This window comes from Salmo salar, chromosome ssa01 (assembly GCF_905237065.1).
Source record: "Salmo salar chromosome ssa01, Ssal_v3.1, whole genome shotgun sequence".
NCBI classification, from domain to species: domain Eukaryota; kingdom Metazoa; phylum Chordata; class Actinopteri; order Salmoniformes; family Salmonidae; genus Salmo; species Salmo salar.
Genome location: NC_059442.1, coordinates 27,987,750 through 28,131,928, shown reverse-complemented (window position 1 = coordinate 28,131,928; position 144,179 = coordinate 27,987,750). Strand labels below are relative to the sequence as shown.

The 144,179-nt window shown below is 43.2% G+C and overlaps 4 protein-coding genes across 8 annotated transcripts; 2 read left to right on the top strand and 2 right to left on the bottom strand.

Moving 5' to 3' along the window:
• Positions 1–31,663: 31,663 nt before the first annotated feature.
• Positions 31,664–52,987, top strand: LOC106593515 (placenta growth factor). Its single transcript, XM_014184890.2, has 7 exons — positions 31,664–32,267; positions 47,723–47,759; positions 49,525–49,721; positions 49,837–49,916; positions 50,056–50,085; positions 50,277–50,339; positions 50,467–52,987. The coding sequence occupies exons 1-7, from the start codon at positions 32,199–32,201 to the stop codon at positions 50,486–50,488; spliced, it is 498 nt and encodes a 165-aa protein (XP_014040365.2). The 5' UTR covers positions 31,664–32,198; the 3' UTR covers positions 50,489–52,987.
• A 25,741-nt stretch (positions 52,988–78,728) lies between these two features.
• Positions 78,729–97,597, bottom strand: LOC106593433 (NLR family CARD domain-containing protein 3). 3 transcript variants are annotated; one of them, XM_045716195.1, is made up of 12 exons: positions 97,424–97,590; positions 97,200–97,359; positions 91,230–91,393; positions 90,973–91,089; positions 90,748–90,855; positions 85,025–85,109; positions 84,288–84,516; positions 80,646–82,458; positions 80,252–80,425; positions 79,945–80,118; positions 79,713–79,759; positions 78,732–79,558 (listed from the first exon to the last, which is right to left on the bottom strand). In XM_045716195.1, the coding sequence occupies exons 3-12, from the start codon at positions 91,358–91,360 to the stop codon at positions 79,020–79,022; spliced, it is 3,417 nt and encodes a 1,138-aa protein (XP_045572151.1). In that variant the 5' UTR covers positions 91,361–91,393; positions 97,200–97,359; positions 97,424–97,590; the 3' UTR covers positions 78,732–79,019. The 3 variants fall into 3 exon arrangements, with proteins under 3 accessions (XP_045572152.1, XP_045572151.1, XP_014040276.2); XM_045716196.1 differs by adding an exon at positions 88,705–88,784 and having other exon boundaries at positions 78,729–79,558; positions 80,646–84,516; positions 97,200–97,590; XM_014184801.2 differs by having other exon boundaries at positions 97,200–97,597.
• A 556-nt stretch (positions 97,598–98,153) lies between these two features.
• On the top strand, positions 98,154–134,699 carry LOC106593351 (calcium permeable stress-gated cation channel 1). Its single transcript, XM_014184710.2, has 24 exons — positions 98,154–98,598; positions 98,795–98,926; positions 114,072–114,332; positions 117,917–117,996; positions 121,417–121,504; positions 122,026–122,063; positions 123,847–123,989; positions 124,875–124,926; positions 125,041–125,149; positions 125,869–125,942; positions 126,040–126,120; positions 126,226–126,346; positions 126,561–126,694; positions 126,872–126,994; positions 127,815–127,968; positions 128,077–128,183; positions 128,772–128,858; positions 128,975–129,040; positions 129,157–129,319; positions 129,408–129,513; positions 130,005–130,172; positions 130,324–130,436; positions 130,900–130,989; positions 131,115–134,699. The coding sequence occupies exons 3-24, from the start codon at positions 114,120–114,122 to the stop codon at positions 131,304–131,306; spliced, it is 2,502 nt and encodes an 833-aa protein (XP_014040185.1). The 5' UTR covers positions 98,154–98,598; positions 98,795–98,926; positions 114,072–114,119; the 3' UTR covers positions 131,307–134,699.
• Positions 134,700–138,176: 3,477 nt separating this feature from the next.
• Positions 138,177–142,547, bottom strand: LOC100380379 (neuroglobin). Of its 3 annotated transcripts, none has more exons than XM_045687712.1 (5): positions 142,402–142,547; positions 141,918–142,162; positions 141,257–141,365; positions 140,951–141,070; positions 138,177–140,794 (listed from the first exon to the last, which is right to left on the bottom strand). In XM_045687712.1, the coding sequence occupies exons 2-5, from the start codon at positions 142,013–142,015 to the stop codon at positions 140,642–140,644; spliced, it is 480 nt and encodes a 159-aa protein (XP_045543668.1). In that variant the 5' UTR covers positions 142,016–142,162; positions 142,402–142,547; the 3' UTR covers positions 138,177–140,641.
• Positions 142,548–144,179: the final 1,632 nt, after the last annotated feature.

Genomic DNA, 144,179 nt, shown 5'->3' with positions numbered 1-144,179 from the left:
ATGTAAAACTGCTAATTTGATTGTGAAAAACAATCATATGTGAAAATCAGTGTTCTTACACGTGAATGTTTTTCACGTGAACTTACAATTCCACATGTGAAAGTTAGTGAAACTGCATGTCCGATTTTCACATTAGGTGTAAAGTTATTCTCCTCACGTGAGAAGATGGTGTTAACATGTGAGCTCTAAATTGAATAAATGGTAAAATATGGTTTCATATGAAACTTAAGCTCATCCTGTGAAAACCATTTCAGCAGTTTTTTGTAAGTGTGAACTAACGGTTCCTTATATATAAAATGTTGTTTTGGTAATGATAGGGTACAACTGAATCATTGGAAAAGAGATTACTACTTAATTTTGCATATACAGTACACAACGCCAAACAATCCCATGTAATCTGTGAGCAGTATTTTCATAAGGGGAACTCCTTATCCTAACTACACATGGCATTTTGGAGATTAAGCAGCTATGATCATAGGCATGTATCTCATCCCTCAACTTTCCCTCCATCACTTCTGTCTCTATGTCTGTCTGTGAGTCTGTACTCCACAGGGATATCCTGTTCCTCCTCCAGCTCTGTTTACAAACCCTGGTCGAACACCCTGTGACCACTGCACAGAGGACGGCTCCACAGCAGCCCTGTCTCTGTCTGTTTACGCTGTGAGCCAGGCCATGCATGTCACTGCTGAGTCACACAGGGGCCAGAGCCAGGGCTGGACTCTAGGGGAGCAGGGGGCATGACCCAGGGGGGCTGCAGGTGCAGGAGGAGGGGCACAGACTCTAGAAGTGGGTGGTGGTGGTACAGGCCCTGGGGATGGGGAGTTGGGGGTGAGCGGACTGGTACGGCAGCGGCCAAGCCATTAGCCCTCTGATCTTCATACATCTTCATCCCGCCAGAGGTCAGAGTTCACGTGCTAGATCAACACTGGAAACAGAATAAGTCTGGGATGCATTTAGGAGACCCTGTCTACCTAGAGCCAGCCAGAGTTTATTCATCTTAAGTGGGAATCTGCGAAACATGACGTTTAGTATAACAGCTTTGTTTGCGTTTTCCTTGAGAAAGCAGGGAGCTCTTGGCCCGGCTCCACGCGCTCACAGCTACCTAAAAGGTCCATGCCTCCCACAGAAAGGCTCCTCCATCATGTGGCTGGGCCTGGGGACAACCAGCCTTCCCATGGTGCTCATGTTCCTCCCATGTCCCTCCTGGGGCCTGGGGGGACGGAGAGGGGATGGAGGGGCATAGAAAGGGGATGGAGGGGGATGGAGGAGGGGGATGGAGTAGGATAGAGTAGGTTTGGTTGCGAGGAAAGAGAGAGGGAAAGAGAGGGAGAGAGACACACACACATCTGCTTTTCATCTCGATGGGAAAATTCCCCTGATCCTGGAGATTAGGCTGGAGTCCCTCAGATAGAGCAGCCTGGCTCCTCTGAGGCTCGGACATCATAAGCGAGCTCCCTCAGGCCTTGTTGGCTCAGTTCCATCGTGACCCCCTCCTCCAGCGTGAATGGAACCCTAGCCTGACTGTAGTGACACACTCCCTAGGATAGACACTGTGTGGGAGAGACAATGACACGTATGTATAATGTACAAAGGTATTGGCTGATTGTGAGCTCTAATTGTGAGTTGAACATTGGGGACAGCAAGCACAGTGGTGGCATACCCTTTATTGCTTTGTCTGTTGCCTGAATTTAACATCTCTAGCTGTCCTGATGGAGACCAGACAGTGAATTATCCGGTTTAGATATGTTTAAGAAATCCTAAATCAGTCAATTAACATGCAGTCCACCGAGCAACTATCTGCTAGTCCTCATTGCTAGATTAGTCATATCCGGTTATGACGATGACATGCATAACCAATCAATTACGGAGATAGCTATCAGACCTCCCTACACTACACCTTTCTAAAGCCTTATTATGCTATTCACACCCCAACTTCTAAACCAGTTTTGGTTGATTTAGATTTTCTATAACTTCATCACACTATTCATTATTTTATTGGTCTTTTGTGTTGTCTATGCACCTTGAATTGTGAAGTTCTTTATTGTATTATCTTTGTCTATGCATCCCTGGATACAATCCAGGTCAGTGAATTGATAAATAAATGGGCTGACAGTGTGATATGGTAGGTGGCCATATGTACCATTCAACATGTGTGGCACATTGACTCTGCCTGACTTGGCCTAAAGCCCTCTCCTGTTCCCACGATGCCCAGGGGTACTGCTCTGTTTATTTTCTCCTGATTAGCACTACTTATTTTCACTCTCTCACACACTCCTCATAGAAGAGTTCGAGGAGGAGGTGGGAGGTGTGCGGGCTGTGGCTTGTGTCTTTTTCAATGCCATCCACTCACCCTGTCCCCAGCATATCACCCCCTCACCACCTCCCAAGACTCTGACTGCCCCCAAAACACATACTCATGCCCCAAGTCGTGCCCTGTCACTCTCTCTCTCTGCAGGGAGTGTCAAACACAGCCCCTGCTTAGCTTCAATCAACCACAGGTTCTCTCTTGGCATAGTGACAGCAGGTTGCACAGACATTGATGAGATGTCAACACTCACCACCACTTGCGCTTCTCTCTATCTCTACCTGTATCTCTCAGACTTGAACTGTCTGAAGGAGTTCATGATTTGTAATAATGATCTGGGATTACTGGGATGTACTGGTTTTACAGAGAAGATGGCTCAGTTGTACATAACAGCAGGCTGATGATGCAGGGACCTCACAGGGACCTCACAGGGACCTCTCACTGCCAAAGAAAAGAAAACCTGCTCAACATCGGATCCCTCAGCTCTGCACTGTGGATTACTGAAATCTCTGCAAATGTAATAAGGGAATTGAAGGGGTTTATTCTGTTATTCAATAGCTCATAAGGGATTGGGGGTGATATCCTAGACCTAGGGACATTGATGAGCTTCTGTTTTGACTCTGGTGTTCCCCACAGCTTGGAAATCACTTTAATCCAATAATGTATCAGTACAGATTTGGTTTTGATAGTCCTTGGCAAACACACCTTGAAACATGCATCCATTAATTACTACTTTCATTGATGAATCATTACATTTCATGTTGGATTTACAGTATATTGAATTTCATGGGTGATTTAATCACATTTTCTTCATTACTTATAAGTAATACAGTGCTGTGTATTTGCCCCCTTTCAATTTTTTTCTACTTTTGCATATTTTTGATACTGAATGTTATCAGATATTCAACCAAAACCTAATATTAGATAAAGGGAACCCGAGTGAACAAATAACACAACAATTACATACTTATTTCATTTATTTAATAAACAAAGTTATGCAACACCAAATGCCCCTGTGTGAAAAAGTAATTGCCCTCTTACACTCAATAACTGGTTGCCACCTTTAGCTGCAATAACTCCAACCAAACGCTTCCTGTAGTTGTTGATCAGTCTCTCCCGTCACTGTAGAGGAATTTTAGCCCACTCTTCGGGGTAGAACTGCGTTAACTCAGCGACATTTGTGGGTTTTCAAGCATGAACTGCTTGTTTCAAGTCCTGCCATAACAACTGAATTGGGATTAGGTATGGATTTTGACTAGGCCATTCCAGAACTTCAAATTTGTTGCTTTTTAGCTGTTTTCATGTAGACTTGATTATGTGTTTTGGATCATTGTCTTGCTGCATTCCTCCACAGTGACATGAGAGACTGATCAACAACTACAGGAAGCGTTTGGTTGCAGTCATTGCAGCTAAAGGTGGCACAGCTAGTTGTTGAGTGTAAGGGGGCAATTCGTTTTTCTGATTCAGTATCAAAAATATGCAAAAATAGAGAAAATCAGAATGGGGGCAAATGCTTTTTCACAGCACTGTATGTGTGTTATATGCATGTTTCCTGTTTAGCTGAGTCAGACAGAGAGGAGAGTAGACCAGACTGGACCAGCAGAGAGCCAGTGAGAACCTTAGGGCAGGACCCACCTTTCTCACAACCCCAGCCTACCCCAGCCTTCTTCAGCCTCGCCATCCTGTAGCTAGCCTATTTGTTTGTTTATAATTTTTTAGCGGAATGGAAAATCAAACATCCTGACAACTGTGAAGTCATGCGGACTTTGTCAGATGATCAAGACTTGTAGAAGAAAACCCAACTGTATCACTAAAGATATGCAGTCACAAACTTTGCCATCCTTACCATTAGCATTTACTTTGCTTGGTTCATATACTGGCATGTGCATCTCGTCGGCCCAACGCCCCTGTGTCATTGTCCTGTTGTTTTATCCACTCTGGTGGTCTACATTTAGCTGTTCTCTCCGGGCAAACAGCCATCTGGGATTGCTTGTCTCTACCATCTCCCTGGCAGCTATGCTCCATGCTCCACGACCAGATGCTTATGACCAGGGATACAACAACAAACAGATATTGTCAGGAGTAATGAAAACCACTATCTAGCAAGTGCACAGTAGCCGCGGAGAAGAAAGCCACCCATATTTTCAGGCACAGTGAATTGAGTCCTGATAATAGATGGCACTACTGCCAAATTTCCATTGGCCAGTTGTATTGTCTATTATTCTAAGTTATTCTAACTTTCCCCAGCTGCCTGCTCTCCTTCCCCTAACCCCTGTCCTGTGTTCTACAAGCTATAGCAATTTAAGTGAATGTCCTTCTCTACGTATAAATGTGGCTCAATTTAGTCTTATGTAGCAAAATTTGAAATGGTGTTTTTTACATTGGATAAAAGTAGACTCAGAGCTAGAAAATTGTATATCATACACTATAGTTGAAACAATGGGAAAGTAATTCTGCTTTGAAAGTTGATAAACTTTGATACATTTGTAACCTCACTTTTGAGAAAATGGCCTTGAATGTTTTGGTACCTACTGGGGAGCTCTTCTTTGTCTACACCCATTCAGCATCGTTCACACCCTCTTAAGCTTTAGCTCCACCCATACATATGGCTCCCACTCAGCAGGGCCTGAGGGTTCTGATGCGTCTCCACTGCTTCCAGGAGGCCCTCCAAGGTCTGGGGCACGCATAGACTCGCTACCCTCTTCATGTCGTGGGGTAGTGCCCGTAGGAAGGGATCCAGGACCACTTTGCCTAGGATGGAGAGGGTGGGTACGTCGGTTAGGAGCCATCCGCTGGTGACGCGCAGTAGGTCGCTAATCTGGGCTCGGGGGGATGCGTTGGCTACAAACCTCCAGTTGTGGAATAGCTGAGCCTGATGGGCCAGGTTGTACCCGTAGTGGCTGAGTATCTCCTGTTTGAGTCCGTCATAGTTAGCCGCCTGTTCATCGTTCAGGTCCCAATACGCCTTTTGGGCATTCCCAGAGAGGAACGGGGCCAGCAGACTGGCCTACTTCTGCCTTGGCCATCCTTCCCGTAGTGCTGTTCGTTCAAACGTACAGAGGTAGGTTTCGATGTCGTCATCTTCTATTAGCTTGATTAAAAACTGGTTTGGATGTGATTCAGTAGACGCTCCTCCTTGTAGCTTCCTGATTTCCTCAATGAGGCGGACGTTTTGTAGCCTCTGTTCCTCCAGCGTTCGTTCCTGAACCGCTTGTTGGGCTTGTTGGGCTCGGATGAACTGAGCTATCAACTCGTCCATGCTGATGCTGCGTAAACGTCAACCCGGATCTGACCACATTGTCACAGTGCCCACATTCTCCACCACTTGTGGCAGACCAGGGGGTTGGGTCAAAACGTTTACACAGATCAGACACGGACAGAGTAGGATTAGCTCAGTTTCAAAGGTGTTTATTAAAATAATAGTCCAAAAGAAAAGAATAGGTCTCCCCCAAGAGACCCTCTCCAGGATACTGTCTTCTGGGCTCCGGGTCTTGCTGTATCCTGTGGGGATCAAAACTGAACTCCCTCCTGTTACCTCTGGTACTGTCCCCAACTATAAAGGAGTCCTTCTCTCTCCCAGTCTGGGACTTGTACAGCTGGTGAGCAATCAGCCCTTGATTACTCACCAATCCCCAATCAGCCCAAATTAGTCCTGGCCAGAGAGCCCGTCGAGACCTGGCACGTCCAGCAGATAGAGCCATCGCCTCGTGATGTATACTCCGTCTGTCACCAGGCCTCGACACATCTCCCCCTGGTGGCTGACCTGCTGTACGCCACAATATATTTCAATTTATTTTCAATCTCTTTTCCATTTTTTAATTAAATATACCTTCCGGTAACCCGCCTCACCCAATGTGATACGGATCTGCTATTTTTTTTTAACCTTATAGCCAGAACCTCCATCAGAAGCTAGCCATCAGAAGCTAACCAGCTAATTAGCTACTAGCTATTTAGTCAATGTCAGCCACTGCTAGCGGCATTTACCTTCCGCACAGACACCAGCCGTTTTTCTTTGCCTGGATAATACTTGCCAGCCTGCCAGCATTGGACTGTTTTCTCCACTACCACGTCGGATTTCTGCTGTAAGCCCTGGACCAGTACTCCTGATCATCACAGCTAGCTAGCTGCCACTGAGTGACCCAGCCCCGAAGCTAGCTCTGAGCCAGGCCCACCTCCCGGCCTACTCAGTGATCACTCGGCTAAACAGCTGATGCCTCCCGGACTCTACCCAAACACGGCTAGAATCCACTACTCCACCGGATCCTTGCCGCAAGCTCTGAACCTTTGCATCGGATCATCACTGCTAGCTAGCTGCTACCGAGTGGCTATAGTGACTAATGCCCCTGCCCCGAAGCTAGCACCAGTTAGCCGATAGCCAGGCACATCTCCCGGCTAGCAAATGAAATTACTACAACTACAATACCTCTTTCGCCATCTAGCCTGGACCCTTTGTTGACACGGCGCCCCGCCGTACCACCACGACTGGTCTGCCGACGGAACTCCATCCGCTATGACCTCAACTGGCCTTGCCGGACATCGGAGCAGATGCTTCTACTAACCCTGGCCTGCTAACTTTAAACGCCGTGTCTCCCGCGTGCTAGCGTAGTAACAACTACCCCGCGGCTTCCCTGTTCCATCTATTGCTGTTCACTGGACCCTATGATCACTTGGCTACATAGCTGATGCCTGCTGGACTGTTCATTAATCACGGTACTCCATTTTGTTTATTTTGTTTATCTGTCGGCCCCAGCCTCGAACTCAGGCCCTGTGTGTAGTTAACCGACCCTCTCTGCCCATTCATCGCATTTTACCTGTTGTTGTTGTCTTAGCTGATTAGCTGTTGTTGTCTTACCCGTTGTTGTCTTAGATAGCTCTCCGAATCAACACCTGTGATTGCTTTATGCCTCGCTTTATGTCTCTCTCAAATGTCAATATGCCTTGGATAATGTTGTTTAGGATAGTAATCATTGTTTTAGTTTACTGCAGAGCCCCTAGTCCCACTCAACATGCCTCAGATACCTCCTTTGTCCAACCTCCCACACATGCAGTGACCACACCCAGCATAACTAGCGCATCCAGAGATGCAACCTCTCTTATCATCAATCGGTGCCTGGGTTTATCTAGACTGTACCCGCACCCCAGCATACCCATGTCTGTACATTATGCCCTGAATCTATTCTACTACGACCAGAAATCTGCTCCTTTTATTCACTGTCCCCAATGCACTAGACGACCAGTTTTGATATCCTTTAGCCGTACCCTCATCCTACTCCTCTGTTCCTCGGGTGATGTGGAGGTTAACCCAGGCCCTGCGTGTCCCCAGGCACTCTTATTTGTTGACTTCTGTAACCAAAAAAGCCTTGGTTTCATGCATGTTAACATCAGAAGCCTCCTCCCTAAGTTTGTTTTGCTCAATGCTTTAGCACACTCCGCCAACCCTGATGTCCTTGCCGTGTCTGAATCCTGGCTTAGGAAGGCCACTAAAAATTCTGAGATTTCCATTCCCAACTACAACATTTTCCATCAAGGTAGAACTGCCAAAGGGAGAGGAGTTGCAATCTACTCCAGAGATAGCCTGCAAAGTTCTGTCATACTTTCCAGGTCTATGCCCAAAGAGTTCGAGCTTCTAATTTTAAAAATGAATCTCTCCAGAATTAAGTCTCTCACTGTTGCAGCCTGTTATAGACCCCCCTCAGCTCCCAGGTGTGCCCTGGACATCATATGTGTCACAACATCCACAGAAGGGGGCGCCTCTCCTCGGTCGAGCGGCGCTCGGCGGTCGTCGTCGCCGGCCTACTAGCTGCCACCGATCTGTGTTTCAGTGTCTATTAGTTATGTCTGGTTTTTGTTTGCACCTGTTTTGTGTTTTGTCATTAGTGGGGGGGTTATTTAGTCTGTCTGTGTTTAGCTAGGATTTTGTGCGGGATTGTTCGTTGTTACGTGTGGTGTTACTTTTATTATCTAGGCATTAGGGTTGCCGGGCTGCGCCCCGTCTGCCTTTTGAACGGAGCTTCTTTTTGTCCATTTTTCTGACTGTTATGCTCCCAGCCGTATGTGAAACTTACCCGTGGATTTATTAAATTAAGATTGTTCCAACGGACCTCAGTCTCCTGCGTTTGACTCACTCCTTAAACTGTTCATTCCGCTCATGACAATATGTGAATTGATTGCCCCCCATCTATCTTCAGAATTTGTTCTGTTAGGAGACCTAAACTGGGATATGCCACCCCGGCAGTCCTACAATCTAAGCTAGATGCCCTCAATCTCACACAAATTATCAAGGAACCCACCAGGTACAACCCTAAATCCGTAAACATGGGCACCCTCATAGATATTATCCTGACCAACTTGCCCTCCAAATACACCTCTGCTGTTTTCAATCTCGATCTCAGCGACCACTGCCTTTTTGCCTGCATCCGCTATGGGTCCGCGGTCAAATAACCACCCCTCATCACTGTCAAACGCTCCCTAAAACACTTCTGCGAGCAGGCCTTTCTAATCAACCTGGCCCGGGTATCCTGGAAGGATATTGACCTCATCCCGTCAGTCGAGGATGCCTGGTCGTTCTTTAAAAGTAATTTCCTCATCATCTTAAATAAGCATAAGCATTTCCAAAAATGTAGAACTAAGAACAGATATAGCCCTTGGTTTACTCCAGACCTGACTGCCCTCGACCAGCACAAAAACATCATGTGGCGGACTGCACTAGCATCGAATAGTCCCCGCGATATGCAACTTTTTAGGGAATTCAGGAACTAATACACGCAGTCAGTCAGGAAAGCAAAGACTAGACTTTTCAAACAGAAATTTGCATCCAGTAGCTCTAACTCCAAAAAGATTTGGGACACTGTAAAGTCCATGGAGAATAAGAGCACCTCCTCCTAGCTGCCCACTGCACTGAGGCTAGGTAACACTGTCACCACCGATAAATTCACGATAATCGAGAATTTCAATAAGCATTTCTCTATGGCTGGCCATGCTTTCCTCCTGGCTACCCCTACCCCGGCCAACAGCTCCGCACCCACCGCACCTACTTGCCCAAGCCTCCCCAGCTTCTCCTTCTCCCAAATCCAGATAGCAGATGTTCTGAAAGAGCTGCAAATCCTGGACCCGTACAAATCAGCTGGCCTAGACAATCTGGACCCTCTCTTTCTAAAATTATCCGCCGCCATTGTTGCAACCCCTATTACCAGTCTGTTCAACCTCTCTTTCGTATCATCTGAGATCTCTAAAGATTGGAAAGCTGCCGCGGTCATCCCCCTCTTCAAAGGGGGTGACACTCTAGACCCAAACTGTTATAGACCTATATCCATCCTGCCCTTCTAACGTCTTCAAAAGCCAAGCTAATAAACAGATCACTGACCATTTCGAATCCCACCCTACCTTCTCCGCTGTGCAATCCGGTATCCGAGCTGGTCATGGGTGCACCTCAGTCACAATCAAGGTACTAAACAATATCATAATCGTCATCGATAAAAGACAGTACTGTGCAGCTGTCTTCATCGACCTGGCCAAGGCTTTCGACTCTTTCAATCACCGTATTCTTATCGGCAGACTCAACAGCCTCAGTTTCTCAAAAGACTGCCTCGCCTGGTTCGCCAACTACTTCTCAGACAGATTTCAGTGTGTCAAATCGGAGGGCCTGTTGTCCTGACCTCTGGCAGTCTATGGGGGTACCACAGGGTTAAATTCTCGGGCCGACTCTTTTCTCAGTATATATCAATGATGTCGCTCTTGCTGCGGGTGATTCCCTGATCCACCTCTACGCAGACGACACCATTCTGTATACATCTGGCCCTTCTTTCCACACTGTGTTAACTAACCTCCAAACGAGCTTCAATGCCATACAACACTCCTTCCGTGGCCTCCAACTGCTCTTAAACGCTAGCAAAACCAAATGCATTCTTTTCAACTGATCGCTGCCCGCACCCGCCCGCCCGACTAGCATCACTACTCTGGACGGTTCTGACTTAGAATATGTGGACAAATACCTAGGTGTCTGGCTAGACTGTAAGCGCTCCTTCCAGACTCATATTAAACATCTCCAATCCAAAATTAAATCTAGAATCGGCTTCCTATTTTGCAACAAAGTCTCCTTCACTCACGCCGCCAAACATACCCTCGTAAAACTGACTATCCTACCGATCCTCGACTTTGGCGATGTCATTTACAAAATAGCTTCCAATACTCAACTCAGCAAACTGGATGCAGTCTATCACAGTGCCATCCGTTTTGTCACCAAAGCCCCTTATACCACCCACCACTGTGACCTGTATGCTCTAGTCGGCTGGCCCTCACTACATATTCGTCGCCAAACCCACTGGCTACAGGTCATCTATAAGTCTATGCAAGGTAAGGCTCCGCCTTTTCTCAGCTCACTGGTCACGATAACAACACCCACCCGTAGCACGTGCTCCAGCAGGTATATCTCACTGGTCATCCCCAAAACTAACACCTCCTTTGGCCACCTTTCCTTCCAGTTTTCTGCTGCCAATGACTGGAACGAATTGCAAAAATTGCTGAAGCTGGAGACTTATATTTCCCTCACTAACTTTAAACATCAGCTATCTGAGCAGCTAACCGATCGCTGCAGCTGAACATAGCCCATCTGTAAATAGCCCACCCAATCTACTCACCTCATCCCCATATTGTTTTTTTTCATCTATCACTCCAGTGTTAATTTGCTAAATTGGAATTACTTCGCTACTATGGCCTATTTATTGCCTTACCTCCTCACGCCATTTGCACACACTGTATATAGATTTGTATATAGACTTTCTTTTTTTTCTATTGTGTTATTGACTGTACGCTTGTTTATTCCATGTGTAACTCTGTGTTGTTGTTTGTGTCGCACTGCTTTGCTTTATCTTAGCCAGGTCGCAGTTGTAAATGAGAACTTGTTCTCAACTAGCCTACCTGGTTAAATAAAGGTGAAATAAAAAATAAAATTAATACATAAAAAACAAGGTGTCGAAAGCGTTCCACGGGGATGCTGGGCCACGTTGACTGCTTCCCACAGTTGTGTCAAGTTCACTTGATGTCCTTTGGGTGGTGGACCATTTTTGATACACACAGGAAACTGTGAGAAGAACCAAGCAGCGTTGCAGTTCTTGACACACTTAAACTGGTTTGCCTGGCACCAACTACCACACCCAGTTCAAAGACACTTAAATGTGTTGTCTTGCCCATTCACCCTCTTAACCTTTTACTGCAGTGGGCTAAATAGTGTATTTCTTGCTAGATTGAATCATAAGTATTCACCTCACACACATGGTTATGGGCTTAAAAAAAGAAGGCACCTGTACCATGTCAGATATAGAGTTGAAATGTATTCAATTTTGAGTTTGCATCCCAATATTACACTTTATATACATCACAGAAGACTGAAATATAACAAACTGTTTGACATACTGTAGAAACACTGGATTTTCTGCAGGTTTTTTGAAATGATGTTTATAAAAATATGAATTACATTCCACCCATGAGGCCATTAGGTCATTTGACAGCAAGAAAGGGCTACTGGCACACATACACAATCCATGTCTAAAATTGTCTCAAGGCTTAAAAATCCTTCTTTAACCTGTCTCCTCCCCTTCATCTACACTGATTGAAGTGGATTTAACAAGTGACATCAATAAGAAATCATAGCTTTCACCTGGATTCACCTGGTCAGTCTACGTCATGAAAAAAAACAGGTGCTCCTAATGTTTTGTACACTCAGTGTAAATGTTAAGGCACAATTTAGCTTGGCTTCAGTTTGTGTAAACACTGGTTCAGGGATGGATTTCACCTCACACTTGCTCAGGCCATATCCTACTTTCTTCTCTCTCTCTCTCTCTCTCACTCTCTCTCTCTCTCTCTCTCTCTCTCTCTCTCTCCATCTCTCGCTCTCTCCATCTCTCTTGACGTCTCTCTCCCCGTCTCTCTCTCTCCTCTCAGTTTTCCGGTTGGAGACAGTCCATCTCCCATTTCAGCACCTCTCGCCCTAGAGTTTATGTCATCAATAAACACACAGAGTGTTACAGTAATGGAAGAATTAAGGACACCCCTTCCTTAGAGACGGGGTAAGAGGCCTCGTCTACATAGATTTTCATCATGATACTGTAAGCGCTTGACACATTCACTGATCACGTCCCAAGTCATCTGACCATTACCACTTATCTTGATGATGATCCTAATCTGTTATGTGAAAATTGGAATTTAGAACAGGGTAAGTTCATCCTGTTGTAACCACGAAGAGAGGGAAGCATGATTAGTCAACATGCCCTAGTTTCAGTGCACATGTGAGCACAGAAGTTAGAGGTATCAATCCACATATCATGATTTATATCTTTGATTTATGTCTTTGTATATCTTTGAAAATATAAATTTAAAGTAAACGATACTATGAACAATTTTAATCGTTACAAATATTACAAGCAGGGTTGGGTAGTAACGGATTACATGTAATGGGATTACGTAATCCAATCAACCCGGATTACTTAAAAAAAAACATCTGATCAGATTACGGTTACATTCTTAAAAACAGCTGATTACATTTGGGATTACTTCATCTGATCTCAAAAGGGAATTTTGATAAAAAAGTAGTCATCATTGCTGTCATTTAACGCACCATCAAAACTTCTCTCAGAGATTATATTGTGAAGGTGGTAAATTACCTTTTAATGACGTCAGACCGAGGCTCTGCATCTGTCCTCGTGCTCCTAGATCTTAGTGCTGCTTTTGATACCATCGATCACCACATTCTTTTGGAGAGATTGGAAACCCAAATTGGTCTACATGGACAAGTTCTGGCCTGGTTTAGATCTTATCTGTCGGAAAGATATCAGTTTGTCTCTGTGAATGGTTTGTCCTCTGACAAATCAACTGTAAATTTTGGTGTTCCTCAAGGTTCCGTTTTAGGACCACTATTGTTTTCACTATATATTTTACCTCTTGGGGATGTCATTCGAAAACATAATGTTAAAATTCACTGCTATGCGGATGAGACACAGCTGTACATTTCAATGAAACATGGTGAAGCCCCAAAATTGCCCTCGCTAGAAGCCTGTGTCTCAGACATAAGGAAGTGGATGGCTGCAAACGTTCTACTTTTAAACTCGGACAAAACAGAGATGCTTGTTCTAGGTCCCAAGAAACAAAGAGATCTTCTGTTGAATCTGACAATTAATGTGGATGGTTGTACAGTCGTCTGAAATAAAACTGTGAAGGACCTTGGCGTTACTTTGGACCCTGATCTCTCGTTTGAAGAACATATCAAGACTGTTTCAAGGACAGCTTTTTTCCATCTACGTAACATTGCAAAAATCAGAAACTTTCTGTCCAAAAATTACGCAGAAAAATTAATCCATGCCTTTGTTACTTCTAGGTTGGACTACTGCTATGCTCTACTTTCCGGCTACCCGGATAAAGCACTAAATAAACTTCAGTTAGTGCTAAATACGGCTGCTAGAATCCTGACTAGAACCAAAAAAATGTGATCATATTACTCCAGTGCTAGCCTCCCTACACTGGCTTCCTGTTAAGGCAAGGGCTGATTTCAAGGTGTTACTGCTAACCTACAAAGCATTACATGGGCTTGCTCCTACCTATCTTTCCGATTTGGTCCTGCCGTACATACCTACACGTACGCTACGGTCACAAGACGCGGGCCTCCTAATTGTTCCTAGAATTTCTAAGCAAACAGCTGGAGGCAGGGCTTTCTCCTATAGAGCTCCATTTTTATGGAATAGTCTGCCTAACCATGTGAGAGACGCAGACTCAGTCTCAACCTTTAAGTCTTTACTGAAGACACATCTCTTCAGTAGGTCCTATGATTAAGTGTAGTCTGGCCCAGGGGTGTGAAGGTGAATGGAAAGGCTGGAGCAACGAACTGCCCTTGCTGTCTCTGCCTGGCCGGTTTCCCCTCTTTCCACTGGGATTCTCTGCCTCTACCCCTATTACAGGGGCTGAGTCACTGGCTTACTGGTGTTCTTCCATGCCGTCCCTGGGAGGGGTGCGTCACTTGAGTGGGTTGAGTCACTGACGTGGTCTTCCTGTCTGGGTTGGCGCCCCCCCCCTTGGGTTGTGCCGTGGCGGAGATCTTTGTGGGCTATACTCAGCCTTGTCCCGGGATGGTATGTTGGTGGTTGGAGATTTCCCTCCAGTGGTGTGGGGGCTGTGCTTTGGCAAAGTGGGTGGGGTTATATCCTACCTGTTTGGCCCTGTCCAGGGGTTTCATCGGATGGGGCCACAGTGTCTCCTGACCCCTCCTGTCTCAGCCTCCAGTATTTATGCTGCAGTAGTTTATGTGTCGGGGGGCTAGGGTCAGTCTGTCACATCTGGGGTATTTCTCTTGTCTTTTCCGGTGTCCTGTGTGAATTTAAATATGCTGTCTCTAATTCTCTCTTCCTCTCTTTCTTTCTTTCTCTCTCTCGGAGGACCTGAGCCCTAGGACCATGCCTCAGGACTACCTGGCTTGATGACTCCTTGCTGTCCCCAGTTCACCTGGCCGTGCTGCTGCTCCAGTTCCAACTGTTCTGCCTGCAGCTATGGAACCCTGACCTGTTCACCGGACGTGCTACCTGTCCCAGACCTGCTGTGCCAGACCTGCTGGAACCCTGACCTGTTCACCGGACGTGCTACCTGTCCCAGACCTGCTGTTTTCAACTCTCTAGAGACAGCAGGAGCGGTAGCGATACTCTCAAAGATCGGCTATGAAAAAGACAACTGACACTTACTCTTGTGTTACTGACTTGTTGCACCCTCGACAACTACTATGATTATTATTATTTGACCATGCTGGTCATTTATGAACATTTGAACATCTTGGCCATGTGCTGTTATAATCTCCACCCGGCACAGCCAGAAGATGACTGGCCACCCCTCATAGCCTGGTTCCTCTCTAGGTTTCTTCCTAGGTTTTTGGCCTTTCTAGGGAGTTTTTCCTAGCCACCGTGCTTCTACACCTGCATTGCTTGCTGTTTGGGGTTTTAGGCTGGGTTTCTGTACAGCACTTTGAGATATCAGCTGATGTAAGAAGGGCTATATAAATACATTTGATTTGATTTGATTCTGCTGATCGCCTATCAAGAGTGGATGCCTTCTTTTATGGATGAATGAATACAGTGGTTGCTCCACTAAAAGTTTTGCGATTATACTGCGGGATTTAGAGGTAATTTGTGGTTTAGTACTGTACCCTGCTTCACCACTCATTGCTCCAGACCAGCGCAAGGGGGAGTAAGAGCACTGATTATGCTTTTGGGTCCTATAATGTGTCTCTAAATGACAATGAATGGGTGACATAAACCTAAATAGAAACTGATAATTGTGCACGACTTCAGTATTACTTACTGAAACTGTTGTTACACTAAGGTTCTTATTATTTTATTTTGTTAGGATTATTTTGCTCTTTCTGTAGTACCGTAGCCCACTCCCGACCGCCTGAGTGGAGCAACGGTCTAAGACACTACATAGCAGTGCAATCTGCATTGTTACAGATGCTGGTTCAATACCCGTACTGGCCTCGACTAAGAGACCCATGAGATGACTGTAGGTTTTTGGTTTCTCTCCCTGTAAACACAGAAATAAATCATTCTAAATAACAAACTGGCTGTCATAAGATAGTTCTGCAGGAAGGGGTGAAGTCAGGCACAGGAGACTCAGGTACGTGAAACACGTAGTATTTTAATAAAGGGAAAAAACTGTCCAATATATCAAGCCGAAAAAGCAGGGAAAATTCCAATAAAGGAAGACTAACATAGTCTTCTAAAATAATTTGGGACGCAGCCCAGCAACCCTAACGTCTAAACGTTAAGATATAAAAATGACAGGAATAAATTCCCAACCTACAACAGCAGACACGAAACAATCCCGCACAACCCCAAACAAGAAACTGACAAACTAAATACCCTCCCACTAATTACAAACACAAAACAGGTGTGCACAAAACAGACATAACTAACAAACACATGAAACATGGATCGGTGGCAGCTAGTAGGCCGGCGACGACGACCGCCGAGTGCCGCCCGACCGGGGAGTGGCGCCACCTTCTGTGGACGTTGTGACACTGGCTTTATTTACAAATTAGTAACAATGTCACCCCATGTTCAAGAATGGCCTTATCTCGCACATTTTACGTTATTTGAAAACAAAATCATCTCCAAAATATTGAAATGTTTTAAAGAAAGCGATTATTATTATTAATTTTGAATTATATGAAAGCCCCTTGGATATTCTCACAGATATATTATTAACCCTGTTATTAGCAGGACAATATATATTGGTCATGTTGGTCATGGCTCCCGAGTGGTGCACAATGGGATTGCCTTGCAGTTCTTCAGCTGTATTCACTGAAAGCGCATGAGGTTCAAGGCACGAGGGCAGGGGGCACAGGATGGGCAGCAGAGCCGCGCTCAGAAAATGGACCTGGCCCATGGGGAAGGGAGGAGGAGGAAGAGGGAGGGTGAGTGGACCCCCACCCCGCCACACTGGGTAGTAAAGAGCAACACTTTAAGGGGCCTTTGCACTAATCATGGCGCTGACTAGGGAAACTTTCCCGCTGTTCTTAGTGCCAGTCTGCATGTTTAAACTAAAACAATGTAACTAATAATGGCATCTTTATGCTTTCGTTAATAAAATAATGAGAAAAATACTCCTTCAAAATTCCGATGTTTATTTAGTTACAGCTCCATAACAAATTACTATGGGAATAAATATCACTAAATTACAGAAATATTGGAACTAAATTGTCTAATGAAGGTAAACAAATTGTTGCTTACTGGAAAATACTCTTTCAAACACACACGGTCACATTGTACAGCGCCATTATGTCTATTAGCAGGTAGCTGGACAACAGACTTGCCTAGAAGGAGGGTAGGGGGAGAATTCTATCATCAAATGTATATCTTAGTTAGATTGGCTGTATCACAACCAGCTGTGATTGGTTGCAATTTCAGTTTAATCCACCAGAAAAGACAAAACAAATAATACAGCAAAAAGTATTATTATTATTATTATGTATCACATCAGACCGTGATTGGGAGTCCCATAGGGCGGTGCACAATTGGTCCTGCGTTTCTCTCCCTCTAAAAACAGAAATAAATGTTTTGGCCTTGACAAATATTATTTTGGCCTTTATTCAGATTACATTCACTCACTTTCATTTTTGTGAAAATGAAATAACCTCCAATATATCGTTGTATATTATCAAGTCATTTGGCGGCACCTACATAAAGCTGAGTGACTCACTCATTCATGGCTTTGGATCAAAATAAATACCAACATTCTTTCTGATAGTCTTAAATAAATAAATGTTTTGGTTATCCTGACCTGGACACCATGTACAGTATTATAATAGCCCATTATGGGCTATTAGCAGTACAATACACCTTTACCAACACCTCTCTGTATTTTGATACTTCGTGGATAGGGCCTCCCTAGTGGTGCAGCTGTCTAAGTCAAAAATGGCAATACATACAATACTGTACCGTTGCTACAGATGCAGGTTCGATACCCCGTGCTGGTGTTGTGTGGAAAATCTCCCCCCTGCCAGAATTCTCCCTTCGTGTGAATGCGCACACATAATTCTTCATTGCTGCAACTTGCTTGCTAGTTGAGCTTTCTGCTTTTAACTCCGTTGTCAGTTTAGCCTACATTTCACTGATCTTAGTAGCAGAAAGCATTTTTTATTTGTGTTCTTCAAGGCAGCTGTCAATGATCAGGTTAGGCTGCGTTTATTTTTATTTTTATGGTGGTTTGATTGCGGGGGAGGCACTAGTAACGTCTGCAGTTTTTGGTTTGGCTACTTGTTTCAAGTGTATTAGCCTACAAATAAATATCTTTGCCAAAATTCGTCATCTTTCCCATGTCTTATTCGACTATTTGACTCTATTGACAAAATTAAGGAAATTAGAAGGGAGGGGGGGATTTCAGCAGGCAAGAAAATGGCCTTGCTGAAATCCCCCCTCCCCCCTTCTAATTTCCTTAATTTTGTCAATAGAGTCAAATACTTTCTGTGGCACACATCAGAGTCAAATACTTTCTATAGAACATACTTCCGTCAGGATAGGTAACCAAAATTAATAATGAATGTATGTGTGTTATATTAAACATAAAGGAGGGAGTAGAATGTAATTTTGGGGCTAGAGTCAAATACTTTCTTAACCAGCACGGCTACCACAGCATTCTGCAGCGATACGCCATCCCATCTGGTTTGGGCTTAGTGGGACTATCCTTTGTTTTTCAACAGGACAATGACCCAACACACCTCCAGGCTGTGTAAGGGCTATTTGACCAAGAAGGAGAGTGATGGAGTGCTGCATCAGATGACCTGGCCTCCACAATCCCCCATCCTCAACCAAATTGAGATGGTTTGGGATGAATCTCTATTGAACTCAAAAATATGAAAATTCTGGAACCCTATTTTGATAGTAAAATAATGACAACAATTTCCTAGTTGTCAAACCCAAAACTCATGAAAATCACTGGTTTAGGTTGCACATAAAAATATCTGGAAACATTTGTGCTTGAACATGATGTTTGAAAAACCATTTATTTCTTGAATGATGCCATTTTAGTAGTCTAGTACACTTTTTAATTAAACACTTTGAATGACTTTATAAGACAATGACGCTAAGCATGTTTTCTATTGCGTAAAACCACAGCAATTGTGGTGCAACCAAAACTTGGTCTTTATTCAGATTACAGCTGCTCACTTTCGGTTATTTGAAAACAAAATCATCTCCAAAATATCGTAATTTTTTAAATAAGCCTCAGAAAGTTGGTTGCAATTTCAGGTTAATCCACCTGAAAAGACAGAACAAATAATACAGCAAATATTGTGGTTAAACTCAAATATGCTAATTGATTAAAAAAACATATTTTTTGATGATTGTTTTTTTAAAAGGTATAATTTTCGTAAACAATTTCATAAATAGGACTTGTGGAGTTATGTCACACATGCAGCTAACACAGACATATGGAAATGTATGCTCTACCCAAAATTACAACTAACAAATTGCAGCATTACCACAAAATTGGAAGAGGCAAGTAGAAAGGGGAAAAAGTAAAGAACTTGTTTGTCGGCCCTGCATTAAAGACCATAAATGGTAAAAGAAAATTGTGATAAATAAAAACATATACCAATTTCAATTAAGAACCGATGCTAGTCATCCGGTTTGGAGCGAGCAGTCGCACTACGCTTCGCTCCACAGGTAATATTACACTTCACTACATTACAACGGCTTGATTTGTTTGATCTGAGCAATTCTTAGCTAGCTACATAGCCGTCTTTGTATCGAAGATAATTGTGTAGTTTAGAGTAGTTTAGAGTAATTAGAGTAATTATCGAGGCTAGCTATCTTCGTCCTCCTAACGTAGTCAACACTGCTAGCTGCTAGCTAGCTAGTCATCACTGCTAGCTAGCCAACTTCTACCGACTAGCAGCACTGTAGAAACTATTACATTACAACGTAACGACTTGATTAGTGTACTGTTAGTGTTAGTTAGCCAGCTACATAGTTGTCTTTGCTGTCTCTGTATCTAAGATAATTGTGTAGTTTGAGTAATTATCGAGGTGAGCTAGCCAGCCGCGACGCGACGCCAGACTTAGTCAACACACCTAGTCATCATTAACCCACTGCTAGCTAGCCAACCGTTACCGACTAGCAGCGCTGTAGATACTAATACTTTACAACGGAACGATTTGACTAGTGCAGTGTTAGCTAGCTAGCTACTTAGTTGTCTTTGTCATAGCTTGATAATTGTGTAGTTTAGTAATTATCGAGGTTAGCTAGCCAGCCATCGAGGTTAGCTAGCCAGCTATTTCCGTCCCCCGCGACGCCATTTTTCCTAACCCAGCCAACTATTACCGACGAGCAGCATTGTAGAAACTAAATACATTACAAGGAACGTCTTGATTAGTGTTATGTTAGCTAGCTAGCTACAACGTTGCTTTGTATCATGACAAGGTGTAGTACTGAAACTATCGAGGTTACCTAGCCAGCTACACGTTCAAAGTCAACAACGCAGCCACTGCTAGCTAGCCTACTCCACCAGCCAGCAGTACTGTATCATTTTCGTCATTTTAGTCAATAAGATTTTTGCAACGTAAGCTTAACTTTCTGAACATTCGAGACGTGTAGTCCACTTGTCATTCCAATCTCCTTTGCATTAGCGTAGCCTCTTCTGTAGCTTGTCTACTATGTGTCTGTCTATCCCTGTTCTCTCCCCTCTGCACAGGCCATACAAACGCTCCACACCGCTTGGCCGCTGCCACTCTAACCTGGTGGTCCCAGCGCGCACGACCCACGTGGAGTTCCAGGTCTCCGGCAGCCTCTGGAACTGCCGGTCTGCGGCCAACAAGGCTGAGTTCATCTCAGCCTATGCTACCCTCCAGTCCCTAGACTTCCTGGCGCTGACGGAAACATGGATTACCACAGATAACACTGCTCTCCTACTGCTCTCTCCTCGTCTGCCCACGTGTTCTCGCATACCCCTAGAGCATCAAGCCAGCGGGGTGGTGGCACTGGAATCCTCATCTCTCCCAAGTGGACATTCTCTCTTTCTCCCCTGACCCATCTGTCTATCTCCTCATTTGAATTCCATGCTGTCACAGTTACCAGCCCTTTCAAGCTTAACATCCTTATCATTTATCGCCCTCCAGGTTCCCTTGGAGAGTTCATCAATGAGCTTGACGCCTTGATACGTTCCTTTCCTGAGGATGGCTCACCTCTCACAGTTCTGGGTGACTTTAACCTCCCCACGTCTACCTTTGACTCATTCCTCTCTGCCTCCTTCTTTCCACTCCTCTCCTCTTTTGACCTCACCCTCTCACCTTCCCCCCCCTACTCACAAGGCAGGCAATACACTTGACCTCATCTTTACTAGATGCTGTTCTTCCACTAATCTCATTGCAACTCCCCTCCAAGTCTCCGACCACTACCTTGTATCCTTTTCCCTCTCGCTCTCATCCAACACTTCTCACTCTGCCCCTACTCGGATGGTATTGCGCCGTCCCAACCTTCGCTCTCTCTCTCCCGCTACTCTCTCCTCTTCCATCCTATCATCTCTTCCCTCTGCTCAAACCTTCTCCAACCTATCTCCTGATTCTGCCTCCTCAACCCTCCTCTCCTCCCTCTCTGCATCCTTTATTTCCTCTGTTCCCTATCCTCCAGGCCGGCTCGGTCCTCCCCTCCTGCTCCGTGGCTCGACGACTCACTGCGAGCTCACAGAACAGGGCTCCGGGCAGCCGAGCGGAAATGGAGGAAAACTCGCCTCCCTGCGGACCTGGCATCCTTTCACTCCCTCCTCTCTACATTTTCCTCTTCTGTCTCTGCTGCTAAAGCCACTTTCTACCACTCTAAACTCCAAGCATCTGCCTCTAACCCTAGGAAACTCTTTGCTACCTTCTCCTCCCTCCTGAATCCTCCTCCACCTCCCCCCCCCTCCTCCCTCTCTGCGGATGACTTCGTCAATCATTTTGAAAAGAAAGTTGACGACATCCGATCCTCGTTTGCTAAGTCAAACGACACCGCTGGTCCTGCTCACACTGCCCTACCCTGTGCTTTGACCTCTTTCTCCCCTCTCTCTCCAGATGAAATCTCGCGTCTTGTGACGGCCGGCCGCCCAACAACCTGCCCACTTGACCCTATCCCCTCCTCTCTTCTCCAGACCATTTCCGGAGACCTTCTCCCTTACCTCACCTCGCTCATCAACTCATCCTTGACCGCTGGCTACGTCCCTTCCGTCTTCAAGAGAGCGAGAGTTGCACCCCTTCTGAAAAAACCTACACTCGATCCCTCCGATGTCAACAACTACAGACCAGTATCCCTTCTTTCTTTTCTCTCCAAAACTCTTGAATGTGCCGTCCTTGGCCAGCTCTCTTGCTATCTCTCTCAGAATTACCTTCTTGATCCTAATCAGTCAGGTTTCAAGACTGGGCATTCAACTGAGACTGCTCTTCTCTGTGGCACGGAGGCCCTCCGCACTGCTAAAGCTAACTCTCTCTCCTCTGCTCTCATCCTTCTAGACCTATCTGCTGCCTTTGATACTGTGAACCATCAGATCCTCCTCTCCACCCTCTCCGAGCTGGGCATCTCCGGCGCGGCCCACGCTTGGATTGCGTCCTACCTGACAGGTCGCTCCTACCAGGTGGCGTGGCGAGAATCTGTCTCCGCACCACGTGCTCTCACCACTGGTGTCCCCCAGGGCTCTGTTCTAGGCCCTCTCCTATTCTCGCTATACACCAAGTCACTTGGCTCTGTCATATCCTCACATGGTCTCTCATATCATTGCTATGCAGATGACACACAATTAATCTTCTCCTTTCCCCCTTCTGACAACCAGGTGGCGAATCGCATCTCTGCATGTCTGGCAGACATATCAGTGTGGATGACGGATCACCACCTCAAGCTGAACCTCGGCAAGACGGAGCTGCTCTTCCTCCCGGGGAAGGACTGCCCGTTCCATGATCTCGCCATCACGGTTGACAACTCCCTTGTGTCCTCCTCCCAGAGTGCTAAGAGCCTCGGCGTGACCCTGGACCACACCCTGTCGTTCTCCACTAACATCAAGGCGGTGACCCGATCCTGTAGGTTCATGCTCTACAACATTCGCAGAGTACGACCCTGCCTCACACAGGAAGCGGCACAGGTCCTAATCCAGGCACTTGTCATCTCCCATCTGGATTACTGCAACTCGTTGTTGGCTGGGCTCCCTGCCTGTGCCATTAAACCCCTACAACTCATCCAGAACGCCGCAGCCCGTCTGGTGTTCAACCTTCCTAAGTTCTCTCACGTCACCCCGCTCCTCCGCTCTCTCCACTGGCTTCCAGTCGAAGCTCGCATCCGCTACAAGACCATGGTGCTTGCCTACGGAGCTGTGAGGGGAACGGCACCTCCGTACCTTCAGGCTCTGATCAGGCTCTACACCCAAACAAGGGCACTGCGTTCATCCACCTCTGGCCTGCTCGCCTCCCTACCTCTGAGGAAGCACAGTTCCCGCTCAGCCCAGTCAAAACTGTTCGCTGCTCTGGCACCCCAATGGTGGAACAAGCTCCCTCACGACGCCAGGACAGCGGAGTCAATCACCACCTTCCGGAGGCACCTGAAACCCCACCTCTTTAAGGAATACCTGGGATAGGATAAAGTAATCCTTCTAACCCCCCCTTAAAAGATGTAGATGCACTATTGTAAAGTAGTTGTTCCACTGGATATTATAAGGTGAATGCACCAATTTGTAAGTCGCTCTGGATAAGAGCGTCTGCTAAATGACTTAAATGTAAATGTAAATGTAACCAACAAATTGACAGATGTGCCATATAAAATGCTAAATAGTTGGGAAGAGGTTTTTGATGTACTTATTCCATGGCACATGGTTTATGAATTGACACGCAAAACAACGCTGGATTCAAAACTTCTACATTTTTCAATTTCAATTATTAGACAAAATTCTTGCAACCAATAGAATGTTATATATCTGTGGGATACAATCTTCCCGGCTCTGCAGATTTTGCTGTGAGGAAGCAGAGTCATTAGATCATTTGTTTTGGTACTGTCGATATGTAGCTTGTTTTTGGTCACAAGTCCAGGAATGGCTGAAGAACTGCAACATTTACCTAGAACTAACGCTGCAGAGAGCAATACTGGTTGATTTGAAAAGTCATAGTCAATCAATCAATAATATAGTAATTATTTAGCAAAAATGTTTATCTTTAATTTAACAATCTGTAGAAGCTATGAGAATAGAAAGGTTCAGTACTTTTGTGAAGCACAGTTGAAAAAAATATGGTAAATAGAAATCCAAAATGGATGGTGTTAAGAGATAGATGGGAGGGATTGAATGGAGCTGAAGGGTGGGACAAATAACAACAATATAACCAATGCAAAATGTATATAGGTTCAGAAAAGTTGTGAAATAGCACAGTTATAAATATAAATCAAACTGTGTGGACATCAGAAATAGAGGAAGGACTGAAAACAAACAAAATATAACTATTGTAAAATAGATTGTGTCTGTAAAATGTGTATAATATGTATATACTGAAGGTAGATGCTTAAGTGTTATTGTTTATCAGTTTACGCCAATTGGTGGAGGGGTGGTAGGGTTTGCAGGAAAAGTAAAGGTATATTCAAAAAAAAAGTGTGAACAGCTGAAATTGGAAGTTTACATACACCTTAGCCAAATACATTTAAATTCAGTTTTTCACAATTCCTGACATTTAATCCTAGTAAAGATTCCATGTTTTAGGTCAGTTAGGATCACCACTTTATTTTAAGAATGTGAAATGTCAGAATAATAGTAGAGAGAATGATTTATTTCAGCTTTTATTTCTTTCAACACATTCCCAGTGGGTCAGAACATTACATACACTCAATTAGTATTTGGTAGCATTGCCTTTAAATCGTTTAACTTGGGTCAAATGTTTTGGGTTGCCTTCCACAAGCTTCTCACAATAAGTTGGGTGAATTTTGGCCCATTCCTCCTGACAGAGCTGGTGTAATTGAGTCAGGTTTGTAAGGCCTCCTTGCTCGCACACGCTTTTTAATTTCTGCCCACATATTTTCTAAAAGATTGAGGGGCCTGGTGATGGCCCCTCAGGGCCTGGTGATGGCCACTCCAATACCTTGACTTTGTTGTTCTTAAGCCATTTCGCCACAACTTTGGAAGTATGCTTGGGGTCATTGAAGACCCATTTGCGACCAAGCTTTAACTTCCTGACTGATGTCTTGAGATGTTGCTTCAATATATCCACATAATTTTCTACCTCATGATGCCATCTATTTTGTGAAGTGCACCAGTCCCTCCTGCAGCAAAGCACCCCCACAACATGATGCTGCCACCCCCGTGCTTCACTGTTGGGATGGTGTTCTTCGGGCTTGCAAGGCTCCCCCTTTCTCCTCCAAACATAACGATGGTCATTATGGCCAAACAGTTCTATTTTTGTTTCATCAGACCAGAGGGTCTTCTCCAAAAAGTACGATCTTTGACCCCATGTGCAGTTGCAAACCGTAGTCTGGCTTTTTTATGGCGGTTTTGGAGCAGTGGCTTCTTCCTTGCTGAGCGGTCTTTCAGGTTATGTCGATATAGGACTCGTTTTACTGTGGACATAGATACTTTTGTACCTGTTTCCTCCAGCATCTTCACAAGGTCCTTTGCTGTTGTTCTGGGATTGATGTGCACTTTTCGCACCAAAGTACGTTCATCTCTAGGAGACAGAACACTTCTCCTTCCTGAGCAGGTTTAAATTTAACCCCAGGGGGAGGATAAACTAATTTGAGGTAAACCCAATTGCTGCCCAGGAAAAATAAACATCAGTGGTCTAGTGGGGCTGTGGTCTACTAAATCTAACTGCTCCTTGATTCCATGTTTTTTTTTAAGTGTCTCTCACATTTAGAAATAAATCTAATCTCATAGACAATCAATCCAAACATAATCACCCGTACCAAAAGTTTACTCCCTCATATCTTTTTATTATATGTCAACACATTCAAAAGCTACTGACGAAAAAACATACCTCCATTTAAGTTATAGAGCTCATATTCTATATTCCTCAGTACACCTGCTGTTGTACAAACAACACTGTATATACAGTTGAAGTCGGAAGTTTACATACACTTAGGTTGGAGTCATTAAAACTTGTTTTTCAACCTCTACACAAATATCTTCCTAACAAACTATAGTTTTGACAAGTCGGTTAGGACATCTACTTTGTGCATGACACAAGTCATTTTTCCAACAATTGTTTACAGACAGATTTATTCACTTATAATTCACTGTATCACAATTCCAGTGGGTCAGAAGTTTACATATACTACGTTGACTGTGCCTTTAAACAGCTTGGGAAATTACAGCAAATTATAGCATGGCTTTAGAAGCTTCTGATAGGCTAATTGACATAATTTGAGTCAATTGGAGGTGTACCTGTGGATGTATTTGAAGGCCTACCTTCAAACTCAGTGCCTCTTTTCTTGACATCATGGGAAAATCAAAAGAAATCAGCCAAGACCTCAGAAAAAAAATTGTAGACCTCCACAAGTCTGGTTCATCCTTGGGAGCAATTTCCAAATGCCTGAAGGTAGCACGTTCATCTGTACAAACAATAGTACGCAAGTATAAACACCATGGGACCACGCAGCCGTCATACCGCTCAGGAAGGAGATGAGTTCTGTCTCCCAGAGATGAACGTACTTTCGTGCAAAAAGTGCAAATCAAATCAAATGTATTTGTCACATACACATGGTTAGCAGATGTTAATGTGAGTGTAGCAAAATGATTGTGCTTCTAGTTCCGACAATGCAGTAATAGCCAACGAGTAATCTAACCTAACAATTTCACAACAATTACCTTATACACACAAGTGTAAAGGAATGAATAAGAATATGTACATTAAAATATATGAATGAGTGATGGTAAAGAACGGCATAGGCAAGATGCAGTGGATGGTATAGAGTACAGTATATACATATGAGATGAGCAATGTAGGATATGTAAACATATAAAAGTGTCATTGTTTAAAGTGGCTAGTGATACATTACATCAAGATGGCAAGATGCAGTAGATGGTATAGAGTACAGTATATACATATGAGATGAGTAATGTAGGGTATGTAAACATATAAAAGTGTCATTGTTTAAAGTGGCTAGTGATACATTTATTACATCAATTTTTCCATTATTAAAGTGGCTGGAGTTGAGTCAGTATGTTGGCAGCAGCCACTCAATGTTAGTGACGGCTGTTTAACAGTCTGATGGCCTTGAGATAGAAGCTGTATTTCAGTCTCTCGTTCCCCGCTTTGATGCACCTGTACTGACCTCGCCTTCTGGATGATAGCGGGGTGAACAGGCAGTGGCTCGGTGGTGGTTGTTGTCCTTGATGATCTTTTTGGCCTTCCTGTGACATTGGCTGGTGTAGGTGTCCTGGAGGGCAGGTAGTTTGCCCCCGGTGATGCGTTGTGCAGACCTCACTACCCTCTGAAGAGCCTTACGGTTATGGGCGGAGCAGTTGCCGTACCAGTCGGTGATACAGCCCGACATTGTTAATTCGACGTATCTGCATCTGGGTCTTACCTTGATTCCTGATAATTACATGGTTTGATAAGGATGTTAAACAGAAGAATGATGTTAAGAACATCTCATTTACTCAGCAGCGGCCCCTGCCGAGTCTGTCCTGGACATGTGTTACCTCTTAATGGAGTTTAGCATATCATCATGGCCGTGATGAGTTATAAGCTGCTTTTTGACTGTGGGAGACTAGGATTGCTTCCACAACTATTCACCACTGGCTCCTCATTTATAAACCTAACGACTTTTACCACTCGCATCAACACAATCCATGATAACTCACTCTTAATGCTGTTTTTCCTACTCTGGCTGACCAACCGCATGCTGCTTCCTTCCCCATGGCTGGCTGGTGCAGGTCATGAAACTATATCTTAGAAAAACACTTGGGATTCCCTCTGAAAGTGCCTCTGCTACGCTGCAGGTCCTCGTCAAGCTTAGCTTGAGAGAACAGCCTTGTGAGGAGAGAAGGGCCTGCTGGAGAGGAGAGGGCTATCTGAGGAAATGCTCATAGATGCTAGCAAGCACATATTGGACTATATGATTGTTGCCAGCCTCCCCCACCAGTAGTGGTAGTTCAGAAAATACATTTTCCCCTCTTGGCTTGTGTGGACTGTGGATGATTGGATCAGTGTTGTCCAAGTCAGAGCTAACAATCCTCATGTTAAAGTTGATCCCGGTTTTTATTTTTCTATTCGGATATAACAATAACACTGTATAACACCTTATGACTAAAATAACTTCCTACTGATTGTACAAGTGTTGTGCCGGACTTCCTTATGAAGGCAACAATGCTCAGACAGAACAGACCACGCATGAAAACAGGATGACACCTGACAACCTTGAAGACGTGACAATGTCGCTCTCTGCTGAGACAAAAGTGTGACAATGTGTGGCGCGGAAGTGTAAAGAGGATTTGACGTGGTTCAAATGAAAGAGCTAATTGTGATATAATGGTAATCACATTAAGCAACAATAAGCAGCTTTTTACTCAGGACTGGAGCATTTCCCTCCTGCCACTATTTATCATGGTTTACCAACAGTGTGTGGGGGACAAAATATGTCAAGAGTGTCTGGGCCAATTAATGACAGGATGATGGCGTCTGGTGATGGCATGATGTCACATCCTGTTGAGGTGCTGTTTGCCCGTTCAGGTAACTCAGGCCATACAAATATGATACAACTCTGAATCATCACAGTCTTGTGTAACCATTCCCCTGATTGTGCTTCTCTTTATAATTCATAATTTGTACTGAGGAACACATTTACCCAGAACTTCAGTGCACCATACTATAATATGGGATTCCTCAGCCTTTTGTTGTTGATGGGCCATATCATCAACAAAAGGCCAAAATCTACCATAGAAGTTACTGTAATGACTTATCAATAATTGATCCCATATCTCAGGAGCGGAGGAGCTCTCTGTACTCTTAATCAATCCCCTGAAATGGCAGTAGGGGTTTCTCTGGCTACCTCCCCCCTAAAGGGCCCACCGTGAAGAAACCAGATCTGCCCACAATGATGAATAGACATCATTAATGTTGTTCATCTGTTTACCTTTTTCTCTGCAATCTGGGAAAATGAGAGGTCACCAGCGAGAGGGAAATGTGCTTACTTTGGCACCCCAGTTCCTGCGAGCCACCCATTTGGTCCTCAGAACATCAATAGCCACTGTGGAGTGTGATGGGGACTCATTTACTACACGTTGACCTGATGACCTTCCACACTACTTTCTACTGGAGCACTCCTCACAACGGCCATTGTTTTGGCGTTTTGGTTAGGATTGTTTTGTATCCCAAATTCCTTCACAAAATAAACATGGACTTATTACATTGGCTTTCTGCTCTTAATGGTCTCCTAGATGATCTATCACTCATCCACACAGTATGGAGGAACCAGCTCATTTTCCACTCACTACTCCGCTTAAATGTCATGTGATGGAAAGGGTCATTGTGACAGTGTTCTTAATGAAGGAATAATGTAACATTAAGCCAAGGGCACTTACCAGTACTGGCACATATTAGGTAATGAGCAAAATAATTATAAAACGGTTTGGATGGTTATTGATTCAGTAAGATGTTTTAGGTCCATTGTGGCAGTTTTACAGGTTTATCACCGAAATCTAATATTTGAATGTTTATTACTTGAAATGTAAACTTGGCTTAATATATGTTTTGTCCTAACAGACAATCCTTGAATTCTATTAATTCTTTGAATAGTTTTTGCAAAAGAAACCCCAGTTCCATCTTACTTAAACGAAACATGTGATCAGAGCAGGAATTAGACTTCCTCTTTTCTAAACACATGGACAAGCGTCAGAATGTTTGACATGGGACTAGAGAGCACAAGGATAACATTGAACCTTCAGCACTATGTTTTGAGCAAAATCACTGCAGGACCCAGGATTGTTTCAGGGGACGACAGACAGTGTAAAGATTCATCTGCCTTTAGAGCCCAGTCACTCTCACCAGGTTTGCTTGTCCTGTTAGCATATATTTATACTGCAAACAGATTGAGGGAGCTAATTAGCTCTTATCAGACAGCGCACCTTTAAAAACAGACATAAATCACTGGACAGATGGTGAGGCAGCAGAGGCATAGCTCTGTACTGAGTGTCTGCGTCTGTCCTCTGAACAAACACAGTCCATGGCCACTGTTGTTGTAGTAGGGGATGACCACTGTTGGTTTTAGCCCTCCATTTTCACAAGTTTTTACTTATTTTTCTTTCCGTTTATGCAAAACTGTGAAAACACACAAAGTCTACAGTCATGGCTGAAGATGCTGATATGTGTCAGTGTGATTGCATTGAATGACTTTAGGACGTTGATGAGTTATATATTTGTTCCCATCCCTCCAAATCATCTACACGTTGTCTGGAATACACTTTATCAAATTTGTCACCAATGTGACATTCATGCTTCAGATTTTGAATGTATGAATAATAGAGAAGCACAAAGGATCTTTGAGTTAAAGTGTTCCATAATCGTGTTTTGGCTGAAGTGTACGTGTGATATAGGACACTGGGGATATATCCTGTCCAGTGTGCTGTTTGGGTAAAAAAGTGAGGATATATGGATGACTAGATATAAAGATGAATATTGCTATGAAGAAAGAATCTGACAGCCCAAACAGGAGTGGCTCGTGGTGGTCCTTAGGGTGGAAGGTATAGACATGATTATATACATCTGTGTTGTAATTCTATGGCATTCTTTGAGGAGGAGTTCTTTATCATCCATGTCCATTTGCACTGACCCATGGTCCGTTGAGCTGGGGTGGGTGTGTAGGTAGATAGTGGTAGGGTGGGATTGCTGGGTCTCCTCAGAGTGTCTAAAATGTTTACAAACACCATCATCCTAAGTGTGGTCTGTACAATAGCGGAGGGCGGTGGAATCATTCAGCGCTGCTGGAGGAATGTGTGGAAGACAAGTGAAGAATCTTTGCATTCCTGTGCTACTGCAAACACAGGAGTCCCATACAGAAGATTAACTCTTTGTGTCAACAGTCAAGGAATCTCCGTCTCTCAGACCCAACTAAATATAAAAGGCCATCTCTCTTAAAGAGAAAATCTCCATGCATCCTGGATCCTGAACCCATGGAGAAGGGTATTAAATGTTCCTGTTAAAAGGGAATATAAATGTTTGCTTTGCTCCAATGACTCTGTACATCCTGAGTACTTTCAGTGACACTTTCTCAGCCAGAGGATGTCATGGTTGGAGACAAGAACCTTCTGTATCTCACAGAAGTACCAGGATTCTCATACCCAAGAGGCTGAAAATGGATCGACTGTGCAACATCAACAATAACATACTCTCAGCAAAGCTGCCTTGGTGGTGAACTATTTCTTTTTTTGTTGCATTGTGGGACTAATCAGTCTCCCTGAAATCAGACTATGGAGTCGGTTGGGGTGGGGAGATTGGAGAGGATTTATAGTTTGACAGTGACTGCCAAAGAACATAGTGTCCTTTCTAATGAAAATGTCATCAGTGACACTCATTCTGTATGTTGGCAAATTTGTAATGTCTACATCCTAACAGCCTGACAATTAGGGACCATTTTAGTCTCCCTAAACAGTGACATATGGTTGAGAAGAGCCTGAACTGTCCAACAAATGTCAAAGGTTTCATACAATTATCAAGAAGCTGGGGCTATGAATGGAAAACTCTACCCCATAAGGAAACAGCATATACTGTACCTCCACGAGTTCTATTAAGTATTTCCAAGGAGGAGAGAAGGAGGAGTGTATCAAGGCTAAAGGGAGATGGAGGGAAACCAGAGGGGAGGGGATTTAAATGGGCAACATGTTGAGAGGCAGTGAGAGGCAATTAATAGCAAGTATGTCACTTTACCGAGGAAATGAACAGAGCAAGAAGACCATTCAGATTATCCAGGTTACAAAGTGTGACAGCTGGCTCCTCGTGCACTTTTTGAATGTATATATAATTACAACTTTTGGAAAGATATTTATAGATTTATGGACTTGCTGATTTGGTAGACACGTTCTTCTTAACATATATTTTGTTTTTGTAAGCTACTTTAAAAAGGAAAAAATATTACTGTATTTTTTTTGTGTCTATTTGTTTTTTGCATATTAAATTACACAAATGCATATCAACGTACTTTCTGAGAGCATTGTTCTGTAGCCTGATCAACTCGTCAGGTTACACTTATCCCGCATGACGATGCGCTCATTGCCTCACGATTGTTGAAGAAGGAACGAGCGAGAAGCGTCTCCTCTGCAATTTATTCTGTGGACTGGAGGGTTATTACCAGAATCTCCACGCCGCTTATCTGCACGTTGGTGGATTTCGCTTGCATTGTAAAACTTCATCATCTGGCCTTCTGACAAGAAACACGAAATGAAACCCTTTGCCTCGTTTGTCATCCAGATTGCGGTGACGCTCCAACTTCAGCTTTCACCTGCTCAGGTATGTTATGCTTCAATATGCTATACAGAACTCAGTACAAATGTTATAATCATTTTCATTTTTATTCAAGATACGATTCATAGCCCAGGCTATCCAGTTTATTGCGATATACCAATACGGCATATGATTGGCCCATATATTTGAGGATAGGCCTAATAAATTATTATTTGTGTGATTATAATGACAATTATGATTATAGTTATTCATATTATTAATAGGCTAATATTAATAATATCTATATATGTTTTATTACACTGGTATTGACATATCAGATTAGCCTATCTATGAACTTTACGAACACTTCTTTCTAACAGGCTCAGCAGAAGCCTTTCAGACCACTATGTGTGATGGCTCATTGTGTCTTGATACTATGATCCCTTTTTGAACTCGTGCCATGCTGAAACAGTTGAGTCATGAGGTGGAACGTGACAAACTGCATCCCTCTCTGACTCAGACATGAGAGGTTTTCACAGGGTTTCCAGGCTAATTGAAAAACTTTATGAATGATATGCAGTAATGGATATCTTCAGCATGTTCATTGATTTCTTTATGAACTGTTCAGATGAAACTCTGCCTGTCTCTGACTACTCTCTCTGTCCCTCAGCCTAATTAATTTCATTTGCCAATTTCAGAGTTAGAAAAGAAAACCATTGTCTTCAAATGTCCACCTCCAGGAAGGCAGGGGAGGTATGAGTATCAGAGCCTGGTATTTCTGTTAGATGTTTAGAGACTTGGCAATGTCACTCTGGTCAAAATGGCAGGAAAGTGCAGTAACACGAAATTCACCTCTGCACTTTTCACCTCACCTGCTACAAGCTGTAATTGTCTCTCCATCTTTCCTCTCAGCTTGACAACTGGAGAATGCACAATAATGATTGTGTGTGCGTGTATTCGTGTGTGTCCTCTGTGACTATACAGTATACTTATTATCACAAAGCTCGTCTGTGTTTTCTGCCTTGGCGTTGCCAGACTTTAGCCTTAGTCCCAAAATGTATGGCAATACATTTTCCCAGAACTGATAGTGAGGCCCCATTCAAAGTCTTGTACCATGCTGCAATAACACTTGTAAGTGGACGTGCCACCGGACATTGGCATATGTGTTCCTGCATCAGAGAACCCATTCAGTCTCTCTCTTCCTCTTAAGGTGAGCAATTGCTGGCTCTGTCTAAACTGCAGCTAAGTCCCTGGCCTCTCATGTTTAATGCAGAGCAGGTCGCCTCCCAGGGCCCATTCACAACCATTGTCTCACTGTTCATAGACTGACTCTGCCTATTGGTCTGAATGGCATTGCAGTGGCTACCCTGTGCCAGCAGGCGTTGTGTGAATGAGGAGACTTGAGTTTCACTGCACTGAGACTCAGCTGTGCTTGAAGCATGGGGCGACCAGAGCTGCACGTCCCTCTGGGTTTTCCATGCAGAACAGAGCCCTGGGTCAGAACTCAGAGGGAGAGACTGGCTGGCTGGCTACTACAGGAACAGGAGTCAGTAGGAGAGTGGGAGTCTGGGAGGCCAGAAGAGAGGCAGAGGCAGGGGCAGCTGAGAGGCAGGGGCAGAGGAGAGGCAGAGGAAAGGCAGAGGAGAGGCAGTGGCATAGGAGAGGCAGGGGCAGAGGAGAGACAGGGGCAGAGGAGAGGCAGAGGAGAGGCAGGGGCACAGGCAGAGGAGAGGCAGGGACAGAGGAGAGGCAGAGGCAGGTGCACCGGAGAGACAGGGGAGAAGCAGAGACAGGGGCAGTGGAGAGGCAGGGGCAGAGGAGAGGCAAGGGCAGGGGAAGAGGAGAAGCAGGGGCAGCGGAGAGGTAGAGGCAGGGGAAGCGGAGAGGCAGGGGCAGGGGCAGAGGCAAAGGCAGGGACCGCCACATCATAAATACTAATCCACATGGTCAGCTCATGGCCTGCTTAGTCAAAACATGAGGGGTGAGAAAATCCAGCTCTCTTAACACGTATCAGGTTAAGCTGGTGTCCGCATTTTGGAGACAGATGGGGAATGTAAACTACACAACCATGAGATACATCATACAGTAAACGAAACCTTTAGAATAAACACTGAAAAAATATATAAATGCAACATGTAAGGTGTTGGTCCCATGTTTCATGAGCTGAAATAAAAGATCCCAGAAATGTTCCATACGCACAAAAATATTATTTCTCTAAAATTTTGCGAACAAATTTGTTTACATCCCTGTTCGTGAGCATTTATACTTTGCCAAGATAATCCATCCACCTGTCAGATGTGACATATCAAGAAGCTGATTAAACTACATGATCATTACACAGGTATACCTTGTTCTGGGGACAATAAAAGGACACTCTAAAAGGTGCAGTTTTGTCACACAGCACAATGCAACAGATATCTAAAGTTTTGAGGGAGTGTGGAATTGGCATGCTGACTGCAGAAATGTCCACCAGAGCTGTTGCCAGAGAATTGAATGTTAATTTCTCTACCATAAGCCGCCTCAAACAGCGTTTTAGAGAATTTGGCAGTACGTCCAACCGGCCTCACAACCGCAGACCACGTGTATGGTGTTGTGGGGGCGAGCAGTTTGCTGATATCAACGTAGTGAACAGAGTGCCCCATGGTGGCGGTGGAGTTATAGTGTGGGCAGGCATAAGCTCTAGACAACGAACACAATTGGATTTTATCTATGGCAATTTGAATGCAAAGAGATAGCGTGACGAGATCCTGAGGCCCATTGTCGTGCCATTCATCCGCCACCATCACCTCATGTTTCAGTATGATTCATTATGTTGCGTGTTGCGTTTATATTTTTGTTCAGTGTATACTTTATCTCACTTCTCAATGTCACCTTGCTATACTGTACTACATTAAAACAATGCTCTTCTGGGAGAGGGCCTGGATGGAATTCTGTTAAACTTCTGCCCTGCTAATGCTGAATACAGTCAATGCTGTTATAGGGGCTGCCGGGGAAATCCTGAGTGTTTATCCACAGTGATGTAGTGTTGGTCCAGTTTATGTTTCCAGATCACCGCAAAATTGTCAGATGAGTATAAAACCATCTTCCTGCAGTTATTCCAATATAAGGCATTTTACTTACCCTTTTAGGAGTCGCGATATGCTGCTTTGACATGCAGCAATAAATTATTTCCAGACGTCTCACACAGTAGCCAAAGTAGGATTATCAGCATTTTCTCCTTCTTCCCCATCCCACACACTTCATGATGAATTCATCATATGCAGCATTCCTAGGGAACTCCCTGCGTTAGCTCTGAGGATAACAATCAGATCATAATGTGTCTTTTTGCACGTCTTCATCTAACCAGAAACATTCAATCTTACTGAATGTGACGTGTCACTTGAGTACCATATCTGGATGGACTCTGGGTAATGGCCTATTTGAGCAAGCTTAAACAAGGTACCAAAACTTAAACAAAGTGTTTATGCTTTGGACACAGTATGCTGTTTGAGGTCATCCTCAATAGGGTTAGCTAGGATACACTGAGTGGAGAGAGTCATTCTGCTTATGTGAAGAGGAGGACTGGGATGTAGGTATCTACCCTGCTGGGCCCACAGTAAACCATTCTTCAGGCAGGCCAACCAGAATGGAAAAGCAAACATTAGCCATGTGGTTGGGGAGACCATTTATAAATGTCCCTCTCCTGCTCTGGCTCTTTCAGGCTGGAGTGTTTCTCCTCTCTGAAATATACACTCTTAATTGATGATGATGGTTTCTCGTCAGTGTCGTGGCTGCCACTGTTGACAAAGGTTTTTTTTATGACTCTCACTGTGACTCCTGTCCAATATGAGAGTTGAGGCTGACTGGGCCATGAAGAGAAGTGTTTACAAACCTGGGCCAATTACTCATCCTGCTCCTTTCGTATGAACAAAGGCGCATTAAAAAGGAACTTGTGCCGTGCTTGACTGTGTAACCGGTATGAAATGGCTAACTAGTTAGTAGTACTTGCTAGTAGCGTTCAATCGGTGACGTCACTCGATCTGAGAGCTTGTAGTCATTTTTTCCTTGCTCTGCTTTTGTGGAGTTATCATTAATGATGCTTCGTGGATGACCGTTGTTAATGTGTTCAGAGTGTGCCTGGTTTAATCCCAGGTTGGGGCAAGGACAGGGACAGAAGCCAACCTGTCACAAGTGCTGGTGTGAGTGAATGTGTGTCTGACTGTCTGTGCTTCTCTGTGTGTGCATATGTTTAAGTGTGTACTTTTGTCAGCGATCCATTTATTAGAGCCAGTCAGAGTTGTAGATGGGTTATCTCAATACAGTCAGGGTGGGTTTCCCTTTTGAACAGTGGTGGCCTGGCTGTCTCACTGTCTGATGATCATCCCGTCATCAACCCCCTCTTTCATAAGGTACACATTCTCCATGTTTGCTATCCACCAGTTGTGTTGCTCACATTCCATATATTTTCTGCTCTGTCTTTCCTGTTGTATGCATTATTAGCACTTACTGCCCTGGGCACAGAGATGGAGGGTACTGACGGTGGTGAGTGTAAAATAACAACAGCAGCGCTGTGTGTGTACCAGCACTGACATCCTGTCTGCACTAGCTGCATTCACACTAAGGACCAATGACTGCACTTCAATCGGCCTGCTGCCCTGACAGTAAGACAGTTTTCAACACCTACTAACAAAACCATGGGAATGGTCTCAATGATGTTGCTTTCCTTATAACAGATTCTCTATGAGGATGGTTGGATGTGGATGAGGAAGTAAGAATTTCACAACAGTGGTGGCTTTTTCATAATGTTCTCCTCTATAGTTGATTATCTGTGCATTAAAAGCCTCTATGATGAAGGAACGGTTGCAAGACTGTTCCACTGTCTCCATTCCAAGAAGAGGGTTTGTGTTAGATGATAATTTCCCTCCTTGTTTACCTCATTTGACTCTGTGAGAGAGTGCAATCCTCTGATTTGGGGGAAGATCTTTATCATAACATTTCACAGTTGATTCATTTCCCGAGCGTCCCTGAGCTGGAGCACAGAGGAAAGCATGGCCTCCAGTGCCCGGTGCTGTTAGTGTGAGTGAGTGAGTGAGTGAGTGAGTGAGTGAGTGAGTGAGTGAGTGAGTGAGTGAGTGAGTGAGTGAGTGAGTGAGTGAGTGAGTGAGTGAGTGAGTGAGTGAGTGAGTGAGTGAGTGAGTGAGTGAGTGAGTGAGTGAGTGAGTGAGTGAGTGAGTGAGTGAGTGAGGAGATTATTCTGTACAGGTGTCTCCTTTACATCAACACTCGGAGCAAAACAATATTTGAGTCTGACCATCTGTGTCACATACAGCCAATTACCCCGGCCGATACTGAAGAGATGCAGCTATTTATACACTGGCACTGTGGTAGCCGACACAGCCAGGCCACAAAGTAAACACCTGAGACTTCAGATGACACAGCAGACAACTGGTCACACTCTCTCTCTAGGATCACAAACTCAAAATCATGCACACAGGCATGCACATACACACACACACGCACGCAGATCAATTCCACCTTTCTCTAACTCCCTCCTCATGTGAGCTCATGTGATCCAGACTAAGTGAATGAGCATACCAGACTGTTTGGACATACAATGGCAGGGAGCTGCTGCCTGTCATGGCTGTTGTAGTTGCTACGTTGTTATAGTGACAAAGAGCCCCCTTTTACTCCTCTTTAGTTATAAATACCCATCCCAGGGGAGAAGTGCAATCACAATCAGGAAATATGGATTTCTCCTTCCTCCTACGGAGGGGGGTGGGGGGGAGCGGTGGCGCTCAGGGCAGCAGTCCACTCACCAGACTTTAATCTCCCATCTGGCTGTAATTTACTATGGTTTACACAGGGTGTACACCATTTACTGTAATAAGGACCACAATTACCGCTGGTCAGCCTTATCTGAAGATGTGTGTGTGTGTGTGTGTGTGTGTGTGTGTGTGTGTGTGTGTGTGTGTGTGTGTGTGTGTGTGTGTGTGTGTGTGTGTGTGTGTGTGTTCTAGCGTAAATATGGAATGTATGGGGGAAATGAGCTCTAAAACATCATTTAATACGTTTAAATAGGCCTTTACAGCATTTAACACATTTAAATAGGCATTTACAGATGTAGGATCTTAATGTTAGCCAGTTTGCTACAGTAAGAAAAACAATCCTGCAGCAACAGGAAATGTGAATTATATTATTATTATATAATTAATGGACAATTTTCTAGAGGTTGATACATTTTTCAAGGGAAAATGAAGTCTGAAATTTCAAAGTGGAAATTACAAACTTCAGAAGCCTCTTTAAACCTCAAATACTTTGCAAAACCTCCCTCCTGCAACAGGGTGATCAAATTAAGATCCTACCCTGTACCTATAGAGCTAATTTTCTTGTAGGTTGCACCCAGTAAACTACTGTACTACCAGTAGATTCCATTTTAAAGGTTTTGGTTTTCAGAGCAGTGTTTTTCCAGACAGTAATCCCACCCTTCATCAAATTAATACATCACAACCCATTAGCAAAACATACAGTAGGGTTTTAGGTTTCTCCCTACAGATGTTGGATCTTAATTTGAGCCCGTTTGCCACAGCAGAAAAATAATCCAGCAGCAACAGGAAATGTTAATTATGTGGATGTGCATCATTTTTGTATGGGTTGATACATTTTACGTTCAAGTCTGGAAAGAGGAAATTACAAACTTTAGAATACTTTTTCAATCTTGAATACACTACAAGTTTACATTTACATTTTAGTCATTTAGCAGACGCTCTTATCCAGAGCGACTTACAGTAGAGTGCATACATTTTGATTACATTTTTACTGGCCCCCCGTGGGAATCGAACCCACAACCCTGGCGTTGCAAGCGCCATGCTCTACCAACTGAGCTACAGTGGAAGTATGCATTTCCTGCTTTGCAGGAAAGATCTCATCAACAAAAGAGTGATCAAATTAACATCCTACATCTGTAACTGGATGTTTATGTTCCTAAAACACACCATAAACCAGCTGCTCTCCCCCTCCTCCCCCTCCTCCATTAATACTTTTCCATTATGACAAGCCCAAGAAGCACTACTCCTTAATGAGTTGATTTTTGGCTCTCCAGTTTTTTTAATGATCTTACAATGTTTATATTTCACCTGTATCCTAAAATGTATCCTGAATATGCTGCATATACTGCTGAGATATTTCCATGTGTGTTCAGTCGGTGTTGGTTTAGTGGGGTTTGGGGAATGCTCTCTGATCATGGAGTTATGATCTGACCATCCTAGAGCTCCAGCTGGACAGTGTCAGACCCACAGGGGGGCTGCTGTCATTGGGGCTATGTTCACCTAATATATACAAAACAGAGTGCTACTCTCCCTTTCAGCCAGTGGCGATGGATACGGCCTTACACCGACTCATTGATGAGCCTCGTAATTCATTTTATAGTCATGGATTTGTGGAATCCAATGTTTAAGAGGAAATGCTCATAAGGAAAAAATACCCGCTTAATAAGGGAATTAATACTCAAAAGTAAAAAAAATGGTTTATCTGTTTCTTGTTTTGCTAGTGTGGTCTCAAGTTTAGAGGCAGGCTCACCATTCAGCAGGAGACCTACAACATGACACAGTTCCAGGAGGGTAGTTTCTGAGCTCCACTGGACTGGGTCCTGAGGTGGGCGTGGGATGTTGGCTGGTTTTTCCCTAGCCCCCTAACCCCTACACTCACTGACCTGCAACACATCCAAGGCCTGTCAACCCACAATGGCATTGCCACAGATTCAGAGCAACTTCAATTGTGCCTGGCCTTTCCCCCTTCCCTGTCCCTTTCCTTGAAAAAGCTTAGGTGAAAGACATAGAAGGAATATGATCCCTTCTGTCCTGTGTCTTTTCTGCACTGTAATGAGACATACTATCACTGTGATATTTTGGGGCTGGTGTGTGTCTGTTGAATATCAACTGCCATTTTTGCTTTCACTCCCCTATCAAGACTGACATGGGTGAAGATGTCCTGATTGTCCCAAGCGGGCCTGTTACTATACTATCTCTTTCTAGTTTCTAAGTCTGGCTCTTCTGTCCTGTGATGTCTGGCCAGCTCACACTGTACTGTAGCAGTTTGACAGTCCAACAGGAGATGAGACAGACAGACAATGTAATCAAGTTCAGTGTAACCTCCACCATTACAATCACTCTCAGGGGAGGAAGAGGTCTTGTCTATTTGGACATGCTGCTATGCTATTAAGTCTTTGATGTGTGTTATGAACAGGAATGTGATTTGATTTGGCGAAACCGCTTGCAGGGCTCATAAGAGGTTATACACAGGGCTGTTCCTAAGCAATATTATCCCATTTCATGGGACTTTTCATCTTAAAATTTTTCAAATGTCATAGTTATTGCCACAGTCTCCCATTAACTCCTGGACCTCTCAGTGCAAGGAATCAAAATAAGTAGTGTTTGTCTGTAGTTCAGTCATTATGTACCAAGTTGTTGCGATTCATGTGGTTGTAATCATCAGTTCAGTCATTGCAATAAACTAACAGGGCATCTCCGCATCTCATCTGAGACTCACATCTAAAAGTCATTAATGACAATTTTTGTTTAGTCTCCATTTAATTTTATTTTTGCTCCTTAAACTTCCTCTCTGCCTCCCACATATGGCTTGGAGAGAGGAGGTTAACAATGACACGTCTCAGCTGTGTGGGAGTCAGGACAGAGAAGAGTTATGTAGTGTGTGGAGCATGCGCCACCAGCACAGGGCACGGAGCGTGCAGCCCAGGCAGGCCCTCATGTCTGACCCAGGGAGGGAGGGAACACACAGCAGCTAGAGTTGTTTCATAACGCAGGAGAGAGGGCGAATCAGATGCAGGAGAGAGAGTGAATCATTTCAAAGTATTTGTGTGTACTCTAAAGTTGGGTATCAGGCCTGTTCTGAACAATACCTAAGAGAAACCTTTCCGGACACATTACATTAGCAGTTACAGATACCCCTTACAGTGAAGTGCACCAGTGTCCTGTCAGAGGGAGCAGTTTAGTATAGAGTACAGTAGCACTTAGCACTTGATAAACGGATGTGAAGAGATTACCATGCAAACCTCTCCAGCAAATACAGGGCAAGGCATAGAAGGGCTGAGATGGGCTGGAGGAGCTTGAACCCTGCTACACCTTCAGCATGTAGTCAGACAGTGAGAATGGCCTTTCTCTGGGAGCCCTCTGGCCCAACACCAGCCCATTGACAGACAGACAGACCCCCTCCAGCATCCAGCCCATTGACCGACTCCATTGGCAAGTTTCCATCTGAGATTTACCCCAGTGTTTTACGCAAAATACTGACTTTTCTGTTTCCATCTACGTGTCTCACTGGGCCATGGCTCTGGCGGACTTGCTCACACTTGGGGCTAAAGCCAAGCCACTGTACTTTTCAGCTGTCATTTACATAACAATGGCTAACTGTGAACTTTAACATCTTCTAACAAAATAATTGTCTTGATGATGCAGAGATTGTTGATTCGGCTCGCCCCAAGTCTTTAGTGTCACACTCCTGTTGAAAACATAAAAACACTAGAGCTTACATTAACATAAAACACTGGCGACCCACTGGTGCTGGGTAAGTCTTAGGTGGAAGTGCAGCACATGAGTGCTGTATTAGGCCTACTGCTTCTAAAATCTCCATGGAATTGATATAGAATTCTCTTCTGATATCCCTATGGGACACAGGTCAGCTGTTCAATACCTATTACTACAGCACATAAAAATGTAGGCTATGGTCTTATTCTACGTGTCACATCTGCTCCTGCAACGCCCTCTACTGCTCATCCTGTGAGTCCTTGACCTGCCGCCACTACCCCTGTACTCTCTCCCTCTCCCTCTCCCTCTCCCTCTCTCTCTCTCCCTCTCTCTCTGTGTGTGTGTGTGATTGTGTGGGTGGAGACAGGTGTGCTGGAGTAAGAGCAGATCCCCACCAGCTGCAACCTGTTCCATAATCAAGACCTCTACAAATACTCAGCTCTGCCACTTCTATGCCGCCAGATCGTAATCTCTGCTCAGTCAGTCTGTGTTTCGAGCCGATTGTTACTATTCAGATCCTGTTATCCTGTTGTGCCTGTTTCCCTGCCTGGCGCTGTTTTCCTCTCTGCTACAGTTCTGCCCGCTCTGACTCTGGTCCCTGTCTCCTGTCCCACGTCTCGTCATCCTGCTACTCTGTCCTGGATTCCCCACTCTACTACTCCCTTGGATTCCCCCCGGACCTGCTTACCCTGTCTCAACCCCTCTCGCTCCAGCCTCAGCCTCTGAATCTAGTTTCCAGCAACCCACCTGAGCTTCCCCTGACCTGCACTCCATCTTCCCCGTGTTCCAATAAATACCTTGGTTACTTCATCCCCGTCTTCTCGTCTGAGTCTACTCTTGGGTTCTTCTGTTTCACTCCGCGTAACACTACGCCAAGGGGGTCAATTTATATGCCTCAGACAAGCTGTGGGAATGAGACATACAGTAGATATTTAGAAGCTGTGGTAATCCCAGAGTGAGAGAAGACTAAGAACAGTTTCCCAGTTTATACTAAGTAATTTTGCAATCAGACAAGGGCCAGTATTTTTTGAACCTGAATCATCTACCAAACTCTTCTCACATCCTCAGACACACACACACACACGAAGTAAGGAGTTGTTACGTAAGGATCCTCATGCAGCCCTGCTAATCTGCCAAACATTTGTGGGCAGCTTGCTCTCCTGCTCACAGCCACAGATGGTGCTGAGAGGCACTGGTGGACTTACCATAAGGCAGAAGATGCAATTGCATCAGGTCTCACATAATCACATTTTATTGGTCACATACACATACAGTGGGGCAAAAAAGTATTTAGTCAGCCACCAATTGTGCAAGTTCTCCCACTTAAAAAGATGAGAGAGGCCTGTAATTTTCATCATAGGTACACTTCAAGTATGACAGACAAAATTAGAAGAAAAAAAATCCAGAAAATCACATTGTAGGATTTTTAATGAATTTATTTGCAAATTATGGTGGAAAATAAGTATTTGGTGAATAACAAAAGTTTATCTCAATACTTTGTTATATACCCTTTGTTGGCAATGACACAGGTCAAAAGCTTTCTGTAAGTCTTCACAAGGTTTTCACACACTGTTGCTGGTATTTTGGCCTATTCCTCCATGCAGATCTCCTCTAGAGCAGTGATGTTTTGGGGCTGTCGCTGGGCAACACGGACTTTCAACTCCCTCCAAAGATTTTCTATGGGGTTGAGATCTGGAGACAGGCTAGGCCACTCCAGGACCTTGAAATGCTTCTTACGAAGCCACTCCTTCGTTGCCCGGGCGGTGTGTTTGGGATCATTGTCATGCTGAAAGACCCAGCCACGTTTCATCTTCAATGCCCTTGCTGATGGAAGGAGGTTTTCACTCAAAATCTCACGATACATGGCCCCATTCATTCTTTCCTTTACACGGATCAGTCATCCTGGACCCTTTGCAGAAAAACAGCCCCAAAGCATGATGTTTCCACCCCCATGCTTCACAGTAGGTATGGTGTTCTTTGGATGCAACTCAGCATTCTTTGTCCTCCAAACACGACGAGTTGAGTTTTTACCAAAAAGTTGTATTTTGGTTTCATCTGACCATATGACATTCTCCCAATCCTCTTCTGGATCACCTAAATGCTCTCTAGCAAACTTCAGATGGGCCTGGACATGTACTGGCTTAAGCAGGGGGACACGTCTGGCACTGCAGGATTTGAGTCCCTGGCGGCGTAGTGTGTTACTGATGGTAGGCTTTGTTACTTTGGTCCCAGCTCTCTGCAGGTCATTCACTAGGTCCCCCCGTGTGGTTCTGGGATTTTTGCTCACCGTTCTTGTGATCATTTTGACCCCACGGGGTAAGATCTTGTGTGGAGCCCCAGATCAAGGTAGATTATCAGTGGTCTTGTATGTCTTCCATTTCCTAATAATTGCTCCCACAGTTGATTTCTTCAAACCAAGCTGCTTACCTATTGCAGATTCAGTCTTCCCAGCCTGGTGCAGGTCTACAATTTTGTGTCTGGTGTCCTTTGACAGCTCTTTGGTCTTGGCCATAGTGGAGTTTGGAGTGTGACTGTTTGAGGTTGTGGACAGGTGTCTTTTATACTGATAACAAGTTCAAACAGGTGCCATTAATACAGGTAACGAGTGGAGGACAGAGGAGCCTCTTAAAGAAGAAGTTACAGGTCTGTGAGAGACAGAAATCTTGCTTGTTTGTAGGTGACCAAATACTTATTTTCCACCATAATTTGCAAATAAATTCATTAAAAATCCTACAATGTGAATTTCTGGATTTTATTTCTCATTTTGTCTGTCTTAGTTGACGTGTACCTATGATGAAAATTACAGGCCTCTCTCATCTTTGTAAGTGGGAGAACTTGCACAATTGGTGGCTGACTAAATACTTTTTTGCCCCACTGTATTTAGCAGATGATATTGCGGGTGTAGTAAAATGCTTGTGTTCCTAGCTCCAACAGTGCAGTAGTATCTCACAGTTCACAACAATACACACACATCTAAAAGTAAAAGAATGGGGCCTCATGAGCTGGGCGTACATAGCGTCCGAACGGTTTGTGCTACACACTAATATGATGACCCCTCTATGGAAAGATGAGACTCTCACAAACACGATGGTGCTCTATGACACTCGTGTCACGGGACTCGTCTGAAGGTAATCCAGTACCGTGCCAAATTTTTTGTGGAAGTGAATAGGGCGTTTCCATGTAAAAGTTAGACAGGTATTTCCACTTTTAAATTTCTTTCTGAGCTTTCTTATACTATATCTCTCAGATATAGAACACTTCTAGAGACCCCTCTTGAGGCCCCTGTGCCTGGGGCCTCCAAATCTCCAAGTATGCCCCTGCCAAGAGGCTGCCTTATTGTGTCCAGACTCAAGGCTTACCCCAGGCTCGGAAAATCCACAGCAAATCCTCCCAGCCCCACCACACACCAAAAGGCAAGCCAGTCCTGGGCCAAAAAGCCCTTGTGATGTGGTGGAGTGGAACCCCTCCCAAACCACATGAAAACCCAAGCAAAAGAAAGGCCCAAATCATATGCCAATTAACTCTGGGAAAGGATTTATAGAATGACCTCCGCATTTGGTGGACAGGGTATAAAGACATTAACTTCTATGTGCTAGGTGGGACGCTATCCAGTGAAATATCAGGGCGGCAAATTCAAAAACAACAAAATGTCATAATTCAACTTTCTCAAACATACAACTATTTTACACCATTTTAAAAATACACTTCTCCTTGATGTAACCACATTGTCTGATTTCAAAAAGGCTTTACAGCGAAAACAAAACATTAGATTATGTTAGGAGAGTACATAGACAAAAATAATCACACAGCCATTTTCCAAGCAAGGACATGTGTCAATAAAACCCAAAACACAGCTAAATGAAGCACTAACCTTTGACGATCTTCATCAGATGACACTCCTAGGACATTATGTTACACAATACATGTATGTTTTGTTCGATAAAGTTCATATTTATATCCAAAAACAGCATTTTACATTGGTGCGTGATGTTCAGAAAATGTATTCCCACCAAAACGTCCGGTGAATGTACACATCAATTTACAAAAATACTCATCATAAACGTTGACAAAATATATAACAATTATTTAAAGAATTATAGATAGACTACCCCTGGATGCAACCGCTGTGTCAGATTTTAAAATAGCTTTACGGAGAAAGCACATTTTTCAATATTCTGAGTACATAGCTCAGCCATCACGGTGAGCTATTCAGACACCCGCCAAGTTCAGGGCAACCTTAACTCAGTATTAGTATTAGAAATATTCTCTTACCTTTGCTGATCTTCGTCAGAATGCACTCCCAGGACTGCTACTTCCACAAGAAATGTTGTTTTTGTTTGAAATAATCCATATTTATGTACAAATACCTCAGTTTTGTTCGTGCGTACAGATCACATATCCAAAGGCATAACGCGCAAGCGCGGAATGAGAGACGAAAAGTCAAAAAGTTCCATTAGCGTACTTAGAAGCATGTCAAACGCTGTTTAAAATCAATCTTTATGGTATTTTTAACATAGAATTGCGATAATATTCCAACTGGACAATAGCATATTCATTCAAGAAGAAAAAGAAGAAACGGCGTGCTCGCATGACCGCGCATATCCAGTCCCTTTGTTGCCAGGCAGACCACTCAATAACTGAGCTCCTATTATCTGCCCAGTGACAGGAGAATGCTCAAACCACTTTCTGAAGGCTTTAGACAGCCTTAGGAAGTGCAACGTCACCCCACAGACACTGTAGCTTCGATAGAGAATCAAAAGAAGAACTACAATTCTCAGACTTGTGTGCAGAATATCAGGAGATACTGGGAGAACTACCAGGTTTGAGGGTTTCTGTGCTCCCTGCTTGTGACTTTGTAATATCTCTTGTATCTCTGTAATGTCTCCTGATGTTGAGCAGAGATCCTGAACCCTCCACCTCTTCACCTACAGCTCAGGCCTGGCTGCCACAGGAAACTGAGAGGCACTTAGGAGGAAGTGTGCATGTCAGGCATCTGCTGTCACGATAACAGATGGATTATCATTATGAAAGCTGGACAGGCATTCCTTTTCCTTCACATTGTTTGGACATATTTGGCTGACGGCAGCAAACCCCTGACAGCTACTATCCTCACTATCTGACTTATTCTGGTCCACAGCAAGAAGGAAGGCATTTCTGTGATGATCAGTAGGTGTCAAAAACAGACCTCAATGCATTATTCCATCTGAGTGTGTGTCTTTGCTTGTGTGCTGTTTTTTTCCATTGTAGGCTATGGTAACTGTTGGACCAGCATTGTAACACACACAGTAGTTGGGTGGATACTCAGACAGTGTATCAAAAATAATTGTCATCGGGTACTCATCACAGAAACTCAAAACGGGTGTAGATGACAAATTGAGGAAGCATGTTGTTGGTCGCCTGTCTGTCCAGTGGTCCTGCTGGAGGATATTTGACCAAATGGAGATTTCTCTTCCTGAGCTCATAAGATGGAGTCACCCAGAGGTTTTGTGTTATTGCAGCTCTATGAGAAATGCATACTGTTTATCATTGGATGATGGGAAAAATGAAGACAGAGGGGGAAGCAGAGGGGGAAGCCGCCAATGGGAAAATAAATAGAGAGCTGAATCTTACACCACAGGAAACACGTTTTTAACTTGAACAGTTGGATGTGCTGTATAAGAGACTGGATCTGGTGCTTGCCAAACAGAGTTTCCCGTTGAAGGATTCATGAAAAAGCTGCTCCATCCCCGTCTCCTTGTATTTCCAATCTTAACCACTAGAGGACATAGCTGTATTACAGTAAAGTCAGGCCAATACATTGGGGTGTTACTGTATGAAACTCTTTCCAGAACTGTAACTATCAAAGACAAGCATAATGTTTATGTGTAGCTTCTGGCAGCGCAGTAGATCTTCCAAGTCCCTATATATTATCTGTGATGGCTGGAAAGTTTTATTTGTCAAATAAATTATAGTGTCCAGGTGCTTTTTTAAAACCCTTAAGTCGTTGTCTGTTTTGTTTTACAGATTACGCCCTCATCCAGCTCAAACAGCACAACTGGAGGTAAGAATTTTCTCTGCATTTCTACTACACAAATGAGATAATGGTGATCATATATTTCAAAGCAACATATATTTCATGATTGATGTGTGAGAGTCTTCTGCATTAAAGAGTAGCCTACAGGTGTTCCCGAATATCCATTTTTGGTTTACAGACATTGTATTCCTACAAGCTGTGGTTATTAGTTCTGGGATCCCCATACCACCGCTCCGTGTTGTTCTGTATGGCAAAAGAGACCTTAGGTAATCAAGGACACCCATCCATGCAGCTTGTCTAGCTGACAGACAGATGAAAGAGAAGCTGACGCTCACTATTTTTACAGCCCACATCCTCCTGCCCTAAACCATGGGGTGCTTTCCCCTTATCGTCTTCCCTTGCTGCATAGCCATTTAGTACAGTGAGAGATGTCAATGATGAAAGACACAAAGTACCACAGCACTCTCTGTAGCTTGTTTTCTCTCAAACCCCTGAATCAGAATCGATTCACCTATTAGCAGTGTAAATATAGGTATTGTTGAACGGCTTTAAGGAATGCACCTTGATTACGGTGGAGGAAGTCAGGTCACTTAATCAGCTCTGAGGGTTGAGAGTTCAGGGTTGAGGGGGTAAGTGAGGACAAGCAGCTAGGGTTTACCTAAGGTCACTGTGTTCCCCCAGCTGTCAGAAGAGGTAATGCAGGGGCTGATGAATGAGGTACCGGGGACACCCCTTTCACACGCTTCCTCACTCCCTCTCTCCCCACTATACTGTAAATCGTTGCACTTATAGTCTGTTAGGAGGATAGAGAAAAACAGCAGGAAAAAAGCAAGACAAGACACTGACAGAGAAGTGTGGGGAAGTTATGGTTAGACCAATGATGGGCCTTTAGAGCTGTATGATGCCGCCATAACCCTGTCTCTCTCCCCACCTCCTCACCACATCTCCTTCACCCCTCCCTGGCCTGTCTGCTTTTATAAACAGCTGTTGTGGTGCCGGGCTCCATGCGGTGACCCCAGGGTCAGCCAAATCCCAGAGGTGCCTGGGGGGCAGCTCAGCTCTTCTCCAGGCAGGTTCTGTTCATAGACATTTTTCCACCGTTTGTTTTCTCTTTCCTCTCTGTTTGTTCTGGCAGAGTTGGGCCCTGTTTTTCTTTCCTGACGATGCTATGGGGACACTTTCACACATATGCTCCCACAGGAAAGCTTGTATTACACAAACAATTTTTCTTAAAAATGATAACAGGATACACACCAGGCACATGACATTTTTTTTTTATGTTTCAGCAGCAATATTTGATGAGTGTCCTGAATCTATTTTAAACGATTTGCAGATGGCTCTGTTTTTGCCCTAGTGGTTGCAATAACGTAGACAGTGAGTAGAGTACATTACGGCCAAAAAAACTGTAAAGCAGACAGGGAAATATAAAGGAAGCTGAAAACACACACACATAACTCAGCCAGCTGGTGTGAAAACTCTGCTCGTTGAATTGCACAGTGTTATATGAGACCGGGCTAATGAGGCACACTGTAATTGTGCAAGTGTGCGTCTGTCCCGCCTGAAGAGTGTTGAAACTGGTAATCCCCTCTACGTGCAGGTTCAGCACCAGCCATCTCTTCTCTGGTCCAGATCCATCCGGCTGGGGAGCTGCCAGGAGGCAGGAGTGGATGTGGTTGGGGCATCCAGGACTCTGTACAATGGCTTTATGAGCTCATCACCTCTATTCATATGACCTGTGATGGACAGCTGTCTCACCATCTCTCCTCTGTCCTCTCTCTCTCCTCTCCCCCAGTGTTAACGTTCAAGGAGGTGTGGGGTCGTAGTTTCTGCCGGACCATAGAGAAGCTGGTGGAGGTGGTCCAGGAGTACCCCGGGGAGGTGGAGCACATCTATAGTCCCTCCTGTGTGCCCCTGGTGCGCTGCGCTGGTTGCTGTGGCGATGAGAATCTGGAGTGCCATCCTACTCAGACCTCTAATGTCACCATGCAGGTAATAGGGCTCGTCCCTTCTGAGGATGGCTGCCATGTTGTGAGATCATCAGTGTATTATATTTGCATGCCAGGACAAAACTTTTTTTTTTTCAACAATTTGTCTTAATTCTCAGCTGTTGAAAATCAAGCCAGGGGAACAGGGTCAAGAATACGTTGAGATGTCTTTTGTGGAGCACCAGACATGTGAATGTAGGTAAGAGACAAAAAGACTTCCTGCTTTGGTAATAATAATTTTGGTCATGTAAATCAGTTGCATTGTAATATGATCTTATGTGAAATGATATGACTGAGTTTTATATAATTAATCTGTGTTGTTCATATTTCATTCTCAGAATCAGGAAGGCTGTGGTGAAAAGTGAAAGGTGAGCATAGCAATTGTCATAATGTCCATTGTAAAGTTTGAGAGTGGGACAGAAATCTTGCTGTCTCTATAACAGTTGATACAAGCATTTCGCTACACTCGCAATAACACCTGCTAACCATGTGTATGTGACCAATAAAATTTGATTTGATGTGATTTAGTTGAGCTCATATTGCTGATGTCTTTCTGCAGCAGGAGACAAAGAGGAAGAGGAAGAAAAAGAAAGGAGAGACAGAGAGTGAAAGATTGTGACAGGTGAGTAATGATGTCTGGAAAATGAAGAAAAAAATCTGTCCATCGACCACACATTACCCCTTCTACTTCCATGTACATTAATAATGCCCAACATTTTAATGTGTCATCTATCTTGTTTGTGTCCAAGGTGTCAGCCCCCTCGCAGGTAACTGCAGTAGCAGCCCTACACCTGTTGCAACCGGCATCTCTATTTATTCTCTGCCCAGCGTTAACAGTATCAAGAGTCTTCTAAACACAATACTGTGTCTTTCTGCACCTAGAGACTCAATCAGCTGGGTTGTTATGGTGACTGACAGGCCCTCCAGCCTAGGGGAGTTTTTCTGACTTAAGTTCTACAGGAAGCACATGTTGTTGGGTGAAAAAAACACCTTGGTGACAACTGACCTGACAGATGTTTCTGTGAAGCGGTGCAATGGAGGACCAAACATTTTAAGGTTTTAGACTAACAATCATGATGGATATGATTGGCATTATTACATGATTATTATTGTTTAGTGTTGTTTTTTATTGCTGTGGTTGTTTTTGCTGGTGATCCCATTTAAAAATAATAGGTCTACTTATGAATAAATGTTCTATTCATGAAATTGCAATGTTGTTTTAATAAATCTTTAGGACTAACTGACTAACCAAATACTTGTGGTCCTCTCATGGCACGTAGGTTCCTAAGTAGACTAGCAACTCGTTTTCCCAACTGAATGAGTCATATTTAACTTTTTGTCTTGGGGTATAAATCTTTGTACAATCATACATGGACTATGGATTAGTACAGTTAGTGCAAGCCTTCAGGGTTGGGTAAATTACTTTCTCATTGTAATCTGTTACAGTTACTAGTTACTGGTCCAAATTTGTAATCAGTAACGTAACTTTTGGATTACCCAAACTCAGTAACGTAATCTGCGTCCCATTAAAAGGCATTAGAAGAAGACAAAAATGATCCATCAAACGCATTTGGTGTGTCATCATAGTGGTCTCTGACTTGTAGACAGACTCTCTAAGGAACAAACTTAAACTTCCACCTTGTTTCAATTTTGAATTGAATGTCATTGAGAAAACAGAAAGGTATAATTTACATATCCTTTCTGAATTTAAAGTAATCCAAGAAGTAATCATCTAGTTTTTCAAAAGTATCTGTAATCGGATTACAATATTTTTGCTGGTAGCTGATTACAAGTAAAAAAGAATGTAATTGGATTGTGTGTAATCAGTTACTCCCCAACCCTGCAAGCCTTAGGTGGAGACCAGGATGTACTGAGCGCTCAGTAGACACTGCAGCAGTAACAGGACTATACTAGTAGAATATCTCCCTCCAGTGGTTACAGAGGGAATTTTCAGAGTAATGTATTTACATAAAAGGCAAAGGTTTGTTTAGTATTAAGTCACAGGAGGCTGCTGAGGGGAGGACGGCTCATATGGCTGGAATGGAGTGAATGGAATGGTATCAAACACATGGAAAACGTGTTTGATGTGTCTGATACCATTCCATTTATTCCTTCCCAATTAAGGTGCCACCGACCGCCTGTGGATTAAGTATATAATGATATTATTGATATAATAGGTACATTTATATGTCTATGGTCTTTTTTTCCATATGACAATGTGTTGGTATGCCTCTGTGAGTTTGTACTTTTAGGGAATTAAATAGTGACATCATAAAAGGACTACGAAATCGACGTACATGTAAGGTTATGCAATATACTGTAACATACACATCGTATCATTCATCTTAGTGCTAAAAAACCTGGCACCAAGTCATTGACCATGTAGCATAATAATGAATAACTCCAAAGCAAGTAGACCTACCCTCCAGTATCAATGTAAGGAGCTGCGTTAGAACGAGCTGCGTTAAACCAACTTAAGCAACTTACTGGTTGCTGTGAAAAGGACCATATCAACTCTGTTAATATTTTAACCTGCTGATCAAGACCCTCAGACTAGGTGGGCTCCTTGTTTCTCTATTTCATTTATAGGCCTGTAACTTCTGCTGTCGTTGTTATTCCTTGACTTATGGCGTCATTGTGCCTTTCAGACTTGTTTGTCATTAAGAAATGCAGTATGTCAAAATACAATGGATGTTTCTGATTGTCTCACAACTGAACCAAAGAATAAAATGAGTTGCTGCTCTTGGGGTTTCAATGTTTTCTATTCCCCTCTCATCCTCTCACCTATCTATCAAATATTGCAAATCATTTTACAGTCTACACACTAATCCAGTACACTATCACATCGCCCTCCACTGTGGTAGGTCTGTCTTTAACATGACTTTCATTCTGGCCTTTTTGTGTATTGTTCGTTGAAATAAAGAAGTGGCACGTGTGTGGGTTGATGTGTACATGTGCAGGACTATGAATGACGTTGAACACTTGGGAGAGGACAATTGTTTCATCGTTTATGCTTGTTGTGTATTTTTTTAAACCACTTGAGGACTAAGATCTCAAATGTCATGAAATATGACCAAGAACAAATTTGCTCCGGAGAAGTGTACTGCACGCCTATCCTTTTTATCTCAAAATAAAATCTGTGATGTTGTAATCAATCATGAAAAAGAATATGCCCAAACATCTGAGTGAATATTATATATTGTAAATAGATATGGATATATTATAACTGTGAAGCGTGTGCAACAGTTAATAAAGAAATATATAATTGTCTTATGTGGCTAAAATATCATTTTTTGGGGTTGTTGTGATAAACCCTTTGTTGGGAGGGTGGAGCGTGTGCGTGCGTGTGTGTGTGCGTGTGTGCATGCGTGCGTGTGTTTGAGAGAGAGAGATGGAGATATAGAGAGATGTTGATCACAGCTCAATCTGTTTTGAATTATAGTACCAGTCAAAAGTTTAGACACCTACTCATTCAAGGGTTCTTGTTTATTTTGACTATTTTCTACATTGCTGAATAATAGTGAAGACATCAAAACTATAAAATAACACATATGGAGTCATGTAGTAACCAAAAAAGTATTAAACAAATCAAACTATATTTTATATTTGAGATTCTTCAAAGTAGCCACCCTTTGCAAAGTGTATTTGTATTTGTATTTATTAAGGATCCCCCCCCCATTGCCAAGGCAGCAGCTACTCTTCCTGGGGTCCAGCAACATTAAGACAGATATATACACAATTTGCAATATGACATGACGCTACATTTCATAACACTTTTCACAACACATTGTGTTCCCTCAGGCCACTACTTTACTACCACATATCTACAATACAAAAATCCATGTGTACAGGTGTGTAGAGTGCTTGTCTTATCATGTGTATGTGTGTCTGTGCCTGTGTGTGTCTCTTCATTTACATTTTAGTCATTTAGCAGACGCTCTTATCCAGAGCGACTTACAGTAGTGAGTGCATACATTTCATACATTTTTTTCCCGTACTGGTCCCCCGTGCAAATCGAACCCACAACAGTGGTGTTGCAAACACCATGCTCTACCAACTGAGCCACACAGGACCACAATTGAGCCACAATATCTTCACAGTCCCCACTGTTCTATAAGGTGTATTTTTATCAGTTTTTAAAAAATCTGATTCTACTACTTGCATCAGTTATCTGATGTGGAATAGAGTTCCTTGTAGCCATGGCTAAATGTAGTACTGTGCGCCTCCCATAGTCTGTTTTTGATTTGAGGACTGTGAAGAGACCTTTGGTGGCATGTCTTGTGGGGTATGCATGGGTGTCCGAGCTGTCTGCTAGTAGTTTAAACAGACACCTCGGTGCATTCAGCATGTTAACACTTCTTACAAAAACAAGTAGTGATAAAGTCCATCTCTCCTCCACTTTGAGCCACGAGAGACTTACATGCATATTATTCATGTTAAATGTACACGGTGAGCTAAGTCCCCTTTGTGGCACCTGACCACACGACTGAACAGTAGTCCAGGTGTGACAAAACTAGGGTCTGTAGGACCTGCCTTGTTGATAGTGTTGTTAAAAAGGCAGAGCTACGCTCCCCATTTTAGCTACTGTTGTGTCAACATGTTTTGACAATGACCTCAACTTGCTCAATTTCCACATTATTTATTGCAAGATTTAGTCGAGGATAAGGGTTTAGTGAATGATTTTTCCCAAATACAACGCTTTTAGTTTTTGAAATATTTAGGACTAACTTATTCCATGCCACCCATTCTGAAACTAACTGTAGCTCTTTGTTAAGTGTTGCAGTGATTTCACTCGCTGTAGTAGCTGACGGGTATAGTGTTGAGTCATCTGCATACACAGACACTCAAAGCCAGTGGCATGTTGTAAGTAAAGATTGAAAAAAGTAAGGGGCCTAGACAGCTGCCCTAGGGAATTCCTGATTCTACCTGGATTATGTTGGAAAGGCTTCCATTAAAGAACACCCTCTGTGTTCTGTTAGACAAGTAACTCTTTTCCACAATATAGCAGGGGGAGTAAAGTCCAACAAAACAGCTCCCACAATATGTTTTAAAATCAATTTCTCTCAGCCAATCATCAGTAATTTGTGTAAGTGTCGTGCTTGTTGAATGTCCTTCCATATAAGTGTGCTGAAAGTCTGTTGTCAATTTATTTACCATAAAATAGCATTGTATCTGGTCAAACACAATTTTCTCCAAAAGTTTACTAAGGGTTGGTAACAGGCTGATTGGTCAGCTATTTGAGCCAGTAAAGGGGGCGTTACTATTCTTGGGTAGCGGAATTACTTTTGCTTCCCTTTCTAGTAGGCTTAAATTGAAGATATGGCAAATAGGAGTGCAATATCGTCCGCTATTATCCACAGAAAAAAGCATTTAAGTAATTGGCAATATTAGTTGGTTTTGTGATGAATGAGCCATCTGATTCAATGAATGATGGAGCTGTTTGCCTTTTTGCCAAAAATTTAATTTAAGGTGCTCCAAAGCTTTTTACTATCATTCTTTATATCATTTATCTTTGCTTCATAGTATAGTTTATTCTTCCTTTTATTCAGTTTAGTCACATGATTTCTCAATTTGCAGTACGTTTGCCAATCGGTTGTGCAGCCAGACTTGTTTACCATTCCTTTTGCCTCATCCCTCTCAACTATACAATCTTTCAATTCCTCATCAATCCATGGGGATTTATCAGTTTTTACAGTCATTTTCTTAATGGGTGCATGCTTATTAGTAACTGGAATAAGCAATTTCATAAATGTCTCAAGTGCAGCGTCTGGTTGCTCCTCATTACACACCACAGATCAACAAATATTACTTACATCAACAACATAGGAATCACCACAAAACTTATTGTATGACCTCTTATAAACTATGTTAGACCCAGCCTTTGGAATTTTGGTTTTCCTAGATGTGGCTACTATATTGTGATCACTACATCAATGGATTTGGATACTGCTTTAAAGAAAATGTCTGCAGCATTAGTAAAGATGTGATCAATACATGTTGATGATTTAATTCCTGTGCTTGTTGTAACTACCCTGGTAGGTTGACTGATAACCTGAACCAGATTGCAGGCACTGGTTACAGTTTGAAGCTTTTTCTTGAGTGGGCAGCTTGTAACTGATAACTAACTTGCAACTAACTAGTAACTAAAGAAAATGTAACTTTATGGCAATGATAATCATTTTTGGGACCAAATTATAAAGATTGTCTAAGTACACCAGACATTAGAGTTGTGTATATTTTAAATTGTTTTAAATACATTAACCAATGAGAAGCGATTGGGAAGAACTCTTAGATTTCATTGGTGATCTTATTTAATCAGACAATATTTTAGCTAGCCTAGCATTATGTCCTCTTCAGTATTTGTCGGTCTACTAGAGCAGCGTTAGATTGTATATTACTCACTGTGATACTTCAGAGGGCTGTACATAAAGCTTTTGTATTATTATTATTATTATTATTATGTAGATCTAGTGAAATAAGGCTTCGTTGATGATGCTATTTATTTTTAACCTAACTTTGAATTATGACAACATCAAGAACTGAATCGAGTAAAGTTAATCACATACATTTGAAGTCAGAAGTTTATATATACCTTAGCCAAATACATTTAAACTCAGTTTTTCACAATTCCTGACATTTAGTCCTAGTAAAAATGCCCTGTCTTAGGTCGGTTAGGATCACCACTTTATTTTAAGAATGTGAAATGTCAGAATAATAGCAGAGAGAATGATTTATTTCAGCTTTTATTTATTTCATCACAATTCCAGTGGGTCAGAAGTTTACCAACACTCAATTAGTATTTGGTAGCATTGCCTTTACATTGTTTAACTTCGGTCAAACATTTTGGGTAGCCTTCCACAAGCTTCCCACAATAAGTTGGGTGAATTTTGGCCCATTCCTCCTGACAGAGCTGAGGTTTGTAAGGCCTCCTTGCTCGCACACGCTTTTTCAGTTCTGCCCACACATTTTCTATAGGATTTAGGTCAGGGCCTGGTGATGGCCACTCCAATACTGTCACGTCCTGACCAGTATAAGGGTTAATTGTTATTGTAGTTTGGTCAGGACGTGGCAGAGGGTATTTGTTTTATGTGGTTCGGGGTGGTGGTTGATTTAGTAGGGCATTTGATTTATGTATTCTGGGGGTTTTGGGCACTGTGTTATGTTTATGTATTTCTATGTTTAGTCTAGTGAATCTGTTTCTATGTTTAGTTAATTGGGGTAGGGACTCTCAATTGAAGGCAGGTGTTGTCTATTTTCCTTTGATTGAGAGTCCTATATATTAGGGTGTGTTTGTAGTTGTGGGAGATTGTTTCTTGTTTAGTGTGTGTGAGCCTGACAAGACTGTTTTGTTGATCGTGAGTTCGTTGTGTTTATTATTTTGGTGTTCACTTTTGAGTTAAAATAAACTTCAAGATGAGCATCCACAATTCTGCTGCATTTTGGTCCTCCTTTCCCGACGACAACCGTGACAGAATCTCCCACCACAAACGGACCAAGCAGCAGAGGAAGGAGCAACAGGTGGACTGGAAGGAGCAGAGGGAATTTGAGTTGGACCAACGGGAGAAATGGACATGGGAACAGGTTATGGCCGGAGAGGGCCCATGGAAAAAATGGAGCAAAGACCGGGAACGCTACCGAGGAACACGACTGGCGATTAAGCCAGAGAGGCAGCCCCAATACATTTTTTGGGGGGGGATATGGGTAGTTTGGCGGGGCAAGTTTGGAGCCCCAGGCCAAATCCCCGTACTTTTTCTGGGAAGCCAGTTAATGGACAGGTCTCGTGCTTCGGGGTAATGGGTTCTATGGCGAGGCCAAGTATTTTTAGGCCGGTACGTGTTATACCAGCGCCCCGCATTTACCAGGGGGTAGTGGGCATCCAGCCAGAAAAGGCGATGCCAGGTTTGAGCTCGAGACCGCCAGTAAGCCTCCACGGTCCAATATATCCTGTTCCCGCTCCACGCACTAGCCTGGAGGTGCGTGTTCCCAGTCTGGCACGTCCAGTACCAGCACCACGCACCAGGCTTCCAGTGCGTCAGCCCAGTCCGACTCGTCCTGTTCCCGCTCCCCGCACTAGCCTGGAGGTGTGTGTTCCCAGGCTGATAGCCCCAGTACCAGCACCACGCACCAGGCTTCCAGTGCGTCAGCCCAGTCTGACTCGTCCTGTTCCCGCTCCCCGCACTAGCCTGGAGGTGTGTGTTCCCAGGCTGATAGCCCCAGTACCAGCACCACGCACCAGGCTTCCAGTGCGTCGGCTCAGTCAGGAGTCGCCAGAGCTGCCCGTCAGTCAGGAGTCGCCGGAGCTGCCCGTCAGTCAGGAGTCGCCGGAGCTGCCCGTCAGTCAGGAGTCGCCGGAGCTGCCCGTCAGTCAGGAGTCGCCGGAGCTGCCCGTCAGTCAGGAGTCGCCGGAGCGGCCCGTCAGTCAGGAGTCGCCGGAGCGGCCCGTCAGTCAGGAGTCGCCGGAGCGGCCCGTCAGTCAGGAGTCGCCGGAGCGGCCCGTCAGTCAGGAGTCGCCGGAGCGGCCCGTCAGTCAGGAGTCGCCGGAGCGGCCCGTCTGCCAGGATCTGCCGGAGCGGCCCGCCACGCCGGCTCTGCCAGAGTGGCCCGTCTGCCCAGAGTCTGCCGATGACCCGAAACCAAGGGAGTCTAGCAGCAACCCTGAACTAAGTAAGCCTGACAATTTAAAACGAATTAGGATTAGCTGTATAACTAATAAGTCTGCCTATAGTGTGGAGTGGAGGAGGTCTACGTACGATCCGGAGCAAGGGGAGTCTGCCTACGGCCCGAGGCTGATCGGGTCGGTCTGCATTCTGGAGGACAGTAGGCTGGAGCCTGAACCACCACCTGCATAGGTGGGTTGGGGAGGGGGGGTGTAGCACTAGTGCCGTCGGTGACGGCAGCCACCCTCCCTTCCCTCCCTTTAGTTTAGGGGATTTTTTATTTTTATTTTTTTTTGGGGGGGGGGGTTGTTTATTTAGGAGGTGCGTCTGGGGTCTGCACCTTTGGGGGGGGTACTGTCACGTCCTGACCAGTATAAGGGTTAATTGTTATTGTAGTTTGGTCAGGACGTGGCAGGGGGGATTGTTTTATGTGGTTCGGGGTGGTGGTTGATTTAGTAGGGCATTTGATTTATGTATTCCGGGGGTTTTGGGCACTGTGTTATGTTTATGTATTTCTATGTTTAGTCTAGTGAATCTGTTTCTATGTTTAGTTAATTGGGGTAGGGACTCTCAATTGAAGGCAGGTGTTGTCTATTTGCCTTTGATTGAGAGTCCTATATATTAGGGTGTGTTTGTAGTTGTGGGAGATTGTTTCTTGTTTAGCGTGTGTGAGCCTGACAAGACTGTTTTGTTGATCGTGAGTTCGTTGTGTTTATTACTTTGGTGTTCACTTTTGAGTTAAAATAAACTTCAAGATGAGCATCCACAATTCTGCTGCATTTTGGTCCTCCTTTCCCGACGACAACCGTGACAAATACCTTGACTTTGTTGTCCTTAAGCCATTTTGCCACAACTTTGGAAGTATGCTTGGGGTCATTGTCCATTTGCGACCAAGCTTTAACTTCCTGACTGATGTCTTGAGATGTTGCTTCATTATATCTACATAATTTTCTACCTCATGATGCCATCTATTTTGTGAAGTGCATCAGTCCCTCCTGCAGCAAAGCACCCCCACAACATGATGCTGCCACCTCCGTGCTTCACGGTTGGGATGGTGTTCTTTGGCTTGCAAGCTTCCCCCTTTTTCCTCCAAACATAACAATGGTCATTATGGCCAAACAGTTCTAATTTTGTTTAATCAGATCAGAGGACATTCCTCCAAAAAGTACGATCTTTGTCCCCATGTGCAGTTGCAAACCGTAGTCTGGCTTTTTTATGGCGGTTTTGGAGCAGTGGCTTTTTCCTTGATAAGCGGCCTTTCAGGTTATGTTGATATAGGACTCGTTTTACTGTGGATATAGATACTTTTGCACCTGTTTCCTCCAGCATCTTCACAAGGTCCTTTGCTGTTGTTCTGGGATTGATTTGCACTTTTCACAACAAAGTATGTTCATCTCTAGGAGACAGAACGCGTCTCCTTCCTGAGCGGTATGATGGCTGCGTGGTCCCATGGTGTTTATACTTGCGTACTATTGTTTGTACAGATGAACGTGGTACCTTCAGGCGTTTGGAAATTGCTCCCAAGGATGAACCAGACTTGTGGAGGTCTACAATTTTTTTCTGAGGTCTTGGCTGATTTCTTTTGATTTTCCCATGATGTCAAGCAAAGAGACACAGTTTGAAGGTAGGCCTTCAAATACATCCACAGGTACACCAAATGATGTCAATTAGCCTATCAGAAGCTTCTAAAGCCATGACATAATTTTCTGGAATTGTCCAAGCTGTTTAAAGGCAGTCAACATAGTGTGTGTAAACTTCTGACCCACTGGAATTGTGATACAGTGAATTGTAAGTGAATAAATCTGTCTGTAACAAATTGTTGGAAAAATAACTTGTGTCATACACAAAGTAGATGTCCTAACCGACTTGCCAAAACTATAGTTTGTTAACAAGAAATTTGTGGAGTGGATGAAAAACTAGTTTTAATGACTCCAACCTAAGTGTATGTAAATGTTCGACTTCAACTGTAGTTACAATGCACCTTCTATTAATTAAAGACATAAAATGTAGTTCTTGTTAAATGCAATAAATGATAGCTACTGAAGTACCGGCACCCATTCTTATGTTTAGTTTTTGAAATAACTGCTTGCATAATAGTTTGTACTATATATGACATGATATTTAATTGAACATTTGAGGTGAAAAACCCACCAATGGTCGCTGGCTAATTAATTTTTTCATACTGTTTTTCACTCAAATCTGACTGGAGCCAGATGGCTGATGAAAAGTAGCATTGTGTTGATTAGTATCTCTCTCTTAATAAAACTAGTCCTTCACATATTATGCTTAACACAGAGAAAGATATTTTGAATATTTGAAGTTTTTACCAGTCAGCTCATTTGTTATTTACTAGAATCAGACTCTTTGTGCGAAAGTGTCTTCAGCAAAAGCAGCATGCTTGTTTTGGTGGACTTTACTCTAATATGAATATAGGGGGAGGGGGATGCAATGCATTTAGGGCCTTTGTGCTTGATACAATCAAAGTAAAAAAAAGAAGATATTTTGAAATGCTATTAGAAACAGCTCCTTATTCTAAGATTATATGATTTTTCTTAATGCTTGAATGAAAGTTTCATGTATGATTTTCATTGTTTTTCTTTCTTTGTGTATTGGCCAATTATTTTATATTGCCTGTAAAATGCCAAATGTCAGTCATACATGTGTTGTCACGTCCTGACCATAGTAAGATGTTATTTTCTATGGTGGAGTAGGTCAGGGCGTGACGGGGTGTTTTGTGTTTTTCCATGTTTTGTATATCTATGTTTAGGTTCTAGTGTTTCTATTTCTATGTTGTTTTTTGGGATGATCTCCAATTAAAGGCAGCTGGTCCTCGTTGTCTCTAATTGGAGATCATGCTTAAGTAGGGTTTTTCTCCACCTGTGTTTGTGGGTAGTTGTTTTCTGTTTTGTATTCGTTACCTGACGGAACTGTTGGCTTTTCGTTTTGTTTCTTTTGTTCTAGTGTTTCATTGTTTAATAAATTCATCATGAGCATTCAACACGCTGCGCTTTGGTCCCCTCTCTATGACAGCTGTTACATGTGTATGTCCCTGGAATTACAAAATCCTGAAATGTAAATGCTCTTATGGGTTTGTCCAGAGTGATTAGTGAAATGTTACAGTAGCTCTCAGTATTTACTTGACTGTACATCTATTTACTAGAATGTAGCATTTGATATGGGCACAGATAATGAATTAATCAATGTTACAATGAGTCTCAAAGGTACAAGAACAACTTTGATTGGCTCTTTAGTAGTAATACAGTAACTAGCTTTGTGTTGTGTGTTTTTTACATCAACGATTTGGAAGTATTGATACGTTATCAAAATTGGTACGATAAAATATGGCAATTAGCAGTACAAAGTAAACTTAATTTTTGCTACATTAGCATTCAAGTTAAAGCATTGGAGAACTGCACAGAGACATGCTGTTGTTTTACCCATCATTTGCTGAAGTGCACTTTTGCATTGACATGGTTGCTTAATACTCTAAAGGGTTTTGAAATTCATTTACACTCTGTTGGCGTAGTGTTTTTGTGAGCTGAGCCAGGAAAGACCACTGCCATATCAAACAATATTATTGGTATAACAGGAATAGAAAATTGACAATAGTTCTACAAAAGCAGGTTTTTTTTACTAAGAGAAATACTTTGGTCTAGTTCAAATGGAACTTAATACCAGAAATATTCATGACAGTTAGTGATGGGCTGTAAAATGTTACGTGTTGCTCAAAAAATGTGCAAACAAGTGTCCGTGTCAAGACTTCCGCCGAAGTCGGCTCCTGTCCTTGTTCGGGCGGCGTTCGGCGATCTCAGTCACTGGCTTTCTAGCCATTGCCGCTCTATTTTTCATATGTCCATTTGTTTTGTCTTGTTCCACACCTGGTTTTCATTCCCCAATCCATCTACATGTATTTAGTCCTCTGGTTCCCATCATGTCTTTGTGTTTAATTGCTCATTGTTAATGGTGTATGTACACGCGCGATACTTTTATAGTTTATGTTCCGTGGTTTTGGGCATTTATGTCATTTTTTGTGCCTATTTGTTGAACGGAATAAAAGTGTGCCTGTTTACTCTACTCATTCCCAGCATAAGGTGCTCGTCGATTCAGGCGCAGCAGGGAATTTTATCGACAGAGCGTTAGCCCTTAGTTTAGGGATCCCTATTATTCCTGTAGTTAGACCTTTCCTGGTTCACGCTCTGGATAGTCAACCATTAGGGTCCGGGCTAATCAGGGAAGCCACCATCTCCCTGACCTTGGAGACACAAAGGGTTCACGAGGAGAAAATCAGTCTCTTTCTCATTGACTGTCCTGCGTTTCCCGTGGTACTAGGCCTTCCCTGGTTAGCTCTTCATAACCTCACTATTTCCAGGCAACAGAGGGCTCTCACGGGGTGGTCGCGAGAGTGCTCGGGGAGGTGTGTAGGGGTTTCCGTTGGTGCTACCACGGTGGAAAGTCCAGACTAGGTCTCCACCGTGCGCATCCCCCCAGAATATGCCGATTTGGCTCTCGCCTTTTGTAAAAATTACCACCTCATCGACGGGGGATTGTGCGATAAATCTCCTGGCAGACGCTGCGCTTCCCAGGAGTCACGTGTATCCCCTGTCGCAAGCTGAGACGGTGGCTATGGAGACATATGTTTCTGAATCCCTGCGTCAGGGGTACATTCGGTCCTCCACTTCACCCGTGTGAAGAAGGATGGAGGTCTATGCCCGTGCATTGACTATAGAGGTCTCAATCAAATCACGGTGAGGTACATATACCCGCTACCTCTTATCGCCACGGCGATTGAGTCAATTCATGAGGCACGCTTCTTCACGAAACTGGATCTCAGAAGAGCGTATAACCTGGTGCGTATCCAGGAGGGAGACGAGTGGAAGATAGTGTTTAGTACCACCTCAGGACATTATGAGCACTTAGTCATGCAGTACGGGTTGATGAATGCTCCATCAGTTTTCCAATCCTTTGTAGACAAGATTTTCAGGGACCTGCACGGGCAGGGTGTAGTGGTGTATATCAATGACATTCTGATATACTCCGCTACACACACCGAGCATGTGTCCTTGGTACGCAGGGTACTTGGACGACTGTTGGAGCATGACCTGTATGTCAAGGCTGAGAAATGCCTGTTCTTTCAGCAGGCTGTCTCCTTCCTAGGGTATCGCATTTCCACATCAGGGGTGGAGATGGAGAGTGACCGCATTGCAGCCGTGTGTAATTGGCCAACTCCCACCACGGTAAAGGAGGTGCAGCGATTTTTAGGGTTTGCCAATTACTACCGGATATTTATCTGGGGTTTTGGCCAGGTGGCTGCTCCCATTACCTCACTGCTGAAGGGGGGTCCCATACGGTTGCAGTGGTCAGCTGAGGCGGACAGGGCTTTTGGGCAGCTAAGAGCTCTGTTTACTTTCGGCTCCCGTGCTGGCCCATCCGGATCCCTCTCTGGTGTTCATAGTGGAGGTGGATGCATCCGAGGCTGGGATTGGAGCCGTGATCTCACAGCGCTCGGGTACGCCACCAAAACTCCGCCCCTGTGCTTTCTTCTCGAAGAAGCTCAGCCCAGCGGAGTGTAACTATGATGTGGGGGACCGGGAGCTGTTGGCTGTGGTTAAAGCGTTGAAGGCGTGGAGACATTGGCTTGAGGGGGCTAAACACCCTTTCCTCATCTGGACTGACCACCGCAACCTGGAGTACATCCGGGCAGCGAGGAGACTGAATCCTCGTCAGGCAATCTGGGCAATGTTCTTTACCCGTTTTGTATTTACCCTGTCCTACAGACCAGGTTCCCAGAATACTATGGCAGACGCACTGTCCCGGCTGTATGACACAGAGGAGTGGCCCATGGATCAGACTTCCATACTCCCGGCCTCTTGCCTGATAGCATCGGTCATGTGGGAGTTGGACGCGGACATTGAGCAGGCATTGCGTACAGAACCCGCTCCCCTCAAGTGTCCGGTCGGGAGTATGTCCGTTCCGTCTGCTGTCCGTGACCAGTTGATCTATTGGGCCCACACGTCACCCTCCTCTGGTCATCCGGGGATCGGTCGGACGGTGTGCTGTCTGACTGGGAAGTACTGGTGGCCCACCTTGGCTAAGGACGTGAGGATCTATGTTTCCTCCTGCTCGGTGTGTGCCCAGAGTAAGACTCCGGGACACCTGCCCAGAGGTAAGCTACACACCTTACCCGTTCCACAACGACCTTTGTCACACCTGTCTGTCAATTTTTTTAACTGATCTACCTCTTTCACAGGGAAACACTATGATCCTGGTCGTTGTGGATTTTTTCTCTAAGTCCTGTCGTCTCCTCCCTCTACCCGGTGTTCCTACGGCCCTACGGACTGCGGAAGCCCTGTTTACTCACGTCTTCCAGCACTACGGTGTGCCTGAGGATATAGTGTCTGATCGGGGTCCCCAGTTCACGTCATGGAACGTCTGGGGGTCAAGATCAGCCTTACCTCGGGTTTTCACCCCGAGAGTAACGGGCAGGTTGACCGAGTCAACCAGGATGTGGGCAGGTTTCTGCGGTCCTATTGCCAGGACCGGCCGGGGGAGTGGGCGACGTTCGTGCCCTGGGCCGAGATGGCACAGAACTCGTTTCACCATTCCTCCACTAACCTCTCACCCTTTCAGTGTGTATTGGGGTACCAGCTGGTTCTGGCACCGTGGCATCAGGGTCAGACCGAGGCTCCTGCGGTGGACGGCTGGTTCAGGCGCGCGGAGGAGACATGGGAGGCCACACGTGTACACCTCCAGCAAGCCGCGCTTTGCCAGAAAACCAGCACGGACCGTCACCGCAGTGACGGTCCGGGTCTGGCTCTCGACCCGAAACCTGCCCCTCCGCCTGCCCTGCCGGAAGCTGGGTCCGCGGTTTGTGGGGCCCTTCAAAGTCCTGAGGAGGGTGAACGAGGTATGTTATATATTACAGCTTCCCTCTGATTATCGTATCAACCCCTCGTTCCATGTGTCTCTCCTCAGGCCGGTGGTGGCTGGTCCGCTCCAGGAATCTGAGGTGCGGGAGGTCCCTCCGTCCCCTTTGGACATCAAGGGGGCCCCGGCGTACATCGTTCGTTCCATCCTGGATTCGAGGCGTTGGGCGGGGGTCCTTCAGTACCTCGTGGAGTGGGAGGGGTACTGTCCAGAGGCGAGGTGCTGGGTTCCGGTTGCGGATGTTTTGGATCCCGAACTGCTGCGGTAGTTTCATCATCGCCGCTGGAGCCGTGCGGGGGGGGGTTACTGTCAAAGGGGGGGGTACTGTCACGACTTCCGCTGAAGTCGGCTCCTCTCCTTGTTCTGGAGGCATTCGGCGATTGACGTCACCGGCTTTCTAGCCATTGCTGCTCTATTTTTCATATGTCCATTTGTTTTGTCTTGTTCCATACACACCTGGTTTTCATTCCCCAATCAATCTACATGTATTTAGTCCTCTGTTCCCCATCATGTCTTTGTGTGTAATTGTTCATTGTTAATGGTGTATGTTCACGCGCGATACTTTTATATTTTATGTTCTGTGGTTTTGGGCACTTATGTCATTTTTTGTGCCTATTTGTTGAACGGAATAAAAGTGCGCCTGTTTACTCTACTCTGCTCTCCTGCACCTGACTTCGCCTCCCTTACACAGCCTTAACAGTCCAGTTTTTATTGTAGGATCCACTCATGAACTAATCCTTACTGTGAATGGTTCATCATCGTTGGGGTCATTTGTAGGTATAGGACAATAATATACAGAATAGTTTGGCACGTCAGGATCAGCAACCTACATTTTTAGCCTGTTTCCTTTGCTGTAGAAAAAAATTGTTTCTCCTTGTATGTGTAACTACAAATTGCCAACACATTTTCCCTGCTTTCAGAGTAACCTTATCAGCAACAAAAAACTTGATTTAAATTGATGTTTTTTCCCAACATATTTGTGAGTTACATTTGTAAAAGACGTCAATTCCGATTTCATTTCAAACTTCGTGTTGTACAGTAGAATGTTACATTTTAGTCATTGATTTCTGAAACAAGCTCATGACATGCAATACTTTGGTGTGGACACCTACCTGTCTCACTTAATGAGTGAAGATTTGAAATAAACATTATGGCAGCGTACACATTGTTGGATTACTTCTTGGAGCAAAAACATATTTATTCTAATAACGGAGCATTTTCTAAATTCCAACGTTCCACCTGCAACTAGCCATGGAAGTTTAGAGAACAGCGGTGGTTTCTCCTGTCTGATAAATAACAAAATAACAGTAAATGATCAAATAGCCTCACCAGTCTTACATTAAAATGTCTGTCAGTCTTGCCTTAGAATAATGAGGATAAACTTACTCTGCCCTTTTATTTAACCGTTATTTTACCAGGTAAGTTGACTGAGAACACAGCAACGACCTGGGGAATAGTTTCAGGGGAGAGGAGGGGGATGAATGAGCCAATTGTAAGCTGGGGATGATTAGGTGGCCGTGATGGTATGAGGGCCAGATTGGGAATTTAGCCAGGACATCAGGGTTAACACCCCTACTCTTACAATAAGTGCAATGGGATCTTTAATGACCTCAGAGAGTCAGGACACCCGTTTAACGTCCCATCCAAAAGACAGCACCCTACACAGGGCAGTCACTGCCCTGGGGCATTGGGATATTTTTTAGACCAGAGAAAAGAGTGCATCCTACTGACCCTCCAACACCACTTCCAGCAGCATCTGGTCTCCCATCCAGGGACTGACCAGGACCAACCCCGCTTAGCTTCAGAAGCAAGCCAGCAGTGGGATGCAGGGTGGTATGATGCTGGCATCCGCTGGTCAAGCAATGTCAAAAATGCTTTAAGTGACATGTCTGGTGCAGCCATCTTCATCTCTTCATATGAAGATAACACGTCTGTTGAGAAGACGGTGCAAAAGTTGATGGTGACAGGCTAGTAGCCACACCTTTGCAGGTATTTAATGCCTGTAGTACCGGTCTCCTTGCAGGTCTTGCAATGTAGCTCTGGCAATTCCAGATTTGAACGACCTAAAGAGAGGGGTCAGTAAAGATAATCAATTTAAATGTCAAACTTATTGGAATAGGACCAAAAAAATATATATACTGCATCCTTAGTATTACAATTGCAACAGATCTGCCAGGGTAAACCCTAAATGCCGGTTGTGGACACAGGCGAAAACGTTGCAGGATCTCAACAGACAGAATAGGAGCTAACTAAAAACATCAGAATACAGCTAATTCATTGCCATTTCCACTGTTCTCCAGGAATTGAGTAGCTTCTTTTGCTGATTTCAGTGTGATGTCTCTTTCCTTCCATTTGACCCGTAGTTGTGCAGGGTACACCAGAGAGAACAGGATTTGTTTTTCCCATAGCTTTTTCTTTATGGCTGCAACCTGGTCTCAGAGCATTTTGTATTATTCTGTACGCAATTCACAGACACTCCATTTAGTATATGTTACGTTCGTATGGTATGTATAAATTTGTGGATGTCCATCACCCATTTTGTATGATATGTTATGAATTACAATTTGTATTATATGTTATGAATTTGCAAAACGTATGATATGTTATGAATTCTAGCTAGGTGGCAAAGTGGCTGGTTAGGGTTATGCCTTGATCACATCAATAGCATCAATGCATTTTGGTACACCAGAAGTACATTCATTCCAATGGACTGCTGCGTTTGCCTTGCAGCCTTGTGTTGCAGAGGCAGTTGCAGTGCGTTCTGTGTGGTACATACGTTTGGATTTATCGAACTTGTGCATCAAACTGTATGTATAGATGGCTTGACAGAAATGGTAGCAGAAGGTGAATGTTGAACTTTTGTTGCACACATATCCAGATGATGCTGCATACCATTTTGCGCAACTACACTGTCAGTGTGATCGAGGTGCAGGGGCGTACGTTGAACCTCCTCCAAGGATTAACTATTTTTTAAACTAATTTACTGCATTTCCAACACAAAAATTATAATCTTCAATGTAATTAGGAGAACAGCAAAAACAAGCAAAATCAGTGTTGCTGTACTTCATTCACCTCAGTCAATAGGGGACTTAACATTCTACAAACGTGTCATACAAGAATTAGCTGCCTGCTACACACTAGCTCAGCACCGGGATTAAAACTCTAGTTTAGTTTCATGTCAAGCCAAACAGCAGTTACCCAGCCAAAGCCATCTACTACAGCTATCTTTACCTCTGCAATGTGTTGAGGAAAAAAGTCCCGCTGGTCCCTGCAGCTGTGTCAATGAGCTCTCCACAGAGAGGAAGAGGCGAAGTGAGAGGTTTCACTCTCGCCAATATCTGTCCAAAATAAGCCCAATGCGTTTCTATGGGCTTATTTTGGACCTAATCTTGTCGCCTGCCTTCCCACCTTTGGGACATTGAATCCAATTGTTAGGGCGGAGACAGGTGCATCTCGTCATTATATACAGATCTCTGCTCTCCATGAAGCCAGCCAGCCATACAAACAGCCTTTCCTCCCACTCCCATAGTGCTAAACTGTATTTGCCTAATAATCAGGATTGGAATGATTATAGAAGCCTATTTTAAATTGTTGTTGGTAAGCTAGCATACTCAATTAACGCCCCTGGTTAGGGTTTAAGGTTAGGGGAAGGGTTAGCTAAAAGGGTTAAGGTTGGGAGAAGGGTTAGCTAACATGCTATGTAGTTGTAAAGTAGCTAATTAGCTAAAATGCTGAAGTTGTCCATGATGAGATTCGAACTCGCAACCTTAGAGTTGCTAGATCTTCGTGTTTTGTTTTAAGTAACCATCTGTCTTATGTAACCATACCAAACTTAACATCTCATACTAATTTGAGTGTCCCGGATACATTTACTATGTTACGTCTAGTCTATGACACCAGGATGGTCTAAATTAATAACACTTTAATGACTATTGGCTATGCAGCCTAAATGACAACTCATTAATTGTTAGGCTATAGCCATGATCTATTTGTTTAAGTAACTAACTGACAAGGGAACAAGACAGCATGATGATTGCTATGATCTGGACAATTATTTTTGAATGCTCCCCAGCCAATAAGCAACAAAGACCTGAGTGGGTGAGAAGACTTTAAATGGCCCATATGTGGAAAAAGACTGGGAGAGATCAAATGTCACGCAGCGATTGTAAATAAAGAAGTGCCTGCTTTAGTCCTAGTTGGGCAATATATGTTGGACTTACTAATGAAATCATAAGTTGTATTATTATATATACCTTTTTTATTTATACATGATCCTTTTTCAAACCACACCTTACATAAAATAGGACATTTATGGTTGACTAAAGTGCATTTTAGTCTGGCCAGGACTATATATTTTTTTATTTGTATTGCATAGAGATATACTGTAGTCACTGACCAATCAATAACCTGCATGAATGACCACGGGTTGTGGATAATACTTAAGATATGACTCCATTAACAATGTCATTAACAACGTCAAATTATACCAACATCTGTTTTTCACAAGAATTTCACCTATCAGCAATATTCCTCAAGATCCAGAGGAGTATCAATTCTCATTGATAAAAAAAAAGTCACATTTAAGTCTACAGAAATGACTAAAGACCCAATTTACATTTTATAATGGTAAAAGGAAACCTGGCACAAGAAAAAGTCACTTTAATGAATTGTCATTTCCCAATTGAAGATGACCCAGTCCATGAATTGCCTTATACTAAAACTATCTCAATGTAACAGGAATATTATATGGCGGGGTGATTTTAACTGTCTGCAGGGATTCAACTCTAGACAAGTCATCAACTAAACTATAACCTCTTCCTAACATGTCTAAGGTATTAAACCACAACATCCAAGAGCTGGGTCTATGTGAACTGTGGAGATAGAAACATCCAACTGAAATACAATACTCCTATTTATCTCACGTCCACAACTTATATTCAGAAATGTACTTTTTTATTGTAAACTTTTCTTTAATTGATCGTGTTTCTGAATGTAAATACCTTCCTAGAATAATTAAGGACCATAGCCCATTGTCCTTCATGTTTAAGCTTAAACCTCCTATGCCAATAGCAAAGACATGGCGATTCAACACTATGTTACTTGGAGATAAGGAGTTTACCTGATATCTCAACACATAGATAGACATGTTTTTGTAAATAAATGTAGACAATGAATTATACCCAACTGTTCTCTGGGAAGCTCTTAAAGTATATATGAGAGGTTGTATCATGTCTTACTCTTCACATAAGAAAAAGATCCATAAAGAATTTAAATACTAAAACAGAAATCTATGACTTAGAAAGAAAATACAGTTTAGATAGAAATGTTGACACTTTGAAGCTTGAATATAACACAAACTTTCGATCTGCAGAGATTGCTGCCATGAAATCCAAGAAACAATATGTTGAGCAAGGTGAAAGTGCAGGGAAAATGCTTGCTTGGCAAATTAAGAAAGAGGAACGTACCATCCATAGCATTCAAACCCCAGATGGTAGCATAACAATGGATCCTTGCACACATTATTAACTCAGTCTTAAAACATTTCATCATAAACTGTATCAATCCGAAAACAAAAGTTCATAGGAAGTTAGACATGTTCTTAATAATGCAATTCTACCAATTATAAGTGAACCAGAGAACATTTATATAGATAGAAACCTTACCCCAGGTGAAGTGTTAGAGGCCATCAATAATCTACAAAATGGGAAATCTCCTGGTAATGATGGATTCCCAGTGGAATTTTATAGATACCCAAATTACTAAAGCCTATGTTACTTATGCTCACAGCAGCCCTAGAGAAAAATGTACTTCCCCAGTTACTACGTTTGGCTATAATCCCCCAACTTAAAAACAAAGATAGGATCCATTGTCATGAGGATCCTTCCGCAAATTATCACATTTGAACGCCAAGAGTGTGCAAAGCTTTCATCAAGGCAAAGGGTGGCTACTTTGCAGAATCTCAAATACAAAATATATTTTGATTTGTTTAACACTTTTTTGGTTACTACATGATTCCATGTGCTATTTCATAGTTTTGATGTCTTCACTATTATTCTACAATGTAGAAAATAGTAAATTAATAAAGAGGAACGTACCATCCAGTAGGTGTGTCCAAACTTTTGACTGGTACTGTATATATATAAAAGTGCCCCTTCAAATGAGTGGATTTGGCTAGTTCAGCCACACCCATTGCTGTCAGGTGTATAAAATCGAGCACACAGCCATGCAATCTCAATAGACAAACATTGGCAGTAGAATGGCCTTACTGAAGAGCTCACTGACATTCAACGTGGCACTATCATAGGATGCCACCTTTCCAGCAAGTCAGTTCGTCAAATTTCTGCCCAGCTAGAGCTGCCCCGGTCAGTGCTGTTATTGTGAAGTGGAAACGTCTAGGAGCAACAACGGCTCAGCCGCAAAGTGGTAGACCACACAAGCTCACAGAACAGGACCGCCGAGTGCTTAAGCGTGTAAAATGTGTCTATCCTCGGTTGCAACACACTACCGAGTTCCAAACTGCCTCTGGAAGCAACGTCAGCACAAGAACTGTTCGTTGGGAGCTTCATGAAGTGGGTTTCCATGGCCGAGCAGCCGCACACAAGTCTAAGATCACCAAGCGCAATGCCAAGCGTCGGCTGGAGGGGTGTAATGCTCGCAGCTATTGGACTCTGGAGGAGTGGAAACGCGTGGTAGACATCTGGCAGTCCGACAGACGAATCTGGGTTTGGCAGATGCCAGGAGAACGCTACCTGCCCCAATGCATAGTGCCAACTGTAAGGTTTGGTGGAGGAGGGATAATAGTCTGGGGCTGTTTTTTATGGTTCGGGCTAGGACCCTTAGTTCCAGTGAAGGGAAATCTTAGCGCTACAACATTCAATGACATTCTAGACCTCTCAAACTAAACCCTGGACCTCAAAACATTTCTTCATTGTTCCCCTCTAGTCAGGGACTGATTTAGACCTGTGACACCAAGTGTGTGCAATTCATTATCAGGTAGAACAGAAAACCAGCAGGCTCCAGACCTCGTAGGGTAAGAGTTAAGTACCCCTGTTCTAGAAGATTCTGTCCTTTCAATTTCGTGGCAACAGTTTGGGGAAGGCCCTTTCCTGTTTCAGCATTACAATGCCCCAATGCACAAAGCGAGGTCCATACAGAAATGGTTTCTTGAGATTGGTGTGGAAGAACTTGACTGGCCTGCACAGAGCCCCGACCTCAATCCCATCGAACACCTTTGGGATGAATTGGAACGCCGACTGCGTGCCAGGCCTAATCACGCAACATCAGTGCCTGACCTCACAAATGCTCTTGGTTGAATGGAAGCAAGTCCCCACAGCAATGTTTCAACATCTAGTGGAAAGCCTTCCCAGAAGAGTGGAGGCTGTTATAGCAGCAAGGGGGGACCAACTCCATATTAATGCCCATGATTTTGGAATGAGATATTTGACGAGCAGGTGTCCACATACTTTTGGTCATGTAGTGTATTTATTTTCTTTAGCCACATAACCCTTAGTATCCATAATTAGAATTTATGGCTTAATCTGGGGCATAGAGATTGGTGGAGATCAACATGCAATATCATTGTATGCAGATTACATTTTATTTTACCAGAACATTCTCTCTCATTTCTTTTACTACTGTTGGACACATATGGTGCTGTATCAGGACTCAACATGAATTGGGAGAAAACTGAAATCATGCCCATTTCTAATCATGACCGTGAGTTTTGTAATGATCTTAGAGGGCACTATGGTATTGAAGGCTGACCTGTAGTTGATGAACAGCATCCTCACATATGCATTTATTTTGTCCAGATAGGTGGGGGCAGTTATGGGATCAACATCATGCCAAATGTATTCTCGCAAATGTAAATCACCAATCCACAAATATAAATCACCAATCCACAAATGTAAATCACCAATCCACAAAGGTAAATCACTTTCCACAAAAGTAAATCACCAATCCACAAATGTAAATCACCAATCCACAAATGTAAATCACCAATCCACAAATATAAATCACCAATCCACAAATGCAATTCACTATCCACAAATGCAATTCACTATCCCCAAATGCAATTCACTATCCCCAAACAAACACCTTTTGATTTATATTTGTAAATGGAGGGCCTTAAGTAAAATGACTGCCATAAAGATTTGCACATACAGTAGGAGAGATATGTGCAAACATGACAGATATGGCAAACATGCAACTCCATATTTGGAAGCGCTTAGGTCACCTGACTTTTGAAAGCGATTTCGATAAATCGCTGGCAGCCTCTCGTTCAGCCATGTTGATGCCTTCCTTTCAAGGCTGCAGAAATTATAGTATGGTAACCATAATAACCATAACCATAAATAAAAGGTTAAATTAAAAAATTACATGTTAACCATATGTATAACCATAGTATATCCAACGTAAATAATTGAAACCCTAGCCCTAAATGTCTAAGACTTCACTCTCTTTAATCAGATATCAAAAGTCAACTGGGTTAAAAACAACAGGGTTTGTGACCCAAAAGTCACAAACCCTGTTGGTGATAACATATTTTTATCTTACGTGGCTTGTTTTTCCATATGAAGCTGTACAATAGCCTATCTAAGGTACAACAAGTGGATTTGGTAATGTCAATAGATGAAAAAAATAGGATGCACAAGATAGTTTTGGATAAAAGCACCCTTCCTTGAAGACTTAAATCCCTCACTGACCATGAGGATATTTTTTTTTGACAGATTCAGTTACAGTGTTCAAATTAAGATAATTTACTGCCTTAAGATTTTTGCTGAACTTTACACTGAGGTAGGTTACAGTATATTTTTCAGAGATGTTACAATCTGCTGGATTGACAGCTCCTTTCAGAACAAACATCTCACATTTGGAAAGATTTAATACCAAACCTGAGAATTTGGAGAACTGTTTCACAATATCCAATGCTAATCTTGCTTGTGACACATTTAAAAAAAAAGTGAGGTGTCATCTACCAGTTGGGATATCTTGATCTCTCTGGAATGTAATGCCTTCAAATTGACTTTGATAAACTAATGAGCATAAGATTTAAGATACTAACAAAAATAAAAAAGGTGAGATTGGACAACCTTGTCATATTCCTTTGTAAATGTTAAACCTTGATGTTCCATGACAGTTTGATACAGCTATTGCCACCATTATGCAGAGTTCTAATAGCATCAACAACAAAAATGACCAAACTTCAAATGCTTAAGACAATCAAAGATAAAATTGTGACTTACAATATCAAATGCTTTCTGAAAATCCAAAAATAAGAAAACAGGGAAGTCATCCAACAGATCACAATACTCAACCAAGTCTAACACCAGTCTCAGATTATTAGATATATGTCGCCCTTTCATAAACCCTGATTGACATTCATCAATCAGATCATTCAAGCAAGACTTTAACCTTTTCGCAAAGATTGAGGCTATAATTTTGTAGTCGTTATTTAGGAGTGTGATAGCACACCAATTATCAATATTTAAGAGATCCTTGTGTGGTTTTGGTATAAGAGTAATAACCCCTTGCTTCAGAGAGGCAGGTAGTTCTCCCTTCTTTAAAGCCTTCTTAAAGGTTTCAAGTAAAAATTGTGCTATTTCTTCTGAGAAGGTTTTTTAAAATTCAGAGGTTATTCCATCACAAACTGGAGATTTGTTATTTGTTAATTGAGCAACCCCATATTGGATGTCCATAATGGATAAATCTTGACAACAAGACCGATTGAATTCTTCACTAACCGAATGAACGTTCTCTATAGAATCAAGGAGATCCTTAGAGTCACTCAAAGTGTTATCTAAGGAGTAAATATTCTCATAAACCTTAGTGGTAAAGTCTGATAACAACTCTCTATCCTCAGTCGTAACCCCGTTCATCTTAAGTTTCCAAAGTGTGTTGAGTTCTCCTCTCCTCTTTTCCAAATAAAAAAAGTGTCTACTTTTTGCCTTTTTCTAGCCTGGCATGTGTGCTCCCTCTCCGGCCTGCTTTCTGGATCTTATCCTTTTCCTTATAAAATGTATCTAGTTGATTCTGTAAATAATTACATTTTTAGCTTTTTCATTAAGATCAAGATGCTCAATCTCTGTGATATTCACATTTGTCTTAAGAGTTCAGCTACCTCACATCTCCTCCTTAAAGCAAGCCGTTTTTCGTAAGTAATACAGGCTGAGCGAATTTAAAATTTCAGCAGTTCCCAATATTTCCCATATTCTGCATTAGATGTAGCTAAATTCCAGTAAAAACAGAAATTAGATTCTTAATCACATTTAAATCATGCAATAACAATGAGTTATTTAATTTCCAATAACCACCAGAGTATTTATCATCATTACTGCACATTTTTACAGTCAGCCATATGACTTTATGATCGTCAGGTCTGCAGGCAGTATTTTTACCTCTACAGTGTTGGGCTCAAGACTAGAGGTTATCACCCACAAGTCAATTCTTGATTGTAGTGAATGATCTCTATTACTCCATATGTATTGTTTCTCTACAGGGGTTTTAACTCTCCATATGTCAATTACGTCCAGGCTTTGGCAGAAATTCATCAATTTGTTCACACCAATGTTAGGCCTATGGGGCAATCTATCAGTCTCATTATTATAAACCATATTAAAATCTCCACCAACTATAATCTGACTGGATGGATATTTTCTCAGAAGACATTTAAGAATTTCCTAAATTTCCTCTATCAGTAAGTTATTTGGAGGACTAGAGCAGTATCCATATACATTACACAACACAAATAATCTGTCCATGTGAGTGAAGTGGATTGGACTCCTGTTTGATTTGTGCTTATTTCACAGTTACTTTCATTCTATTACATTACTGTGCATACATTGCCATTTATCTATTTTGTGTAAATGTTGAACAAAGACTAACATTTTATTCTTATCGCTGTGATTAGGTCTTAAATTATAAACCAATTGCTATAGTTAGTGTGTGAATGTTTGTTGTACAAAGGATTGTGCTCCAACACTATCATAAATATGCCTTTGATTTCATCAAAGTAAACCTCTTAAGTAAACCATTCTTTTTTTATGTTGTCTTTATAAGATGGACATATATACATTACGATTGTGCTCCAACAATATAAATACACCTTTGATTTCAGTAAAGTAAATCTCAACGATTTGAGAGAAACATGGTAATGTTTCACTGATTGCACATTAAGGAAGAAAGTTCCTACATGATAGTGCTCGCTTTGTTACCCAACTGATCTGGTGTCCTTTCTGTCATCCTGTGAACCCTGTTCATTGCTGCTCGCAGCTATATTTCGATTCATTATATTTCTGTGGTTACTATTATGACTGAGGCATCAGAACAAACACAGCGAAGTCAGAATCCTGAAAAGCTAGTTTTACTTACAGCAGAATATAGTGTACATGAGAACAGGACTTTACATGACAAAGACAGGACATAGAATGAAACAATACACACTTTATTGCCCGTAAAATAAATGATATTTAAGTACAATGTAAGATAAATTCATATGTATGCTGTTAGATACAGTATTTATTTTTCAAGTTGCAGACTGTATTGCCGACATACATCACATTACTTAGTACAGATGACATGCTTCAATGAATAACACACACAGTATGTAGACTACTTACATTAAAATAAACATTTACAGAGTATTGATTCTGAACATGAGAAAGAATAATAAATAGATACATGTATAACTTTTAAGTGGATCTCCCTGAAGACGTGGCTGTTACTCTGACTTGTAGGAACAGGAGGTTATTCTACATGGCACAGACACAGAGCCATGACGCCAGACCTAAACCCTGCATAGAGGGGCTCAGCGAATTGTACATCTCCATTTAGGCATTTAGCAGACGCTCTTATCCAGAGCGACTTACAGTTTGTGCATTCATCTTAAGGTAGTGTCGTGTCTTTGGCTATGCCGGATTAAGTGATATGACATGCTATTCTATAAAATCCTTTCTCTGTAATTAATATCACCTGATTCGCTAATCATGTAAATGTAATTAACTAGAAAGTCGGGACACCACGGAAGAATGTTTATAGAGCCGTTATCTTCCGAATAAACTCTTAAAGACTTTAATATTTTACATCGATAGCCGTCAATATTAATCCTCATTTTATTTTCAGTCTCATAATGAAAGTTGTAAATTCTTGGTTATCTTCACGAACCTTGGCTAACAAGTTCAATCAGCAATACAAAATTGTGTTTAATTATTTATTTACTAAATACCTAACTAATCACACAGAATTACATATACACAGAATACAAATGATGTCATGCAGAAAACGGCCCTGGTGGATGGAGCCGACATGGCGGCTTGTTGCACAAAGAAAGGGGATTGGGCTTGAATGAAAGAGCGGGAAGACTGAGGAACACAGAAACAGCTATGCTATCGTAAATACAGAATCTTATGCATTCTAAATTACCGCCCATTTGGAAAAGGAAAATGCAATAAATATTTACTCTGAGCTGCGCTTCGGTAGATTGGTCGTAGATAGTAGGCCGGGTTGGCCAAGAGAGATCTTCCTGTCCTCGGAAGAATGTCTCTGGTGGTAAATTGGATACGTTGTGGTATCTTCGTCTGTGTTAGACTGGATCCGCCGTCCATCCTTTCCTAGCCCACGTCTACAGCGGCCGCTGCTAACTCAACAGCTAGGAAGTATCACTTCTGTAGTGAATAAGTTCAAAGTTCATACCATTCACAACCAAAGCTCACACCGAGGTTGGCTTAGTTCTGTACTTGACATGTGTGTCCTTGTAACGCAGAGGCTGCAGACCTCACGTAGTGGAACTTCCGGTGACATTGTGTCATTGTCTTATATAGTGGCGAGGGGAGGAGGATGTGTTTCATCGTTTATGACCCGTCTCTTCACAGGGGCGGGCCACTGATCAAGCAGGGCACTTTCCTTATGAAAACCCAATTCTCTCAATTAGAAGCTAAAATTACATTTAATCTCCTAACAAACAATTTCAATATCAAACATTTCAATTGCATAACAATTCCATGTGACTCTGATAACTAGAGGGTGTATACTTTCCCAGGTACAGTTTATGTCATCCTGTCATCAGTCATAATGTCTCAGATGACAACCGAACTGACATCCATACTCATTAAGTTCCAAAGCATATTTCCAACTGGTTTTATTATCAAAATATGGTTCCTTTTCCCCATTTGTTTGATGTTCCCAGACTCTATATTTAATAAAGGCTATTCAACAGTCCTTCAGTAGGGTCAGAAAGAGAGGGGAAGGGAGAAAGGTATTTATGGGGGGGTCATAAACCTTACCCACAGGCCAACATCATGACAGTAGCTAAGACAACCACATATCACAGTCATAGTAAGTAAAACTTTTAAAAACAGCTATCAGCAAAGTCAGTGCTAGTAAGAAAAGACAAGTGTTTTATTTATTTTTTACCTTTATTTAACAGGGCAAGTCAGTTAAGAACAAATTCTTATTTTCAATGACTGCCTAGGAACAGTGCCTTGTTCGGGGCAGAACGACAGATTTTTACCTTGTTAGCTCGGGGATTCGAACTTGCAACCTTTCGGTTACTAGTCCAATGCTCCAACCACTAGGCTACGCTGCCGCCCCGTGTGAGTGTTAGTGCAAGAAAGGCAAGGTAGATGTTTGTTTTTTATTTTCAAGGGGGAGGTGTGCTGGAGGCTTACTGGGCAGGGACTCTAAATATGGGCAGGGAGAGGACTTAGATGAATTGTAGGAACAGGCTATTCTATCTGGCACAGGGACACTGCGGAATCATGACACCAAAGCCGAATTCCTAGGTAGAGTGGCTCAATGAATGTGGTGTGGAATGTGTGCAGGTGGGTCAGTGTGTCAGAGGAGACACTATAGAAGGACAGAGTGCCGGCCGACCAGTCCAGATACACTCCTACTCTGTTGGTGCTGGAAGGAGGGATAGGAATGGTAGTGGGAGTCTTATCATACCTGGTAGTGAAGTAGTTTTTATAACAACTGAGAGCCCAGGACTTGTCATTGTATCCAAGCCCACACTCATCACCCCGTCCTTGCCTGTCAAGTCCATGGTAAGCCACTCCTATGTGAGCCTCTAGGCCTCTCCATTCCACCTCCCAGTAACAGCGCCCAGTCAGACGCTCTCTGCACAGCACTTGTTTCCAGAACAGAAACCTCTCTGGGTGATAAGGATACGACTGCTCATCTTCAAGCCGTGTCACTTTCCTGTTCTTCTCAGATAGAGTCATGTCGTTGTGTGCTGTGTTGGGGTCCAGGGTCAACTCACAGGCATCTGATAGAGACACAAATACACATTTAACGTAAGACAACAGATTTGCACCTCAAATCTGAATAGGTAGAATAAAAACTGGATGAAGTAAGGTTAAGAGTTTTGTCCAAATTTCAAGACTTAAATATAGTCATTCTTCACTGCAACCAAGACTTACATTTCTTGAGTGCTGATTTCAAATAACACTCTTCATTATGTTCCACACTGTGACAAAACAGAACACCACCATATTTTAGGGTGTGAGACACCATTAGAATCATAGGGTATGTTTTGTCTATTCAAAAATACAAAAGATATCTTTCAATATCATACAATTGTTCACAGTAGTTGTGTCAAAAAAGTACATTCATCAACTTTAGTTCTACGATTAACATCAATTACATTTCTACCTGAGTTTCTTCAGTCTGCAGTTTGGATCCCCTCGTACAGCAGTGAGCAGTTTCACTCCAAAATCACCTGGGTGATTGTAGCTCAGGTCCAGCTCTTTCAGATGGGAGGGGTTTGTTCTCAGAGCTGAAGCCAATGACGAACAGCCTTCCTCTGTGACCACACAGAATGACAACCTGCAAAAAGACTGGTCTCGCTTAGAAATAGACCTATTGGTTCTGTGACATCCCAAGTATTATCCATACCATGTGAAAGGCTGCTACAGCTCAAGGTTATGTTCATTTATGCACAAATGGGAGAAGTACTGACCTCAGTTTCTCTAGTTTACAGTGTGGACTCTCCAGTCCAGCAGAGAGCAGCTTCACTCCAGAATCCTTCAGGTTGTTGTCAGTCAAGTCAAGCACTCTCAGCTGTGAAGAGGTTGAGCTGAGAAGTGAGGCTAATGGTTCACAGCATCGCTCTGTAAGATTGCATCCATTCAGCCTATACAATGGGAATATGAATACAACACAATATCACGCTTTGTACTACCCTACCTACTCCTCTTGAGATCAAATGTGGTATTCCACAGGGATCGATTATTGGACCTCTACTCTTTCTAGTTTACATTAAAATATCTGCCAAACAAAACTACTTTCTCAGATACCTTATGAAATCTGTTTCTATTTTCAAACAAAATATTGTTTCATATATGTATACTTACAGAGCTGTACTGGAGGCTTTGACCACTGGCAGCAGCCTAAGAAGACCTTCCTCTGATTTTGAGTATTTTTTCAGGTCAAACACCTCCAGCTCCTCTTCTGAAGTCAGTAACACAAAAACCAGAGCTGACCACTGTGCAGGTGAGAGTTCGGCTTCTGAGAGACTTCCTGAGCTAAGGTAGCTTTGGATCTCTTCCACTAGAGAATGGTCATTCAGTTCGTTCAGACAGTGGAACAGATTGATGCACCTCTCTGGAGAGAGATTTTGCCTGATCTTCTCCTTGATGTACTTGACTGTTTCCTCATTATTCTGTGAGCGGTTTCTTGTCTGTATCAATAGGTCTAGTAAGTGAGTGTGATTGGACTCCATTGAGAGGCCGAGAAGGAAGCGGAGGAACAGGTCCAGGTGTCCATTCTCACTCTGTAAGGCCTTGTCAACAGCACTCTTGTGGAGGATGGTTGCAGACGTGTCTTCAGACATCTGAAGTTTTCTGGTAGTGGTTTCAGGTTCTGCCATTAGATTTACATTGTCATTGTTGAATGTGACAAACACATACAGAGCAGCAAGAAATTCTTGGAGGCTGAGATGCACAAAGCAGTACACCTTCTCCTGGTACAGCCCACTCTCCTCTCTGAAGATCTGTGTGCACACTCCCGAGTACACTGAAGCTTCTGTGACATCGATGCTACACTCTCTCAGGTCTTCCTCATAGAAGATCAGATTGCCTTTCTCCAGCTGTTGAAAGGCTAGTTTCCCCAGTTTTAGAATCATCTCTGCATCTGCTTTCATCTGTGAATCCGTCTCAGCTTTCTCTGGTCCCTCTGGATATTTCTGTGTTTTACGCAGTATGTTGCAGATCAGGAAGTGGTTGTACATTTCAGTCAGAGTCTTGGGCATCTCTCCACTCTGTGCTTCTCCCAACAGTTTCTCTAGAACTGTGGCAGAGATCCAACTGAAGACTGGGATGTGGCACATGATGTAGAGGCTCCTTGATGTCTTCATGTGTGTGATGATTCTGCTGGCCAGGTTCTCATCACTGAATCTCTTCTTGAAGTACTCCTCCTTCTGTGGGTCATTGAACCCTCGTACCTCTGTCACCTGGTCAACATACTCAGGTGGGATCTGATTGGCAGCTGCAGGTCTGGAGGTTATCCAGAGGAGAGCAGAGGGAAGCAGATTGCCCTTGATTAGGTTTGTCAGCAGCACGTCCACTGAGGTTGATTCTGTGACATCACAACAGCCCTCATTGTTGTTGAAGTCTAGAGGAAGTCGACACTCATCCAGACCATCAAAGGCAAACAGAACCTTGCATTTGTCAAAGTTAGAGATTTCAGATTCCGCGGTTTCATTGAAAAAGTGATGAAGAAGTCCCATCAAGCTGTATTTCTTATCTTTCATCAAATTCAGCTCCCGAAAAGGTAGAGGAAAGATTAATTGGATATTGTGATTTGCTCTTCCTTCAGCCCAGTCCAGAATGAACTTTTGCACAGAGATCGTTTTCCCGATGCCAGCGACTCCCTTCGTCAACACAGTTCTGATAGGTTTGTCTTGTCCAGGTAAGGATTCAAAGATGTCGTTGCATTTGATTGCTTTTTCTTGTGCTGCTGGTCTCTTGGATGTTGTCTCAATCTGTCTCACCTCGTGTTCTTTATTGACCTCTCCACTTCCACCCTCTGTGATGTAGAGCTCTGTGTAGATCTTGTTGAGAAGAGTTGGGTTTCCTTGTTTAGCTATCCCCTCAAACACACATTCACATTTCCTCTTCAGATTGGATTTTAGTTTATTTTTACACACAGCAAGCTCACCTAGAAGACCTGAAAATGCAGACATCACTCATGTGTTACCTTAGTAAAGGGTTGAGAATCAAGTGGACATTTATGATAACCTATTCTCTTCATTGACAATAACATGTAAAAAGAAAATGGAGTATTAAAAGGGGAAGTTCACCCAAAAACACTTCTGGGCCCTTTACCCAAACATGGGTTAATTTAATAACCTCTTAAGGATCAGACACTTTTTTAAAATTTTCATCAGTTGGTTTATTTTTAACCATCAGCTGTAATCCTTAGGTTCTTTTCAGGAGGCGTGGCAGCTTTCAGATCATTATTTTTGGCCACCAGTTAAAGTAAATGTCATTCCTGTTCATCATGTTAAGTATATACACTGCAAATTTCTATTTTCTTTGAATATTTTTTGCACATTACATAAAATTCATAACCTGAATATTTCCATATCCCAACATACTTTTTAAGCTTTAATGAGGCTTACACAAGTTTATCAGTGTTCAACCTTAACATGGGATAACAATACAACAGAACAGATGAACTGGAATGACATCTACTCTCACGGGTGGTGAAAAATAACTATACGATCCATATCTCAATAACCCAGCATCAATAGCCAAGCAGTTAAAAAAATAAATATAATAATAATAAATGACCCAATGCCTGCAACCCAGCTGTTGGATCAACCAAACAACTCAGCATTTTTTTTGTGTGTGAACAGAACCCGGTTTCAACCAGTCCCAAAATAATCAATCAATCTTTTTACATTAAAAAACATACTTATTTGGCAATTCAATCCCGAGACACCAATCGTTGTTTATGCAACAATAAATACACATAGCTTTTAATGCATTTTAGGTCATTTCGGAAATGTACCATTTTGTTATAAAAACACAGAAAACTAAATACCAAAGCAATGGACCTGTGGTGGGGGGTAAGTTGAGCCAAAGGGGTATGTTGAGACTCCCTTGTTTCTACGAAACCATAAGCAAAAATGAATCATTTGACCAAATATTTAGGAAGATTTCATGGAGACTGTGATCATTTCAGTCTGTGAAGGAAGAAACCACATGGAAAAAGTGGTAAGCAAGTTAGGTGATTTTTTTTAAATCACCAAGTCAAATGAATTTATTGCGTTAGAGGTTTCATGATGCTTGCATCTAAACCAAAGTAGATCATTTTACGATCGTTATTACATCAGTTAGAGTATCTATAAGCTTTAATATGCAGTCTTCAACCTAACATGAAAGTGCATCGTTGTAGCTGTATGGGGCTAATATAGTCAAAATGTATGCCTTAGGGTAAGTTGAGCCAATGGCCATGCAATGTATTATCACTGGGATCTGAGGTAACAACAGGACCTGGCCTATGTTAAGTGTTTTTAAAAAAGTACCAAATGTTTGTGAGGTGTTAAACCTGTGTTAAAAGATGCTTAGAATTATTAAAAAGACAAAAAAGCAATTGTGTTTGGGAAATAAAGATACACATGGTTTAAAAAAGGTAGTGGTAATATTCCATTCAGTACAGAAATGTGTAGGAGCTTAACTTACCCTGTCCCGTGGATCAACTTACCCCATACCCAGAGAGATCACTTTTTTGGACAAGCTATGTTTTCAAAACTGTAATGTTTAAATGAATTCTGATTATTTCTAGGGATATACAAAATCCTGAAATATATGTAGATCTCTTTATTAGAAATAATACTATATTTCCCTCGACAGAGTGATGTTGAATAAATAAAAAAAAAGGCTCAACTCCACTCTCCCCTACTGACAAACAGCCAGGCAAGCGTTATAAATGGTCCAGAAGTATTTTGGGGTGAACTTCCCCTTTAAGGAATGAAGCCAGAATCCCCTTACTGTTCTCCAGTGTGTCAGCAAGCTCCTTCTGGTTAATTTTCCTCAGAATGTGCAGTGTGATCTTCAGCGCCCCCTCTCTGGGAATGCTCTCCTGCTCCACATCTTCAGCATCCACCAATTCCTTATCCTTCGTCTGACTCTCAAAGCATTCTGGGAGATCTGGACACAGAATCTTCTTGAACTTCTTCAGCTCCCGTTTTACCAAAGCAATGGCATTTTTTTCAACCAACTGAAATGGATCAAAGGGTGTGAAAACCAATACAGTATGTATATGAATACAAAGATAAAATACAAAATACTGAGGTTGGGAAAGTAAGGGAAAATGTAAGTAAGCATTTCACGGTAAGGTGTTGTTTTCGGCACATGTGACAAATAAAATTTGATCTGATATGTAACCAAAAATACATTATATGTTAATGAAATACTTTGGGATTTTGGCAATGAAGCCCTTTTATGTGTCTGCATCCAGTATGAAGGAAGTTAGAGGTAGCTTTGCGAGCCAATGCTAACTAGTATTAGCGCAATGACTGGAAGTCTAGGGTATCTACTAGCATGCTTGCAGTTACCACAGACTTCCAGCCATTGCGCTAACACTAGTTAGCAATTGCACAAACGTTAGTTAGCAACTTCCTTCAAACTGCATGCCGAGACATAAAAATGGTATCCACGAGTTCATCTGACTGGGGAAGTAGATTAAACACTGCCGAATAACACATGTGAGACATAAACCAGCCCACCCTGAATATGGAAGACAGGTCTGTTTGATGACTCGGGGCAGACTGACCACTGGGAACTTCTGACTCTGATCTCTCCTTTTGGTCTCTGTGGACAAAACATGAGATTTCACTTTACTACAACTGAAGGAAGGCCAGCTACAGGGGGTGGCACAGAGACGCCCCTGGCACTGCTCCGCCACCAATAGATGTACAAGGAGAAAAGCATTGAGCAGTGTTGGTTCCCTGGCTGATGACCATAGATGTCCAGAAGGAAATCACCCGCCCTGTACAAATCATTTTTTTGTGTTACATAAATAGTCCACCCACCAAAAAAGGCTACAGAAAAGGTGTTTTGTAGTCCAGGAAGCGAAACATGTCAACATCATTATGTAGATAATTTTATTAAGATGAAGAGTTCGATCTTCAACTTGTAAAAGTTGCACATTAATTCAAATGTACATATTTGAAATTGTTTTGGGTGATTTCCCATAGCAACCTTAATTAGCTTGCCATGTTACATCTTGGTTACAATTGTTACACATGTTCCGATGTCCATGCTTGCAGAAAGCAGCGCATGTACAATCTGTCCAATCCAAGATGGCGTAGCAGTGCAGACGTGGTTTGTCGTCCTCTCGTGTACTTTTTGTATATATTTCAATTTATTTTCAATCTCTTTTCCATTTTTAAATTAAATATACCTTCTGGTAACCCGCCTCACCCAATGTGACACGGATCCGCTAATTTTTAGACCTTATAGCCAGAACCTCCATCAGAAGCTAACCAGCTAATTAGCTACTAACTATTTAGTCATTGTTAGCCACTGCTAGCGGCCTTTACCTTCTGCACAGACATAATACTTGCCAGGCTGCCAGTATCGGACTGTTTTCTCCACAACAATGCAGGATTCCTGCCGTAAACCCTGGACCATTACTCCTGATCATTACAGCTAGCTAGCTGCCACCGAGTGACCCAGCCCCGAAGCTAGCCCTGAGCCAGGCCCTCCTCCCGGCCTACTCTGTGATCACTTGGCTACACAGCCGATGCCTCCCGGACTCTACCCCAACACGGCTAGAATCCACTACTCCACCGGAAACTTGCCGTAGGCTCTGGACCTTTGCATCGGATCATCGCTGTTAGCTAACTGCTACCAAGTGGCTATAGTGGCTAATTCCCCTGCCCCGAAGCTAGCACCAGTTAGCCGCGACCCAACTGCATCTCCCGGCTAGCAAACGAAATTACTACAACTACAATAACTCTTTTGTCATCTGTCCTGGACCCTTTGTCGACACGGCGCCCCGCCGTACCACCACGACTGGTCCGCCGACTTAACTCCATCCGCTGTGCCCTCAACCGGCCTTTGTCGGACGTCGGAGCAGACGCTTCTACTAACCCCGGCCTGCTAACTTTAAGCGCCGTGTCTCCCGCGTGCTAGCGTAGTAACGACTACCCCGCAGCTTCCCTATTCCATCTATTGCTGTTCACTGGACCCTATGATCACTTGGCTACATAGCTGATGCCTGCTGGACTGTTCATTAATCTCGGTACTCCATTTTGTTTATCTGTTGGCTCAGGCCTTGTGTGTAGTTAACCGACCCTCTCTGCCCATTCATCGCCATTTTACCTGTTGTTGTTGTTGTCTTAGCTGATTAGCTGTTGTTGTCTTAGCTAGCTCTCCCAATCAACACCTGTGATTGCTTTATACCTCGCTTTATGTCTCCCTCAAATGTCAATATGCCTTGTACACTTTAGTTTAGTTTACTGCGGAGCCCCTAGTCCCACTCAACATGCCTCAGATACCTCCTTTGTCCCACCTCCCACATGCGGTGACCTCACCCAGCATAACTAGCACGTCCAGAGATGCAACCTCTCTTATCATCAATCGGTGCCTGGGCTTACCTCCACTGTACCCGCACCCCACCATACCCGTCTGTACATTATGCCCTGAATCTATTCTACCATGCCCAGAAATCTGCTTCTTTGATTCTCTGTCCCCAACTCACTAGACGACCAGTTTTGATAGCCATTAGCCGTACCCTCATCCTACTCCTCCTCTGTTCCTCAGGTGATGTGGAGGTTAACCCAGGCCCTGCGTGTCCCCAGGCACTCTCATTTGTTGACTTCTGTAACCGAAAAAGCCTTGGTTTCATGCATGTTAACATCAGAAGCATCCTCCCCAAGTTTGTTTTAATCACTGCTTTAGCACACTCCACCAACCCTGATGTCCTTGCCGTGTCTGAATCCTGGCTTAGGAAGGCCACCAAAAATTCTGAGATTTCCATTCCCAACTACAACATTTTCCGTCAAGATAGAACTGACAAAGGGGGAGGAGTTGCAATCTACTCCAGAGATAGCCTGCAAAGTTCTGTCATACTTTCCAGGTCTATGCCCAAAGAGTTCGAGCTTCTAATTCTAAAAATGAATCTCTCCAGAAATAAGTCTCTCACTGTTGCCGCCTGTTATAGACCCCCCTCAGCTCCCAGCTGTGCCTTGGACCCTATGTGAATTGATTGCCCCCCATCTATCTTCAGAGTTCGTTCTGGTAGGTGACCTAAACTGGGATATGCTTAACACCCCGGCAGTCCTACAATCTAAGCTAGATGCCCTCAATCTCACACAAATTATCAAGGAACCCACCAGGTACAACCCTAAATCCATAAACATGGGCACCCTCATAGATATTATCCTGACCAACCTGCCCTCCAAATACACCTCTGCTGTGTTCAATCAGGATCTCAGCGATCACTGCCTCATTGCCTGCATCCGCTATGGGTCCGCGGTCAAACGACCACCCCTCATCACTGTCAAACGCTCCCTAAAACTCTTCTGCGAGCAGGCCTTTCTAATCGACCTGGCCCAGGTATCCTGGAAGGATATTGACCTCATCCCGTCAGTCGAGGATGCCTGGGCTTTCTTTAAAAGTAATTTCCTCACCATCTTAAATAAGCATGCCCCTTTCCAAAAATGTAGAACTAAGAACAGATATAGCCCTTGGTTTACTCCAGACCTGACTTCCCTCGACCAGCAGAAAAACGGACTGCACAAGCATCGAATAGTCCCCGCGATATGCAACTTTTCAGGGAAGTCAGCAACCAATACACGTAGTCAGTCAGGAAAGCAAAGGTTAGCTTTTCAAACAGAAATTTGCATCCTGTAGCTCTAACTCCAAAAATGTTTGGGACACTGTAAAGTCCATGGAGAATAAGAGCACCTCCTCCAAGCTGCCCGCTGCACTGAGGCTAGGTAACACTGTCACCACCGATAAATCCACGATAATCGAGAATTTCAATAAGCATTTCTCTACGGCTGGCCATGCTTTCCTCCTGGATACCCCAACCCCAGCCAACAGCCCCGCAACCCCTGCAGCTACTTGCCCAAGACTCCCCAGATTCTCCTTCACCAAAATCCAGATAGCAGATGTTTTGAAAGAGCTGCAAAACCTGGACCCGTTCAAATCAGCTGGCCTAGACAATCTGGACCCTCTCTTTCTAAAATTATCCGCCGCCATTGTTGCAACCCCTATAACCAGTCTGTTCAACCTCTCTTTCGTATCGTCTGAGATCTCTAAAGATTGGAAAGCTGCCGCGGTCATCCCCCTCTTCACAGGGGGTGACACTCTAGACCCAAACTGTTATAGACCTATATCCATCCTGCCCTGCCTTTCTAACATCTTCAAAAGCCAAGTTAATAAACAGATCACTGACCATTTCGAATCCCACCGTACCCTCTCCGCTGTGCAATCTGGTTTCCGAGCTGGTCACGGGTGCACCTCAGCCTCAAGGTCCTAAACGACATCATAAACACCAGCGATAAAAGACAGTACTGTGCAGCCATCTTCATCAACCTGGCCAAGGCTTTCGACTCTGTCAATCACCGTATTCTTATCGGCAGACTCAACAGCATTGGATTCTCAAATGACTGCCTCGGCTGGTTCACCAACTACTTCTCAGACAGAGTTCAGTGTGTCAACTCGGAGGGCCTGTTGTCCGGACCTCTGGCAGTCTATGGGGGTACCACAAGGTTCAATTCTCGGGCCGACTCTTTTCTCTGTATATATCAATGATGTCGCTCTTGCTGCGGGTGATTCCCTGATCCACCTCTACGCAGACGACACCATTCTGTATACATCTGGCCCTTCTTTATGTGTAAACTAACCTACAAACAATCTTCAATGCCATACAACACTCCTTCCGTGGCCTCCAACTGCTCTTAAACACTAGTAAAACCAAATGCATGCTTTTCAACTGCTCGCTGCCCACACCCGTCCGCCTGACTAGCATCACTACTCTGGACGGTTCTGACTTAGAATATGTGGACAACTACAAATACCTAGGTGTCTGGCTAGACTGCAAACTCTCCTTCCAGACTCATATTAAGCATCTCCAATCCAAAATTAAATCTAGAATCAGCTTCCTATTTCGCAACAAAGCCTCCTTCACTCACACCCGCCAAACATACCCTCATAAATCTGACTATCCTACCGATCCTCGACTTCGGCGATGTCATTTACAAAATAGCTTCCAACACTCTACTCAGCAAACTGGATGCAGTCTATCACAGTGCCATCCGTTTTGTCACCAAAGCCCCTTATACCACCCACCACTGCGATCTGTATGCTCTAGCCGGCTGGCCCTCGCTACATATTCGTCGCCAGACCAGCTGGCTCCAGGTCATCTATAAGTCTATGCTAGGTAAAGTTCCGCCTTATCTTAGCTCACTGGTCACGATAACAACATCCACCCGTAGCATGCGCTCCAGCAGGTATATTGCACTGGTCATCCCCAAAGCCAACACCTCATTTGGCCGCCTTTCCTTCCAGTTCTCTGCTGCCAATGACTGGAACGAATTGCAAAAATTGCTGAAGCTGGTGACTTATATTTCCCTCACTAACTTTAAACATCAGCTATCTGAGCAGCTAACCGATCGCTGCAGCTGTACATAGCCCATCTGTAAACAGCCCACTCAATCTACCTACCTCATCCCCATATTGTTTGCATTTACTTTTATGCTACTACAACAGTATTTCTACTTGCACATCATCATCTGCTCATCTATCCCTCCAGTGTTAATTTGCTAAATTGTAATTACTTCGCTACTATGGTCTATTTATTGCCTTACCTCACACCATTTGCACACACTGTATATAGACTTTTTTTTCTATTGTTTTATTGACTGTACGCTTGTTTATTCCATGTGTAACTCTGTGTTGTTGTTTGTGTCGCACTGCTTTGCTTTACCTTGGCCAGGTCGCAGTTGTAAATGAGAACTTGTTCTCAACTAGCTTACCTGGTTAATTAAAGGTGAAATAAAAAAAATTATTTAAAAAAATGTGACCGTAGGAATCCTGAAATAATACAAGATAAGAAGATGTTGAAACATGCTAAATAGATTTTTTCTCTGATGCCAATACAGCGCTTTATTTAGCTTGCCAGGACCTTGATTGTTTTGAGAGCTGGTCTAGCAAACGTTGTGCTGTCATTATACAAAAGTAGGCAAAAGCAATATGGCCCTTAAAGGCTAAATACAGTTGCAAAAACATATTATATTAACAAATAGTTCTGTGCACCAGTGTGAAACAAAAGTAACCAAGGTAAAACACGGGAAATTACCCAAGATGTGCAACTTTTACATGTTTTGAATCACATAGTGTTCATGTTAATAAAATTATCTACATAATGATGTTGACATTTTTCAGTTTACGCTTCCTGGACCACCGAACACCACAACAGGTCTCTCAGATCACTTACCGTTGTCTTATGGTGATGTCTCTGAACTCTATTGGATGCCCGATCGACTTGACACTCTGCATGGACACACAGCTGGGTGTAGAGGAGTCTGGTCTCTCCATCTGGATCCTGTTGAAAGTACACAGTAATCAGAGCTGTTAAAACGATGTTCAGAATAAGTACATTTTCTGCTCGTTTCACAACATGGTAATACGGAGAGGGTTGAGGAAATCATCAAACACAAACTTGTGATCAGTAGAAACATCTCTCCTCTGGAACTCTATTGGATGCCCCATTGACTTGTCACTCTTCAGGGACAGACAGCTGGGTACAGGTGAGACTGGTCTCTCCTTCTGGATTGGGCTTTAACACAACAGAGACAGATCTTCAGACAAGCTAGTTCAGCACACTCTGAACAGTACAGGCTAATTTAATTTCCATATTATCACTGCTGAGCTTTGAGATGGATACACAAGATAACACCATCTTTTTTTTAAACTCACCTTTCTGTTACATTGGTGGAGTCAAGTTCTCCACAGAGACTCATTTTAGAGGCAGTGCCCCCCTCCTCTCTGTCCCCAGAAAGACTCCTTTTAGTAGTGCCACTCTTCTCTTTCTCCCCAGAGAGACTCATTTTACAGGCAGTGCTACCCTGCTCTCTGTTTTACTGTGGAAGAAGAAAGGGAACAAGTAATATGAGATTCAGGGCAGCCTTGAAAATAAATCAAGAAAACAGTACAGCGTTTACATTGATAGTAAGCCATACCAGATGCAGTAAATAGCAGCAACGCCTATACATTCAGCTTCTTAGTAAATTGGGTCTGGACAGTCAAACACTTGTGCTGAGAGTGTTCTGACTCGGTGCATTAGAGTATGTTGGTGATAGAGGGGAGGTACGTGCCGTGACACTGGCTCCCTCTGCTAGGAGTACACGGGCTGGGCACCCCGACGCTGATGGCTCCAAGTAGAGGTAATTAGGGGAGTGTGAAGGCCACATAAAGGGACACCGTGGCACACCGCGAGGAAAAACAGAGAGACAGACACGGAGCAGACACTGATAAGAACGACCGAGCCAAACCTACGTTATTTTGTTGTTATGTTTATTTTGTTGCCTAGTCAAGTCGTGTTTTCTGACTAGAACCTCCCTGTCTATGTTAATCTTTACACGCTCAAACCAACACCCCACGGTTTACCACATATGGTGGAGAATGCAGGCATCTCAGTAGCTTTGGGTGCCGTGCGGTCGAGCGTACAGAGATTACCATGGAGGAACTGGTGGCTCAGTTTATCCTCAGCCAGCAGAAGCAACAGGCTCTCCAGGAGCAAGCACTCGAGGAACAGCACCAACAAAACCTCAGACTGGTAGCAGATGTAGCCCAGTTGAAGAACGGGATGGCTTAGGAGTCTAGCCCGAATCAGTTCCTGGTTAAGAGGACAGCGCAGAGGGAAGCATGGCCCGAGCCCAAGTGGGCCAGCCTTTTGGCACCCTATCTCTCCGGGAAGGCCCAGAAGGCCTACTTCGACTTGAACGCCGACCAGGCAACAAATGAGGAATTCAAATGTGAAATCCTGAGCCGTTATGGATTCAGCCTCGCACGCCATGCACAACTGGTCCACGACTGGGCCTTTGACTCCACCGTCTCCCCGCGCGCTCAGATGAGCGAACTGGTGCCCCTGACCAAGGGCTGGCTACGGACCGACGTAATGTCCCTCCCAATAATTGATAAGGTTGTCCTGTATCGATACCGTCGGGCCCTCCCATACGAGATGAAGGCGGAGAGCATGCAGAACCCCCAGAGTCTGGAGGAATTGCTGACAGTGGTGGAAACCCACCAGAACACCCAGGACCTGCTTAAAGGGGCCCAGGATGAGAGAGTGGACACGGGGAGGGGGAAGAAAAGCACAGAGAGAGGCGAGGGGCTGAAGGGGGCCCGGACGGAACCAGCCGAGGCTGTGAAGTGGGAGGGCGACCCGAACTGACGCCGACATCCGCTGCTGGACCTAGATCAGAGGCGCTGCTATGAGTGTGCCGTGCCGGGACACCTCGCGTGGAGCTTCCCCGGGCCGGGAGGAGTCCATGCCCTCTGCATCCCCCCAGCTCCGGGGTAACCCGAAAGGCAAGTTAAGTCACCTCCTGTTGGGCACACACAGACAGCCCCTCCGGTGGTTCCTGTACGAATCAATGGCGTCGATGCCAGCGCTCTGCTGGACTCTAGCAGCATGGTGACCCTGGCCCAACCGCAGTGGCTCACACAAGAGGGGAAAGACAAACCGGCGGACGAGGAGATGACAGTGTCCTGTGTACACGAAGAGGTACCCAGCTGTGCCAGTGCGGATAACTGCTCCAAGGGGGGAGTGCCAGATACGCGCAGGGGCTGTTCTTAATCTGCCCATGCCCATTCTCTGCGGTAGAGATTGCCCTCTCTTCCAGGCACTGTGGAGGCACGCGCATGAGGTGGGAAGGAGAGGAAAAAAGATGGTCGCCTGCACAATCCCCGACCTGCCGCAGGAGGTGTATACTGGGCCCGAGTCGGACCAGGAGGAGGGAGACAACCCCGTGCCGGGAAGTGAGCCATCGTCCGAGGAGGACCTCAGGCTCCCCTTTATGGAGTTGGAGGAACCACAAGGACTGCCCGACACAGGAATCCTCACGGGCCAGTTTGGGATGGCCCAGTTAGAAGACCCCAACCTCCAGAACACAAGGGGCCAGGTGATTGCGGTGGATGGCGTGCTATTACCTGGGTAAGTGAGTGGCGCTACCACCACTTCGCAATCAAGCATAATTTATTGTATCAGGTAGTAAAGCACAATGGAGAGATCAAAGACTTGTTACTCATACCCACCCAGTATGTTAGGACTGACTTGCAGCTCACCCTCACCAACCTGTTTGGGGCACAGCTGGGATGGAGAAAACCAGGGAGCGGATCAGAAATCAGTTCCACTAGCCCAGAGTCAAGCACGCCGTGGAGGACTACTGCCGTACCTGCCCGGAGTGCCAGATCACAGCTCCGAGGGCACATTATAGAAACCATTTGGTTCCCTTGCCCATTATAGGGGTGCTGTTTAAGCGGTTGGCGATGGATCTGGTGGGTCTGTTGGTGAAGACTGCGAGGGGACACCAATACATCCTGGTAGTCGTGGATTACGCCACTCGATATCCTGAAGCTATCCCGTTACGCACGGTGGAAGCGAAAGGTATCGCACGGGAGCTCTTCCATTTATGAGGGAGCACATGGCCCAGGCGCAACGTACCCAGGAGCACGTATACAACCGGGGGGCCCAACCACGAGAGTTCCACCTGGGTGTGAAGGTGTTGGTGCTGATCCCCACAATGGAGAGCAAATTCCTGGCAACGTTGCATGGGCCCTACGACATCGTCGAGCTGGTAGGTGACGTCAATTATAATGTCCGCCAACCGGGGCGCAGAAAACCCCTCCAGCTCTACCATGCGAACTTATTGTAGAAGTGGCATGCACAAGAAGTGCTGTGTGCAACGTGGACCCGGCCACAGCAGAGCCCGCCCTCTGTTGAAGTTGCCATGGGGGAAGACCCCAGCCCGCCCCAACGACAAGAGCTCCGAGAGTTGGTCCAGCAGAATATGGCCGTGTTCTCCAAGGTGCCGGGGCGCACGGATCTCATGGGACATCATATCCACACACGTTGGGGTCTGAATAAAAACCGAAGCCAGACTGCAACATTTTAGTAGCCTAGCTAGGTCTGTGGCATGTGTCTGTACACTTTCCCTCCGCTGCAGCGCAATTGAATTCACCGATGTGAGCACATCGCGCTGTAATTTCATAAAGTAAATGACTCAAACGTTAGCTCCTTTAGGCTTGCAGGCCTTGTTTGACAGGTGCGCTAGCGTATTAGCCACGTAAAGACTGACTTGTGATCATTGCCCTTGCTAGTTTGATTGTATTGACATTCCCAGCCTTAGTTACAGTCGTCTGTTTTTGTTCAAAATATTGAGTTATTTAATAACTCAATATTTTGAACAATGAAACGGTGCATCCAGAATGGGTGGAGGCAGCAAACAATGTACCAGGCCTGCTGTGATTTTTAACCTGATGGCAATGTTTTTTGGAGTACCAAGAAATGTATTGGTGAATTACATTAACCATGCATTGAACTGCTTCCATCTTTTCTGCCAATTTTGCCTTGCTGCATGTCATGGAATTTTTTGTCAAATATAACCTATTTTTAAACCTCTTAAAGTTGGTTTTGAAGCATAAACTGGGAATTTGATATGACTGATGATTGTTTCTTATCTGCAAAGTAGTTAAAACGCTGTCAGTTCCACTTTAAGAACTGGCTGCATAGAAATAGTGCACATAGAACATATCTACTGCTTCTTAGACTTGCTTTCAATGATAATGACAGATCTACAGTGGCGACCCGTCATTCAGGTTTTGAGACCCACATTCTTAGCAAAAAATAAATTAATAAAAAATGGGGGTGGGGTGGGGGGGCTTACCTGTTTTGCATGTTATTTTGGCATTAATACTGGTCACATATCAGTTAGCAAACAATGTAAAAATAACATATCATTGAGTTAATGAAGCCATACAAACATGGTATCTTTTTTTGTTTTCTTGAGTAAGGCAGCTTGAAAATGCAGGTGTTTCAGCCTAGCTCAGTGCTTTCTGAGGTGGTGGGGCAAACCAGCAGAAAATATGGAGCGTTGCGTCGTGATTGGCTCAGTGTTCTGTCACTCATGGGGACTTTGTCACTGTCAAGTGTAAGAGGAGACATAAGGAATTTCTATCCCTTCGGATGCTGACATAGTTACATTAGAAGTGCCCAGCCAAAGGCTCAAGGTCATTGGCCACAGATAAAATGACGTCAAATGTACAGTAGCTTTGATTAGACTTATGTCAACATCATACTTTCACAATCTCAGCTAGCAGTCAGCATCATGAATCAAGTCGACAATCTACTGGCAAATCCTTTTTAATCCTTGTCACATGAAGAGAAATAATGAAGAGAATTGATACATAAAACGTATCGGTGCTCATCGGCCATTGGATATAAACATTACACAACAAGTTGGAAATCGCAAATTCAACAATGAGTTTGGAAGGAATCAGTGACAGTGGCTGTGTGGTCCCAAATCTGGGATTAAGGGTCTCTTTTCCAAGTTTAAAATGATAAACATTCAACATTGGCCATGCTGTCAATGAAGCATGATTTGTGCCGCGCTCAAAACAACTGTTAACTCGGAACTGCGAAACTTGATTTCAGTGAGTTCAAGACAACTGGGAAGTAAGGAATAAACGTTTTGAACGGTCATCCAACTCGGAATTGTAAATCCGGCCTCCAGAGAATGCCAGACTTGGATGACCTATTTTGCCCACGAAGGACCGCTGTTCCACCTTCCTGTTCAAGTGAGCACAGCACAAGAGGAGTCCAAAAATGTATTGTATGCTGCTGCATAATTTATGTAATATACCAGGGAGATATGTATACTGTAGCTAAGAAAGTAATACTAAGTGTATGTTGTGTAGTAAGATGTTAGTAGCCCATGTGCCTCACCCTAATAATTTGGTCTATTTACCCTTCTTAATTTCGCCTTCTGTTCTGACGTTCTACTGTAGCCTATAACCTGTTTTAGAGAAATGTAATCATTGAATATTGTAAGAGCTTTCATTGTCTGATTATATGCCCCCTTTATTTATCCTACGGTTCTGACTTGGTGTACAGGGAGAACACTGTAATTACGGCCCATGTTCGGAATTATGTCACTGTACATTTCAAAAGGGCTAAACAAATAGTTATTGACTAACGTTACATCCATCCTAGCTCGCTCATTAATGTCTTAATCGAAATTACGGATGCCTCTTATCCGCTAGTCGTCCCCTTATGCCATAGTTTGTACATCTCAATTGTCATTAGAAACCACATTTGTTTAGGCAAGTCAACCATATCAGCTGTGTTTTTTTTTTAAAGGCAGTAAATGAGGCTGAATGAACCGTTTCGCTGCCAGACAAGGCTCCACTTATAGCCAGGTGTTGCAGTGCTAAGATGTTGGGACAGCTTTATGTAGGCCCTAACAGTTTGTGGGCACCGTTTGTCACCGTTATAGTGCAATTAATGTGTTGTGTAGTGGCTTTGCTGGCATGCATCCCACTATTATTTTACATGCTAAAATCGCAACTGCAGATGTATAACTCCCATTTCTATGTGAATTTGGTCATTGTCCAAAACGTTCTTGCAGCTTTAAGACAATTGAAGACCAAGTGATATTTGCTGTTATTTTCGAAATTGACATCTACAAAATGACTTCGACAAGTCTATATTAGCCATATCTATAACTCAAAAGAGAAGTCGTTTTACAATCGGAGTTATTTGTATCTCTTCTTATGTCAAACACTGAAGGTAAATTATCTGTCCATATAAACCCCACACCCCTAGAGTGCAATTCTGCAGCAACAAACATTGACGGTTTTAATATTAAAATGTATTTTAAAGCCTACCTTTCATCGATCTAATGCGTGTTCGAGTGAAGTTTCACTTTCCAGATGAATGTGTTTCTATGGGCGCACGTCATCAAACATAGGCGCTAGTGGAATGTAAAAGAAAATAAATTGTCAGAGGCTGCGGACACACATTTTTTCTCGAGGCCAGCGGAAGATCATGAGTCTACGCCCCTTCGTCAGCGATTGGTCAACTGTAGGAATTCTTCAATAAAGTGTTTATCGTTCAACGAGAGACGACTCGTTTTCGACGACTCGTTAGAAATACTGTACCAAACATCATAGTTTGATTTAAAATTGCGCGACTAAGATCTCCTAGCCAAAAACGTCAAAATGAATAACAGATGTCTTGAGTTATCTTAGATTAATGCTGACTATTTGAGGAAGCGTATACTGGCTACGGCTTCTCAAAATGGACAAACAGAACTGAAGCATGCTGACGTCGTTAGGCTATGCTACTATATTCGGTTATGTTATGTAGAATACTAATATTATGATTGTACCAGTAAAATTAAATTGCGTTCGTTCTAGCTTGTGGTGTGGATAATTTTGATGTTCATGACAAAACGTAATGTTGTTAATGTAGTAATGGCTATATATATGCAGTGGTAGAGCCAGGGTGAACTTTTCCTTTCTATCTATCCATAGTCACTTTACAAATGACCTCGACTAACCTGTACCCCCGCACATTGACTCGACACATTGACCCTGTATATAGCCTCGCTGTTGTTATGTACTTTTCTTGTTACTTTTTGATTTTATAAAAAAAAATAATACTTGAGTTTATTTAGTAAATATTTTCTTAACTCTATTTATTGAACTGCATTGTTGGTTAAGGGCTTGTAAGTAAGCATTTCACGGTAAGGTCTACTACACCTGTTGTATTCGGGGCATGTGACAAATACAATTTGATTTTATTTAGTTTGACAAAAATTGTATCCCATCTAGCCATGGGCATCTTCTCTAGGCTACACATCGTTTTTTGTCTGCACAAGTCGCAAAGCGCATGTTTGTCAAAATTATTATCCAACAGGTGGCGATGATGCTTCTTCAAACTCCCTGGGTGTGGCAGTGGTCTAAGCATTAACAGATGCATCTACTTGTAAAACTTCAACTTTCCAAACAAACATACATTGTAGCTTTAGCTTACAATGATAGGCTACACGAATATGATATTGCTCCATATTAATTAAAACCGACTTCTTAATCGCAGCTCAATGTCATATATCAAATAAAACATGTGTAGGCTAATAGACCCGCCATTGCACAATTTCATATTAAGTGTGAAAAAAGTGAACTGTCCTAGCCGATCCAGATCAGATCATAGCCTATAACGGGGCGGCATGTAGCCTAGTGGTTAAACCGAAAGTTTGCTAGATCGAATCCCCGCGCTGACAAGGTAAGAATCTGTCGTTAACCCACTGTTCCTACTGTAAATAAGAATGTGTTCTTAACTGACTTGCCTAATTAAATAAAGGATAAATAAAAAATAATAATACTCAATATAGAAATGCAGTCAAAACAATAACATATGGTCAATGATCTATGCTAAACCACGTTTGTTCCCTTATCTTGGACTGGTGTATAATTTACAGGCGGCCCGTTAGCCAACCCCTGAGCAGGTGGGAGTTCCTGCTCTTGTTTATTGGAACTGATGCAAAATGAGTAGCAGCAATGCAGCATCCATCCATCCCGACTGGACGCTAGCGATAAGGAGCATTTGAGAGGTAAGCAACATATTCATTGGGCGTTTAAGTCAATTTTTGCTTTTGTGCAATCTAATTCTATTTGGCGAGCGGTGGCTGGTTTTGGTTAAGTTATACAGCTTTAAAAAAGTGGGCGGATATACTGTTTTGATTGTAGCCTGAGAGTAGCCTACAGCAGTGAACAGCTAATAAAACCAACGGAATCACAGGGAAAATCGAAAACCCTGTCTCCTCATGCATGCCAGGATAATCCACATTTCCCTAAAAGGTTTGATGTGCAGCATTGGAGAATTGATGAAGACATCAATCAATATGTAGGCTATCGGTTCATTTGAAGAACTTGTTGTAGTCTCTCGGTCTGTTAGGAAACAACTCTTTTTTTTTTTTCTTTCATAAAGGACCTATTTAGTTATGATGCGTGTCTGTAGATCAGGATAATGTAATATTGTGCAGGATTCAGTCGGTTAGTGCGACACTGAAGGTACATTGCAGAGATTTACACCACTGACAGACACACCCCTCACTATATCGTCGCCGGCATTGTGTTGATTAGTGCCCATGCACAGCCTGTTACTCTCGGCTCACTTTGAATACATTTAGGTTGAAGGCTATAACCTAATTAAATAAAACCAGTAACGGTTACATCAGCTTCTTCTTCTAAGATGTCTGATAAATGTGGTTTAGATTAGATTGCCATATCAGTGTGTTACTGCAATCACCAGTGGGTTGTAAACTCAAACATTACCCATCCCCAAAGCAACATGCTAATTGCTACTCCACCTTAAATTGTTTTTATGCTTGCAGTTACACACGAGGCATTGAGAAGCCATTATTGGCCCCTTTCTTAATTTACTGTTATTTTTATTTAACCAGGCAAGTCGGTTAAGAACAAATTGTTTACAATGACAGCCTAGGAACAACTGCCTTGTTCAGGGGCAGAACAACAGATTTCAACCTTGTCAGCTCAGGGATTCGATCTAGCAACCGTTCAGGTACTGGCCCAATGCGCTAACCACTAGGCTACCTGCCACCCCCTGCATTCGGAAAGTATTCTAACCCCTTGACTTTTTCCACATTTTGTTACGTTACAGCCTTATTCTAAAATGGATTTAAAAATAAATCCTCAATCTACACACAATGCCCCATAATGACAAAGCAAAAACAGGTTTTTAGAAATGTTTGCAGATGTAATAAAAACAGATACTTTATTTACATAAGTATTCAGACCCTTTGCTATGAGACTTGAAATTGAGCTCAGGTGCATTCTGTTTCCATTGACCATCCTTGAGATGTTTCTACAACTTGATTGGAGTCCACCTGTGGTAAATTCAATTGATTGGACATAATTTGGAAAGGCACACACGTGTCTATAAGGTCCCACAGTTGACAGTGCACGTCAGAGCAGAAACCAAGCCATGAGGTTGAAGGAATAGAGCTCCAAGAAATGGTTGTGTCGAGGCACAGATCTGGGGGAAGGGTACCAAAAAATGTTTGCAGCATTGAATGTCCCCAAGAACACAGTGGCCTCCATCATTCTTAAATGAAAGAAGTTTGGAACCACATAGGCTCTCAGAGAGGTGACCAAGAACCCGATGGTCACTCTAACAGAGCTCTAGAGTTCCTCTGTGGAGACAGACATTTCTGCAGCACTCCACCAATCAGGCAATTATAGTAGAGTGGCCAGACGAAAACCCATCCTCAGTTAAAGGCACATGACAGCCCGCTTGGAGTTTGCCAAAAGGCACCTAAAGGACTCTGACCATGAGAAACCAGGATCGAACACTTTGGCCTGAATGCCAAGCGTCACGTCTGGAGGAAACCTGGCACCATCCCTACGGTGAAGCATGATGGTGGCAGCATCAGAGACTGCGAGACTAGTCAGGATCGAGGGAAAGATGAACGGAGATAAGTACAGAGATCCTTGATGACAACCTGCTCCAGAGCACTCAGTACCTCAGACTGGGACCAAGGTTCACCTTCCAACAGGACAACGACCCTAAGCACACAGCCAAGACAACGCAGGAGTGGCTTCGGGACAAGTCCTTGAGTGGCCCAGCCAGAGCCCAGACTTGAACCCAAACAAACATCTCTGGAGAGACCTGAAAATAGCTGTGCAGCAATGCTCCCCATCCAACGTGACAACTTGAGAGGATCTGCAGAGAAGAATGGGAGAAACTCCCCAAATACAGGTGTGCCAGGCTTGTAGTGTCATACCCAAGGAAGACTCGAGGCTGTAATCGCTGCCAAAAGTGCTTCAACAAAGTACTGAGTAAAGGGTCTGAATACTTATGTAAATGTGATATTTCAGTTTATTTGTAATCAATTAGCAAGAACTTATAAAAAGCTGTTTTTGTTTTGTCATTGGAGTATTTTTGGGTATTGTGTATGTGGGGTATTGTGTGTAGCTTGATTGGGAGGGGGGGGGGGGGCAATTTTAGAATAAGGCTGTAACTTTCAAAATGTGGAAAAAGTGAAGCAGTCTGAATACTTTCCGAATGCACTGTATATAGGCCCATATATAGAGAGAAACAGGGTGTACTAGAATGCATCAAATGTGAGATGCTGAGATGTAAACTCAGAAAAAAAATAAACGTCCTCTCACTGTCAATTGGGTTTATTTTCAGTGAACTTAACATGTGTAAATATTTGTATGAATATAAGATTCAACAACTGAGACATGAACTGAACAAGTTCCACAGACATGTGACTAACATAAATGGAATAATGTGTCCCTGAACAAAGGGGGGGTCAAAATCAAAAGTAACAGTCATTATCTGGTGTGGCCACCAGCTGCGTTAAGTACTGCAGTGCTTCCCCTCATGGACTGCATCAGATTTGCCAGTTCTTGCTGTGAGATGTTACCCCACTCTTCCACCAAGGCACCTGCAAGTTCCCGGACATTTCTGGGGGGAATGGCACTCACCCTCCGATCCAACAGGTACCAGACGTGCTCAATGGGATTGAGATCGACTCTTCGCTGGCCATGGCAGAACACTGACATTCCTGTCTTACAGGAAATCACGCACAGAACAAGCAGTATGGCTGGTGGCATTGTCATACTGGAGGGTCATGTCAGGATGAGCCTGCAGGAAGGGTACCACATGAGGGAGGAGGATGTCTTCCCTGTAACACACAGTGTTGAGATTGCCTGCAATGACAACAAGCTCAGTCCAATGACACACCGCCCCAGACCGTGATGGACCCTCCACCTCCAAATCGATCCCGCTCCAGAGTACAGGCCTTGGTGTAACGCTCATTCCTTCGACGATAAACGCGAATCTGACATCACCCCTGGTGAGACAAACCCGCGAGTCGTCAGTGAAGAGCACTTTTGCCAGTCCTGTCTGGTCCAGCGACGGTGTGGTGTTCGGATGTACCGATCCTGCGCAGGTGTTACACGTGGTCTGCCACTGCGAGGACGATGAGATGTCCGTCTTGTCTCCCTGTAGTGCTGTCTTAGGCGTCTCACAGAATGGACATTGCAATTTATTGCCCTGGCCAAATCTGCAGTCCTCATGCCTCCTTGCAGCATGCCTAAGGCATGTTCACGCAGATGAGCAGGGACCCTGGGCATCCTTTATTTTGGTGTTTTTCAGAGTCAGTAAAAAGGCTTCTTTAGTGTCCTAAGTTTTCATAACTGTGACCTTAATTGCCTACCGTCTGTAAGATGTTTGTGTCTTAAAGACCTTTCCACAGGTCCGTGTTCATTAATTGTTTATGGCTCATTGAACAAGCATGGGAAACAGTGTTTAAACCCTTTACAATGAAGATCTGTGAAGTTCTTATCTTTGAAAGACAGGGTCCTGAAAAAGGGACGTTTTTTTTGTTGTTGTTGTGTTTATTACTGTGACTCGTCTCTTCCAGTCATATTTTGAAAGCACGCAAACCGTCCCCCATTACCTATTTTAATCTGTGGAAATCAAATATTTTTCAAACATCGTGTGATATTGCTGCTTTTAGATTGTGAAACGTCCACCTCTGCTCCCATTTTTTTTATTTAAAAAAATTAAAAAATATTTTTTGTATCGCCGTTAGGGTTGCAAAGGGTCGAAACTTTCCAGGAAAATTCCCCGAATTGTTCCAGAGATTTTCCATGGGAAGTTAAGCCTGGAAATTTTGCTTAAATTCATCAAAAAAGTTAGCTTATAACAGTGAAACCTTTTTGTGGGATACACATAAGGCAATTCTAGGTCTTGTGGCATATTTTGGTTTAACTATCCCCAATTCAATGGAATTGCAACCCTCTGCATGCGCAGTGCATTCTTCCATCATATTTACAGCTGATTCTCAAGATCTTGCACACTGAGATGCTATTGAGCCCACACTACTACACTCTGAGCCAAGGACTACATGCTTTCTGGTAAGTTTTGATTATTTTACTGGGTGGGGTGAATATATTTTATATGACATGCATTATTTTTGTTAACTAGTAAATAGTAGCCTACAGCAAAGAGTTTAAATCATTTCTAACTTGTTAACAATTTCTGCTAGTTAGATTTTGCTACCTTGTGGGATTTAGCTTGCTTGAGCCTGCTAACTGAGGAGTGTTAATTCAACTGTTTCCATACATGTTTAATTTTAAAACATTTATCTTACAAAGGAATTGTTTAATCTAACTGCTTAACTATTTATCTGTACATGGAATTGTATTTGTTATTTTTTGTACACTTTTTTTTCTAATCTTTTACAGGAAAATGCCACGGCCGCTATCTGATGTGTGGAGACATTTCACTGCAGCTAATGTAGAAGGAAAAGCTGTGTACATTTGCAAATACTGTGCCAAATCATATGTGAAGAATGCAACAAAGATGCAGAATCATCTGGTGAAGTGCATAAAGTTCCCTCAGCGCTCACAATAAGCAACCTCTGACAAAAGTCCCTCTACTTCTATTCGAGGTGAACATGATGAATCAAACACCTTATCAATAGCAACAGCTCATTGTCCTCCTGGAATCAGAAGTTTTTTTGACTCAATGGAGGAACGTAGTCAGAGAAATGCTGATGAATGTCTTGCTCGAGCTGTGTATGCAACTGGTTCACCTCTGATGCTCACAGGCAATGTGTATTGGAAGAGATTTCTGAATGTTCTTCGCCCAGCATACACCCCTCCAACCAGACATGCTTTATCTACTAATTTGCTGGATGCAGAGTTCAACAGAGTTCAAGTGAAAGTCAAGCAAATCATAGAGATAGCCGACTGTATTGCAATCATCTCTGATGGGTGGTCGAATGTTCGTGGGCAAGGAATAATTAACTACATCTCTACCCCTCAACCAGTGTTCTACAAGAGCACAGACACAAGAGAAAACAGACACACCGGTCTCTACATTGCAGATGAGCTGAAGGCAGTCATCAATGACCTTAGACCACAGAAGGTATTTGCACTGGTGACAGACAGTGCTGCAAACATGAAGTCTGCTTGATGTAAAGTGGAGGAGTCCTACCCTGACATCACACCCGCTGGCTGTGCTGCTCATGCATTGAATCTGCTCCTCAAGGACATGGCACTGAAAACAATGGATACACTCTACAAGAGAGCCATGGAAATGGTTAGGTATGTGAAGGGTCATCAAGTTATAGCAGCAATCTACCTCACCAAGCAAAGTGAGAAGAACAAGAGCGCCACATTGAAGCTGCCCAGCAACACCTGTTGGGGTGGTGTTGTCATCATGTTTGACAGTCTCCTGGAGGGGAGGGAGTCTCTCCAAGAAATGGCCATATCACAGTCTGCCGATATGGACAGTCCCATCAAGAGGATCCTCCTGGATGATGTATTTTGGGAGAGAGTGATAAGCAGCCTGAAACCTATAGCAGTAGCCATTGCACGGATTGAGGGAGACAGTGCCATCCTATCTGATGTTCAGACTCTGCTTGCAGATGTAAGAGAAGAAATCCGTACTGCCCTGCCCACTTCACTGTTGCTCCAGGCAGAGGAAACTGCAGTTCTGAAATACATAAAAAAGCGTGAAGACTTCTGCTTGAAGCCTATACACGCCGCAGCGTACATGTTTGACCCCAAGTATGCTGGCAAGAGCATCCTGTCTGGTGCAGAGATCAACAAGACCTATGGTGTCATCACTACCGTGTCTCACCACCTTGGCCTGGATGAGGGTAAGGTTCTTGGCAGTCTGGCGAAGTACACTTCCAAGCAAGGGCTTTGGGATGGAGATGCAATATGGCAGTCGTGCCAACATATCTCATCAGCCATCTGGTGGAAGGGACTTTGTGGATCTGAGGTTCTTTCCCCTGTTGCCTCAATCATCCTCCAAATCCCACCAACATCAGCTACCTTAGAGCGCAACTGGTCCTTGTTTGGGAACACACACATACACCAAAGCACGCAACAGGCTGACCAATACAAGGGTTGAAAAATTGGTGGCCATCCGGGCAAATTTGAGGCTTTTTGAGCCTGACAACGAGCCATCCTCAACAAGGTTGGAAAGTGACAGTGAAGATGAGGCCTTAGCATCTGATATTCAAGAGGTGGACATTGAGGAGGAGGTCCAGGGAGAAGACATGGAAGCCTGAGAGGAAGACAACCAAAGCTTTAGTTTCTAGACTATCATGTATGTTGGAAACATTTCTGGGAGATGCGATGGGTCATTGGGATCATTCAATATTCCCATTTGTTGTTCGAGTCAACTCATTTAATTAAAGTTCAATTTGTAACTAAAAAAATTATTATATTGGAAGGAAGGATTTAATAATTTGCAATTATGTCTACTTATAAGGTAAAAGGTTTATGTTTCCATCTCCATATATGGTATATATATCAAATGAAAAAAAAAATCTACATTTAAGTGGTATTAATATTAATTTGCATATTCCTGTTAATTCCCATGGAAAGTTTCCACCTCTGAATATTCCCCAAAATGTGCAACCCTAATTACCATATAGCTTCCCTGTAACGTTTCATGCTATTCAATAGGAATGCACAATATATCGGTGAGCATATTGGAATCGGCTGATATTAGCTAAAAATGCCAAGATCGGCATCGGCCCGATGTCTAGTTTAACGGCGATGTCAAAACTGACGTGCATACCTAATGTAAGTAGATGACGTAATGACGCCATGAATAATACAGTGCTACACAGAATAAAAGCAGAAAAATACTAAGTGCACACTTCCAACAACTTAACAAGTTCAAGTCGAGCAGTCATTTGAAAGAGTAAGAAAATTCCAGCGAGAAAACTCAAAGGCAAAATCCATTAACGCCGAGATAATGGAATTCATTGCCCTTGACAATCAACCTTCCTCTGTTGTGGATGATGTTGGTTTTCGCCAACTGGTCAAGCCCCGGTACACACTATTTTTCAGATGTTGCCCTACTTGATTTACACAGTATTGTTGAAACGTACATCTATGAGCTACTTGCTATGGGTGTCACTGCTATTAGCTTCACGACTGACATTTGGACCAGCAATGTCAGCCCCATGAGCATGCTGAGTCTGACTGCAGTGGGTCGACGAGGATTTCGTACTGAGGAAAGCCGTATTGCATGCTCATGAATGTGCTAGTTCTCATACCGCTGCTGCCATTTTAATGGCATTTGAGAACATGTTTGAAACATGAACACACTCCTAGTGCCATTCGAACAATTGACTCGAGAGATAAGCTAATCAACTGCTTCTGCAGCAGACGTGAACAGACGCTGGGCCAATTGTGCGCTACCTTATGGGACTCCCAATCACGGCCAGATGTGATACAGCCTGGATTCAAACCAGGGACTGTAGTGATGCCTCTTGCACTGGGATGCAGTGCCTTAGACCACTGTGTGTTAACTATTTAACTGTACTAGAATGCGTAAAATGTTTAATATCGGTTTTGTTTTTTGGCAAGGAAAATATTGGGTATCGGCCGAAAAAGTAATATCGGTGCATCCATACTATTCATTGTGGGTCCTCAGGGAGTCCTTCCAACTCACAGTTAGCATGATTACTGACAGAGGGGAGGTACAAACACCTATAGTATAAGCCTACAAACCAGAAATGTGTTTTTCTCGTAAATCCCCTATTTTTACTCAAACTTCCTCTCACATCAAATATATCCCTTTTCCTCATAGACATGTACCAACAGTGTCATGTATCTACCTCACATTTGCCTTTAGAATGATACTTATATTACCCTCTCACAGGTGCCATGACTCCCTACTGCCCAGGGTTATGCTGTCTGTATTGGACTGACCCCTCTGCCTCAGACTGGTTTAGGCCTCATATTGGGGCCTGGTCTAGTTCTGAACTGTGGGACTCGGAGAGAAGCCTGTGATTTGTGGGTTTTACTCAGTGCCTCTAATTGGCTTCATCCATGTAATTCATCTGTCTGCCTGTTTACATGGGTGATATGTGAGTTGTGTTGATTAAAAACATTAATGAGATTGTTTGCCAGTGCCCTTTTTTAAATATGTCATTTGTTTGATCATAATCTCTTGATGTCTGGCAGATTTGATTTAGACATCACTGACTAGGAACAGAACTCTCAACAGAAATGTGTTATGAGGTTCTATCGCCACTGTTTCTTATTCCAATCTAAGACAGTATATCTAGATGTTTATATAAGTAGCCTCTAGTTTTTATAGTAGCGTGAATGATCTTCCTTTGTAGCCTACAAAATGAGAGCTACTTAAACTGCCAGCCTGGCCATAATTATCAATGGCATAGTCTATACAGCAGGCTGGGTATACACACAGTGACAGTGCTCCTTAGGGAGCCTACTGAGCATGTTCAGTGCAAACAGGAAACAGGTGTTCAGTTTGAGCAAGGCCAGTGTGTGCAGTCATCACCCCAGTCACGTTATGGATCACCCAGCCTTCAGTAAGAGGCTGCCTTGGCCAGAAAAGTCAGTTCAGCAGCCATTCTGAGTGTGTGTGCATTTGTGTATGAGAGAACGAGTGAGAAGGTAGTAAATAAGGAGAAAGCCCCCCTCCACCCCCACTTTAGAACAGGCGGAACAGCAGATTGTATCCCATTCGCCTCCTCCAGGCTGGGACTCTTAAGGACTCCCCGTCTTCCCCCTGTCTCTATGGACAGATGGACGTTCCTCAGTAGCCTGTGGTCTGCAGACAACCAGAACTGCTCAGGCCTAAACCAACTGTGATGCAGACATAAAAACTAGCTTTATAACAGCTTTTTGCCTTTTCCAATAGAACCTACAGTATTAGTCTTATGGCTTTAAATGAAATTGCATAACTAATGACCATTAACATAATGGGAGCTATTAGGGCTAGATTCAGTCTTTATCACTAGCTGTGTGATGCTGGTCATGGTATATCACATCCTTCTGTTATCAGAGCTCTGCTGCTCCATTGCTTTGATATGGCAAATTCACTCATCTCAATTCTTTAATTTGAGAGGATTATCGGAGGGCTTTACTCTGACCTGTGAAAAGGGAGCGATGTCAGAAACCACCCCCAGAAGTCTTGGTGTGTGCTTCAAAATTACTCTTTCATTTCAATTAGGGGGCTTCGGAACATTTCTGTAGCCTGTGGGGAGGATGGGAGTGGTGAGTCCTATGGTCTGACGGCATGCCCTGCTTTCATGTCAGCAGGGTGTCACTGGCTGGTTGATAGTTCAATGGACTAGAAATACAGTGAATTGAGAGGGGCTTTTTAAGAGTGGCTATTTGAAGGGCTTTTTTTACATGATAGAAAATGCTGAGGCAATTTATCAGAATCGTAAATTTGAGGTTTATAACCAAATTCTGAACATTCCTCATCTTTCTCTTTTTGTTAATTCTAGTGTATTCATGGCACCAAAGACTCATCCCATTTTGACTTCACCTCAGTGATTGTAGCTTATCGACCATGAGAATGGGAGGTGTGTGTATATGTATGTGTGTGTGTATATATATATATATATATATATCTCGATCGATCTCTTTTCCCAGCTGTAGTCTTTTCCATGAAAAGGAAACAACTCCCCCCAACACAAACAGTGGCAGGGCGAGACGGCACAGCATCTCTGGACCTGCTATTGTTTTATTTATGCTAATTGCAAGCCCTCGGAGAGGGTCCTTTTATCCCAGAGTGACAGACAGCTGTCGAGGTGACGAAGGTGGTTGAGTCAATTTGAGTTCACACATTCTTTATGTTTAATTTCTCTGCCATGACAGGACTCTCTTCCCCTGGTGACATCTGCTCGCTGAAGCAGGTCTGACAGAAGGTTTTACTGTCCATGAATCCTTGTCTCTTTATATAGATTTTTTTACCTGCATTTAATACGGTAGGCAATGTCAGATACTGCATGGAGTCAGGTGAGGAGAATTAGTTTATTCTTTGGCGCAGTATGTCTTTGATCTGCCGCCAAAATGTTTCAGCACTGTTGTTACCCATGGGCTGACCCTTTGCAACATGTACAGCATTTGTCATTGTCATCACTGTCATGTGCAGCTATATTTTTGTTTATCTCTTTAGAAGTGAGATATGCCTGTTCATAACTCCCACTGTATATCAGAGCCTTACTTATAAGAGGAATATTGATTGAGCACACCTCAGAAGCGTTGGCTGCTTTGTGAGAATTCTTCATCATCACTCTCTGCTCCTTGTTATACTTCATTTAATGATTGAATCAGATTGATGGCATGCCTACTAATAATTCGATATTAAACTGATTATTGCAGAAGGCCGAGTGTGGCATTAGTCATGTAAACACCTTACTCTTTTTTTTTTTTTTTTTTTTAGCAATGTTTCCATTTATTAGGACATATGAACAGCTTAATCGGTATTCCAGTTGTGTATTTGATCTGCGCATGTGCCAGCACCGGATAGCGCAAGCTTCCCTCTCATGTGCGACTGAAAGTATTCGTCTTATAAATAGTTTCCAACCACAATCAAATAGCATCTCAAAAATAACATGGTCACTGTGGTAGAACGTTTATTTTGATTGGCAAATTTCTGCATTTATCAAAAGTCCCATCAGTAGACAAGATTATTAGGGAAATTGTACTTCTTACAAAGCATGTAAACGTTTTAAACAAACTATTATATTAACCTAAATATTCGCATCATTGTGTGTATGTAACCATTAGTGTGTTCCTCTCATGCACTGGCAGAAACATTGATCAGAAAACCAGCCATGATTACACCCACTCCAACTGAAAATTGCTTTCAATCAGTATCCTGAGGTACAAACATGGACTAGGCCTACCTCAGTTGGCCTTTGTAACATAATGTGCTGTTTGCTGGCTTGATTGTGTTTCACAATAACCTATTGAAGGGGTACTCTAATTGGGATGACACAGCTGTGGGTCAGAGATGCAGATAATGGTTTTCAGAGAATGATTTGACTGACCTGGTTGTGAATAATGGGTAGAAGCAGACCCATTGAACTGTTTGCATTGCAGGTTTAGTGTTACCCAGATTGACCTTTTCATGGTTTGTTTGTATAAAGTATTTTTCTGAGCATCATGGCAGCAAAACCTCAGTCGAGCGAGCGTGCGTATGCACGCGCATGCACGCGCATGCACGCACACACACATCCACTTCTGCTGTTTTTCTGGTGCATTGAGCAGATTAGCCGGTCTGAGCTAGCATTGCTCTTCATTAAATTGCCTCCTCGCCTGAAACTGAAGTTTCAGGATCAGCTCTTTGCCCATCCACTGTTTGATGATCTGGCCAGTGGAGCCTCTGTTCCTAGTACTGCCTGCCAGCCAGTCATGGGAGAGAGGCACTTTAAGAGCCAGAGCCAAAATCCAGATTGTAATCTGCTGCATTGGCTCATTGTTCTTATTCAGGAATGAGGATCAGAGGAACGATCAGAACACCCAAGGCTCTAATATTCCCACAGCAGGCAACAGAATCGGAAGGACTTTTAGGAAAATGTTTGTACATTTTTACTTGATTGCCTTTTTTTTAAAGTGAGTGTGTGGGTGTTTGTTTGTTTGTGAGGAAACGTGTGTGTGTGTGTGTGTGTGCATACGTGAGTGAGTGTGTGTGTGAGAGAGAAATAGAGAGACTTTGAGGGGTGGGGTGTAGTACTGTACAAAACAGTGTAGCGTATTCTGCTGAGTCGCATTGCTTGAGACCGAAGTTGGTTGTAGTGCCCCATGACCTGACACAGTGGGTAACCCACAGCATCCTGCCCTGCAGTGTGGAGCTTCTGTACAGTACAGTAGAGGAGTCACACTTCACATCAGGAGCAGGATCCAGACCTCTGATGACTCAGGGGCGGGGGGGGCATGGGTGCTATAGCTAGCAAGAAGTGGCTATGGGGGAAGGGGAGGAACGTCTCAGTGAGCCGATGCAGATCTTCCTGAACTACAGCATGTTACGCTCTTATTTGTTGGAGAGTGAGTAACTCGACCTTAGATTGTCGGGCTGTTTCCCTGTGTATTGTATATCTCGCCCTGTGCATGGGCGTTCAGATTTGTGGTCTACACTTGCTCACCAAGTGATGCAGTCACATTGCTGTCTTTTTAGTGAATGCTTATTGGTTATATTTAATTTCTGTAATATTCACCAGCCTCTCTATCCTTATCATTTCATCTATAACTAGTATGATAGAGCATCACCATTATACACTAAAGTAATAGAAAATATCATTTTAATACATGTCATGCAAGTCTCTCTTGTGCTTTTGGTTACTGATAGGTTGGGCCACAGTGGGGCTTTTGTGTGTTATTCCATCATCTTGTTTGTGTTTGCATAAACAGCAGTGTTCATTGTTGGATAGCCCTTTCTGATATCACATTACTGTGTCTCTGGTAGTATTGCTTGTTGGAAGAGAGCTTTTGCTTCAAGTCTGTAGTAAGCTTATTTTTTACTGTGCACGGCTGTACTGTAGTTAAGTGGTTAGGACTCTTATTGGAAGTGAACACTCATTTAACAGCCTTCCCTGTAGCTCAGTTGGTAGAGCATGGTGTTTGCAACGCCAGGGTTGTGGGTTCGATTCCCACGGGGGGCCAGCAAAAAAATGTATGAAATGTATGCATTCACTACTGTAAGTCGCTCTGGATAAGAGCGTCTGCTAAATGACTAAAATGTAAAATGTAACAGATAATGAATATGGCATGCTGGGACAGTGAGGAGGGCAAACTCGATCACTAGTGTACAAACGCATCTCCTCAGAGACACCGTGTTGGGTCTGATTTGGTCCTGTATCCATGGGAACTTCCCTCCCAGTGTTGTCCTCAGCGAAACCCAGATGCTCTGGGCGGAAGGCAGATGCTGCACAATGTTCTGAAACCAGTCTCTTCACAGATAGCTCTCTACATGAGTGCGCCCAGTGTGAAGTATATGCCTAGTGGTTTTATAGCTTTTAATGTAATTTTCAAATCTCATCAATCTCTGATTTCTGCATCTGCTAGCAGTTCATCAGCTCGCCCGCTGACGCTTGCAGGAAATATCTGCTTGTTGCTCCAGCTCTCCATCTGCACAGCGAGCGCCCCATGGTGTACTCTGACATCACATACTGTAAAGTGCCCTAGATTCACAGGAAGTGATGTCATTGACGCAGTCAAATCACATAAGTGTAGTCCATTAATGTTTGGATGCCTAATAGCGTTTTCTTGCTCTGTCTGCAGTTTTGGCTGCCTTTTTACTGCAGCAAATAACTGACTCAAGGGCTGAGGAACCTTAAAATGAAAGCATAACCTTGTTAAAAATGTCTCCTACTCATGTCTAAGTATGAGTTTGCAGTACAGCAAGGTTCAGATGGGGCTCAGATGATGATGATATTGACTTTACTGTGGCCATTTGTAGAGTGAAAAGTATATAGAAATACTGTAGAGCTAAGAGATGGTCTTGTATTGATTGGTCAGAGAGCTTGGGAGTGTACGTAGCTGCAGTTGGCTTGCTCAGACCCTGACCGAGGCCACAGCAGCGTGAGTGATGTGCTTATCCGTGTTCTCATCCATACCCAGGGAAATCCACAGATGCCGTCAATAAACTCTACCTCAGCAAGCTGCTCATGGATCAGTTGAGTACACAGTGAAAAGCCTCTAAGCTACGTAGTATCATGAATTGCTTCATTTTTACAATACCAGTTTAGTGTACATCACCTCATGTATTGGAAGCAGTGTTGTGGTGCATACTCTAATCAATATTTTTTTGCTCCTGTGGTCAAACGGTTCATCTCCTGATTTGTGGTTCTTTAACACGTCTTTCTGCTGAGAATGAAGCTGTATCTGTAGGCTACCCCACTCGATTGTTCACAGCAGCCAGGCTATGTGACCTGTCCACTTCCTGTCTGTCTGTGGGCCAGTGAAGATTGACGGCCGCTCGTTATCTCCACATGGCGCTCCAGTCCACTGCTGCTCTGCGTTCACACGGCTTTATAGAGGCCATGCATGGCTTTTTAATAGACCTTCATGACTTCGTCATACTCAGCTCATGGTGAAAGCCACACGCTTGTGATACTAGGACTGGCATCACTCTGCCATGGCCTGCTGACAAGACCAGGGAATATCATTACAGCTTGATAACCACTCGGTGGGTGTTTCACCATTCATAAATGCCATGATTGACTGTTGATGGGGTGAAAAATAGCGTAGGCACACGTTAAACCTATCCTAGTTTTTAAGATCAACTATAACCAGAATGTTTGATTTACGGCTTAGTTTTCTCTGAGAGAGGAACAATAATGAGCTTCGGTATGATGACAGCCTACGGCGTTTTGACAGGTTGTCTGTTTTTATCACTGGGAAGATACTTCAGATGATGGCTGTGCTGTTTAGTAAGACATCCAGCCTATTGGATATGCACACTTACTGCAATATCCCCAAGGATAGAAATTACTCTACAGAGGGTGTTGGGTTACAGTTTCAGGAGTCACTTCTTGTTTAATATGTGTGGGGGGGGCTCTGGAATCAGACTAACAAATAGGCCTTTTTATTGGGGTGAATGGAAAGGACAAACTACTATGGCGACAAGCGACATGAAGGAAGCACATGCCAAACATTATCTCATTGGATTGATGGAAGCTATTAGTTTTCACCGGGTCCTTGTGACCTCCAGATAAAATGTGTTGTGTGTAGGCACACAGACCAAGGTCAATGCCATGTCACGTGGGCCTGAAGGCATTGGAGGGATCCTCTTTGTGCAGTATTTTTATTAGTTGTATGTACAGGATACACATGGTGTTCACCGTCCAACTAAAAGCTTATTTGTTGTTTCCTTCTTTAAAATTGCATACCTTTTCAATACTAATCACTTTACTGTTTCTCTCTTCTCAGTTGTGGTTGTATGACTTCAGCCCCTGAGACATAGGCCGAGGCTCACTCATGGCGGACTCTAAGCTGTTTGTGACGGGGGCGCCTCCTCTGGATGAGAGGGATATGGAGCTGGATGTGCTGGGCTTCCTGGACTCTCTAGGGGAGGACAACATCACTGCAGCAGAGAGGTGCTACCGCTCCCATTCCCGCAGCAGTGTCCTGCAAGGCCTGCCCTTTGGAGGGGTGCCCACGGTCCTCGCCATTAATGTTGTCATGTGGATGGTATGTTGCTGACACAGAAATATATATATATATATATATTTTACACACACACACACACACAGGGATACATGTATGTTCGCGCACGCACACTACAGTGCTACGACAATCTCAACCTTTAATTTTTATCTCTGATGCCATGATAGTAAACATTGTTTAGTATCACGTTTTAGTACACTTTCTTATCCTTCCCAAATAGAGGAAGTTGTATGATATGAAAAGAAAGCCAAAAAAAGCTAAGCCTCTATCTTGACAACTCCACTTACTCTACCTACAAGCCTTCACATTCATATGCACATGATGCATAGACTTTACTCGTTCTCCTCTCTCTAGCACAGTATGTCGCCATGCTCATACTGCTTATAAATATGCAGAAGGATTACCCTCCCCACTCCAGGATAGTAATAGATATAAAATGAGTGAATGGACACCACCTCTGTTCCACTGTCAGTTCTTGTCAAACTAGATTTCCTCTCTGTTTATCAGTCTGTCTAGCAGTCCTGTTTAATTGACTCACTGTGATTGTTCCCTGGTTGTCAGGACAACACAGAAGGTTAATAGCAGTGTCTTAACGACGGGTCCAAATGAAGTCAACTTGATTACCCCCATGTGACGGCAGCATGCCTCTGCACCAATCAGAACTTCACACAGAATAATAATCTGTGGGGCATCAGCAGAACATGGACACCCACGCAGGAACAAGAAATAGAAGACAGTAGAGAGAGGCGGCGAGAAACAAAGGGATATCATCTATGCAGAGAGCTTGCGAATTGCATTTGGCTATGAAAGTAAAAGCAGAATTTATTATTAATCTCATCACAGCTTCGTCCAATACCTTGTTAAACATTGTCCTGATTACCCATGTATGGCTTTAGACCATTAGGAAATGTATTATTCAACCTCTTTAATGAGAGAGCTTGCTTTTCTTTTAACATTATACTCATCCTTACCCAGTACCCAATATCTCATCTAAGCAGCAGATGATTTACAGTGCATTCAGAAAGTATTCAGACCTCTTGACTTTTTTCCCACATTTTGTTACGTTAAATAAAGCCTAATTTTAAAATGTATTAAAATCTACACACAATACCCCATAATGACAAAGCAAAAATAGTTTTTTAGAAATGTACCACAACCCAGAAAGGTTTCCTCCAGACGTGTTCAATCTTGGTTTCATCAGACCATATAATTTTTTTACCGGTTTTTGCTTTGTCATTATGGGGTATTGTGTGTAGATTGATGAGGGGGGAAATAACAACAATTTAATCGATTTTAAAATAAGGCTGTGACCTACAGTGTAACAAAATGTGGATAAGGTCAACGGGTCTGAATACGCTATTCATTTTATAGATCTATTCCACAGGATATTGTGTAAAATGAGAGATCATGTTTTTTCCATACAGTGTATTATGTGCTCTCCAACACATTCTCTCTCTCCTTCGTAATGATTCCCTGGTTCTCTCTTCCTGTGTGTTTTGAGCGCAGGGCACAGGGGTCTATTCACAGTTGTCATGCTATTGACCAGTGGGCCCAGATGTTTTTGTTCCAGGCCCAAACCTTTATTTAAATGTTTTGTCTGATATGAAAAGAAAATGTTTTACTGACACATTTTAATGACAGAAATAAACAATACAATGTGCTGCGCTAGTCGGTAGCAGGCACTGCAAGAAGCCTCTGTAGTGACGTAGCTACTGACTGGTTGGCTAGCTGAGACCGAAGAGACGAGAGCGTTTTTCTAACTGAAGTATATCTTCTGACAGTGACACAGTGCCCTCCTGTGGACTGAAGCAGAACTTTACTACAACATATTTAACCCTGTTTAAAATTAGCAATGTTGAGGTGGTAGAACTGGCTAAATGAAGTGAATCATAGAGGTCTTATAACCTATTCCATTCTACAGGTAAACATGCATGGCTCATGTCTGTTATTTCCAAATAGGCTATGTAACTATTTGTAAAAAAAAAAAAAAAAAATCTTATTAAATTGAAATTATTTAATTGAGCATTTATTTTTGTTACTATTTTATTCACTTAGCTACTTACTTTTTCAAGTGTTGCATTGTTGAGAGGTTAACCTGCAAGTAAGCATTTCATTGCACTGAGTATTTCATGTGTATATGAAAAATAAACAAACTTGAACTTTGAAGGGATGGGGGAGGGCAGCCAGAAAGAGGAGAAAAGATGGCCATTTTAGTGTTTTAGATTGTAAGTGAACAGAATATTGAAAATACATAGGCCCTTAAGTTATGTGACCTCAAATGTTGTGTCATTTGAAAACCTCACACTAGCTGGTAGAACTGACGAGGTCTTATAACTTATCCATTCTACAGGTACATTTTTGGGGGGGCTTATGTTTCTTTGTATTCATATAGCCTAGGTGCTATGTTGCTTCTTCTCTGTCGTGTTCAGAGTTGTGTTATGCGCACACTTGAATTTGTCTTTACAGTTGAGATGCCCTGGTCATGTCAGTATACAGTAACTTTAAAGAGCAACTGGCCCTAAAAAATCAACTTCTCCTTTAGAAAACAGCATGTGGCTTCGATATGAGTCAGGATAATTTTGGTCATGAAATCAGTCTCATCCAAAACAGTTTTGTGAGACTTGTGGTCATGACTGCATCACAACGTAAATTAAGGTTGGTTTTGTTTCAATCCTGCCCACAGCTGGCAGCACACAAGTAATCATCAAACTTAAAGGTGTGCAACATGAACATATTGTCTCATTTACATTTGTAAGTTATTGACCATCTCTAACTAGCCCTGGAGATAGGCTTTCCAAAGTCAGTCAGGTCGCACGCAAGCCGGCTGAAGCGATCAGGCGAAATAATTTGTCTAACTCTTCCCACCTGCGAACACACGAGACACCCACATCAAGCCACACCCCGAAACTTACTCACGTTTGAATTCAGACATGACCGCCAACATTTCTTAATGAGTCAAATCTAAAACGAGGCCAAAGTGCATTTGCCCTTTCAAACTAGACACACCAGACAAGACACAGAGACAACAACAGAAGAATAGGTGATGGAGAAAAACCCCAGACGACACAGACCGCACAGAGACCTATATTTGAAGTTGTCGAGTACTTTTTGACAATACACTATAGATATGTGTTCCAGAGTACAGAGACCCACAATAGCAGCTAATTGAGCACCTGCAGTGTCTGCTGTGAGAAGGTGCAAGTTACCTGAAAAATATCTAATCTTTCAATGATCTAATCTCTCAATGTTCATCTCAAAGTGCACCAAATTCATGCATTTTGCTGTTGAACTTCCATTCTGTCTTTGCGCTAAGCTCCCAATGTCTTCAAATCGTAGAAACGCCCCTGCTATTGACTACACTAGCCTTAGTATACATGCTGACCTCTCCTTGGTAGTTTCCAAGACAACCAACCACATACAACTCTTAGGAAAATAGATCGTTATTGCTGCTGAATATTATTTGTGCATTCCTCATGAGATTTATTTCCATCTGCAAATCCATGATGTACATGCAAGTCAAAATATATTTTTTGTTTTAAGACTTAAAAGAGATGGGTGAGTGTTCTGAGGAGCTCCTTATGTCCTATAACTCATTCTTTATATTGCAGTTTCTTTTGCTGATCTTCTCCTGTTTGAGGAAGGCTGCGTGGGACTATGGCCGTCTGGCTTTATTGATGGAGAATGACAGGTACAGTAAAGCCTTTGCTCTCATCCTCCATTCATACTCAGTATGTTATAAGTCTGGTATATGAGTTGAGGCAACACTCAAGATCTCCATACCAGACCTATAATATACTGAATATATTGAAAGCATAATTCATGACCACTTGACACTGCTCCTTGACATTAGCTCCACCTCCTGAGAAGGCATGGTACTGCTCAGGCATTCTCATACTAATGATAACCATATCTGCAAATAGTCATATGTAGGAAAACCAAAGTTCCAAAGGCTGGGCCTAATATAGTATATAGGAGGTCATACAATAAGTTTTGTAGTGATTCATATGTTGATGATGTAAAGAATATTTGCTGGTCTGAAGTGTGTAATGAGGAGCAACCAGACGCTGCACTTGATGCATTTATGAAACAACTTATTCCAGTTACTAATAAGCATGAAGCATGCACCCATTAAGAAAATGTCTGTAAAAACTGATAAATCCCTTTGGATTGATGAGGAATTGAAAAATTGTATGGTTGAGAGGTATGAGGCAAAAGGTATGGCAATTAAATCTGGCAGCCCAACTGATTGGCAAACGTACTGCAAATTAAGAAATCATGTGACTAAACTAAAAAGAAAATATACTATGAAACAAAGATAAATTATATAAAGAATGATAGTAAAAAGCTTTGGAGCACCTTAAAGGAAATTTTAGGACATTTTTGGCTCCTTCATTCATTGAATCAGATAGCTAATTCATCACAAAGCCCACTGATATTGGCAAGATTAGCAAATTTAGGGATGACATGCCAGCAACAAACGCTGACACTACACATCCAAGTATATCGGACCAAATTATGAAAAACAATAATTGTACTTTTGAATTCCGCAAGGTCAGTGTGGAAGAGGTGAAAGAATTGTTGTCTTTCAACAATGACAAGCCACTGGGGTCTGACAATCTGGAAGTGAAAATGACTAAGGATAATAGCAGACGATATTGCCACTCCTATTTGCCATGTCTTCAATTTAAGCGTATTAGAGTGCGTGTGCCCTCAGGCATGGAGAGAAGCGAAAGTCATTCCGCTACCCAAGAATAGTGAATTCCCCTTTACTGGCTCAAATAGCCGACCAATCAGCCTCTTACCAACCCTTAGTAAACTTCTGGTGATACAATGATTGTGGGGGCTGTCTTGTTAGACTTCAGTGCAGCTTTTGACATTATCGATCATCGTCTGCTGCTGGAAAAATGTATGTGTTATGGTTTTACACCCCCTGCTATAATGTGGATAAAGAGTTACTTGTCTAACAACTGAGGGTGTTCTTTAATGGAAGCCTCTCAAATATAATCCAGTTAGAATCAGGAATTCCCCAGGGTAGCTGTTTAGGCCCCTTGCTTTAATTTTTTTTTTTACTAACGACATGCCACTGACTTTGAGTAAAGCCAGAGTGTCTATGTATGCGGACGACTCAACACTATACACATCAGCTACTACAGCGACTGAAATGACTGCAACACTCAACAAAGAGCTGCTATTAGTTTCAGAATGGGTGGCAAGGAATAAGTTGGCTCTAAATATTTCTAAAAGCATTGTATTTGGAACAAAACACTCACTAAACCCTAAACCTCAACTAAATCTTGTAATAAATAATGTGGAAATTAAACAAGTTGAGATGACTAAACTGCTTGGAGTAACCCTAGATTGTAAACTGTCATGGTCAAAACATTATTGATGCAGTAGTAGCTAAGATGGGGAGAAGTCTGTCTATAATAAAGCGATGCTCTGCCTTCTTAACAACACTATCAACAAGGCAGGTCCTACAGGCCCTAGTTTTGTCGCACCTTGACTACTGTTCAGTCGTGTGGTCAGGTGCCACAAAGGACAGGAAAATTGCCCAAAAAAATGCTAATTGCAATTGGCTCAGAACAGGGCAGCACGGCCCTTGGATGTACACAGAGAGCTAATATTAATAATATGCATGTCAATCTCTCCTGGCTGGAAATGGAGGAGAGATTGACTTCATCACTACTTTTATTTATGAGAGGTATTGACATGTTGAATGCACCGAGCTGTCTGTCTAAACTACTGGCACACAGTTCGGACACCCATGCATACCCCACAAGACATGCCTCAAGTCCAGAACAAACTACGGGAGGCACACAGTACTACATAGAGCCATGACTACATGGAACTCTATTCCACATCAGGTAACTAACGCAAGCAGTAAAATTAGATTTAAAAAACAGATAAACACCTTATGGAACAGCGGGGACTGTGAAGCAACACAAACATTGGCACCGACACCTGCATACATACGATAACATGCGCACTATACATACACATGGATTAAGTACTGTAGATATGTGGTATTGGTGAAGTAGGGGCCTGAGGACAAACGGTGTGTGAAATCTATGCATGTATTGTAATGTTTTTAAAATTGTATAAACTGCCTCAATTTTTCTGGACCCCAGGAAGAGTAGCTGCTGCTGGGGATCCATAATAAATACTCACAAAATACTTTGTTTTCCCTGGCTTTCTTGCTTTGAATGAGCCATTACAGTATTGCATTGCTTTACTATAATTCGTTTTTAATCACTTTTTACACACATCACAATCTGAGTATCTCTATTTTTGTTCCACGATCTCCAATGTTGATACCATAATATTCATAAAGCATTCATGGCACAGGCAGACACACAGTAGCTCTGTAGGAGGATTCTGATTTTTAGAACCTTTTTTGGTTTGAGGTCCAGTCAGTAGTCTGTGTGGGTTTGCAGATTGAGGCTCTGCAACAGCTTACTTCTGCCTGACCTGGAGCCACTCTAGTGAGCGTGGGGTTGATTAGTTCTGCCTGACCAGCAGCGGCTCTCTGCCACCCCCGAGTCAGCGACATCTGCCGAGCGGGCTGCCGTCGCTCTAATTCAATTATGCCGCTTAAAGTGTCACGCTGTAGAGCTGTCAGCGACATCGCCACGAGAGAAACATCACCAAACTTAATCATCACAATGCTTCATTGGATTCCAGGAACACTGTCTATCTCCTTTATTTACCCTCCTATCATTGATATGATCTCAGCTGTGCTGGAGAACCCTCTGTTTCAATTTGACTTGAGTTCTAAGAGGAGTACAGGGGCCTGCATGGAAAAGCTATTAGAACCAGCCAACATTATTAGCACTCATGCTGTCTGCAGGCTCTGTGCCCACCTGTCTATGGGAAGGAAAGGATATTAACTTCCCACAGTCACTCAACGCTGTCCATGTGACTGTCTAGAAATCATCCTTCCAAGATTGTGTTTAATGGCTGTAGTCTCATATTGCGCTGACTTGTTGCAGTACAGTATCTTCCCTCATGGGATGGCAATCTACATGATAAGCTTCCTTCCCTCCTATTCTGTAGGAAGGAACACATTGTCCATCAATATGATAATCCTGGTATTTCTTCTGTTTCTCAGCCTCACGTCCCTGTTCTACGGAGAGCAGAGTGAGAAGGAGAAGTCCCCGTCAGAGTCCAGCCCGTCAGACTCCGAGACCAAGGACTTGGTGAGTCCAACTGTTATTATGGATCCAACTCCAGACCGTAGGATAGGTCTAGGGGTATAACTTATGAAGGGTGACCTTTTTGAGTGTGAATAAAAGTGGGGCACACCATTTTCTGACACTGACCAAAGCACTTGTCCTAAATTGAGTTGATAAAATGTCCAACTGCACAAACAAAAACAAAATAAGAAAAGGCGGACTGTTCAGACAATGACTTCATAGACACCTGCGTGACTGGTTAGGGTCACCACCACCATCGATGTGACACACCATGTTTATGATGGCGTAGGACTGACTCAGACATGAGGTCTTCTCCAAGAGTTTGACAGCAGTAAAGTCGTTTATGCCTCAGACTAGACCTATTAAAGCCCCATTACCCTCTCAGCTCGTAGGCCTTAATGTTATGCAAATGACAGATGCGTGGCAAGCCAGGCATACTGTGCAATGCCTACCACAGAGTCTGTCATCAATTTGTATTTAATAAGCGATCCACTGAATGTTTTATGTCTTTGCTCCATCTCTAGGGCTTCTGCTCTTGGCTTACGACAATCTATCATATGAAGTAAGTGTAAAACTCTTGACCCTTTAACACTCAACCCCATCCTCGCTTCTATCATGTTTTCTTGCTCTTCAATGTTGATGGAATCCCAAAACGCAAACTCGTGTTATATCTCATTAAGCAGCGAAAACAAACGAGTGTGTGCTCATGGGATCATTTGTGCCATGATTTACCATAGAGTATTTGCACTTGCTCGAGTCTGACTCACTTTCACTCAACAAATTTAGGCCCGTAAAACAGTGACTTCCTCTGTGTCCATGGTTTCCAGAGTATTATGGTGGAGTTTGGGTGCATCTGGGTGCTGTTTTTAGTCCTTGTGTTAGTAGCTGACTGTATACCTCACCCTGGGATCCCTGGAAAAGTGCTAACCCACCCTGATAGCTCTATGTGTGGCCTGGCCTGCCTCCCTGCCGTGGGACCAGCAGGCACCTCCTGTTTTTTCAGAGACAAGTGGGTTTTCAGACCCTCCTGCTTGGGCTCCCCTTAGCCACCACAGGTTTGGCAGGAATGGAGTGGCATAGTTACACTGAGGCATGAGGAGCAGGCCCCACAATATCACTACCGTGGAGAACCGATGAGACTGAATCTGTCTCGGCACGGAAGACGATTCTACCCTTCCCTCCACAATCCCACACTCTTAAGAAAAAAAAGGTGCTATCTAGAACCTAAAAGGGTTCTTCGGCTGTCCCTGTAGGGTAACCTTTTGAAGAACCCTTTTGGGTTCCAGGTATAACCAAAAAGGGTTATCTTATGGGGACAGCCAACGAACCCTTTTGGAACCCTTTTTTCAAAGTGTGTTTTTTACATTTATTTTTAATTTCACCTTTATTTAACCAGGTAGGCCAGTTGAGAACAAGTTCTCATTTACAACTGCGACCTGGCCAAGATAAAGCAAAGCAGTGCGACACAAACAACAACACAGAGTTACACATGGAATAAACAAACCTACAGTCAATAACACAATAGAAAAAATCTATATACAGTTTGTGCAACTGAGGTAAGATTAGGGAGGTAAGGCAATAAATAGGCCGTAGTGGCGAAGTAATTACAATTTAGCAATTAAACACTGGAGTGATAGATGTGCAGAAGATGAATGTGCAAGTAGAGATACTGGGGTGCAAAGGAGCAAAAAATAACAATATGGGGATGAGGTAGTTGGATGGGCTATTTACAGATGGACTATGTACAGGTGCAGTGATCTGTGAGCTGCTCTGACCGCTGATGCTTAAAGTTAGTGAGGGAGATATAAGTCTCCAGCTTCAGTGATTTTTGAAATTCGTTCCAGTCATTGGCAGCAGAGAACTAGAAGGAAAGGCGGCCAAAGGAGGAATAGGCTTTGGGGGTGACCAGTGCAATATACCTGCTGGAGCGCGTGCTAGGGGTGGGTGCTGCTATGGTAACCAGTGAGCTGAGATAAGGCAGGGCTTTACCTAGCAAAGACTTATAGATGACCTGGAGCCAGTGGGTTTGGCGACGAATATGAAGCGAGGGCCAGCCAACGACAGCATCCAATTTGCTGAGTGTTGGAGGCGATTTTGTAAATGACATCGCCGAAGTCAAGGATTGTTAAGATAGTCAGTCAGTTTGACGGGGGTATGTTTGGCAGCAAGTACATGCTGTCCCCTGTAGTCCCCTTCTCAACAACACACTGCTTCTTCCTAACTCTGGGTTTAGTCTCTTTAGGATGAGTTTAAATCCCAGCCTGCTGATTCTGCCACCCTGGGAAGATCCTCTCTCTCCCTCCCTACCCAGTTTTGGATCATCTCTCTCTGTGTTGTCTCTCTAGGGATGATGAGATCAGGAGTAAATGTGGCATCGACGCTACGACCTACCTGTCCTTCCAGCGCCACATCATCCTGCTCATGACCGTGGTCTGCCTGCTGTCTTTGGCCATCATCCTGCCTGTCAACTTTTCCGGGAACCTCCTAGGTAATTTAGAGGGAGGCCTTGGCCCGTGTTGGGAGGCCCAGGGATATCCTAAACGGCAGGGGAGGTAGAGGGGCACCTCGCAAGGAGAGACCAGGCCACACATGCATATGCAAACACACAGATGCACGCGTGTACACACACACACACACACACGTGGGTGGGCTTGCACTCACACACACACACACACATATATACACCACAGTTATAAACACAAACTGACGAAGTCTGCCCAGGGATATCTGAAACGTAGGCCACACAGTCAAACGCGCGCACACACACACACACACCACAGATACAAACACAGACAGACATTGTCTGCAATTTGACTTACTGCTCAATTGAGTTACATTAGTGGTATTTAACTTAGGCCTTCCCCAAGCAGAAGAGTATGAATATGAAAACTTTAATTTCCTCCCGACATGCACTTTGGTGTCAGCAGTTGTTAGCTGTAATGGATAGTAGAATAAATGACAGTTGGCAGTTAAATGTTGAGTAAGCTCCCATATAGAATGTAAAGCAAACACGTTTGGGGGGACCAGGGTTCTCCATAGCCACTTTATTACTGTTGGCTGTCATCTATATGGACCATTGTGTCACCCCCGTCGTTAAATTAACCAACACCCTTATATCGGTCACCATAGAAACAGTAAATAAATGGAGCGAAACTAAAATAGAGGGTGGAGACGTGACTAATCTCGCAATTCTGTCTTAAACTTTTCACTGAGTTTTTACTAAATTGGATGAGACAATCCTCTGTTTGATCCTATTGCCATCTTAACCATATAAAGATGGGGGTATTCCTCTTAAAGTCCATTTAAAGTATGAAGTCTCTTTCTTTAAAAAAAATGACTTACACACAACTGTCATATGTTGTCTTTTCTGTAGGGGATAATCCTGAAAATTTTGGAAGAACGACTGTGGCTAATCTTCCTGCAAAGTAGGTCAAAGGGCTGGGTCTTCTCTTTTTGCCAACTTCAAGAAATGTTCATGAATATCTTGAGACCACCATGGTTTTTCAATAGTCATGTGAAATGCCTTTATCTTCTCTTAGGGACAGCTTCCTGTGGCTCCACAGTATCTTTGCTCTGCTCTACGTCATCATCACAGTGCTGTGTATGGCCCACCACTCCTCACGCCTGGAGTACAGAGAGGATGAGAAGGTGTGTGAGGGCTCCTCAAACCTGGCCAAATGCAGTGATTTAAAGTACTTAAGAAAAAATACTTTAAATTACTACTTAAGTAGTTTTTTGGGGTATCTATACTTTACTATTTATATTTTTGACAACTTTTACTTTGCTACATTCCTAAAGAAAATAATGTTATTTTTACTCCATATATTTTCCCTGACACCTAAAATGCTTAGCAGGACAGGAAAATGGTCCAATTCACTCACTTATCCAGAGAACATCCCTGGTCATCCCTACTGCCTCTGATCTGGTGGACTAAATAAACACACATGCTTCGTTTGTAAATTATGTCTTAGTGTTGGAGTGTGCCCCTGGCTATCTGTAACTAAAACAATCAAGAAAATCGTGCCATCTGGTTTGCTTAACATAAGGAATTTGAAATTATTTATACTTTTACTTCTGATACTTAAGTATATTTAAAACCAAATACCTTTTATACTTTTACTGAAGTAGTATTTTACTGGGTGACGTTCACTTTTACTTGAGTCATTTTCTATTAAGGTATCTTTACTTTTACTCAAGTATGACAATTGGGTACTTTTTCCACCACTGGCCAAATGTATATTGATTACTAGGCAACATGGTCAGGTTTCTGTCTCTGAAAACTGAAAGAGACACCTTTTGATGTGTGTAATGCATGGTTACCATCTTACTTTTATTATTGGCAAACTTATTGTTGTTTTTTTTGTCAGGTGGCCAGGACTCTCATGATCACCTGCATCCCCAGAGAGATCTCAGACCCAGGCCTCATCACCAAACACTTCCAGTAATCTTATGTTTACTTCGCACTTCTTTACGCACTCAAAATAATGCTGATAGTAATAAAGCTGGTTTAACTCTGTTCCCTCTTCCCTCCGCTCTAGTGAGGCATACCCCAGCTGTACTGTCACTGACGTCCGCTTCTGCTTCAATGTACACAAACTGATGATGCTGGACTCTGAGCGGTACAGTAACTATGACAATATAAAGAAATTAGTCAGTAATCCAATACAATCATTGTTTTGTTGTTTTTTACCTCTGTGCAGATTTGAGTTGTTGTGTTGTTTCAGACGGAAGGCGATGAAAGGAAGGCTGTATTTCGCCACTATGTCCCAGAAGGAGGGGAAGATCATGATTAAGACCCACCCCTGTGCTACCATCTTCTGCTGTGACGTGTGCGGCTTTGAGCAGGTACTTTTATTACAGAAATGTTAGTGAACCTTGGTCATAGTAATTATGTTGCATTGATTGCGTTTTGCCACTGGATGGCACTAAAAAACTACATTTGATTTGAGCGGCAATGTGTAGTTTCGTCTGTCTGAATAGAAATTCAATAAGGGACATGATTAGACTTGATGAATAATACTGGTATGTCGCTAATCTATATTTTCAACTATTTCTGCAGGTGGATGCAGAGCAGTACTACAGTGAGTTAGAGGAGAAACTGACTGATGAGTTTAATGCAGAGAAGCATCGCATCTCCCTCAAGAGGCTGGGCATCGCCTTCGTGACTTTTCGGGATGAGAGGATGACTGCTGTGTGAGTGAACTATGACCCCTGACCTCTGACAAATGAACGCACTGTTCTGCAGTCTCCCGCAGTGCATGCATGGCACACCAATATAATGATATGTTACAGGGTTTGATTGAATGTGTTCATGTGTGTGTCTCTGCCTGTTTTGTGTGATGACTTTGTGTGTTGTGTTTCTCCCTACAGTATTGTCAAGGACTACAGCCGGGTCCGTTGCCGTCGGAGACCCAAGCAGTCTAGCATCACCACGGTAGTTCAGTCTCACAGGTGGGGTGTAGGCTACGCCCCAGCTCCAAGCGACATCATCTGGTGAGTGAGGAGGTTATCTGAAAGCACATCATGGCTAGAAATTCCCTCCCATTTGGTTATCTAACTGTACTTAGGCCGGAATTCAACCTGACGCATATTGACGAGCTGTGCCCTGCCACAGCCTTTTTAAAGCTGTTTGCAGAGGTTGTTAATCTGTTACTTTCTCTTACAAGAGATCTGTCTCTAGTAACTGCCAAGTGGCCGTTCCACTCAACCATTTAACCATCTTAATTAGATGGATTTTAGAATTGTATTTGTGTGGGTTATCTTAGATGGTGTGTTTTTATTTTTTACAATTAAATTGTTCATTGGTAGTTTAGTGTATTTGAGATCAGTTATAAAATGAAGGGTTTAGATGATAACCATCAGCCCCTCTGAGGTTACATGATGTGAGTGTTACATATGTATTGTGGGATTAGTCGATGAGGTTCCCCGCCACACGGTGCTCGCTGTTTGTGCTTCATGCCTCATTGGCTGTGTATATGGCAGTGTGTGTTTGTGTGGAGGGAGTAATACTGCTTCCTGGTGCAGGTAGACAATTGTGGGGCTCCCGGTCATGGCCGGATGTGACACATTGCCTCTGCATGTCGCTCTGGGTAACCGACTGTTTCCCTTCTTTAAAAAGGAGTGTGATGTGTCCAACCTGTTATCCACTCCAGAGTAGTCAGTGCGCTGCAGCATACTCCCTCTCACGTTAGGGGTTGCTTTTGTTGTATTCATACTTTGTGGGTTTACACAGTAGTACAGATTAGTGGCGATATGACGTAAAGGCTTTTGGATAGATGAGTATCTGACTTCTTGTTTACTTCTCTGTCTCCAGGGAGAACCTGTCGGTGTGTGGCTCCCGCTGGTGGCTGCGCTTTGTCCTGCTCAACATCCTCCTCTTCCTCCTCCTCTTCTTCCTCACCACGCCCGCCATCATTGTCAACACCATGGACAAACTCAACGTCACCCGGCCTGTGGACAGCCTGAGGGTCAGAATTCATTTCAGAATTAGTGTTTGTGGTGCTGTACCAAAGCAAATAAACTCCAGAATGAACTATATTAAAATGAACTCATGATGTTTTGGTTTCTCCCCATAGAGCCCGATCATCACACAGTTCTTCCCTACCCTCCTGCTCTGGGCGTTCTCTGTCCTGTTACCCTTCATAGTCTACTACTCTGCCTTCTTCGAGTCTCACTGGACCAGGTAGAGTACTGGACTGCTGCAGGCCCCAGCAGACACTGTCTGACACTCAACCTATGGCCTAGTTCTGTCCCTGAAAACACCTTCTTCTTCAACAGCTCTCGCTCGCTCTCTCGCTCTCTCTCTCTCTCTCGCTCTCTCTCTCTCTCTCTCTCTAGCTCTCTCTCTCTGCACTACTTCTCTAGTCAGGTTGTCATAGTGATCTCTGTGGAGATAATGATATGCACAATGGTCACTATGCACTGAGGAGCAGAATAGCTCTGCATCCGGAGGAGACAACCTCACACAGCACCTATGAGCACCGTCTCTTTACATAACCGCCCCCACCACCCACCCATGTGTTGTGAAGGCGTGGTGTGTGAACGACTTAATGCAAATCAAATGTTTACAGTTATTGGTGTGAAAAGCTCTGCTCGTGGTAATGAGCCCACTATGAAGTCCCTTTACATTTGAAATAGAGTAATACAATATTTTAATGTTGCTTATTGAATGTGAGGGAGTGCAATTGTAACATATACTGCATGTTCCAAACATGTGTTTTGTAACTGCATGTCCTCTGTTGTAATGTGGTCCATGTTGTGGTGTCCTCAGATCCAGTGAGAACCAGATCACCATGCATAAGTGCTTTGTGCTGCTGGTGTTCATGGTGATCATCCTGCCCTCGCTGGGTCTCTCCAGGTATGGATATAGAAACATACATTTTATAGTTTCCTGCTATGATCATTACAGAGATTACACATGATCCAAGATCCTATACTTACACTCTAATGTACCTGTGGTTCTTTCATCTCTAGTCTGGACCTGTTCTTCAGGTGGCTGTTTGATGTCAATTTCCTGGAAGACAAGAATATAAAATTTGAGTATGTTTAATTGTTCTGCCCTCTAATGCCATGGTACCATGCTTAGCTGGCACTGAAATAACTGCCATATACAGCGAACACGCTCCTAGGCTTTGCTTCCTCTCCTCTGTGTGCAGGTGTGTGTTCCTGCCTGATAACGGAGCGTTCTTCGTGAACTACGTGATCACGTCCAGCCTGATCGGCACGGCCATGGAGCTGCTGCGTATCCCAGCTCTGATGGTGTATGCTCTGCGTCTCTGTTTGGCCAAGCCCGGGGCCGAGCGCATCCACGTCAAACGGGTGAGAGGAGCAGCATTTGACTGTATTATTTGTGTGAATTATTGATGTAACTTTTCTTTTCAAGTGTGTGTTTTGTCGGTCTCTCCAGAGCCAGGCCTATGAGTTCCAGTTTGGTCTGCAGTACGCCTGGACCATGTGCATCTATGCTGTTAGCATGACCTACAGTATCACCTGTCCCATCATCATGCCCTTTGGTGAGTGTGTGTTTGTGCGTGCCTCCTCCTCCCTGTGTGTGTGTGTCCGCTCAGTGTGGAGTGGAAGCCTCTCTCCTGCTACTGTAACGTTGGTCACCTCTGCTGCCAGCCTGGTGCAGACTGTGTGAAGTGAATGTGCTGTAGTCCCAGACACTCAGACACAGCGAGCTGGGAGCCAGACGCCCACTTTACTCCTGTCTCTGCCCAGAGCCGCAACAATCCTTTATTTACTACTACTCTCCAGGCCTTGACGCATGCCTTCCACATTGTATCAGTCCTGGGCTCAACTGCATGCTGTCTTTAACCTGTGATTCACACTGTAGCCCAGAGTTGGGGTCAATTCCATCTAAATTCCAGTAAATTCCGAAGTCAACTGACCGGAATGGGAGTTGAATTGACCTCAACTATGCTTTAGACGGAAGTTAACAATATTATAATAGGTGATTGGCTGCATGTCCTCATCAGTCAGCTCTGTAATGTCTGTCTCTCAGGGCTGCTCTACCTGATCCTGAAACACATGGTGGACCGCTACAACATCTACTATGCCTACGTGCCCACCAAGCTCAACCAGCGCATCCACACTGCAGCCATCAGCCAGGTCATCGTGGCGCCCATCCTCTGCATGTTCTGGCTCCTGTTCTTCTCTGTGCTCAGACTGGGTGCGTACTTCCTGGCTCCTGTTACCGTAGTCTATCAAACGGGCCAATACATGTGGGCTAGCTGTTAATCAGATATAGCTTAGTGGCTGCTAGAGTGGTCATATGGTGGTGAAGTCTTGATTGTGGTTCTTCTCTTTCCATTGTGCTCCAGGCCCAGTGCATCCCATCACCCTCTTCACCTTTGTGTCCCTGCTCTCCTGCCTTGCTTTCTCCCTCCTTGGCCTATGCCTTAGGAAACAGCCTGACAAGTCATCAAGCTACCAGGTCAGCTACAGTATTAACAATGGGACATAGTGGTGTTTTTTAATTTTAATTTTACCTTTATTTAACTAGGCAAGTCAGTTAAGAACAAATTCTTATTTACAATGACGGCCAAACCCAGACAACGCTGGGCCAATTGTGCGCCGCCCTATGGGACTCCCAATCACGGCCGGTTGTGAGACAGCCAGGAATCTAACCAGGGTCTGTAGTGACGCCTCTAGGCTTGCAGAGCCTTAATAGCTTTTTTACGATAAACTCTAATGTCATTGATTAGGCCTAAGTGCTTCAACCATAGGCAATGTCTTTATGGGAAGTGGTGTTTAAGCATCTGCTGTGGCTGTGCTGGTGAGATTGAATCCCTATCATTTTTTAAGTGAGAGATTATTCTTGACCCCTCCTGGACTTCTGGTGGGTATGGAGCACAGGCCCTCAAAGGCTAAATGACTTCTGTGCGATTGTGTTTCAGATGTCTGACCAGGTGTCTGCTGACCAGCCAGCAGAAGGAGTCTTCGCTAATGCAGAGAGAAGCTCCACCCCCTCCACCACCCCATCTAATGTAGCTGCCTCCCTTCAATCACACCACTCTCTCAATTCCTCACAGAGTTGTACAATATTCTCATAACATCTGTATGGGTAAAATCTCAGTTGTAGTCATTAGTAACTTGTCTCTGTGTCCCTCAGCTGTTTGTGGCATCTGTGTTGCTGGAGCTGGAGCTAGGCCTGACCCCAATGCCCTCCCCAGCCCACCAGGGCTACGGGACCATGGCCAGCTCCCAGGACCGGGAGGAGGAGGAGGAGGACCAGGTTGAAACCGTTGAGACAGAGCCCCCAGACCCCTACTACGCCATGGACAGCCCAGTGTGTAACCAGTGACCCCCCCCACCTCCATGCCTACGCCTGTGATATAAGGGAGCGAAAGATGCCACAATGCTGCATATTTACCTTTTAACCTCAGAATCACATCCAACTGCCTCAGCCCCTCTGACTGGACCATGTTTGTGAGACCATTTGGATTGTGTCTTTGGAGGTTCTTTGGAACCCAAGGCTGAAATAATTTCTTCCTCAGCCCTGTGGCGGGGATGTGGAGAAAGGATGCAAGTGGCCTTCTCTCCCTTGGTGTACAGAAGTCAAAGTGACCACACCACAACATCTCTCAAAGCTGTCATCATAAATGAACCATACGGAGGATACTTCAAACAAAAGTGCTGTCGTTTTCTGACTTACTGCTTCATAGTTTTCTCCCTTTCTCCCCTCTATAATTTGCGTGGAATGAATAACTAGCGAGGAAGAACACTGGGACAGGAGTAGGGATGAATTTCATCAACTCAGTGGGTTTTAACCGACTGACCCTACTAGACAGAGTGGTTTTGGCTCTGGTGTGGTAGAGCTCCGTGAGGCAGAGGGTTAGGGTTGCGGGTTGTAATCAAGCCATCTGCAGTGAGAGAACAGGACAGACGGATGGAGGGCAGAGTGGATCTCAGAGCTCTAACACTCCCTATGGAGGAGACGGCACAAGGAACCCAATGGGACCTGACACTATTGTATTTTTTTGTCAAGGTTGTTATTTTTGCTATTCTGTAGTTGCCCGTTTGTATGTGATATTATTGTGCTGAAGGGCGAGGGGCAGGCTGTTTGTTTAATAACAATGTATTTATGGTGCCATCCCTTTATTGTTTATAAATATTACTGTGAAAAAGGTGTCTTCTTGTTGGACAAGTCCAGGTAGTCAACCATTTCAAAACATGATCTCCAATTTACTTTGGTTTTATGATTTGCATAAATGTCCGGCAGCAAAAAAATTGTCAAGAAAAAATACTAATCGTAGTCTATTGCATCATGGTTTCAGTAGTCCAAAGCAGTCCTCTCCACTGCCTGTTGACAATGCTTTAGAAGAGAAAGGATGTGTCTGTTTACTGAGTATAACAAACTCAACAGCTTTCTCTAATGCTGCATAAGACTCAGCTGACACAGTCTTACAGTAACCTTTGCTAGTGTTGTATTGCGCGTGTTTTGCTGCTCAAAGGAGAGGTTTCCTTGCCAAACTGAATGTAAACTGATTGTGGTTAGTAATCGTGCTCTCTTGCTGTGCCTTGAAGAAAATCACCCTTTCGTCTAGCAATCCAGCATGGCCTGAAATATGCTGCATGGACTGAACTAAAGACCAGGGAAAAGATGAAGACAGACTTAAATGAACAAACACACACAGAGTAGTGTATGACCATAGTTCTATCAAACGCCACCCATAACCAGCTATTATCTTACTCCCATCATTTGTGTGAGCAGCCATCTTCCTATGAATAGTTCCCTCAACCAATAAATAAGCAGGGTTTAAATAAGTATTATGCAAAATACTTCTTTTCTGTGTAATTTGAGTATTTTCAAATAATGTGGCCAAAGTCAGCTTCTATTTAAAGTATTTTCAAATAATTTCCTATGAATTGCTTTTTATTTGAAACTATTAAACATTTAAAATTAAAATAATACCCCTAGGACCAGGTTCTGGTAAAATATTTGTATTTGAAAATACAATTGTCTGTATTTGAGTATTTTCAAATACTTTACAAATGTCTTTCCAAAATACATTCTAATATTCAACTGCTAACATCTAAATACCTACTTCAAAGTGCATTTGAAAGTAATTTAAATACCCAGATCTGACAAGCAGTGTGCTCTAACAGTCCACTGAGCTAATGATGTTGACTCGTTATGTGCTGACTGGATTTGCTAGTCTCAGATGTCTTTAGAATATTGTTTTCCCCCCCAATGGAATCATTTGGATTGTGGCTTAAGGTGTCTTGTTGTGGGTGTCACTCTCTCTGTCTGCAGTTTCTAACTGCTGTATTCTGTGATCATATAGCCAAGCTCTTTGTAGATGAATTTGAAACGTGTTTCTCTGGTGTCTTGGCCCTTCCTACAATGTTATTATGTTAGTTATGTTTGTCATCATGCAGATATTGTGGTTCCTGGTTTTTCCTGAACCCAAAGAAAGCTACAGAATATATAGAATAGTACTCCAAAATTAGAACTGTAAAATTGTTCGCTTAAGAAATGTCACCCAAAGATTCAGGTCCAGTGTACTTTTTACTGCATCCCTGGGAAGGTTGTCATTTTATAGTCAGTGAAGTATATTCTTGATATACCCTGATGTCTTTATTTTGTATAATTTTTGTTGTTATTATAAATAGTGTTTGTTAGAAGTGGTTTTGTGAAACGGACAGAATATTATAGGATACATCTAGTGTGTCTTATAAAAATATAAGTTATTTGTTTAATTTCAGGGGGAAATAGAATTGTTTTATGAACAAATGTCCAGCATAAAAACAGAAACGGATCATCCCAAAACGAGTCACTATGTTATGTTCACAGTGTAGGCCTACGCTACCATCTGAGATGTTAACTGTGGAGAGCAACACAGTAAAATCAGTTTGAACAGCACATCAGAGAAACCCTAAACAAAAAAAGTGCTTCAGCTCACCAAATGTGTACTCTGGATTTCAGCTTTACCGTGTCGTTTCACCGGCCATGAAGTTCATATATAGGCGCTACTTGGTCAATCCGACGTCTGCATTGGCCGTGCAGCATTTACAGCAGTACGGCCTCTTCAGAAGTCAGGGCATTCATACTTCTTGCGCTTCGTGGAGCAGCGCAGAGCTGTTGTCAAGGAAGTGAGTTTGTGTTTATACAGGACCTCCCGCCCCCACCTACCGTCAAACAATCATGTAAATGCGGAGCTATATGGAGCTCTCCATTGCTACAAAATTTGAGAGGCTACAGCGATGCAGTACAGAGCTCAATTTGGCCTCTTCATTCCTCCGTAGGCTCTGCAATTGCGTCACATCATCCATACGGTGTCTGCTACCACATTTTCAGATCAAGCATAAATTGTCTCTTCCTATTAAAACATGTTAATCAATCATTTTTTTAATGGTGGTCACAACGGTTGAGTAAACATCAAAAAGAAAGCTTGGTTCTTTATGTTCCGATAACAATGAGTGGGGGGAATGTACTTGTAAAACTCACTGAGATTTGATTCCAAATTAGCTGTGTTGTACTTCTTTTTGTCATTTGTGCTCATACATCAAATGCTCTTCACATGGGTGCCCTGGCTCTATTTTGGGCATACAGTGGTTTTCCACTTAGGCCAAGCTCTTATTTTCATCCTTTAGAGGAAACTGGCGTGTCCTTACTGAAGTACTACTTATAGATTTCTTTGAATCATTTACTTTTGCAGGGAAATAAAGTAAAACAAACATTCTGTCATCTTGATGTAAATGTGTGGCTTGTTTTTCTTTTTGACCTGAGGTTGAGGAACAGTGGGAGAGTGTGTAGCGCTGTCCTCTGACCGGACAGGCCTGAGCTGTTCTGTGTCAAATGTCTTTGAAGTGCTGTGAGTGCAATTCAAGTTGAATCCATGGCCGCTAGTGCCTCACATCTTGTGTTACAGGGAACAGGCTCCCTTTTCTCCTCTGTCTCCTGTGGTCTGTAGGGAAGGGGATAGAGTCACAAGTTCAGCAGAAGGCGCGGCGCTTCCGGTCAAGGAAAAAGCCAAGGCGGTCCTGCTGAGAGTTGACCAGGCTTTTATAGTGTTTTTTTTTATATATGGTGTGGTTTCTCATGCTGGCCATGAGAAAATGTAGCCTACAATTGACAGAGGCTCGTTGTCCAAACATGTTTGGATATTCAGCAATGAGTGCAAGTTTCTCACACAGGGTCCAAGAGAGAAGGTTAATCTATAGTACATTGGTTAATTTGCCATCATTTAGAAACATTTTCATAAATGGGTATTGTTCTCAAACTATTGTCCTCAAATGTTCTGATTTGTAATAATTTATGTGCCATACTAAACATTTTTGCATCAAAAATTATATTTTACACTTCCTTTTCAAAATCCCCAGTTTTGTCAAAAGGCATTTTAATGGTCAGCCTGTTGGTGCTGAATCAAGGTTGTGTGGGGAATTAGTTTCTGTGCTGATCAGGTTTGTTCACAATGACCATGAATTTGCCTGGCAGCACTATGTTCCATTGTTAATAGGAAAGACTGCGCCCCGGTCAGAGCTGCAGAGACAGGGTTAATGCATGCAGGTGCTCACCTCCCTGATGACCCACTGTTTGGAGAAGTGCTTCTGCATACAAACTAGCCCTGGGACAAGCCTGTGTGCATACTGGAGACCTCATTGGTCCTGTAAGCTTCATGTGGGGATTGTAGGTCGAATAGGGGCAACTCATTGAATGAGGCTGCCTGTCGCCAGAGCAGGGTAGAGGAGAAAGCTGAGTCTCCAATACCACTGAATAACATTGCCCTTAGTGCTGTTTAGGACAAATGTGCATCAGCATCCCTAAAATCTACGCTTGGTGCGTTTATCAATGATAATTCATTTACAGAGACTTTAATAGGGGGAAGATAAACCTATTATTCTGATAAGTTTCTGTGTGGGATAAATCACTGCCATTATGACCCTCATCGAGAGAGGGAGAGATGTATAAAACGCCTGACATTTTCCCCTGTCACCACAGGCAACTGCTTGGAGCACGCTTCTTAGTGAAAGGTGAATTCCTTTGGGTGTGTGGCACAGAGCTTTTCCCCTCATCTCAGATGCTCAGAATAGAATGTCTCTACCTCCTGCAGCCCACCATATTGTCATTTCCCCCACGGCTTATGCTGCCTCCTTATTTCCACATGCAAATTCCGCTTAATCAGTTGCTGCTGTTTTCTATTTACATATCTTTAGTTAAAAATTATGTAAAGAAAATATAAGCTGTGCTTTGTTTTTCACCCCCAGATTGCATAAGTTTACAGTAGACTTGTAGATGCAGGCTATAGTTGTGAGTGTACTCAGACAGATGATCAGTGTGTTCCAGGCCAGGCAGGGCTTTGAAGGCCAGAGAGGGGGGACAGTGCTTGCTCTCAGATCTTGGAGGAGATCGATGTGAGATCCAGTGTGGAGCTGTGAAGGTCTTGGCAGGCAGCGTGTCACAGAAGGTGGAGCTCATTAGAGGAACGTTGTCCTGATGAAATGCCACTGTCTCCATCTCCCAGAAGAGGTGTCAAGACCTGTTATCTAATGCAGGAGAACAGTGCCATTAGAGGGTGGCTTCATCTGAGTGTTACCATGGCTTCATACTTCAGTTAGAATATAACCTTTCTAATGTTTAGACTGCAAGTCAGTCAAGAGAGATCCTACCTTACTGGAACAATGTTCTGTATCCCTGCCTGTACTTTTTAGTGGAGCAATCTGTACCAACAGAGAGAAACATAAGCGCTCTAGCCATTTGAGACACCTCAAGTTAACTGGGAAGTTGGTTGTAAACTCTAAGCTTTCAACTGAAAATATTCACCTGTTTATGACATGTTAACAACACTGTAATACAACTGTCATGAAACAGCAGACAGAAGTGCTTTTCCTCTGGTTGCTAAGGTAAGTGTTGCCGTGCAGCAGTGGTGGAGCCATCAGTGCTCAGCTGCCTCCAGGCTGGATGATCTTAGAGTGCTAACCTGATTAGCCCCAGTCTACTAGCCCCCTCCATCTCTCTACAGCCCCCTTCTCCTCTGTATCATATATCAGCCGCCCGCCAGCCAGCACCACTTGAGGAGAGTGTCTGTCTTCCTTCCACTTTGGACCAACAGTTTCCATGACAACATCCAATCCCCCTTCATTCCAAAACACATTGCGTGGCTGTTGTCTTTTCTGTCTGCTTTTCTCCCTCAAAGTCTCAGGACTGATCCTCCAGCAGCTGTCAGGTATGGTACTGTACAATGTCCTCAAGTGGCCTCATGGGACAACTGTTGATCACTCTGGTGTACAGATACTTACCTCAATTATTCTGTATCCACCCATCTCTTGTGTATACTTTACTATGGCAAGTGGCCAAACCGTCTCTATACCCCTACATATGCCACTGGGTTGTACAGATGCTGCCTCACAAGACCTTTATACCTATAGTGGAGGTGAATGCGCCATAGCAATCCTCAGCACAGCAGATCAGCTCCATGTTATGTGATGAATCATGTGTTAAACTAAATGTTTTTCTCAGCTCAATCCCCTGAATTTACACCCCAGCCTAAGTGTTACTCCCTTTGAGTCACAGTAGGACAGGCAGTGACTAGCATCAATCAACCAAAACCTCAGACAGAGAAGATGGAGAGCGCTGCAGAGAGACAGATTTGGGACATGTCAGTTACTGCTTTATCACCAGAGCAGACAGCCAGCTCATTGATGTGACTTTTACAATAATGCAAGCAAATTGAATATGCGAATGCTTTGTGGGATAAATTAAAATGGAGTTCGGGCAATCTGATACAGTACATAACAACTTAGTCCCCATCTCACTGTCTCTCATCTCTCTCCCGTTGCCGCACGCGCGCACACACACACACACACACAAAGCTTCTCTTAATACTTAAAAAAATGTATACGTCTGCATTTTAAGGGCAAGAAAGCACATTAGCCATGTAGCGGCTAAGAGTTCTTGGAACCCTGGAGATGTGATGTATGTGACATTTGCATGATTAAGTGGGATGATATTCACTCTGCTCTCTGGTTTTCAGATGAAGTCCCTCTCATCTCTATAGCCACAGGGAAGGGGCCAGCCAGAACACTGATGTTACATAATCCCAAGGAATAGCCAACCAGAGCGAGAGAAATTGTGCATAGTGTGATTGATTACAGACCCTGAACTCAGCATTACTACCATCGCACTGACAAACAAACCAACATAGTGGAAGAAAAACAATAAACATTGTCGTCTTTTTTCAGTAGCATGTCCACAAAAGATCACCTTTATTTACTATTAATTGAGTAAGCACACAACACATTACATAAGTATAGGATGGGGTCCATTTTACGAGCTGTTTGGTTGAGGGAGTATGTATTTGCATTAAGTGTCACGTGTTTTTGGTTAAAGGATAGTTGAAATCATTGCTGTTCACAGCTGAGTTGATGAGGTAGACATTGAGACACTCATAAACAGAATATCATGTTATTTAAATGTACCAATGCAATTCACACATACACACAAAACAGGCCTACTCTCAAATTGTTGAAATAGAGACAATACACATAGCAATCTGCCTAGTGCCATGTATAGACATATTAGAAAATGTGTTAAACTCATAGGTCTAGTTTCCTAGATTCAGATTAAGCTTTTTCTTGAACTAAAAAGCACGTTCAATGTAGATTCTCTATTGATAATGCTTTTTGATTCAGGGGAAGGGTTAATCTGGTAAGGGAAACTCATAATGCTAGTTGGAAAGTGGGAGAGAGAAACAAATCTGAATTAGTAGTGCTGCCATGGCCTGAAAATAAACCTCACAGGTGATTGAACGGAAAGATAAAGTGAGATCTCCTTTAGAAATGGTTGTGTATTTAATGCCAACAGACATCCTTTTAGGGATCGGATCACACATTGATAATATGGCAATTATACCGATTGAGGAGAAATGTCTCTCTTACATTTATCATGACTTAAGGATAAAAGCTCACTCATCAAGACTTAAAATGCTTAAGAGCCTTGTCCTGCAAATTAAAAGGAAAATACATGGATTTTACATAAATGTTGTGGTTAACGTAACAGTTTGAAAAAACTGTGTTCGCAATGGCATATAGTCATTCACATACGTAAAACACGTAAATACAAAAATACATTGTATAAAAGTAATCTCAGACTGAAGCAATATTCACCACATATCAGCAGATTAGATATACTGTAGTGTAGTGTTATTATCAAATACTTGGTGTATTATAGCTAACTTGGCATTGTGACTTTCAATGTACAGGAAGATAACGACTGATACACACTGTATAGAAACATATAGGTAAATGTGTTCATAGCAGCAAAAAGGACGTACACATCTCTAACTATCATCTCTAACTATCATTGCTTACTATTTCAGGTAGGATGTAGTGAAACTTGTTTATCAATAAATGCTTTAAGGTTGTCCACAGAAAGATACTCCAAGCTCCAAAAGCACTTAACATTGCAGTACTATGAGCTTAATAGGGAAGAAAAAAATGTATGAATAAATCCTGGCTTTGTCAATTACCTACTGGGTCCAAAAAGCCAAAATAGACTACTACTATATTTCTGGCCTGTTTACAACTTATGATAGCAGTATTTACAATATATAGATACAGTATGTGGTTCAACACCACTTTACATTTACAATTAGTGAAAACTGAATGAGCTTAAACTAAGTCAAGCCCAAAGACCCTCAAGCAGATAATCTACTGTTGAGTTCCATTACATCAATTAGCTAGAACTCAAGAGAGGAGAATAACCATTTATTTTAGAATAAGTAACAGTCAGTTGAAGCCTATTGAAATATTATGGTAATACACATATGGCAACGTGAACTGTACAACCTCTACTGTCAGAGGAGAGGAGAGTGCCACATACACATTTCAGACAAAGGTGCACATGGACACCCTAACAGTCATAGAGATCACATAGAAAAGCTTTAGAATACATGAACAGTTCTTGTCATTTTCTACTGAGCATCATCAAAAGTAATGTGTTTGTTAATAATACCAAGGACTTTAAGAATCAAGTTCACCTCTAAGGATTGTTACACTCCAGGTCATGGACACACACAAAGAAAGGAGAGCATTAGTATGTGCCATTATCAGGTCCCTAGCCTAACTCAAAGATATAACGATAGAATCATGACAATCACTCTAAACAATAATCTTGGACGTACTGTACTTTTGTGATCAATGTTTCTATATCACTGGTTTGATTTGGGAGAGAGCCCATATCGTAGCTGCCCATTCCAGCCAAGTAATACAGCCAATATAGCCAGTGTTTGACAATTGTGTGACTCTAAGATACATCACAAAAACCACCACAATCATTGTAATTATTTGAGTAGATATATCAATGCATTATTTACAAAGCAATTTCAGTTATTACCTTAATTTAACCCTATGCTTCCTCTAATTTGAGGAACTCAAACTGCAGACCAAAGATGGTTGACCCATAACATCCCCACAACGTTATAGCAGCACTCTCTGGCAGCTACAACATCCACAGCAAAAACAGTTAACTCTGAACACCAGGTGATCCGACCATTATTTGTTGTGTCAAGTGTGATAACGCCATTCGTTCACCATATACAGCAATCAAACCTTTATGCTGTGAGTTATACAACCTTACTCCATAGCAACCATGAGGGTGATTAGACAGCAACTGGTAGCAGACCCCAAGTGTATGTTTCAGTCAGTCTTGTGTTCTCCGTTCTTGGCCCATCCTCTGCTCATGGCCGCCACTACGATGGTGTACATGTTGAGCCAGGCCTGACGCAGAGGGGCTGTGTACCCCTGACCCAGACTGCACTGCAACATGTAGAGAAGGGACTCCCCCACCACCTGCAACATACACACACATGCATGCAAATATTATCAATATTGGCATAGATTGATAAATTGTTGCAAGTTTTGTTTCTTAAAAGTTGTATAGTGTACAGTACACACAGTATGACAGTAATGTATTACAGTGAGTGATCAGAGTGACAGTAGTCTTACAGCGAAGGACTGGGTGTTAACCCCGACTGCCTGGTGCTTCTTGCCCAGGTTGAGCAGAAAATCCTCCAAGGTATGGAGGTTGTCCAGGTGACTGACTGCTGCATCGATCACCAACATTACCTGGACACACAAGCACACACACACAAACACGCACAAGAATGTACGCACATACACACACACACACAAAACAAAGAAACGTGAACATACACCAACATGCAGCAAGAAGTTAGACATTTCCGTGGATTTGTTTCCATGAATTAGCCATTTAACTGTCAGTTTTAACAGTGATGGTCAGTGCAGAGTTACCTTTGTGACATGGTCCAGGAACTCAGGGCTGGAGAGGCAGTCTTGTGTGGTGCCACAGTTTGTGTTGTAGTGAAAGAGGTTGAGGAGTGCAGGCTCTAGTTCAAACAGTCTGCACAGACACAAAACACAATGCAGTACTGTAGGTGCAGATACTGTAGATACACGTAGTCGTAAGTCACACAATAGTTATGATTTTAATGTCTGGTGTAAGGAAATAGGACTGTCGGCGACAGTTCTTCTCTAGCGTCTGTTTTAGTAGCAGCAGTTCCAAAATAAAGACTATTGCAGCCAGTCGCCAAGCAACAAGTCAAGCCTCCAGTCCCGGTATAGGGAGTGTACGATGCAGTATCTGTGTTGGTTAAGTGTATTTCTCTCTCCAAGTACTGTTTACTATGGCGACTACATTATTTACACTATATTTGCACTATGCCGGCATATTTTCAGTGTATACAACTGCAAATTGTAGTGAATGGTTAGGTTTCAGTAAACTTTCTTACAAAACAAAATGCTGCAGATATTAACAAACACTCTGTTTTGGTACACATACAGTAAAGACTGATATACGAATCACCATGAAATCTTCATGGAGGAACACATGCAACTTCTCCTAACTCCTCCATTCCTAACTGCTCAAATAAAAAGCTTTAGCTCAGAACTATACCTGGAGAACATGATGACTCCGTGTGGAACTTTGTTCTTGCCAAGACTCTCCCAGCTGACTCGGATCAGCTCCTTCTCTTTCTCTGTCAGCTTCTCCATGCCCAGGGTCGCTCAATGTGAGGACTAGTTCTCGTTGCAGGAATACGCCAACCTCTTTGCCGGATCAGAGGAAAAGCCTCTGGTCTGGGCAACCCATTACACTGTTGTAGACTCGGCTTGGGAAACCTCTGACGACCCACCTGGAAACTAAGTGTAAGTACAAGAGGGAAGACATAACAGGAAAACCAAAACAATAGAAAGAGGAACTTATGATCGTTGTATGTGCAAATCCCAGCATACCTTGGTTGTGAGACTCTTTTCTCCTCACACGCTACCTGTCTGTGCCAGGCTGTGGAGTCTGTGTGTGTGTGTGTGTGTGTGTGTGTGTGTGTGTATTTGTGTGTGTGTGTGCAGAGCTGCTTTGGCAGGCACCCTTGTGCACTTACTTGCTCTCTTGCTCACGGTGCATTCAGAGAGAGACAAGTCATCCGCCGCTCTTATCTGTCACACTGACTGCTGTCTCTGTCCCTCCCCCTTTCTCTCTCCCGCTATGCTCTCTCTCCAGCGATGTGGATTTGTTCACCCCACTAAAGAAGGAAAGATTTCTCTCTTTTTATCCGTTGAGTATGTGATGAGCTACAGCTCCTCCTGCAGGTGAACCAAGGGCTGTCAATAACATCAACCTCCCCACAAATAAACAAACACATATAGGGCGCACCTTGACTTGAACTGTCACCTCCAGAGGAGGCTGGTGAGAGGAGCTATAGGAGAACAGGCTCATTGTAGTGGGATGGAATGGAGTTAAACATGTGGTTTCCATATGTTTGATGTGATTGATACCATTACATTCATTCCATTCCAGCCATCACAATGAGCACATCCTCCTATAGCTCCTCCCACTGGTCATCTCATATAAGGTTAGAGGGCAATGAACTAATGCGGGATAAGTAAACAGTTAATCATAAGCATGATTTTGCGTAATGGGAAATGTCAGACCCCAATTGGGGGCCAAAATGAACATTTTAGAGTTGCTCTTTAACCTTGCTATGAATCTTTCTACCATCAGATAGTTTTATGCCCAAAAACTACACTGAATGAAACTCTGTAGTGCTTCAACCACAGACACTTAATCTGGAGCACTTGAATAATGAAATGTGTGGGAATTTTTATATTGTAGCTGAAGTAATAACAGACTTGAGGGCTCCACCTTTGCAAAAGTATATGGTTATTGTTTAACTGCTTGGAGAGGCGTCTTCTCAGACACTCAGATGACCAAGTCTGGTGGCCAAACTTACAGCATGTCATTACTCCACATAAGAGATGGGTTTTTTCTCAGCCATGCTATTGCCTGTTTTATTGGAATGCTTGCTCAACCGTTTCATTACATAGGTTTTTGCCCACACCTTTAAAGTCGGGATGTAATTAAACAGCCTTGCCCTACTATTCTCTGGGCCAGAGAGGTGATAGTGTTGTATTCCATATGATCTTACGCTGTTAGCCATGGCATTCTCTGTGTTTATAGTAACTTCTGTATGGAATACCCAAGATGGTACAAAGCAGTCTCCTGCTGGACCACTGGGGGGTGTAAAGAGGGGAAACATGGTTTCCATGACAACCTCACTGGAGCCCTTGAACCTCTGTCATGTGATGTTTGAGCTCTCTTGGAGGTGACTGTATCTGTCATTCAAGCATCTCCAAACGATGTGAACCTTACAGCTGGTTTGATTGATGGGATTTCAGGCCTACTGTACAGTGTAAAATACCATTTAAGGTCACTCAATGACTTCCATAGCCATCTTTATCCGAATACAGCCAAACATTTGAGGTGGGACTTCACATCACGGTTCTGTGATGGTACCCTCCAAATGACCATATAAGCTGGTCTCCATGGAGACAACAAGGTATGGCTCTGGAATGGGTCCTTGCTATCCGGGATCCTTGGGACGTCACTACCCCATTGAAGTTGAAATGTAAAATGGTTATGGTAAGGGTTAAGGTTAGGGTAGGGGTTAAGGTTTTGGTTAGGGTTAGGGTAGGGTTGTCCCTAGGATTCCGGATAGCTGTTAGCCTTTGGAATGGTGGTCGACTGCCAGCTACAGTGTGTCTGTCTGCTGTCAGCTTCTTTGAGTGTGTTTCATCAGCCAACTTAAAAATTATATCCAGTAATGTACACACATATTCAGATGTTTCCATCTGGTTAGCAAAATCCCATAAATACTTTGCT

What these genes read in the sequence shown, in the direction of transcription:
- LOC106593433 (XM_014184801.2), bottom strand. Translation starts at nt 91,360, where the DNA reads ATGAGTCTCTCTGGGGAGAAAGAGAAGAGTGGCACTACTAAAAGGAGT. An exon ending in GATGTTTCTACTGATCACAA is followed by an intron (nt 90,856 to 90,972) that starts GTTTGTGTTTGA and finishes TACTTTCAACAG; the next exon opens with GATCCAGATGGAGAGACCAG. An exon ending in AAAGCCTCCAGTACAGCTCT is followed by an intron (nt 80,426 to 80,645) that starts GTAAGTATACAT and finishes CCCATTGTATAG; the next exon opens with GCTGAATGGATGCAATCTTA.
- LOC106593515 (XM_014184890.2), top strand. Translation starts at nt 32,199, where the DNA reads ATGAAACCCTTTGCCTCGTTTGTCATCCAGATTGCGGTGACGCTCCAA. An exon ending in CACCAGACATGTGAATGTAG is followed by an intron (nt 49,917 to 50,055) that starts GTAAGAGACAAA and finishes TTTCATTCTCAG; the next exon opens with AATCAGGAAGGCTGTGGTGA. An exon ending in GCTGTGGTGAAAAGTGAAAG is followed by an intron (nt 50,086 to 50,276) that starts GTGAGCATAGCA and finishes GTCTTTCTGCAG; the next exon opens with CAGGAGACAAAGAGGAAGAG.
- LOC100380379 (XM_045687712.1), bottom strand. Translation starts at nt 142,015, where the DNA reads ATGGAGAAGCTGACAGAGAAAGAGAAGGAGCTGATCCGAGTCAGCTGG. An exon ending in GGAGTCATCATGTTCTCCAG is followed by an intron (nt 141,366 to 141,917) that starts GTATAGTTCTGA and finishes GTGTCTGTGCAG; the next exon opens with ACTGTTTGAACTAGAGCCTG. An exon ending in TCCTGGACCATGTCACAAAG is followed by an intron (nt 141,071 to 141,256) that starts GTAACTCTGCAC and finishes TTGTGTGTCCAG; the next exon opens with GTAATGTTGGTGATCGATGC.
- LOC106593351 (XM_014184710.2), top strand. Translation starts at nt 114,120, where the DNA reads ATGGCGGACTCTAAGCTGTTTGTGACGGGGGCGCCTCCTCTGGATGAG. An exon ending in GATGAGAGGATGACTGCTGT is followed by an intron (nt 126,695 to 126,871) that starts GTGAGTGAACTA and finishes TTCTCCCTACAG; the next exon opens with TATTGTCAAGGACTACAGCC. An exon ending in CCCTCGCTGGGTCTCTCCAG is followed by an intron (nt 128,859 to 128,974) that starts GTATGGATATAG and finishes TTTCATCTCTAG; the next exon opens with TCTGGACCTGTTCTTCAGGT.